General features: G+C 52.7%; 4 protein-coding genes and 1 non-coding gene across 5 annotated transcripts; 1 reads left to right on the forward strand and 4 right to left on the reverse strand.

Annotated features, from left to right (window-relative positions):
- Positions 1-3,568: 3,568 nt before the first annotated feature.
- LOC103189824 (cytochrome P450 4F22) lies at positions 3,569-20,768 on the forward strand (the record flags this gene model as incomplete). The annotated part of the gene is given in 12 exon segments (XM_042344705.1): positions 3,569-3,785; positions 5,050-5,194; positions 10,498-10,551; positions 11,852-11,979; positions 12,331-12,452; positions 13,367-13,634; positions 15,019-15,085; positions 15,588-15,717; positions 16,167-16,300; positions 17,306-17,370; positions 17,897-17,979; positions 20,537-20,768. Coding segments are annotated over 12 exon segments (1,623 nt in total). The 3' UTR covers positions 20,748-20,768.
- Positions 20,769-25,682: 4,914 nt separating this feature from the next.
- pnpla6 (patatin-like phospholipase domain containing 6) lies at positions 25,683-71,150 on the reverse strand. Its single transcript, XM_042344620.1, has 32 exons — positions 71,137-71,150; positions 70,003-70,143; positions 68,726-68,885; positions 68,179-68,259; positions 66,761-66,889; positions 65,471-65,551; positions 64,938-65,076; positions 61,107-61,193; positions 58,968-59,074; positions 57,652-57,828; positions 57,002-57,079; positions 56,194-56,399; positions 55,583-55,714; positions 54,872-54,995; positions 53,829-53,942; positions 52,951-53,026; positions 51,831-51,977; positions 51,002-51,065; positions 50,208-50,376; positions 49,484-49,666; positions 48,653-48,771; positions 47,613-47,769; positions 46,671-46,787; positions 46,093-46,162; positions 37,766-37,882; positions 35,391-35,507; positions 31,506-31,654; positions 30,609-30,761; positions 29,979-30,095; positions 27,625-27,712; positions 27,174-27,295; positions 25,683-25,811 (listed from the first exon to the last, which is right to left on the reverse strand). The coding sequence occupies exons 1-32, from the start codon at positions 71,148-71,150 to the stop codon at positions 25,737-25,739; spliced, it is 3,810 nt and encodes a 1,269-aa protein (XP_042200554.1). The 3' UTR covers positions 25,683-25,736.
- Positions 71,151-75,453: 4,303 nt separating this feature from the next.
- LOC121851100 (patatin-like phospholipase domain-containing protein 6) lies at positions 75,454-92,657 on the reverse strand. The gene is made up of 6 exons (XM_042344621.1): positions 92,636-92,657; positions 91,026-91,069; positions 79,654-79,719; positions 79,017-79,104; positions 77,273-77,355; positions 75,454-75,772 (listed from the first exon to the last, which is right to left on the reverse strand). Exons 1-6 carry the CDS (start codon positions 92,655-92,657, stop codon positions 75,683-75,685), a joined length of 393 nt encoding a protein of 130 aa, XP_042200555.1. The 3' UTR covers positions 75,454-75,682.
- On the reverse strand, positions 92,102-92,173 carry trnav-uac. The gene has a single exon. It is a non-coding gene; the product is annotated as a tRNA-Val (tRNA).
- On the reverse strand, positions 92,236-102,582 carry LOC103189823 (epoxide hydrolase 4). The gene is made up of 7 exons (XM_042344731.1): positions 102,333-102,582; positions 100,484-100,569; positions 99,511-99,668; positions 98,776-98,904; positions 97,438-97,541; positions 96,841-96,989; positions 92,236-93,901 (listed from the first exon to the last, which is right to left on the reverse strand). The coding sequence occupies exons 1-7, from the start codon at positions 102,573-102,575 to the stop codon at positions 93,679-93,681; spliced, it is 1,092 nt and encodes a 363-aa protein (XP_042200665.1). The 5' UTR covers positions 102,576-102,582; the 3' UTR covers positions 92,236-93,678.
- Between the last annotated feature and the right edge of the window lie 6,627 nt (positions 102,583-109,209).

Genomic DNA, 109,209 nt, shown 5'->3' on the forward strand with positions numbered 1-109,209 from the left:
GGGGTTAGCAGGTCACGGCTGTAAGGAAGTGGAGCGTCTGGAGATGGGCCTTGAGGGAGGCAAGGGAGTGGGAGGTGAGACCAAGGGACTGTCCTGTTCAGTTCCAGCAACTCAAACGCAGCCAACGACATCTCACAAACAACGCTGAGATCAGTGACCAATTCATCTGTATTTTGGCCCAAAGTGAATATTGGACAGGAAAGGCACTGTGAGAATCTCCCTACTCTTCCAAAGAGCCCTGGAGATCTTTTAACATCTGTAATAATAATAATAATAATAATAATAATAATCCTTGCGTTTGATACAGAGTCTATCATGTCTTCGAGACGACTCAAAGGGCTTCACAGGATGGACTATGTATTTTGCAGCCTACCCTCCCCGCCCTCCACCCCCTCCTGATCCCAACCCTCAGCTGCGGGGGCCAAATCCCTGACTGTCCAGCGCCTTGGGACGTCCTCCTGACGCAAACGTAATGCGTTGTCGCTGTTGTTGTTGTTGTTGTTGTTGCTGTTGCTGTGGGAACTGGGAGGATGTGGTATATGGAGATGGAGGAGGCCGGGTTGCTGACTCACACGCAAGTTATTGGTCTGATCCCACGCAGACGAGCCTTTCAAGGTCCCTGAAAAATTTCAGTCGCTCTCAGAAGACCGTCGGAAAACCAACTCTGCAGCCAGTAAAGCCATCATTTTCCATTGGCCCATTTCCCGGGAATTTGCTTCATTCTTGGGATTTGCTGCCGTCTGGACGGGAGGCTCTCAGTTCGCAGTTTGTGTGTTGTTTTTCTCTCTCTCTCTCTCGTTTCGTCAGCTGAGCGGCTGACGCCCACGGAGCCAAACTGGGGTCCAGTCCAAACCCGACTCCCCGGATCGCAAGCGAGGGTGGGAATTTTCTCGCGTTACCTTTGTTAGACGAAACTCCTCTTCGACCGGACCTTCGGTCAACCTCCCAAACCCCCCCCCCCCCCCCGCCCTCCTGATCCCAACCACCGGCTCGGGTCCAAATCCCCGACTGTCCAGCGCCGTGGGACGTCCTCCCGAGGTGAGAGGCGCCGGGTCAATGTCATTTGTTCTTGTTGTTCATTCCGCGTGCAATTAAGGACTCACCTCGCAAGCGAGAGGACCCGGGTCTGATTCCCGGGTCAGGGCGAAACCTCGGGCAAGTTTCCTTACTCAACACACACGCACACGCTTCCGTTTACCCGGCAGTAAGCAGGAACCCAGTTGTTAGTCGATGGGCGGATCGCTTTTCCGGGGGTAATAATCCCTTCAACAAAACAGTCAGTTCACTTTACAGCGTATTGACCGTAGGCGCGGTCGAAGAGGAAGGTCTTCACGCATGACCTGAGGACGTGGAAGGAGGGAAGGGATAGAGGAAGAGAGTTCCAGGGTTTCGGGGTGTAGTGGCTGAAAGCGCGGCCACTGATGGTGGGATGGAGGGGATGAGGGTTTGCGCCTTTCATCTCGGGAGGACGCCGCAAAGGCTTCTCGATAGACTTCTGGGGGTCAGGGAGGGTGGGGAGATGTCAAGCAGGCTGTGCAAAGGGAGGGAGTGACCGGGTCGCTGGGGGTGAAGGAGGTCACAAAGATAGGGACGGGGCGAGGGGTTTGAATGCGAGAAAGAGGATCTGGATTTTCATCCGTCCTCAAGTAGTGAAAGGCAATGTATATCCCTCAACTCTGGAACTCTCTTCCTCTATCCCTCCCCCTTCCTTTATCCCTCTTCCTCTATCCCTCCCTCTTCCTCTATCCCTCCCCCTTCCTCTATCCCTCTTCCTCTATCCCTCCCCCTTCCTCTATCCTTCTTCCTCTATCCCTCCCCCTTCCTCTATCCCTCTTCCTCTATCCCTCCCCCTTCCTCTATCCCTCTTCCTCTATCCCTCCCCCTTCCTCTATCCCTCTTCCTCTATCCCTCCCCCCTTCCACATCTTCAGGTCGGGCCTGAAGACCTTCCTCTTCGACCGCCACCTCCCCCGCTCCCCCTCTCCTGGCGTCCTGGCCAACAACGGTCACTCAATCACTCAATCCACGGCTGTTTGTGGGACATTTGCTGTGTGCGCAATCGGCTGCTGCGTTTGGCTCACAGAACACACAGAGAAACGACGACGACAACTTGCATTTATTTGGATTGCGCCACTCACTCGGGGTGGCGTCTGAAGAGTGCCGGAAGCTGATCGCTGAGCCGGGGGTGGGGGATGGGTGGGGTGGGGGATAGAGGGGGGAAGGAGGTGACCGTAAGCACTGGTGCCTTAAGTCACTGCAATTTACAGTGCATTCCTGCGAAGCGCTTTGAGACGTCTCGACAACGTGATACGGAGCTGTATCCAAATGCAAGGATTATTATTATTATTATTATTATTAAATGTGAATTGCACATAGATGGGGCAGAACTCACCGGGGTGAGGGGTGGGGAAGGAAGGAAGCTGAAAGATAACAAAGAGCGTTGGTTGACTCATTGCTCGCTGCGTCAAAACAGTGCGCGCAGCGTTAAACCAGACTAACAGGATGCTGGGCTCTCTTGCCCAACGTCGGATACTGCCCGGAGTCCTGTAGCTCAGTGGTTAGCCCTCTCGCCTCGCAAGCGAGAGGCTTGGGTTGGATTCCCGGCAGGGTGCAACACCGGGCAAGTCTCCTTACGCCTCACTCCTCTGTTTACTCAGCAGTAACTAGGAACCCGGCTGTTAGTCGGTTGGCAGATCGCGTTCCAGGGGGTAATAACCCCTTTTAACAAAATAATAATTTGGTCACTCAGTCCACGGCTGTTTGTGGGACGCAGTTGGCTGCTGCGTTTCGCCCACAAAACGTGCAGTCAATTCACTTTACAGTATTTCTCATGAAGAATGAGGAGAGGCGATATGATCTGATGGTACAATCTGAAAGGGGGTGAAGGAACAGAGAGACCGGGGGGTTCATATAAGTCCATCTTTGAAGGTGACCGGACGGGGAGATAAAGCTGTTAAAATAACATATGGGATACTGGGCTTTATAAATAGGGGCAAAGAATACACTGGTTAGGCCTCAGCTCGAGATTGTGTTCAGTTCTGGGCCCCACACGTTAGGAAGGATCTCAAGGCATTGGAGAGGATACAAAGGAGATTGACCAGAATTGTACCAGGAATGAGGGACTTCAGTTATCAGGAGAGATAGAGAAGCCGGATTATTCTCCTCGGAGCACAGAAAGTTAAGAGGAGACTTAATAGAAGTTTTCAAAATTATTTTGGGGGATTCGATAGGGTGAACGAGGATTGATCAGGGCTATGGGGAGAGCGGGGGGAGTGGGGTTGATCAGGGCTATGGGGAGAGAGCGGGGGGAGTGGAGTTGATCTGGAAGCTCTTTTCAAAGAGTCGACACAGACACGATGGGCCGAATGGCCTCCTTCTGTGCTGTATAATTCTATGATCTCCACACACCCACACACACACAAACACATACACACACGTGTGTATTGACTGTATATTTTATGGCGCTGTCATCAAATGTAAGTCTTATTATTATGATTATTAAATTGTTGTAGCTGTCTGTGTAGTTGTAGTGATTCCCATTGTGCCTGTGGTCGTCTCTCTCTGGACAGGATGGTTTGGGATGAGTTGGTGCGAGCTGTGGGTCTGGATCACTCCACGGGTAGGGCCTACCTGCTGGGCGCCACACTGGTCCTGGCACTCACTGTGGTGGGCAGCGCCATCCTCCGGTTCCTCTGCATGGTCCACGGCTTCTGGGTCAACACGAAGAGGCTGAGGTGCTTCCAGGGACCACCGCCCCGCAACTGGCTGATGGGACACCTGGGACTGGTAGGAGCTTCACTTCACTCGGACTGATCTCCGGTCCCTGGTTAGGGCAACCTGGCCACCGCTGTGTATCTTGCCCCGTCCCTCCCTCCCCACCTCCCTCCCGCCCCTCCCCACCTCCCTCCCTCCCTCCCTCCCTCCCCCTCCCTCCCCACTGTCAAATCCCCCCCTAAAGACCTTCCTTTTTGATCGTGCTTACGGTCACCTCCCCGTCTCCTTCTCCCCGTCTCCCTCCCTCCCTCTCCCCCGGCTCGGGGTCAGACTCCACCATGTGAAGGGCGCTGTGTAAATACAAGTTGTTGTTATATGTGTATGTAGATGTGTGCGGGTGGGGGGATGGTACGTGTGGGTGGTGGGGGGGGGGGGCGGGTGTGCCCGTGTATGTGTATGCGTGTGTATGTGCATGAGTGAGTGTATGTGTGTGTGTTTGGGTGCGTGTGTGTTTGGGTGCGTGTGTGTGAGACCTCCCTGGTTTGGTTGACGCTCTATTGGGCCTCGAAGCAAGTCGGGACTTCACATCGGGACTTGATCTGTCAGTCCGGGTTGACCCCCCCCCCCCCCACCCAGTGCAGTGCTGATGGGTGTTTGTGCTCAACACTGTATTGTCAGAGATGCAGTGACGCATCAAGACAGTAAACCTCACTCCCCGTCCGTGCCCCGGTCAGGTGGACATTAAAGATCTCGCGGGGCAGCCAAATAGGCTGCTGCATCCGCCTACAAGAGAACACTGGTGATTTGCAGATCCGTTTTGAGAGGATAAGGTGCTATGAAACACACGCTTTTCTCCTCGCTCTTTAACACGCATTGATTGCAGGTCCTCGCCAGGCTCCACCGGCTCCCTCTCACAGAACGGATCGATTTCCAGACCCTCGAACTCGTCTGCAAAGCCCTTCACGCCCCGGCACCTCCCTACCCCTCCGACCCTGCTTCCTCCCCCCCCCCCCCCCCCCCCCCACCATCTTCTGCCTCCGCTCGGCTGGCTCTGACCTCCCTCTGCCTCGCGCTGCGCCCACCCCTCCCCACCACCGCTTTACGGGTTCACTGGTATAAATGCAAGATGGAAAGGTGTGCCCGTGCTGGAAAAGACCTTGGCTTCTTCTGGCTTGGCTCCAAGCTCTTGCGTTCAACACAAAGTGCTGAAATCCTGCCACAACGTCCCGGATATGCTTTGCTGCGCTGGGTTTGTGCTTTGGCACTACTGTTCTCTCCGCCGCTGTGTCGCGTCTAACCCTGAGCTTCTTTGTGTTTTCTGTTGCTTTGGCCGCAGATCAACCCAGATGAGGAAGGCCTGAGATTCATAGCGCAGTTGGTCTCACAGTTCCACTTTACTATGAAGACTTGGTTGGGGCCCTTCATCCCCTTAATCTCACTGTTCCACCCCGATTACCTTAAACCAGTGCTCCTCGCATCAGGTACTGAATGGTCGTCAGGTGATGTTGACCGTTAAGAAGCAGAACCAAATAGAGTCCCGTAGAGTTGGTGGTCAGAACAAGCAGAGAGGACCGGGGTTCGATTCCCGGGCGGGTCGGGGTGAAACCTTAGGCAAGTTTCCTTACTCCACACACATGCCTCTGTTTACCTGGCAGTTAGTAGGAACCCGGCTGTTAGTCGATTGGCAAATCGCTTTCCCTTCAAATAAATAATAATTTGGTCACTCAATCCACGACTGTTTGTGGGACGCTGCTGTACGCAATTGGCTGCCGCGTTTCACCAGCAAAAACACCTTACGGTAGGTATATGCTGTGAAGCGCTTTGGGACGTCTCGTCGACGTGATAAGACGCTGCATCAAATGCGAGGATTATTATTATTATTATTATCAATTAGCAATGTTCTGCCAATTAATCTACCGATCTCTCAGTTCCTCGGTTTCCTGTAGCGTCACAGACCCTGTGACGAGGTGCATATCACCCACACACGGCAGAGTACAGAGGCCACTCTCCACACTCTGTTCTTTGTAGTTCGAGCAACACATCTGCTTATCTCGTGCCCAATGTTCCCAGAAATTGATCCTAGCAGAGATACTGATCAGATATGCGATCAGCCGGCCTATTTGCATTGTCAGGTCAGTCTGGCTCAGTCGATAGAGCCCTCACCTCTGAGTCAGAAGGTTGTGGGTTCAAGCCCCCACGTCAGGACTTGTAGGGAATGGGGAGGGGTGGAAGAGATGACACAAGGCACGGTCAAAGTTGGACCTGGAAGGAGATGAGGGAAGAGGTGAAGGGATGGAGTTCCACAGAGCGGGGGCAGAAATGCTGAAGGCCTGGTGGGCAAGGCTGGGTGGGGGGGGGGGGTTCGTGAAGCGGGCCATTTGCCCACCGAGCGGTGTGGGGGGGGGGGGGGGGTGGGTAAGATTTAAGAAAGTCTCTGAGGTAAAGCGTTGGGATTTAGAAGTGAGGAAGAGGATTTTGAACTCAGTCCTCTGGGAGCCGGAGAGCCGGTGTAGCTGAGCGAGGGTGAGGGCGTGGGTGGGGCGGGTGGGGCGTGTGTGTGTGTGAGAGAAGCTCATGGTGCCTGGTGCGAGAGATAATAATCCAGAAACACGAGTCATTCACCTCCTTGGCTGTTTGTGGGACATCGCCGCGTGCCAATTGGCGGCTGCGTTCGTGTGGCAAAACGCACAGTCACCAGCCTTATCGGGAAGCCGGTGCGAAGCGCTTTGAGGTGGTTTCGACGCGATAGATGTCTTATCGGAGGCAGCGTCTCGGTAGCCTGGCTCGCTGACGTACGACCAGGATGTGGGTCAAGCGTCTGTGAAGATAAAGAGTCGGAGGACCAACTGAGAGAGGAAATTGCACAAAACCTAAAGACTTCTCCCTGACGGCAATTGCACGTCGACGCGCGCAGCTCTCGACTAAACGAAACATTGGGCAAGTTTCTTTACTCCGCGCACGCACACAAACCCACCCACCCACACACACACACACACACACACACTACCCGCCCGCCCGCCCACCGCGAGCCCGGTTGGTTGGTCCGTTGGCTGCCGCGTTTGGCCCACAAAATACACAGTCCGCTCACTTTGCAGCGCATTCCGTGAAGCGCTTAACACGTCCCGAAGACGCGATAAGGCTCGGTGTTAACTTCGAGGATTGGTATTATTAGTGGTGGTAACTGGAACTGGACATAGGGATGTAGTGTTGAGAAGGGTATTAGAGGGGACGGGGAAAGAGCAGGAGGTTAGGATGGTTGGGTGGTTGGACCAACACGACAGATAGAGTCTGAATGGCCTCCTAATGGGTCCGTTTCTGTGGTTCTTCTTGTATTGTAGTCCTGGTAGACCTTGAGTTTTTGGGTTGGGTGCAAGAAAATGGCCGGCCTTGTGGAGTTAACCTAATAGCCCACAGTCCACACTGTGTTTACAATGCAAGAGGAGGCCATACACTTCTTCCCCCCCCCACCCCACCCACGGGTGCTCTCTCTCTACTCTAACCCCAATCGCTGCCCTCTCTCTCTCTCCCCCCCCATCGTGTCTGTGCTGATGCTCGCTTCCCCCCCCCCCCCCTCCCCACTGGAGCTCTCTACTCTACTCTAACCCCATTCAATGTGCTGGAAAGATCCCCTACTTGTTGCAAGGTGGGAGCCCTGTAGGGTATGGATTAGAGCACTCGTGTCGTAAACAAGAGGACCTGGGTTCGATTCCCGGTCAGCGCCAACCCTGAGGCAAGTTTCCTTACTCCACACACACACACACACGTCTCTGTTTACCTAACGGTGCGTAGGAACCCGGTTGTTAGTCCATTGGCGGATCGCTTTCCGGGGGGGTAATGAGCCCTTAAAAAAACACAGGAATAATGATAATTTGGTCCTCTAATCCACGGCTGTTTGTGGGAGGCAATTGGCTGCATTTCGCCCACAAAATATACAGTCAATTCGCTTTACGGCGATACCCGCAAAGCGCTTTGAGACGTTTTCAACGACGTGATAAGGCGCTGTATCAAACGCGAGGATTATTCTTACTGTCATTTAAGTATAAATTGTTCAGAAATCCCGGTGAGAAACGCTGCTTTGTGATTCCTCCCCGTTCCCAGTTTACGATTGGAATACTCAAACTTTGTGAAGCTTTCTGATCGTAAACTGGGAATGGGGATAAATGTGGATTAAGTCTGAGCTGAGCTCCAGTCGAACCCGAGTTTGATTTGCATGTTCTAACCCCCATTCCTTTCTCTCCCTCCCTCTCTCTCTGTATCTCTCTATCTGCTCTCTCTCTCTCTGTGTATGTCTCTCTCTGTCTCTCTCTCTCTGTCTCTCTCTATGTGTCTCTCTCTCTCTCTCTCTCCCTCCTTTTCCCTCTCCCTTTCTTCCATTAGATTTGCAGCTCAGAGGAGGGTCTAACAATGGTCAATGGCATTGTCGAGCGCTACGTACACTGCTGTCTCACGTGGTTTGGACCCATCTACCCGATAGTGAGGCTGTTTCACCCAGATTACATCAAATGTGTCCTGCTGGCATCAGGTAGAGAGAGGCGTGAGGGGAGCCCCCCCCACCCTTCTTGCTACTGTTTTTGGTTTCATCTCATGGATTCCCGACCCGGGTTCGATTCCCGGCCATGTCGGGGCAAGTTTCCTTACTCCACACGCACACGCACGCACTCACGCACTCACGCACGCACGCGCCTGTATTTACCGATCAGCAAGTAGGGACCCGCTTGATAGTCGATTGGCGGATCGCTTTCCGAAAGGGTAATAAACTCATCCCAATAAGTAAATAGATAAATAACATCGGTCACTCAATCCACGACTGTTTGTGGGGACGCTGTGCTGTGCGCAATTGGCTGCCGCGTTCGTCCCGCAACATACGCCGCCCCCCCATTGCAATGTATTCTGCGAAGCGCTTTTGAGACCTGACATTTAGGAAGGAAGAGATCAGATGGGTTGAAAGTTGACGTCACTCGCGAGTGATCGTTCAGACAGCTGTCTGTCTCACTCGTGGCCTGGGGCTGGGGTGGGGGGGGGGGGAGAGGGGAGGGAAGAGGGTCGGGGTTGGTGGGTGGGAAGCGTTCTCGCGCCCAGTGCCCAGTGTTATCAGACTTCCAGGAAGTGGGGGGTTTGCATACAGGACATTCACGTAGCAAACTTCCTCTTGGGTCAGCGTGTGTTCATTGCACATCCTCGCCACCCTCTGTGTGTGAAGAAATGTTTCCTGATTTCACAGCCAACCTGCCTCGGCATTAATTTTACCATCGTCGCCCTTGTTTTGACACTAACCGGGGGGGGGGAGAGGGAGAGAGAGAGAGCGAGAGAGAGATTGACCATTCCCTTAACAGTTCAAGACATGCCCCAAGACAGTAAAACACGAGCACAAGGGCTTTGGAGTTGCAATACAATACAAAATATAAAACTGTGTTTGTATAGCGCCTTTCGCGTCGGGCGTACGTCCCAAGACCCTGAAGTGCCAAAGGGGTTGTTAGATGTTTGGATGGATCGCTTTCCGGGGTGGGGTGGGGAGGGGGGGGGGGAAATAATCCCTTCAATCAAAAAGTGTGGTCGCTCAATCCATGACTGTTTGTGGGAGACTCAGCTGCCATGTTTCGCCAACAACAACAACAACAACAACTTGGATTTACAAAGCGCCCTCCACGTCGGATGGAGTCTCGGAGCGCTTCACAGTAACGGATCCCGGGGCCGTGCCCGGGGGGAGGGGGGTGGGCGAAGGTGACCAAAGGCGCGGTCGAAAAGAAAGGTCTTCAGCCGAGACCTGAAAATAGGAAGAGAGGGCCGAGGCGAAGGGAGTGAGGAAGGGAGTTCCAGAGCCTCGGAGCACAGTGGCTGAAGGCACGGCCCCCGAGGGTGGAGCGGAGGACTCGGGGGATGAGGAGGAGACCAGACCCGGAGGAACGAAGGCAACGGGTACTGTGCTGGGGAGAGAGGAGGTCAGAGAGGTCGGGGGTTGCAGAGGGATTTGAATACGAGAGCGAGGATCTTGTAATCGATCCTCTCTGGGACAGGCGGTCAGTGCAGTCTGGCCAGGACTGGGGGGGTAAGCGGGGACACACAGTCACTACACTTTACAGTCTATTCTGTGAAGCGCTTCGAGGTCACAGATTCAAAATGGTCTCCAAGAGAAGCCGAGGGCAGGTGAGAAGAAATGCTCTCACCTGGGGAGTGGGATTGACATTAACGGCTCTAATCAAAGAGCCGGCACGGACTCGCTGGGACGAATGGCCTCTCTTTGACGCTACGATGACATTCTCGAAAGACGTGATAAGGCGCTGTGACAAATCCAAGGATTATTACCGTTGTCGTTGTTGTTGTTGTTGCTGCTGCTGCGGCGACAGGTTTGGCCCTGTCTGGGTGGGGCCTGGCTGGGAAGCGGGTGGGGCCTGGCTGGGAAGCGGGTGGGGCCTGGCTGGGAAGCGGGTGGGGCCTGGCTGGGAAGCGGGTGGGGCCTGGCTGGGAAGCGGGTGGGGCCTGGCTGGGAAGCGGGTGGGGCCTGGCTGGGAAGCGGGTGGGGCCTGGCTGGGAAGCGGGTGGGGCCTGGCTGGGAAGCGGGTGGGGCCTGGCTGGGAAGCGGGTGGGGCCTGGCTGGGAAGCGGGTGGGCCTGGGTGGGAAGCGGGTGGGGCCTGGCTGGGAAGCAGGTGGGGCCTGGCTGGGAAGCGGGTGGGGCCTGGCTGGGAAGCGGGTGGGGCCTGGTTGGGAAGCGGGTGGGGCCTGGTTGGGATGGAGCGTTAGCGGATGGTGTGGGGGAACTTTGCTCATCGTTGGCCTCTGTTGCAGCTCCCGTCGCCCTCAAAGACGAGCTTTTCTATGGGTTCCTGAGGCCGTGGTTAGGTGAGAAGTTTATACGTTTTTATGTCCCTTTCTCCAGCCCGAAGGTGGGGTGTGCGTTAGACGCGCAGCAAAGGGTTGGCGTCAGACGCGCAGCAAAGGGTTGGCGTTGGACGCGCAGCAAAGGGTTGGCGTTGGACGCGCAGCAAAGGGTTGGCGTTGGACGCGCAGCAAAGGGTTGGCGTTGGACGCGCAGCAAAGGGTTGGCGTCAGACGCGCAGCAAAGGGTTGGCGTTGGACGCGCAGCAAAGGGTTGGCGTCGGACGCGCAGCAAAGGGTTGGCGTCGGACGCGCAGCAAAGGGTTGGCGTCGGACGCGCAGCAGGTTGCGTCGGACGCGCAGCAAAGGGTTGGCGTCGGACGCGCAGCAAAGGGTTGGCGTCGGACGCGCAGCAAAGGGTTGGCGTTGGACGCGCAGCAAAGGGTTGGCGTCGGACGCGCAGCAAAGGGTTGGCGTCGGACGCGCAGCAAAGGGTTGGCGTCGGACGCGCAGCAAAGGGTTGGCGTGGGACGCGCAGCAAAGGGTTGGCGTTGGACGCGCAGCAAAGGGTTGGGGTTGGACGCGCAGGTTGGAGACGCGCAGCAAAGGGTTGGCGTCGGACAAAGGTTGGCGGCGCAGCAAAGGTTGGCATTCGACGCGCAGCAAAGGGTTGGCGTCGGACCCGCAGCAGTTGGCGTCGGACGCGCAGCAAAGGGTTGGCGTCGGACGCGCAGCAAAGGGTTGGCGTTGGACGCGCAGCAAAGAGTTGGCGTTGGACGCGCAGCAAAGGGTTGGCGTCGGACGCGCAGCAAAGGGTTGGCGTTGGACGCGCAGCAAAGAGTTGGCGTTGGACGCGCAGCAAAGGGTTGGCGTTGGACGCGCAGCAAAGAGTTGGCGTTGGACGCGCAGCAAAGAGTTGGCGTTGGACGCGCAGCAAAGGGTTGGCGTTAGATACACAGTAAAGTTTTGGCGTTAGATACAGAGTAAAACAACAATAAAACATTTCTCCCCATAGCCCTGATCAACCCCACTCCCCCCGCGCTCTCCCCATAGCCCCGATCAGCCCCACTCCCCCCGCGCTCTCCCCCATAGCCCTGATCAACCCCACTCCCCCCGCGCTCTCCCCCATAGCCCTGATCAACCCCACTCCCCCCGCGCTCTCCCCCATAGCCCTGATCAACCCCACTCCCCCCGCGCTCTCTCCCCATAGCCCCGATCAGCCCCACTCCCCCCGCTCTCTCCCCCATAGCCCTGCAAGCTTGTCCTCCCTTGTGAAGAAGAACTTGTGAAGAAAGTTGTTGAGGTGTTGAACGTTTCGCTGCAGGTGAGGGTCTGCTGATCAGCAGTGGGGAACGTTGGTCCCGACACCGTCGTCTCCTCACCCCGGCCTTTCACTTCAACATCCTCAAACCCTACGTCAAGACCTTCAGCACGTCAACTAATGTATTGCATGTGAGTCTGTGCCCCGAACAACAACAACGACACCTTCCAACAACGACAACAACACCACCTTCCAACAACACCACATTCCAACAGCACCTTCCAACAACAACACCTTCCAACAACAACACCTTCCAACAACACCACCACCACCACCTTCCAACAACAACAACAACTTCCAACAACACGTTACATTGGGGGAGCGAGCCCCAGCACAGACACGATGGGCGGGGTGGGGTGGGGGGAAGAGAGAGAGAGAGAGAGAGAGAGAGCGAGAGCGAGCGCAGGGGAAAGGGATTAGAGTAGAGAGAGCTCCAGCGGGGGAGCGAGGTGCGGACTGATGCCGTGACTATTGCGTTGCAGGAGAAATGGCGGCGTCTGCTAACAGAGGGGGCAACGAGCCTGGAGATGTTTGAACACGTCAGCCTGATGACTCTGGACAGTTTGTTGAAGTGCACCTTCAGCTTCGAGAGCAACTGCCAGCAGTGAGCGTCGGGCGGAGAACAGAGAGAGAGGGGGTGGGGCGGGTCAGGGTGGGGCCGGGTGGTGGGTTTAGAGGCAGGGCCAGGGGGAGGCGGGGCCTGGAGTGGGCTCTGGGGCTGGGGTCAGGGTGGTGGGCGTAGGGGTGGGTACTGGAAGGGTTAGGGGGCGGGGTTAAGACGGGAGGCTCAGGGGCGGGGGCCTGGGTGGGTTCGAGGGCGGAGTCCGTGGGCCGTTTGGGGTGCGGAGTCAGGGGTGGGATCTGGGGTGTGGTCAGGGGCGGAGTTAGAGCAGGGCAGCTCAGGGGCGGGGTCTGAGATAGTGTTAGAGGTGTGTGTGGGGGGTGTGGACAGGTTAGAGGGCGGAGTCTGAGATGGGGTTGGAGGGGGGTGGTGCCAGGGCCGGGGCGGAGTCTGAGATGGGGTTGAGGGGTGGGACCAGGGTAGGAGCCGGGCTCTGAGATGGGGTTGGAGGGTTGGGGGGGCCAGGGCAGGGCGGGGTCTGAGATGGGGTTGGTGGGGGGCAGGTTAGAGGGCGGAATCTGAGATGGGGTTGAGGGGTGGGACCAGGGTAGGAGCCGGGCTCTGAGATGGGGTTTGGGGGGGCAGGTTAGAGGGCGGAGTCTGAGATGGGGTTGGGGGGGGCAGGTTAGAGGGCGGAGTCTGAGATGGGGTTGGAGGGGGGCAGGTTAGAGGGCGGAGTCTGAGATGGGGTTGGAGGGGGGCAGGTTAGAGGGCGGAGTCTGAGATGGGGTTGGAGGGGGGCAGGTTAGAGGGCGGAGTCTGAGATGGGGTTGAGGGGTGGGACCGGGGTAGGGGCCGGGGTCTGAGATGGGGGTGGGGGGGGGTAGGGTCGGGCGGGCGGGGTGGGGGGGATTAACCCTTCGCCCTCCTGCCTTACCGACCTATCGCTCTTCCAGAGAGTCGAGCGAGTACATCGCGGCGATCTACGAGCTGAGCTCCCTGGTGGTGGCCCGCGAGCGCTGTCTGCCCCACCACTTCAACGCCATCTACTGGCTCTCGGCCAACGGCCGCCGCTTCCGCCGGGCGTGCGGGCTGGTCCACGCCTACTCCCTGGGGGTGGTCCAGCGGCGCCGCGAGGCCCTGCCCGAGGCCGACATGCCCGCCTGGCACCAGGCCAAGAGGGGCAAGGTCCTGGACTTCCTCGATATCCTGCTGCTCTCGAAGGTACGTCAACGGCACGGCTGGCGTCCGCCCGAGCGCCGCCGCCTCGCGCCGGGACTGCGCTGGAGCGCCATGCAGAGCCTGGGGGGGCACGAGGGAGGGGGGAGATGACTGCAGGCGCTGGTCGAAGAGGGAGGTCATCAGGCTTGACCTGAAGGTCGGGCGGGGGTGGGGGGGGGGGGGGGGGCGGTGGGGGAAGGAAGGGGTTAAGGCCGAGGGAGGGATAGAGGGAGAATGTTCCATAGTTTTGGGGGAGCGGAGGCCACACGGGACAAGCGGGAGGCCGGAGGCCGGAGGGGGGGGGGGGGGCAGCGGGTGGTGGGGTGGGTGGGGAGTGAGACGGTATGAGGTACTTCGGCCAAACTGTCCCAATATTTTGCACTCGTTGCTGCGCAATAACAACAACGGTCCCTGCGTTTGACCCGGCGCCCGATCACGTCTTCGAGGCATCTCCGAAGTGTAGTGACTGTGTGTTGTGTGAGAGATTGTTGATCCCCTGGCGTGTAAGCGCGGAATGAACCAAATCGCGGCCAGTGGTTAATCCCTTATATTGAGGTTCCCTCTGAACGTCTGGTTTACACGTAGTTTCTGCGCAGCACAGTTTACACACAGCACAGTACAGTTTACACACAGCACAGTACAGTTTACACACAGCACAGCTTACACACAGCACAGCTTACACACAGCACAGTTTACACACAGCACAGTACAGCTTACACACAGCACAGTTTACACACAGCACAGCGCAGCTTACACACAGCACAGCTTACACACAGCACAGCGCAGCTTACACACAGCACAGCTTACACACAGCACAGCTTACACACAGCACAGTTTACACACAGCACAGCTTACACACAGCACAGCACAGCTTACACACAGCACAGCTTACACACAGCACAGTTTACACACAGCACAGCTTACACACAGCATAGCTTACACACAGCACAGCACAGCTTACACACAGCACAGCACGCAGCACACAGCGCAGCTTACACACAGCACAGCTTACACACAGCACAGCTTACACACAGCACAGCTTACACACAGCACAGTTTACACACAGCACATCTTACACACAGCACAGCACAGCTTACACACAGCACACAGCACAGCACGCAACGCAGCACGCCGCACAGCTTACACGCAGCACACAGCATCGCCCGTCGCCCAGCTTACGCACAGTACGCAGGACAGCACACGGTTCACACACAGCACAGCACACAGCTTTCACACAGCAAAGTTGACATGGTTTACCCACAGTATAGCAGGTGGTTTACACACAGCGCGCGGCTCGCACGCAGCTCACACACAGCACAGCACACCGTTTGCACGTGGTGGGAGCTGGGAGGCCGGCCATGGAGCTGATGGAGCGTTCTCCCTGCAGGACGAAGAGGGGAACGGGCTGACGGACGAGGAGATTCAGTCGGAGGCCGACACCTTCATGTTCGAGGGTGAGTCTCGGGGCCCGGATCGCGGGAGACGAAAGCTGAACACGCGCTCTGTTCGTGCCGCAGGAACCGCGGGCAGTTTCCGAAGGCGCGGTCGAAGAGGAAGGTCGTGAGATAATAACAATAATAATCTTGATCCGCTTGATCCGGCGCCTGATCGCGTCGTCAAAGCGCTTCACGGGATACGCTGCAAAGCGGAGCGACCGCGTGTTTTTGCGGCCGAAACGCGGCAGCCGATCGCGCCCGGCGAACGCCCCCGCAAACGGCCCCCTGAAAGCACTCGGAGACGCTACCCCGCGCGAAGGGCGCCCTATAAAGGCAAGTTGTCGTGTATCAAATGCAAGAATTATTATTATTAATGATCATTAATGATTATTACTTATCATGAATTATTATCACTGGTTATTCGTACCTGCTATTAATATTTTGTTGTGATCAATTATTAGTTATTTGTTATTAATTATTATTACGATTGTGAAAGACCCCGTTGTCGTTTCTGCCTCAGGACATGACACCACGGCCAGTGCCATCTCCTGGGCGCTGTACAATCTGGCCAGACATCCCGAGTACCAGGAGAAATGCCGGGAGGAGATTGCGCAGCTGCTGAAGGAGAACGGCAGTGAGGACCTGGAGTGGTGAGCCCTGGAATCTCACGACGCTCCAATGCAGCCCTGGGGTGGGGGGGTGTGGGGGGGTTGTTGCACTGTCGGTGGTAACTGGTTGCCACGTTTCGCCCACAAAAAACTAGAGGAAGAGAGCTCCGGAGTTCGGGGGCGTAGTGGCTGAAAGCCCGGCCGCCGATGGTCGGAACCGATGTGAATTCTGACTCAGTCCTTGCGTTGGATATCGCGCCTCTCGTCCCGTCTTTCGAGGCGTCTCGAAGCGCTTCGCGGGACGAAAGGGTGTAGTGGAGCGACTGTGTGTATTTTTGTGGGCCAAGCGACCCACCCGCGTGTGGCTGCATTATGTGCAGCTGGGGTGGTGCGTGTGGCGGATCGGGTCGGGCATCTTGGTTGTTGGCGGGTGGCGCGTCGGAAGCCGGTTGGGCTAATTCTCTGCCCTGACGTACGTACCTTGTGCCCAGGGACCACCTCTCGCAGATGCCCTTCACCACCATGTGCATCAAGGAGAGTCTACGCTTGCACCCAGCCGTCACCACTGTGGCTCGCTCCTGCACGGAGGACATCCGGCTCCCGGACGGCAGAATCATCCCCAAGGGTGAGTGAGAGATAATAACGGCCATCACAATGATCCTTGCGTTTGATACAGCGCCTTGTCACGTCTTCGAGGCGTCTCCAAGTTGGCCGTGTTTCGTGGGCGAAAGGCGGCAGCCAGTCGCGCACGGCGGCGTCCCACCAACAGCCGCGGATTGACTGACCAAACTATTTATTGTTGTTAGATTTTCTTTGAAGGGATTATTACCCCCAGGAACACAATCCGCCGATCGACTTAACAACCGGTTCCTACTTACTGTTGGGTAAACCGAGGCATTCGCGCGCACGCGCGTGTGCGTGGAGTGAGGAAAGTTGCCCAATATTTTGCCCTGTCCCGCCCGGGAATCGAACCCAGGTGTCTCGCTGGCGAGGCGAGCGCTCTATCCGCTGAGCTAACGGACTCTCCGCCTGGGAGCGAGTCCACAAACTCTGGGGGGAGGCGGGCGCACATTGTGGGGGGGGGAACCACAAGAGAAGTTGTCGTCGTTGATTCAACCCATCGAAGCCTTTCCGCCGGTTGATTAGATCTAAGCAGACCTTTTCCCGGGCGGGTCAGAGCGAAACCCGAGGCGAGTTTCCTTACTCCGCACCGAATATATACACACCGCGAATTCACTTTATCGTATACTCTGTGAAGCGCTTTGAGACGTCTCAATGACGCGATAAGATTACCACGAGCCTTTGCGGGGGGAAAAAAAACGCCTCCTGAATTCACTCCTAAAGAGACCGTGTTGGATACACACTGTGGGGGATGGAGGGGGGGGGGTTTGGGCGGAGGAAATGTGCCTGGAGCGGAATGGTCTCTTATTTGGGAATTATCCGTGCCTACGGTCGGTCACGTTCCCCCCACCACGTCCACCGGGCTCGGCATCGAGCTCCGCCACTGTTAAGCACCTCGAGATGCTGTCCGGTGTGAGAGCAAGTTGTTGTTGTTGTTGTTGTCCCTTGTTCGGGGATTTATTTACTGGGAGTTTTGAGAGACTTCGCCTCCTTTTTCTTTCTGTTGCAGGAAACATCTGTTTAATCAGCATCTACGGAACTCACCATAATCCCACGGTGTGGCCAGAGCCTGAGGTAACCTCTTCCCCCCCCCCACCACCGTTCTACCCCGAGGGGAACAGAGCTGGGAGCTGTCTGCCGGGGGGAGAGGGAGGGGTGGGGGGGCGAGAGGGAGGGGCGAGGGAGGGGTGGGGGGGTGCGAGAGGGAGGGTGGGGGGGCGAGAGGGAGGGTGGGGGGGCGAGAGGAGGGTGGGGGGGCGAGAGGGAGGGGTGGGGGGGCGAGAGGGAGGGTGGGTGGGGGCGAAGAGGGGGAGGGAGGGGGGGAGGGGGCGAGAGGGAGGGGTGGGGGGGGCGAGAGGGAGGGGTGGGGGGGGGGGGGACGAGAGGGAGGGGTGGGGGGGGAGAGAGGGAGGGGTGGGGGGGGCGAGAGGGAGGGGTGGGGGGGACGAGAGGGAGGGGTGGGGGGGATGCGAGAGGGAGGGGTGGGGGGGGGCGAGAGGGAGGGGTGGGGGGGGGGACGAGAGGGAGGGGTGGGGGGGGGGCGAGAGGGAGGGGTGGACGACTGGCTCAGGGAGTGACGGGGGGAGCGTTGCTGTTACAGGTTTATAACCCCGATCGCTTCAGCCCCGAGAACTCCGAGACCCGCTCCTCTCACGCCTTCGTTCCCTTTTCCACGGGGCCCAGGTACGTGTCTCGCCCACTCGTCCAGTCTGCGGTTCAGCAACGGTTAACCTTCGACTCTCTCCCTCTGTCCCTCCACCTTACCCCCCCCCACCCCCCCCCCCTTCCCCATCTCCAGGTCGTGCCTGAAAACCTTCCCGTTCGACCGATGGGTGGGTGGGTGGGGGGAGGGTTTGAGGAGGCCTTAAGTGCGGTCAAAAAGGAAGGTTCTCAAACGGGACTTGAAAAGGGGGATAGAGGGGGTGAGGCGGAGGGTTTGAGGGAGAGCGATAACTACTTACTATTCCCGGCTTCTCTATCTCCTGATAACTGAAGTCCCTCATTCCTGGTACAATTCTGGTCAATCTCCTTTGTATCCTCTCCAATGCCTTGAGATCCTTCCTAACGTGTGGGGCCCAGAACTGAACACAGTCTCGAGCTGAGCCCCAACCAGTGTATTCTTTGCCCCTATTTATAAAGCCCAGTATCCCATATGTTATTTTAACAGCTTTATCTCCCTGTTCGGCCACCTTCAAGGATTTACTTATATGAACCTCCAGGTCTCTCTGTTCCTTCACCCCCTTTAAGATTGTACCATCACCTTATATCGCCTCTCCTCATTCTTCCTCTCAAAATACATCACTTCACATTTCTCCACATTAAACTTCATCTGTCACTTCTCGGCCCATGTTACCAGTCTGTCTATGTCCCCTTGTGGTCTGATACTGTCCTCCTCACTGTTTACTGCTTTTCCAGCTTAGTATCATCTGCAAATTGTCCTCTCTATACCCAAGTCCGAGTCATTTATACAGATCAAAAACAGCAGTGGGTCTTCATCAAAAAACTCTTATCAGGTTTGTTGGACATGATTTGCCTTCAACAAATCCACGTTGGATATCCTTTATTAACCCATATTTTTCTAAGTGAAAATTTATTTTGTCCCGGATTACAGTCTCTAGGAGTTTCCCCAGTACTGACGTTGGGCCGACTGCCCTGTCGTTCCCGGGTTTATCCTTCTGCCCCCTTGTGTACAGGGGAGTCACGTTTGCAACCCTCCAGTCCTCTGGCACCAGCCCTGGGTCCAAGGAGGGCACATTTCCACCCTGACTTCCCTCAGTAGCCTAGGATGTATCCCATCTGGACCCTCGGATGTTACATCCTCATTCCCTCCTCCCCTCGAAATTAGTTTGAACCCTTCCCCACAGCTCGTTAACCTCCCTGCGAGGGCACTGGTCCCAGCCTTGTTTAGTTGGGAGTAATCCGGAGATCACCATACCCGAGGTCCTGCTCTTCAGCTTGTTCCCTCGCTTCTGATACTCTCCCTGTAGGAAATCAGCTTTTTTTCCCCCCTTTACGTCATGGATTCCAATGTAGACCACGACCTCAGGATGTTCCCCTTTCCCGTGTGGAATGTTTTGCCCCTTTTCCTTGATGTCTTCAACCCTGGCACCAGGGAGGCAACATACCACGTGAGAGTCACGTCTTTGATGGCAGAAACGCCTATCTGCTCCTTTCACTGTTGTGTCCCCAATGACAATTGCATTGACACTCTTCCCTGTGTCCCGCTGTGCATCCATTTTCATTTGACTCCTCTCCCCAGAGATGTCATGATCCTGACTGGTGTTCAGTACAGAGAACCGGTTTGTGATGGTTTCCTACCATGCCAGGTGGTCACCCACTCACTCTCCTTCTGAACCCTCTGTGGCTGCGTTGAATTCCCACTCTCACCAAATTCCTCAACAGAATTCTCGCTCTGTTCCACTTCACTCAGTTCCCTCCTCACGCTGCTGGGCTCTCTGATCGAGTGAGGGCTCTCGCGATCCTCCCCTTTATAAAGGCCTCTGACACAACCAGTTTCAACGGGTCAGCAAATAATTACTGATTAACTAATCCCTAACACTTGGCCTGTGACTAACTATCCATTTGACTTGTTCACCTGCTTTGCTTCAAAAGTTCTCTCTGGCTCAAGAAACAATTCCCTCTCTTTTGCTGAAAGTAAGTGTTTTCTCTTGGTCTCTAGTTCTTTCTGGCTCAAGAATTCCCACTCTCACCAAATTCCTTAACAGAATTCTCACCCTGTTCCACATCACTCAGTTTCCTCCTCACGCTGCTGGGCTCTCTGCTCGCTCAGGGTGGGAGGGGGCGAAACATCTGGTTGGTAACCGTGTAGCTTAACATCCATTGTGGAGCCCTGTGTAGCTCAGTGGTTAGAGCACTCGCTTCGCAAGCGAGAGACCTGGGTTCGATTCCCGGGCGGGTCAGGGTGAAACCATAGGCAAGTTTCCCTACTTCACGCCTGTTTGCCCAGCAGTAAGTAGTAACTGGTTGTTAGTCGATTGCCGGGTTGCTTTTCTGGGGGTAATAATTCCTTCCCCCAAAAATACCAATTCGGTCACTCAATCCATGACTGTTTGTGGGGTCGCTGCTGTGCGCAATTGGCTGCCGTGTTTCGCCCACAAAATACACGGACAATTCACTTTGCAGTGCACTCTGTTAAACTCTTTGAGACGTCCTGAAGATGGGATCAGGGGCTGTATCAAATGCCAGGATTATTATTATTCTGTTAATTTTCTCCCATCAGGAACTGCATCGGGCAGAACTTTGCCATGGCGGAGCTGAAGGTTGCCGTGGCCCTGACCCTCCACCGCTTCCGGTTGAAGCTGGAGCCGACGGCAGTTGTGCGCAGGAAGCCGGAGCTCATACTGAGGACCGAGCGAGGGATCTGGCTGCAACTGGAACCTCTGGGAGCGCGGGCGAGCGCAGAGCGGGAGCCGGAACCCAGCGTGGAATAAAACCAAGGCTTTTTACGTCCAGATCTGTCTGATTGTTCGAATCATTAACAACATCCTCGAGACGTATCCTTCGCAGGATACACTGCAAAGCGCGGTGACTTAACAAATGGGTTTCTATTGACTGTTAGGTAAATAGAGGGGTGTGTATGTGTGTGTGCGTGTGGAGTAAGGAAGTTTGTCTCAGGTTTTGCCCCGCCCCAGGTCCTCTCGCTCGCGAGGGAGTGCTCTAACCAAAGCTGCAGAGCTCCATATAACCATAACCTGTAAGCAAACGTAAGGGAGCCATTTTGAAGCAGAACAAGTGCCTTAAAGTGGTGAGGAAGTGTTCACCTCTAAAATAGTCAACACCCAGAAGCATCGTGCGATGTTCTTCTGATGTATACTAATCCCCCGTCCCCTCCGCTCTACCGTTGGTGACCGAGCTTTCAGCCACTACGCCCCGAAACTCTGGAACTCTGTCCCTCAATCCCGCCGCCTTGCCCCCTTCCCTCCCCGCCATCAAATCCTGCCTGAAGAGGTTCCTTGGATGGACCATTCCTTCCATCACCCTCTCGTGATAAGGCGTTGTGTCAAGTGAAAGGATTATATTATTATTAAGGGAGCTGGAGAACAGGAGCTCACAAACTCCCAACAACTTCCGATCCCTCACAATGGTGGGCGCTTTCTCCAGTCTCTTTCATTAGCATTATTGCTTGCTATAATAATAATAATAATCCTTGCATTTGATAGAGCGCCTGATCACGTCTTCGAGATGGTTCAAAGCGCTTCACAGGATACGCTGTGAAGCGAATTGACTATTTTGTGGGCAAAACACAACAGCCAATTGCACGCAGCAGCGTCCCACAAACAGTTGTGGATTGAGTCACCCAAGTTTTTTTAAGGATTTGTTACCCCCGGAAAAGCGATCCACTGATCGACTAACAACTGGGTTCCAACGTACCGAAACTTGCCCAACATTTCACCCTTCCGGGAATCGAACTCAGGTCCTCTCGCTTGCGAGGCGAGTGCTCTGACCGCTGAGCTACGGGACTCCTGAGGGCATGAGATCTCCAGGCAGGAGAGATAGGAACCTGGGATAATCGGACCAGGAGAATAGATCGGATACAAACATAGCAAGTAAAACTGAGAAAAGGCTTAAAGTCAGCAGGTCACGTGGACGGAATTAGAAAGGAGGACTGAAACATCAGGGACATGGCGTCAGGTAGTCTGGTCGGGAAGATGGAAGAGGAGGAGCGTTGTTCTCTTGCAGAAGATACCACCACTCGCTGGTACAAGGAGAAACCACGTGAAGATAGGGAAAAGTGCAGAGAGTGGGAACGAAGTCATGAGAAGAAAGGAGATAGAACACAGACGGCCGGCAAAAAAAAAGGGGCGTAAATTAAAAAAATAGGAGCCGGAACTTAGAAGGATTTGAGCCTCTGAGGAGAGGAAGGGAACGAACCTCTGCGGAGAGGGAGAAGAGAGCGGCTTTTGAGGGAAAGAGGTCGAGGCCGGCTTTCGCCGAAGCGGTCCGCAAAGAGACGACGTACCAAGACGAGCCAGAGACGGTGTTTAACTTTCGCGTCGGTCTTGCCCTTCCTTGGTCACGGTTGTCCTGCCTGCCGGAGAGCATCTCTCCCGCTCGACTAAAACACGCGCCCAACATACGTACAAAGCAGTTGAGAGATTATTTAGGCACATCTCATACGTCACACATTTTTTTTTAATATGTCCAGAATGTTAGCGTCGAGCGCATCTTGTTAAGATAGAGCTTCAGTAGCCGTTTCAGCGCGACGGGTCACGATTAATGCGCCGGGTGTAATTTGACGCTTGCGCTTGTGCTGTTTTATGATTGCTAATAAAAGGTTTTCGTGATGTCCTTGGCGTGGTTTCTGACAAAACGCTTGAACCACTATGTTACACCTCTCAGGACAGACCTGTTCCCTTTGCCATTCAGGCAACGGTCAAGCAGAACAGCGACAACGCCCGACGACCGGCGGCGCAGAGAGAGGAGTGGCGGACGCGCTGAGAGCCCTTCGGCGTAAAGCGCGAGAGAGGAAAAAGACACCGGAATTAAGTGGAGCGTCGGACGAAACTCCAGCGGGTACAGTTCAGTGTCGTCGACATTTATTAACAGTTAGTTGGCTTTGGACAGCATTGCACACGAGACGCTGTACAAAACACAGCAAAATTAATTCCCCAAATAAACGATAAACCAATCTGCCCCCACACCCCCTCCTCTCTCTCTCTCCTCCACAAAAATATTTGGACTGTACAACTCTTCCCCCCTCACCCCCCCCCCCCCCCCCCCCCCAGGCTGACTGTGCCCCTCTCTCTCTTGCTCTCTGCAGTGCCTCTTTAACCCGACATTTGTTCCCATGTGCGGGCGGGCGGGTGGGACGCGCGGAATTCTCAGTTGGGTTTGAGGATCTTAAGCAACAGTGATGGGTTTCCGTGCGTGTCAGACGCCCGGCTGATCACGGCGACGGGTTTCCTTGCGTGTCAGACGCCCGGCTGATCACGGCGACGGGTTTCCTTGCGTGTCAGACGCCCGGCTGATCGCGGCGACGGGTTTCCGTGCGTGTCAGACGCCCGGCTGATCGCGGCGACGGGTTTCCGTGCGTGTCAGACGCCCGGCTGATCACGGCGACGGGTTTCCTTGCGTGCCAGACGCCCGGCTGATCACAGCGACGGGTTTCCATGCGTGTCAGACGCCCGGCTGATCACGGCGACGGGTTTCCGTGCGTGTCAGACGCCCGGCTGGCTAAAAAAGAACAGTTGATGTCGGCTCCGGCAGGCGGTGCGCACCCACGCTCTCCAGTGTCCCTTTGCGTTGCGGAGAAAGTGCTTTCCTGTTGCAAGTGACAACTGTCCTCGTCGTTTCCGTTGGCGAAATAAAATATTTGTGCTGAAATCCCAAGAGAAAGTCTCTTTCGCTTCGATCCATCTTCCCTCTTCCTCCGAGCTGAGTTCCCTTTTGCCAGTGCTGGACTCTTTAACAGCAACAGCTACGTATGTATACCAAGATATTCCCCCAACCCCCCCCCCCCCCCGTCCTAAGCTATTACGGTAAGTCCGATCTGTATAAATTGTGCGATTGCCTAAGTTGTACATCTGCCGAAGCGCCGCTGAATTTCCTACAGCGTATACAGGTTTCGCATTAACTCGTGATTGAAAGAAATTCAGAACGACTCTGCAGACGCACTACTTCAGTGAGCGAGGAGTAAACCTATGGAAAGAGGCTTCGGAGGGAGGGAGGGAAGGAGGGAGGGAGGGAGGGAGACAGACGGTGAAAGCAGAAAGAGTCGTTCGCTTCTAGAACAGAGAGAGACAGATTTCTGCTGGAAAATAATACCTGGGGACGCGGTATATAGTTTGGGACGTGAAATGTGCAAGCGACGGCCCGGATGGTGGAAGGTGAACTGGATGGACCTTGGTCTTTTTGTCCAGCAAATTCTTACGACTCTTAACTCTTATACTTTGCATAAGTCATATCAAATGTCTGGTCCCGACGAACGCAGCTTCTGTGAGGTCTCCAGTGTAGAACGTCAGTGCATCAGAGTTAGATTGGGGACTTGCGCCATGAAGGGAGATACAAACACAGGTATATACAGTATTATATACGCTGTCCCCCCTTCCTCTCCCCCCCCCCCCACCACTCCTGCGGCCCATCGATCTTCGTGTTAACTGTCACAGCAGCTGTCCACACAGCACAGCACAGCACAGTTGGCAGGAAATGTCCGACTGCAGCTGCCTATTACATATTACGCTCTCCCCCATCCCCCCCACCCTCCTCCACCCCCCCCCACACACACACAACCGCGCGCACACCCACCCGCGCACACACACCCGCACGCACACACCCGCGCACGCACACACACCCGCGCACGCACGCACCGCACCCGCACAAATTGAGGAACTTCTTTGGCTCGCATTCAGCCGCGCAGCCACCCGGCACCTGCGCACGATTCACACCAACCGTGCAGTGCCTGCGACTCGGGCGCCGGGGCAGTCGTGCGGCCGGCGGCGTCGGCCGACGACTCAAAAGCAGCCGTGTGCAGCCCTCGCGAATCGCGTTCGTGCAGCGTCTGCCCGCAAACGTCCCGAGCCGCCTCGCAGCCGCTGCAGATAAACTGCAGCGTAGCTGTCGCAAAACCCGGCAGCCAATCGGGCACAGCAGCGTCTCCCTCGCGCACACTAGTCGTGGGTCGAGCGACCGAGTTATTATGATTAGGGTTATTTTTAGGGGCTGGCGGGATTATTACCCCCCCCCCCCCGGAAAAAAGGAAACCTGCCTGAGGTTTGCGCTAACCCGCTCGGGAATCGAAGCCGGGTTCTCTCGCCTGCGCTCTAACCCCTGAGCTGCAGGACTCGGCAGTGAAAAATGTCCCACGCGCAGCAATCATCTCTCCCGTTCCCTCTGGCTGGGGCTGGGTGGGGGGGGGGGCAGCTCAGCACTTAACGAGCACATCCTGAGCCAGGAGAACGCCTCACACCCCCCACCCCTCCCACGACTGGGACTGTGTACGCAGCCTCACTCCGTCAGCCCGAAACTAAGGGGTGTGAGTGGAGAAGTCATCACCGGTTTTCTTTTCTGCGGTTTAAAAAAGGTTGGTTTTGCTATTTCCCTTTTTCGTGCAACTCTCTCCCCCCCTTTCTCCCATGTTGCTGACGTGGGCCAAGGGCTGTGTGTGTGTGTGTGTGTGTGTTTGTGGGGGGGGGGAATGTGTGCGTGTAGGGGGGGCTATTTATGTATATGTGTGTGTGTCTGTGTGTGTGTGGGGGGGGGTATTCATGTGTCTGTGTGTGTGCGGAGGGGTATTCATGTGTCTGTGTGTGTGTGTGGGGGTATTCATGTGTGTGTGTGTGTCTGTGTGGGGGTATTCATGTGTGTGTGTGTCTGTGTGGGGTATTTATGTGTATGTGTGTGTGGGGTATTCATGTGTGTGTGTGTGGGGTATTCATGTGTGTGTGTGGGGTATTCATCATGTGTGTGTGGCGGGGGGTGGTTTATGTGTCGGACTGGGAGAGCGATTCCTCCGAGGCCTTCAGAGATGTCCGCTTCCTGACGTTTCTCTCTTCTTCCTGCGGGGGCACGAGATCCAGGGTCACATTTTGATGCAAAACAACCATAGGCTCTGACAACAACAACAACACTGACTGCCTGCATTGATGGGGCCCCTTCACCACACCGCAGCTCACAGTTGCCACACTCAGAATAATAATAGCCCTCGCATTTGATACAGCGCCTTAACACGTCGTCCAGACATCTCAAAGCCCTTCACGGGATACGCTGTAAAGCGTAGTGACTGTGTATTTTGTGGGCAAGGCGCGGCAGCCAATTGCCTTGATGTGGAGGGTGTCCACCAATCCTGGTTACAAAACAGCGATGTGATACGAGACAACGGGGGCACTAAAACAGGTTGTCAGAGACGCGGTTTGTCTCCTCATTGAGTCCCATCAGCGTTACACAACGTGTGGCACCAAACATGGCGACCGATCATTGTCTGCCTGAAAATGATGGCGCCCTCGCTCGCTCCCTCCCTCCCTCCCTCCCTCCCTCACTCACACTCACTCACTCACACACACACTCACTCACACACATACACGCACACTCACTCACTCACACACACACACACGCGCACACACACTCGCTCACACACTCACTCCCTCACTCACACACGCACACACACACTCACTCACACACTCACACGCACTCACTCACTCCCTCACACGCACTCACTCACTCACACACACTCACTCACTTACACACACACACTGATCCTCTGGACATCTAAATGCAGTTAATTAAACACTTGTACTGAACACAATGCAATCGCTTCTAAACATAATGATCATCGTTCTGCCACATGTTTCAGCTGTTGGTCAGCGCGCGGGGGGGAAAACACAAAGTGGGGGGGGTAACGGGATATGGGGGATTGTGGTAGAGAGAGGCTGCGGGAGAGAAGATGGAGAGACGTTGAGGGAGAGGTCAAAGCAGCAGAAAACATTCATCTCACGTCGGGAGGTCGTCCCAAGGCGCTGGACAGTCAGGGATTTGGACCCGAGCCGGGGGTTGGGATCGGGGGGGCGGGGTGGAGGGCAGGGAGGGTAGAGGTAGGAGGGTGACCGAAGGCGCAGTCGAAGAGGAGAGTCTTTGAGACTTGCCTTGAAGAAGGTGAGAGAGGGAGGGAGGGAGGGAAAGAAAGAGGGATGGAGTTCCATAGGGTGGGGGCAGAGGCTGAAAGCCCGACGGCCGATGGTGGGGTGGGCCTGGCGGGGGACATGGAGCAGGTTGAGCGGAGGGAACGGACAGGTTGATATGGAGTTAGCAGGTCACAGAGGTAGGGAGGAGCGAGGCCGTGGGGAGCTGAAGGTGAGGCAGTCCAGTCCAGTCCAGTAGGAGGTGCTGCGTTTGGGGGGGAAACGGTTGGTTCAGTGGCTCACGGGTTCGAAGACGGGATCCTGGTTCCACTCGGCCCCCTCTGGCTCCTGACCCTCCTCCTCCTCCCCCCTCATGGCATCCATGGCTTCATCCTCGTATTCTGTCAGGTAATCTGACTCTTCAGCTGCGGGGGCAAGACACGGGGAGGTCAGTGAGAGAGGGGCTGGCGAGAGGAGGTAACACACACACACACATGGACACACACACCCAAACACACACCACACAAGCACACAGACATACACGCACCCAAATACAGACACATACACCCAAACACAACACAGACACAAACATAGACACACACCCAAACACATACACCATACACACATACACAGACACGCAAACACACACACACACACAACCACACCTACACACATAGACACACACACACACACGCACATAGATCCTCCCCACTGTTTCCCCTCTACCCCCTCTGACAACTCCTTCCAGACTCACCATCTGTTAAGTGGTAGCTCTTGGGGGGATCGATGCGGGAGACGATCTCGGCGAGGTCTGTGAAAGCTGCGTTGCCCCCCAGACTGGCCTGTGGGGGGTGTGGGGGGGGGGATGTGGAAGGGGGAGAAAGGGAGAGAGACATCAGAGAAGCCGGGAGCATAGGGAACCGCAGCAAGGCTGGGCAGATCCCTCAATGGGAACAACCACATCAACAACAACTTGCATTTATATAGTTGTCCCTGAGGCTGGGCAGCGTCCCAGAGCGCTCGAAAGGAAAGGGGACATTGCGCACCTCGATTCCCTTTGCCGCATAGTCTGTGAAGCGCTTTGAGACGACGGGAAGACGTGTTAAAGCGCGATATCAAATGCGAGGATTATTATTATGGTTATTATTAAGGGACGTGTGCCAGGGCTGCGGACGGGAAGCTGGGGGCAATGGTCTCTGCCCGTTTCACGCTGAGCTGTGTTGCACGCAGGGAAGCTCGCAAGGGGTTCCTGATACCCACCGTCCACCTCGTGAGGCTCAAAACTCGTCGGATGTCGAATTACCAATCCACCAACCCACCATCGAACCCACTCACCATCGAACCCACCCACCATCGAACCCACCCGCCATCGAACCCACCCACCATCGAACCCACCCGCCATCGAACCCACCCACCATCGAACCCACCCACCATCGAACCCACCCCCATCGAACCCACCCACCATCGAACCCACCCACCATCGAACCCACCACCATCGAAACCACCCACCATCGAACCCACCCACCATCGAACCCACCCACCATCGAACCCACCCACCATCGAACCCACCCACCATCGAACCCACCCACCATCGAACCCACTCACCATCGAACCCACTCACCATCGAACTCACTCACCATCGAACCCACCCACCATCGAACCCACTCACCATCGAACCCACCCACCATCGAACCCACTCACCATCGAACCCACTCACCATCGAACCCACTCACCATCGAACCCACTCACCATCGAACCCACCCCCATGAAACCCTATGGAAGCAACCCTATGTGACGGTCTCTAGTCCCGGTTCCTGAGCCAGGAGGGGCCGCAGTGTCCCAGGGCACTCACTGCCGATGACAGCACAGCCCGGCCTCGGCTCATCGGCAGGACCTGGAAGGTCAGACCAGTCACTGGGGGCAGGGAATCCTCCCTCTCAGCTCCTGTTAACCCCGCAGCCAAAGCCCTGACTAATGGGGTAGGGTGGTCCTCGCTGGACAAGCAGCGGGAAAGCTCGGCCAGACAGGGCTCTCCATGGCCAAGCTGTGTGGGTTTAGCTGGTTAGACTCCAGCAGTTACCCCCAACGCACACTCTGGGCTCCCCCCAAAGCCTTGGCTCTTGCCAACCTGCGCCTAATACTCTCCGGAATTAAATAAACAGGATGTGTCCCTCCAGGGAGAGAGAGAGGGAGAGAGAGCGCATTCCATTCCAACAGTCTATCTCTGGATTTCCAGGTGTGGGGGGGATGCGGGGAATTCTCGGTCGGGTTTGGAGACTCTTAAGCAACGGCGATGGATGTCCGCGTGTGTCAGACACCTGGTTGTGACACATGTTACATGGGTCAGTCACGGGGACTACACTGATGGTTATTATTATTGTTACTATTACCCTGAGCCCTCCACACCCTCAGGGTAATAATAATAATAACAATAATAATAATCCTTGCATTTGATATAGCGCCTTATCACATCTTTGAGACGTCTCAAAGCGCTTCACGGGTTTTACTGTAAAATGAATTGACTGTATATTTCATGCCCCCACCGTCTGGAACTCCATCCCACAGTCCCTTCGCCTCGCACCCACCCGTGCCTCCTTCAAGGCCGGCCTCTGGCCCTCCTCTTCGACCACTCCACCCTACTACCGTCTCTGTACCCCCACCCCACCACCTGATCCCAACCCCCCCCCCCCCCCACCCAGCTCGGGTCCTAATCCCTGACTGTTCAGGGCCTTGGGACGTCCCCCCCCGACCCGAAAGGCGCTTTACAAACGTAATTTTGTGGGCGAAACGCGGCAGCCAATGGCGCCCAACAACAACAACTCGCAGATCGAGTGATCAAATTATTATTATTTTTTCCGGGGGGGTGGGGGTGGGGGAGAGGAGAGGCCGGCGGAAGGATTATTACTGAAAGTCCCAGAAAAGCGATCAGCCGACCGATTAACAACCGGGTAGCGAGAGGCACGCGTGCGCGGAGTAAAAAGAAAATCGTTTCGCCCCGGGGCCTGCCGGGAATCGAACCCGGGACCTCCGGCGTGCGCGGCGCAATGAAATGAGGCGACAAGAATTAATAACGTTAAATAATTGCACGAGTAAATGAGGCAGATTTACGTTTCGCTCTTTGCTCTCGGAGAAATCCAGAGACTTCCTGTCCTTCAGCATCTTGTCGATGATGTCTCCTCGGCTCCAGCCGCCGAAGACCACCTTGCCGTGCTGGAACCCCACGTCCTGCCGGCACAGAGGGGGCAGAGAGCGCGGGTGAGAGAACAGCACCCACCCACCCCCCCCCACCAGACCAGCTGCCCCGCGAGCCCGCAGCCATTAGTGCAGTGTAGTGACTGTATATTTGGTTCGAAACGCGGCAGCCAATTGAGCACCTCGGTGGACCAACACTGGGCGGGGTCTAAGCCCCCTCCCAACCATCCACCCGCCCACCCACCTGTGACCATGTAATGGTTGGTCGGCCCTATTGCTAGGCGGAGGGGCCCCGTGTGTGTCGCCAATGTGTGGGCGTCGGCTGATGCGGTGGGGAACCGGTTCGGGGTCTGGGTGCTGGATGTGATCCATCGGTTGGACCACCCTGGACCTACAGGGCAACCATGTACACGCACATGCCCACGCACGCACGCACACGCATGCCACACGCCGGCGGCTGCCCTCGGGGACGTCATTCATCGGCGTGGGGTTCGCCCGGGACGGAACGGACTACGTTGCGTAGCAAAGGACGGATTTCGCACTCACGTAAATTTCGTCAAACTTGCCGAAGTCCATGGTTTTGAAGCGGTCGATGGGAGGCCTGATGTACTCGCAGTAGGCACTGCCCTTCACCACCTCCAGCTGCCGCACACAAGACACGTAGGCCAGGCGCGACTGGATCTCCGACATGTCCGGCACCTGCCAACAGCACGGGGGGAGGAACGCTGAGCAAAGGCGAGACGCGGGAGCAGACGCCGAGGAGATTAGGGAGCAACCTTAGGCAAGTTTCCTTACTCCACACACACACGCACACGCACACACACACCTCTCTTTAACTAACGGTGATTAGGAACCCACGATGGGTTTGGGGTTGGTGGTGGTGGTGATGGTGATGGTAGGTAGGGGGCTGCGGAGGGGGCTCTCTTCTGCATCTCTTCCAATGAGGTAAACTCTATCCACCCCCAACCCCCCACCACCCACCCCCCGAAGCAGACAATTGCCCCCCGATACGTCTGGGTCAGAGGGCATCACTGGCGTTAAGTGTGTGCTGTGCCATCTGTAATAATAATAATAATAATAATCCTCGCATTTGATCCAGCGCCTCATCCCGTCTCAAAAGCGCTTCACAGGATATATATACTGTGAAGTGTAGTGACTATATATTTTGCGGGCAAAATGCATTGCGTCAGCCTGGCTCAGCCGGGAGCGCACTCTCATCTCGGAGTGAGAAGGTTGTGGGTTCAAGCCCCCAAATCGGGACTTGGAATCGCGCACAGGTCTGATGAAAGATCATCATCGACCTGAAATGTTGACTCACTTTCCTCTCTCTCCATAGACGCTGAGGGTTCCCCGGCCACTTCTGTTTTTTTGGCAAAGATTATTATTATTATTATTATGATGATGATGATGATGAAAAAAAAATCAACAGTGCTCGTTTCCTACTTTGACTTTTTCCGCCCACGGATTCAGGCGTTTCCATAGCAGCCACCACCCCGAGAGGCTGTCTCCGTAGTTGGACAGATCGGTTTCGTCCTGGCTCCCCACGTCGATGGCGATCACCGTCTTCGCTCCCAGGGTCTTTGCGATATCCGCTGCGATCGTTAAAGAGAGAGAGATCGTTAAAGAGAGAGAATGAAAACCTGGGGGAGCTTGAGTGACCCCAGAGAGCGAGAGATCTCAGCACATCTCTCTGTACCACTGTAATAATAATCCTTGTATTTGACATAGCACCTTCGCATGTTGTAGAGACGTCTCAAAGAGCTTCACAGGATACACTGTCAAGTGAATTGGCCGCGTATTTTGTGGGCGAAACGCGGCATCCAATTGCGCACAGCAGCGTCCCCACAAACACGATTGAGTGATCAATTTCTTTGGGGGGGGGGGAAAGGGGAGGGGAGGGGAGGAGAGGGATTATTACCTCCGGGAAAGCGATCCGCCATTCGACTAACAACCGGGTTCCTACTCACTGTTGGATAAACAGATTTGTGGGTGTGGGGTAAGGAAACTTGCCGAAGGTTTTGCCCCTTACTCCACGGGGGGAGGGGGTAGTGTGGGGGAGGGTTGGTGGTGGGGGGGGGGGGGAGAGCTGACTAATTTGTGAGATACACAGAGGATCTATAAATATCCCCACTGGACACCCTCCAACTGTGCCTCAGAAAATCCTTCGAGGAATTCACTCCAAAGCCTGATCTCAATCCCCGAATGCCCAGATCCGGTCTCCCGGTGCCCGGCAGGAGATGGGGATGATCCCTCGCGCCGGCCATCGCGGCACGCGACACGGCGAGCGACCTCCGAACCCGTTCTTTTCCAACATGGCACGATAGGCACCCATTAGCTCATCCCTTGCACCAAAAGGGGGTCAGCCCGGCTCAGTCGGTTGCTGTGCTCTCACCTCGGAGTCAGTAGGTTGTGGGTTCAAGCCCCACATCTAGACTGGAACTCACGCAGACGAGGCTACAGTGCGGGGGAGTGGGGAGGGGGGTGGGGGGAGCGCGTGTCAGAGGTGCTGTTCTTTGGATGAGGCGTTAACCCAAGCTCCCGCGTGCCTCTTCAGGTGGACGTCAGAGGTCCTGTTCGAAAAGAGGAGGGAGTTTCTCTCTCTCTCGCTCTCTCCCGGTGTTCTGGCCAACAATGCCCCCAAATAAAATCGGTCGTTCCCTCCGTGGCTGTCTGTGGACATTTGCTGTGTGCAAATTGGAGCTGTTTCCCGACAGATAAGAACGTAAGACGACCCAAGGTCCACTTAGTTTCGCCTTCCACCATCTTGGCAGTCGCTTGACATGTCATGTCGCAGCCACTACACTTCACATTAAATCCCGTGAAGTTCCTTAAGAGGTCCTCCTGGAGTTGTATAAAATGTAAGGAGTATTACGACTTATTATGAACACAAGACAAGAAGCCTTCACGTGCGTTAGTAGCTTTTTTTTTACTGAACAACTTCTACGTCAGTGTGACCAGGGGAAAGAGAGCGTTTCACAAAATAAAACTGATTGGAAAATTAGAAAGCGAATGTTGCGTTACAGGCAACAAAAAAAAAGCCTCACAAAAAAATGTTAGTTTTAAGCTGCCAATAGATTTGAATTTGGAAATTAACTCGAACACAAGAACGTAAGAGTTAGGAGCAGGAGGAGGCCATTCAGCCCCTCTAGCCTGCCCCGCCGTTCAATAAGATCATGGCTGATCTACTCTAACTCCACCTTCCCGCCTCATCCCCGTATCCCTTAATCCCTTTATCCACAAGAACTCTATCAATCTCAGTCTCGAATATGTTCAAGGACTGAGCATCTACAGCCCTTTGGGGGGTAGAGAATTCCATAAATTCACTGCCCTCCGAGTGAAGAAGTTTTTCCTCAACTCAGTGCGAAAGGGCTTACCCCGAATTTTAAAACCGTGACCCCCCGGTTATAGTTTCTCCAACCAGGGGAACAAGTCTCCCACTATCTATTCTGTCGTGCCCCTTAATAATCGCATAGGTTTTCATTAGGAGGGGAATATGAACCAGGATAACTGCAAAGAAAGATTCTCTCCCCATATCCTTTTGTGTTCACTTGAATCAATAGGCTCATTGTATTACATTAAGTTACATACGTGTGTCAGCCCGACTCAGTCGCGTAGGGCTCTCTCTCTCGCCTGAGTCAGAAGGTTGTGGGTTCAAGCCCCCAAGTTGGGACTTGGAATCACAGTCTAAGCTGACGCTCCAATGCAGCGCTGGGGGTGGTGGGTGGGGGTGGGGGTGGGGTGGGGGCGGTGTTGCATTGTCGAAGACGCCGTTCTTCGGATGAGACGTTAAACCTCAATCCCCGTCTGTGCCCTGTTCGGGTGGACGTTAAAGATCTCGCGGCGCTGTTCGAACGGAGAAGGGGGTTCGTCTCTCCTGGTGTCCTGGCCGACAATCCCCCAGATACAATTGGTCATTGACTCCGCGGCTGTTTGTGGGACACACCGCTGTGGGTGATCGGTTGCTGTGTTTCGCCCACAAAATACACAGTCACAACACTTTACAGTATGTCCTGTGAAGCGCTTTGAGATGCCTCGAAGACGTGATAAGGCGCTGTATCAAATGCAAGGATTATTCTTATTATTTGGCAGTAAACGGTCGGTTGTGGGTCCAAGTCCGGCCCAGATACTTGTGCTCACAGTCTCGGTTGCTGTCCTGCGGTTGAGACGTTAAACTGAGATCCCGTCTGTCCGTATGTTCAACTTAAAGAATCCTCGAGTCAATTATAATACAATAACAATTCTCGAATTTTATTATTTCCAACTTACCTCATCCGGAAAAGAATTCGACAAATACTAATAATCCTCGCATTTGATACAGCGCATTTATCGCGTCGTTGAGAGGTCTCAAAGTGCTTCGCAGGATACGCTGTAAGGTGGAGTGACTGCACGTTGTGTGGGTGAAACGCGGCAGCCAATTGCGCCCAGCAGCGTCTCACAAACAATTCGGGGATCGAGTGACCAAACGACTATATATTTTTCAGAGATTACTAAACCCCGGAAAAGCGATCTGCCAATCGACTCTAAAACAACTGGGTTCCGACTTACTGCTGTGTTAAACAGAGGAAGGAAACTTGCCCGATGTTTTGTCCTGCCCGGGAATCGAATCCAGGTCTCTCGCTCGAGGGGCGAGCTCTCTACCCACTCGCATTTAACACTCTCATGATGCTTACTATTATCAATAATTCAAATTATAATTATTAAGAACATTGCCCAATACTCTGCGGAATCAGGTAAGCAGGATGTGTCCCTCCAGGGAGAGAGAGAGCGAGCGAGAGAGAGAGTGCGTATCTCTGAGTTTTCCGTGTGTGGGTGGGATGCGTGGAATTCTCAAGTCGGGTTTGGAGACTCTTAAGCAACGGCGATGGGCTTCCACACGTGTCAGACACCCGGCTGACCACCCCCCACCCAAAAAAAAAAAGAACGGGGGATTATACAGGGTGTCCAAAAAGTCGTGATACCATTTATTTTCAATGATAAACGCTTTATTTCTTCATCGTTTCTTTTTAAGACTCATTAGACACTGCGACGTCCCTTCCTCACTTTGAAATCCCGCCCGAAGACCTTCCTTTTTGATGGTGCTTACAGTCAACTCTCACCGTCCCGCACCCCCCCCACCCACCATCTCGGGGGTCGGACTCCGCCACTGTCAAGCGCTCCGGGATGCTACCCCGCGCGAAGGGAACTATGTAAGTGCAAGTTGTTGTTGTTGTTGTAATGGTATCACGACTTTTTGGTCAGCCTGTAGTTCGCTTTCAGCGCGTCCAACACTATTGCTATCAGCCTCACCTTTCTCCTCCGCTCTCGCCCCGGACGCACACACATACGTACCTGGCAGGTTGTTGATGTAGCCTCCGTCCATCAGCAAATGTCCGTCCTTTGGGTCGCAAAGTGGCGGCAGGTACCCCGAGAGAGACATGCTTGCTCGCACGTAACGCCACAGGGAGCCTAACCACGAGGAACAGATGTAATCAGCGGCCGAGAGAGCACACGGTGTGTGTGTGTGTGTGTGTGTGAGAGAGAGAACAAGAGCAAATAATAAAGGAGAAAGAGAGAGAGAGAACGAGAAAGTGAGGGGGGGGGGTCACACCATTCTACTCACAGGCCAACAGAAATCTGCACAGCTCCTGAGGTTGGCAGGGAATGAACCTTACAGACAGATCATCGCATCGCAAAGTGACTGCACAAGACAAGAGCTGCGCTGCTTTTCCTGCTGCGGTTTCTCTGAACCACAGTGGGACAAGTCAGCGTTCTGTTTACCTTCCCCACCACCAACGCCCCCCACCCTTTCTCTCCCCCCCCAAACCCCACCCCACCCCGCTTCCCCCAGCCACAGTAGCAACTGAATCGCAGCTACGTCAAAAGCTCCTGAAAAGTATGGGAGAGGATAATAATAATAATGATAGTAATAATCCTTGCATTTGAAATAGCGCTTTATCACGTCGATGTTATGTCTCACAGTGCTTCGTGGAATACAGTATAAAGTGCAGTGACTGTGTATTTTGTGGGCGAAACGCGGCAGCCAATTGCGCACAGCAGCGTCCCCACAAACCGTCGTGGATTGAGCGACCAAATTATTTGTTCTTGAGGGATTATTACCCCGCCAAGCGACTAACAACCGGGTTCCTACTTACTGCTGGTAAACAGAGGCGTGTGCGTGGAGTAAGGAAACTTGCCTGAGGTTAGACCCTGCCCAGGAATCGAACCCGGGTCCTCTCGCTTGCGAGGCGAGGGCTCTGACCACTCTGCCACGAGTAGCGGAAAAGGGCAGGGAATTAAGATTACAGCCAGGACCAGCCTCACACGATACATTTTCACTCCGTTGCTGGGAACACTGCAGTGGAATTTGAATTCACTTATTGTCACAAAATTAATATTTGCCGCTAACGATCCCGATTCGATGTCGTACCCTTTTCTCACGTCGGGAAGTCTTCTCAAATTGCTTCACAGAATTTACCGTGCGGTGCAGCGACGGTGTATTTTGTACGGTCTTTCTCCCACAAAACACACCGTCAAAATCCACTTCACAGTACGTCCTGTGAAGCGCTTTGAGACGACGTGATAAGGCGCTCTATCAAATGCGAGGATTATTTTCATCATTCTTATGAAACCTCGCAGCCAATTTGCACCCGATTGTCCGCAAAAACCCGGGTCCCGCAAACAACAACGACTTGCATTTATATAGCGTCCCTCACGCAAGGGCAGGGTCCCAGAGAGCTCACAAACAGCCACAAAGCAAAGGACCGGTTTGGGAGGAATTGTCAGCCAGGACACCGGGAGGAGAAACCCCTTTTTCTTTTCAATGGCGCCTTAGGATCCCGAACGACCATCGAAACAGGTGTGCAAAGGACAGATTAACATCTCATCCGAAGATCTTACCTCTCTCAACCCCTCCTCGCACAATAGAAAGAGAAAACACTGACTGAAGGACCCTGCGGAGGGGTGGGTGGATGGGGGGGGGGTGAGCAAACATAATCTTCGAAGAACTGAGAATGGAGACTCTCTTGACGCTCTAGTTATTCTGTTCACCACAACATATCAACAACATCAACAACAACAAATTACATTTGTGTCGCGTTTTTCACATCAGGAGGACACCCCAAGCCGCGAAGAGCAGAAGCCAGCCGAGGGTGGGGGGGGTGGGGGTGGGGGGGGAATAGCGAGGGGCGGGGGGCTCACGGGACTGGTCAAGCGTGTTTGTACGAGAGATTTGGGCGCGGACCGAAGCACGATGACTTGATGCCTACAAAGCGCTTCACAGAATATACTATCCGGTGGACTGACTGTGTATCTTGTGGGCGAAACGCGGGCAGCCAATTGTTCACAGCAGCGTCTGTCTGTCCCACGAACAGCTGTAGGTCGAGTCATCCAAATTTTGGCCGGCAGGGAGCGGACGGGGGCCCCGAGGAACGACTGGATAAACCCGGAATGGAATCCTGCCTCGAAAGCGCACGGTGAGAGATAAATAAAATACCTGAAGGGACCAACGGACTGTGTATTTTGTGGGCGGCCCAACTGTACACAGCGACATCCCTTCCGCCAAACAGTCCTGGATTTAAGAACCTGATTTTTTTTTGTTGCAGACACCTCCCCACAACACCCCCGCCCCCCCCCCCCCCGCCGCTCCCACCCCAGCCACCCCAACCCCACCAGATGGTGACGCTGGTTTGACTGTATCTCGCCTCCGGCCCCCGATGTGCACCGACCTGGGACATTGTTTACATAGCAGCCGTCCACAAGCAAATGGCCATCCTTCGGGTCACACAGAGGAGGTAAATAAGGGACATACGAGGCGCTGGCTCTGACGTAACGCCAGACACTGCCTGGTGAATGAAGATGGAGAGTAAGTATCCACAGAGCAGAGGCTGGGAGCGGGCGGTTGGTTGGGGGTGGGGGTGGGAGTTGGATGGAGGGAAGGGATCAGAAGGGAGGGAAGGGACATTGGGCAAGGGGGTAAGAGGCTGCGTGCAAGGTGAAGGGGGTGGGGGGGGGGTGGGGTGGGCAAGGGGCAACATGCAAGGGACAGCTACCGTCAGAAACAGCAACACACCACACCAGGAAGGCACTGCAAGGCAAGGCCAACAACACTGAGAACATTCCCTGTGAGCCTGAGAAACAGCACGTTCCACCCCCCCCAAGTGTGTGCGCGCGCGCGTGTGTTTGCGTGTGTGTGTTTGTGCGTGTCTAACCCTGGGCTCTTGCCAACCTGTGCCTAACACTTGCTGGAATTAGGTAATCAGGATGCCTCCAGGGAGAGAAACAGAGAGAGAGAGAGAGAGCGCGGTCCGTTTCAACAGTCTATCCTGAGGATTTCCTGGTGTGGGTGGGATGTGGGGAAGTCTCAGTCGGGTTTGGAGACCCTTGAGCAACGGGGTTAGAGTTTGATGGGTTTCCCCGTGTGTCAGGACACCCGGATGGCCAGAAAACAAACGTGTAAATAGCGACAGGAAGGCTAAAAGTGAGGGATTGAGACAATAATTATTCTAAGCAGCACAAGTGACCGGGAGAGATGGGGTGGGAGTGTTTAAGCACAGGAGCATCATGTTGGGTAGAGGTGGCTCCTAACACCAAACAGGTTTTTTATCCTATCATCATTAGGAACAATAATTTATTACACTGAGGATCGTTGGAATGTGGATGCTTTACCACAACATGAAGCCTTTAAAAGGGAACTGAATAAATATGTCAGGGGAACTGGTAAAGGCCGTGAGGGAAGAGACGAGGGAAATTGGATGAGAGTAGAAAGCTCCATTGGGGGAGCGAGCCCCAGCACAGACACGATGGGGGGAGAGAGAGAGAGAGCAGGGAATGGGGTTAGAGTAGAGAGCTCCAGTGGGGGAGCGAGCCCCAGCACAGACAAGATGGGGGGAGAGAGAGAGAGAGAGAGAGCAGGGAATGGGGTTAGAGTAGAGAGCTCCAGTGGGGGAGAGAGCCCCAGTACAGACACAATGGGGGCAGAGAGAGAGCAGGGAATGGGGTTAGAGTAGAGTAGAGAGCTCCAGTGGGGGCGCGAGCCCCAGCACAGACACAATGGGGGGGAGAGAGAGAGAGAGGGAGAGCGAGCAGGGAATGGGGTTAGAGTAGAGAGCTCCAGTGCGGGGAGCGAGCCCCAGCACAGACTCTATAACACTCCCGGGGTAGGTAAGCTTTGAGCTCTGGAGCAGTGCGGACATTCCCCTTCAGTCATCGGAAACTTCCACGGAGGGTGGGAGTGGGCTCCAGGAACCATATACCTAACCATTACCAGGACTAAGACTGAGGTGGATAGATGTTTGTAGCTCAGGGTATCAAGGGATATGGAGGTTAAGACAGATGATTGGAGTTGAGGTACAGATCAGCCACCATCTAACAAAATGGCAGAACAGGCTCGAGGGGCTGAATGGCCTCCTCCTGTTCCTACGAATCACTAATCTCCCGCCAACCAACTATGCTCCCGTTCACTGCCTCCGCCACTTCGGACTCTTTTTACTCTATGACTGACTGTCTGGCTGCTCCTGTTCATTGCCCGACTGCATGCCTTCTGCAGCCGAAACCCAGAGATAGTCCACGTTTTATTATTAATAATCATAATAATCATAATAATAATCCGTGCATTTTGATACAGCATCGCTGAGATGTCTCAAAGCGCTATTGTGGATTATTAACCCCGGAAAAGCGATCCGCCAATCGACTAACAACTGGGATCCTACGTACTGCTGGGTAAACAGAGGCGTGTGCGCGTGTGTGTGTGTGTGTGTGTGTGTGGAGTAAGGAAACGTGCCTAACGTTTCTCCCTTCCCAGGAATTGAACCCGGATATATACTGCAAAGTGAATTGACTGTGTGTATTCTGCGGGCGAAACGCGGCAGCAAATTGTGATGTGCCGGGGCTGGGGTGTGCTGTTTGGCGCAGGCTTCAAGGAAACGTTCTCTTAAAGGCTTGTTTGATGGATGCAACGCTGATTTAAGTCCTTCCACAATTCTCGTTAGTATTTTTAGAATAACAATAATAATCCTCGCATTTGAAATAGCCCCCATCACCTCTTCGAGACGTCTCAAAGCGCTTCACAGGATACGCCGTAAAGTGAATTCACTGTATATCTTGTGGGCGAAACACGGCAGCCGATTGGGCACAGCAGCGTCCCACAGTCATGGATTGAAGTGACCAAATTATTATTGTAAAATAGTTTAGGAACAAGACAACAACTTCGGCACTGAGCTGGACAGGATAGAGACAACTCCATCTCTGCTCTGTGTCAATCTCAGTCACAGCTATAATTGCGGTCAGGAAATTCTCCTTAGACCAGAGAAGATTAAGGGGAGGTGTAATAAAAGTGTTCAAAAACTATATAATGTAATAATAATCCGCGCATTTGATACAGCGCCTTATCACGTCGTTGAGACGTCTCCAAGCACTTCACAGAATATATTGTAAATATATTTTTTGTGGGCGAAACACGGCAGCCAATTGCACACAGCAAGGTCCCACAGACGGTCGCAGATTAAGTGTACTGCCGGGTAAACAGAGGCGTGTGGAGTAAAGAAACTTGCCTAAGGTTTCACCCTGACCCGGGTATCAAACCTGGGTCCTCTCGCTTGGGAGGCGAGTGCTCCAACTACTGAGCTGCAGAGAGATACGCAGAGCGTGTGAGAGATGGAGAGGGAGAGGCAAAAAGAAGAGAGAGATGGCGGGGGACGAGGACCAGAACATAGAAGGTGGGGTAAATAAAGCGAGGAGACGGAGAGAGAGGCAGGAGATTGGGGGGGGGATAGGATAGGAGAGGAGAGAGTGAGAGAGAGAGACACACAGAAAGGGAATTATGTATTTACTAAGAGTAATACAGTATGTTAGGCTATCCAACCCAACTAGTCTGGTCACAGCTCCAAACATAGCCTAACCAAGCATTTACATACATTTAGTATTCCGTTCCTATTTTGCACCCTATTTCCCTGGACAGGAAACCACGGACTCTATCTGCATTCTTCATTGCCTTGTCCACCTGAGCTGCTACTTTTAAGAGTCCGTGAATCTGAATCCCTCGATCCCTTTGTGCCTCCAGTGTGCACGTTAGGCTCCTAAAATCCAGGAAAACACGAAACACAGCCCCTCTGACAATGCAGTACATCCTGTGGAGCATCCCGAGACCCGACATAATAATAATCCTCGCTTTTGACACGGTCTTCGAGACGTCTCAAAGCGGCGCTTTTCGCAGGATACACTGCGAAGTGAATTGACTGTATATTTTGTGGGCGAAACGCGGCAGCCGATTGCCCACAGCAGCGCCCCCACAAACAGCCGTGGATCGAGTTGACGAAATTATTATTTATTGACTCTTTTTTTTTTTGAAGGGATCATTACCCCCGGAAAAGCGATCCTCCAACCGACCAACAACCGGGTTCCTACTTACTGCCGGGTGGGGAGACTTGCCCAAGGTTTCGCCCTGGCGGGAATCGAACTCGGGTCCTCTCGCTTGCACGTGCTCTAAGCACTGAGCTGCAGGGCTCCCCTCCTGACTTGAAGTGGGCAGGTTACAGCAGAGGTAAAGGACTATCCTGATTATTTTATTTTCCAGATATAGTCTTTGCTCTACCTACCAAAGTGAACCGCTTTATATTTTCCCCCTAATCGTCTTTATCTACTATCTATCTGCCCATTCCGCAAGCTTATTTATGATAGAGAGAAAGAGAGGGACTTGGAGAGAGAGAGAGAGAGAGAGAGAGGGAGGGAGGGAGGGGGAGGCAAACAGAGACAGAGAATGAGACAAATACTGAGATGGAGGGAGGGAGGAACACATGCACTTGCACACAAAAGAGCCAGAGACAGGGAGAGAGGAGGACGAGCGAGAGAGAGAGAGGGGGGTGGGGTGGGGGGGAGGGAGAGGGAAGGAGAGAGAAGTTGGGGTCTGCGGAGATAAAATTCAGAGCTTACAAAAATAATTACCTTTGTGGTAAAGTATAAATTAGAGAATTGTAGTGCTGGGATAAAGCAGTGCACATCCATTAAACACCCGATATCTAATGAATCATTCATATATATATATATTATATATAATACTGTATATACATTTACAAAAAAATGTACAATTTTAGGTTTTCGAATATAGTTTTTCAATTTTTTTGGTGAAGAAATGAGAACTCACTGAGTCAAGAGCGGCGCTAACGAAGCTGCTTATCCAAGTTGGAAATACTGAGATGGATCCTGACCCCGTTTAGGAGCCACTTGTGGTTATCGGGTTGATTTTAAAAGGAGGAATTAGCTTTGTTAAAAAAAAAATCAGGCCAGTGTTTCGGAATAATATCGCAAAGAAAATAAGAATTTGCCGGGCCAAAGAAGACCAAGGTCCATCCGGTTTGCCTTCCAGCGTCCTGGCAGACGCGCGCACAAACTATATACTGTGTCCCAAACTATATACTGTATCCCCAGACATTATTATATCGTGAACAGGTACTTGAGAATGAAGTTAAAGTGGGTGGGTTTAGTACGTTCTATCGCCAGACTGAGAGACATCCAAACACTCAGACCCGCGTCTGGTCTTGGGTGACGTTAGCAGCTGTGAGGTTAATAAAAGCTCGGAAAGGGGAAATTGTCTCCTCGTTATCCCGGTTTTCCTGTTAAAAAGGATCAGCTCGCGGGGAAGTGACAGCAAGAATAATAATGATCCTTGCATTTCATACAGCACCTCGTCACGTTGCTGAGAAGCCTCAAAGCGCTGCACAGAATATACCGTAAAGTGTGCATTGCGTACGTTTTGCGGGCGAAACGCAGCAGGCGATTGATTGCGCGCAGCAGCGTCGCACAAACACTCGCGGATTGAGTGACCGGATTATCCTTTTTTTTTTGAAGGGATTATTTCCCTCCGAAAAGCGATCCGCCAATCGACTAACAACTGTGGGGTAAACAGAGGCGCGCGGAGCAAGGAAATTTGCCTAAGGTTTCATCCGGGAGTTGAACCCGGTTCCCTCTCGCCTGTAAAGCGAGTGCTCTGACCACTACACTGGAGGATTGCACCATCTCAGGCAGTCGCCCGCCGAACGTTCGCACCAGCTCGGCGCGTGCACGTTAATAGTAATAATAAAAACTATAGAACACTCTTCCTCAATCCCTCCTCCTCCGCCTCGCCCCCCCCCCCCCGCCCCCCTTCCTTCTCCATCTTCAGGTCGCGCCTGAGGACCTTCCACTCGTGCGCGCCTACGATCGCCTCCCCGCTCCCCCCACTCGCCCCGTGCTCCGCGCTCTGGGACGCTACCCCGCGTGCGGGGCGCTGTGTAAATGCAAGTTGTTGTTGTTTCACGCTCGCGACAGAAAGACCAAGGGGTTGGAAAGACAAGAAAGGAAAGCAGACGGCGGTGGCAGGAAGGGGTGACCACAACCCTGGTTAGTTTACAGCCTCTACTCTCTCAAGGGCCGGACAAATGCTTGTGGGTGACAAACGGTAATGCCCCACCCAGCACGCCAGCCCAGTCACTACGCTAACGTGAACGGAAGGAACGCAGCCGGGAGTTTTAATAAGCGGTTGTTACGACGTGCAACTTAGTGGGCGCGAGACTAAACCTAGTCTGCGCCGCCGCGACTCGATCAGTCTCTGCGGAAATCGATGAAGAAACAAAAGAAGGCGACATTATCAACAAGAGAGAGATATAGAGAGGAGAGGGAGAGGGGGAGAGAGAAAGACAAACAGGAGGCGCTGATCTCCAGGGCGGAGTGGAGCTTTGCTGCGATCACCACAGGTAAAACTACCTGAACCAGTTGAAGCAAAAATCTGCAGCTGTTTGTCTGTGTCCGACCCCCTCCCCCTCTTCTTTTCTTCTACCCCAAATCAGAACCATTTAATTTTCACCGTCAATACTGCTCAGCACATCCTTTCCATATCAATCGTTTCTCACCTGATGCATTTGTGTCTGGGCCGAGCTTTCCCGCTGCTTGTCCAGCGAGGACCACCCTCCCCGTTAGTCAGGGCTTTGGCTGCGGGGTTAACGGGAGCTGAGGGGGAGGATTCCCTGCCCCCAGTGACTGGTCGACCCTTCCAGGTCCTGCCGATGAGCCGAGGCCGGGCTGTGCTGCCATCGGCAGTGAGTGCCCTGGGACCCTGCGGCCCCTCCTGGCTCAGGAACCGGGACTGGAGACCGTCACAGAGGGATGGCACTGTTCTGACAATCTACTGCCGGGCATGTCACCGTGGGGCCAGTTTAGCTCCAAGGAGACCCTGCTGACCTCCTCCACCTCTCCCGGCCCCCCCATCCCAAGGAGGGTAATGCATTTCAGGGCAATAAAGCTCTCGAGATTCAGGCCATTCTCCCCAGCCCTGGCTGCCGGGGGCTGCCGGACAGCAGGGGATGCTGCACATGAGGGAGAACGAATGCTTTGCGATGTCCTCTCGCGGTTGAAAAGCACTAACTATGTCCAGTAAAGTCCTGATAACTTGTCGCACCGAGGTAAGAGGGGCTTAGTAGTGAGTCATCAGGAGCGTCGGGTTAAGCGTATGTATAAATACATAAAAATGCGGCCGGGATCTTGACAGCGTGATGACTTAAGTCAGGGTGGTCCAACTGGCGGCCCGCGGGCCGCATCCGGCCCTCAGACTGATTTAATTCCTCCCCCACACTCTCTCCGTTGCATCCGGCCCGCCCCCTCCCTCCGTAACCTGTAAATCTTGTTACGTTATGTCTCCGGAAGGAAAAATACCCCCAAAAATATTGCTTACGCGGCCCACGGATGTTTCCCAAATGGGGCATCCGGCCCTCGGCAGCCAAAAGGTTGGACCTTACTGACTGAAGTGGTCGTGGCGAGTTAAGCCAAGGACGAGTTATCAGGAGTTCACAGCAAATGTAAATTGTATTGCAGTGTGAAGGGGAACAATTAACACGCCCCCACCCCCCTCCCCCAACTCCCTCCCCATTACTCACGTGCCTGGGGGCTCATTCTCTAACGTGACAATGAACAACAGCCCCTGGAGTAAGGTGTCGAGAACCTCATGTGGGACAATTTCCCCCCACTCCCCCCCACCACGCCCAACACCACAAGAAATAACATAGTGAAAGGTCTTGAGGAGAGGAGGGAAAGAGAGGGAGGAAAACTATAAAAACACAGAGAGATGAAACCGAGATGACACGAACCTTTCGAATTCCTTGTCTTACTGACTTACTGCTGTACAAAGTGCCCACAAAGCCCTGTTACACCCCCCGAACCACCCCACCTCCGCCCACCTGCACTGGCCCGACAACTGAAACATGATCATTGTATTTAGAAGTGACTTTGTTGCATTCAGTGCAAGTGTTTAACTGCATTGAGTGAGAGTGAGTGAGCGAGCGTGTGAGTGAGCGCCACTCATTTTCACGGCAGATAACGATCTGTCGCCACGTTTGGTACCACATAAAATCATACAGCGCGGATCGAGGCCATTCGGCCCCATCGTGCCTGTGCAGGCTCTTTGAAAGAGCTGTCCAGCTCGTCCCACAAATCTTCCGAAACACGGATGGAGTGAGGAGGCGAACTGTTATCTTTTGGCGGCTTGTTTCAGCTCCTCACTCAATGCAGTTATCTCATATCTCAATAACAACCCTTGCATTTGATAAAGAGCCTGATCACGTCTTCGAGACCTCTCAAAGCGCTTCACAGGATACGCTGTAAAGTGAAGTGACTGTGTATTTTGTGGGCGAAACGCGGAAGCCAATTGCGCACAGCAGCGTCTCCACAAACCGCCGTGGATTGAGTGACCGCATTATTATTTTTTTTATTTGAAGGGATTATTACCCCCTGGAAAAGCGATCCACCAATCGACTAACAACCGGGTTTCTGCTTACTGTCAGATAAACAGAGGTGTGTTTGGAGTAAGGAAACTTGCCCAATGTTTCGCCCTGCCTATCGCTGTGTTGTAACAGGACTTTGTGGACACCCTGTACGGAGCCTCGAGCTATGCTCTGTGTGTGTCCTCCCGTCACTCGCCTGTGCTTTCTAACGACTGGTCATCCCCAAGCTAACACTGAGCAATCAGATAGTTTTAAAGATGTCCTTAGGTTTCCCTTGTCCCAGCCCACAGCGAACGTGTTCCTCTTACCATCCTTGTGCACTCGCATGGCGGAAGCTGTGATATCTGTCGTCACGTTGAAATACGGAATCCACAGGTCCTGGGGAGGAAAGCGAAGCAGATTAGCTGGTAACTAATGAGGTGTAGTGAACAATAAAAACAGTAATGCTTGCATTCGATATCAGGCCTCATCACATCTTCGGGACGTCTCAAAGCGCTTCACAGGATATATGTAAAGTGAATTGACTGTATAATTTGTGGGCGAAACGCGGCAGCCAATTGCGCACAGCACCGTCTCCACAAACAGTCGCGGATTGAGTGACCAAATTATTTATTTGTCTTGGAGGGATTTTTACCCCCGGAAAGCGATCGGCCAATCGACTAACAACCGGGTTCCAACTTACTGCTGGGTACACAGAGGCGTGTGGAGTAAAAAAAAAATTTGGCCCCGCCGGGAATCAAATTCAGGTCTCTCGCTTGTGAGGCGAGTGCTCTAACCACTGAGCTGCAGGACTCCGCTGAGATATCTCAAAGGGCTTTACAGGATTTTGCTGTGGAGTGGAGTGACTGTGTACTTTTAGACGAAGCTCTTCACGGTGTCTGCTCACCTCGATCTGCTTCTCCTCAAAGACCTCGGCGATGCTGGTGTTGAACGCTGAGCCCGAGAGCATGGAGGTGATGGGGTAGGTCAGATCCAACACAGTTTTGAAGACTGAGTTCATGGCCTGAGGGAGGAAGGAAATACAGTCGTGATATCTACAACAACTTGCATTTACATAGCGCCCTTCACGCTCGGTATATCTACCCTATTATCTAAAACAAAATCATCATTTCTTTAAGACTTATTAGGCAATGTAATGGTATCACAATGTCTTGATCACTCTGCAACACAATTTTAAATTTTTGGGGGTCAGCCAGGTGTCCGACACGTGCGGAAACCCATCACCGTTGCTTAAGAGTCTCCAAAACCAGCTGAGAATTCCCTGGATCCCACCTACACATGGAAATCCCCGAGATACAGTTGGAATGGAATGTGCTCTCTCTCTCTCTCTCCCTGGAGGGATGCATCCTGATTATCTAATTCCAGAGAGTATTAGGCGCAGGTTGGCAAGAACCAAGGCTTGGGGGACCCAGAGTGTTGTTGGGGGTAACTGCTGAAATCTAACCAGTGTAAAACTAAATACAGTTTTATCTTGTAATGAGCAGTAGAACCAGAGGACACAGTCTGTGATTGAAGTGGGGTAGAGGGTTAGGAGGTCACAGAGGTAGGGTGGGGGGTGGGGGAGTGAAGCCATGGAGGGCTTTGAAGGTGAGGACCAGGATCTTGAACTGTATCCTCCGTGTAATGGGAAGCCAGTGGAATCAAGGGGGCGGATGGGGGTGATAGGGTCACGGAGCCCGGTGCGGGAGGGGACACGGGCTGCAGGGTTCTGGATGATCTGCAGCCTGCGGAGGGAGGAGTTGGGGAGGCCGACGAGCAGGGAGTTTGCGTATTCGAGCCTGGGTGTGATGAGCGAGCGAGCGAGCGAGCAGCTTTGACGGTCACTCACTTTGGCCCATTCTCTGGCTCGCTGTTTGGTTCTCACGGCACTGCGCTCCTCGGCGTACAGGGCTCCTATGAACGAGCCGATGGAGGTTCCCCCGACGATGTCAATGGGAATGCCGGCCTCCTCCATGGCTTTCATCACCCCCACGTGTGAGCAGCCTCTGTCGGCCAGAGAGAGAGAAAGAGAGAGAGGGGGGGGGGACTGAACTCAGCAACAACAGCAACTCGGTGGCTTCTGGTCCTTATACTAATAATAATCTCCACATCCCCGACCCTGCCCACCATCGGCGGTCGGGCTTTCAGCCTCTCTGCCCCCACCCTCTGGAATTCCATCCCACTCCCACGATCCCTTTGCCTCCCCCACCCCCCCACCTCGCTTGCCACCTTCAAGGCCCATCTCAAGACCCTCCTCATCGACCACATCTTCAGCCGCCCTCCTCCCTCGACCCTCCACCCCTCCTGATCCCAACCCCCAGCTCGGGTGCAAATCCCTGACTGTCCAGCTCCTTGGGACGTCTTCCCGACGTGAAAGGCGCCGTGTAAACAAATTTTGCATTGTATTTGAAATAGCGCCTTATCACGTCTTCGAGACGTCTCAGACACTCCACAGAATATACTGTAAAGTGCGGTGACTGTGTACTTTGTGGGTGAAACGCGGCAGCCATTTGCGCACAGCAGCGTCCCCACAAACAGCCGTGGATTGAGTGACCAAATTATTATTAGCATTTTTTTTTGGAAGGGATTATTATCCCCGGAAAAGCGATCCGCCAATCGACCAGCTACCGGGTTCCTACTTACTGTTGGGCAAACAGAGGCGTATGTGTGTGTGTGTGTGTAAATGTGTGTGTGTGTGTGTGTGTGGAGGAAGGAAACTTGCCCAAGGTTTCGTGCTGCTGAGGAATTGACCCCAGGTCCTCTCGCTTGCGAGGGGAGCGCTCTAACCAAGACACTATAGGACTCTCTACGTGCAAAATGCTAAAGATTCCTATCATTAATTTGCTCCAACTTCGCCACCCACCACCACGACAAGGCTGTGTTAGTTACCTGGCTCCACCTCCGCCCAGGACTAAGGCAATGGTGTTCCCGGTCAGGACCCGCGCCAGACGGGAAAAGTCACTGTGCCGGTCAACCGTTTTCTGAAACACCTTTTCGTACATCTCTTTCTGAAAAGGACAGACGCGGATGATATAATAATGATGATGATAATAATCCTTGCATTTGATACAGCTCCTTATCAAGTCTTCAAGACGTCTCACAAAGTGGAGTAAGGGAAGTTGCCTAAGGTTTCGCCCTGACCCGCCCGGGAATCGAACCTGGGTCCTCTCGCTTACGAGGTGAGCGCTCTAAACCACTGGGCTACAGGACTCCACTTCCACCTCGACAAGGCTGTGCTGGCTATCCTGACCGCCCAGCACCAAGACAATATTATATAATATTATTAATATTGACCATCTCTCAAATGACCAAATAGCAAATAATACATAATAAAATCCCAGGGGGGAGGAGGGGCTCCAGTTATAAGGAGAGACTAGAGAGACTGAGATTGTTCTCCTCAGATCAGAGAAGATTCAAGGGAGATTTAATAGACGAGGGGAGAAGAGGGGAGGTGAGGAGGGGAGGCGAGGGGAGAGGAGGGGAGGCGAGGGGAGAGGAGGGGAGGCGAACAGGGGAGGTGAGGAGGGGAGAGGAGGGGAGGTGAGGCGAGAGGAGGGGAGAGGAGAGGAGGGGAGGCGAGGAGGGGAGAGGAGGGGAGGCGAGGAGGGGAGGCGAGGAGGGGAGAGGAGGGAAGGTGAGGCGAGAGGAGGGGAAAGGAGGGGAGGGGAGAGGAGGGGAGGCGAGGAGGGGAGAAGAGGGGAGGGCAGAGGGGGCAATTACCAATTTGACAAGACTCCGACGTGAGAAGATCCTCCGGGGGCACCTGATGTGGAGATGCCCCGAGCACCAGCTTCTCATATTCAGCCACTCGACAGTGCGGGCGGGGCTGGGACTGTCCTCCTTGTGTAACAGGATCAACTGCTTCAGCGCTCGCACTGCGGTGTTCTCCAACATCTGCTCCAGCTGCAGGGGAGGCGTGGGGCACAGGCACACAGGGTCACAGAGACACAGGCACACAGCCGAAACCCTCGTGCATGTGCTTGTCACCTCCCGCCTGGATTACTGAAACCCCCTCCTCGCCGGTCTCCCCAGCTCCACTATTCACAAGATCAGCTCATTCACACTCTGCCGCCCACATACTGACCCCGAACAAACTCCGTCCCCACGTCTCACCAGCTCTGGCCCAGGCTCCACTGGTTCCCCCCATCACCCAACGCATCAACTGCAAGATCTTCACTCTCGCGTTCAAATCCCTTCCCTCTCTGGCACCTCCCTCCCCCTCCGGCCTCCTCACTCCCCAATCCACCACCCGGTCAGCGCCTCCGCTCATCTGGCCCCGGGCCTCCCGCTCGTCCCTCGCACCCTCCGCCCCACCATCGGAGGTCGCGGTTTCAGCCACTACGCCCCGAAACTCTGGAACACTCGAACCCGGGTCCTCTCGCTCGCGAAGCGAGTCCACTGCACTACGGGACTCCTGTAGCGCTGTTGTGGGGCCTGTACTCACCTCTCCCAAAGCAGGTTCCTGATCGCCCAGCCCCACGATGAGGATACAGTCAGCTTGGCGGACACAGCGCTGGGTCCAGGGGGTCATGGTGTAGTCGGTCTGGTACAGGACAATGCGGTGGATGTCTTCCTGCTGCACCAGCCAGCCTGACAGCCGGTATTCGTGGATGCTACAAAATAATATTACAGCTCCTTATCACGCCTTCGAGACGTCTCAAAACGTTTCACAGGATAACACTGTAATGTGAATTTGAATGTATTTTGTGGGAGAAAAGTGGCAGCCAATTATACACAGCAGCGTCCCACAAACAGCTGTGGATTGACTGACCAATTTTATTTTGGGGATTGTCAGCCAGGACACCGGGAGAGAGCAAATAGCGCCGCGAGATCTTTAACGTCCACCGGAACAGACTGACAGACAGACAGGTAGACAGACAGATAGACGGGAGCTCGGTTTAACATCTCACCTGAAGGACGGACGTGTAAATCAAGACACGGATGGTGGAAACAGATTCAATAACAACTTCAAAAAAAGGGAATTAGACAGGTACTAAAAAGGAAAAATTTGCAAGGATACGGGGGGGGGAAAAGAGCGGGGGAGTGGGATTAACTGGAAAGCCCTTCCAAAGAGCTGGCGCAGACACGGTGAGCCCAATGGCCTCCTTCTGTGCTGTAATATTCTATGATTCTGAAACGCGTAGAATTAATCTGAAAGGAGCCGCTTCGGACAGGTACCAACTGAGGGAGATGAAATTCAGCTGATGTTCTGCCCGGGCAGTTCTCACACACACGTACCTGTCCAGTGCTGATGCTCCCAGCCTCTGCCGGATGCTATCGCTGGTCAGGAGTAGGGTAGGACCTGGAGACACAGAAACTGCATTGAAGGGTCGCTTACAAGCACAAGTTAACCCGCTGAGCAATAACAACCCTCGCATTTGATACAGCGCCTTATCGCGTCTTCGAGACGTCTCAAAGCGCTTCGCAGAGTACACTGCAAAGTGAATGGACTGTGTGTTTTGTGGGCAAAACGCGGCAGCCAATCGCGCCCAGCAGCGTCCCCGCAAACAGTCGTGGATTTTATTTGAAGGGATTATTTCCCCCGGAAAAGCGATCTGCTTAACCGCCACTTCACCACCCGCTGCCTCTGGCCTCCTGCTTGTCCCTTGTCCCGTCGGTGGCCGTGCCTTCAGCCACTATGCCCCGAAACACTGGAACTCTCTCCCTCAGTCCCTCCGCCTTGACCCCTTCCCTCCCCACTGAAGACTCTCCTTTTTGATCGTGCTTACGGTCACTTCCCCCCTCCCTCCCTCCCTCCCTCTCCCCCATGGCTCGGGTTCAGACTCCGCCACTGCCGAGGGTATCCGGGACTCTACCCCGCGCGAAGGGCGCTGTATAAACTCAAGCCGCTGCTGTCGTTTATTGGCGGGTGATTAACGTGCGCCTCGAGGGTTTCTTGCGGAGATTCAACCTCAGGAATCGCCGAAGTACGGATTCCGAAAACGTGACAGGGCGAGAAGCTCTACGGACGGAAGCTCGCGAGAAAGGCTTGGAACCGTAACCGCGCTTCCGACGTCGCCGACTGACGAAACGAGGTTCGAAAAACGCTTGTTGTTGTTACGCTAACCGATGGCGTTGAGTGCGTGAGTCAACTCCAGGCTGAAGGCAGCGATTGGCACATCGTCGCACACGGGAAGCACGGCCACCGTGGACAGGTTGCTGGTTGGGTTGGTCACGTCCGCGCTGCTGGTGGACGGGAGCCCAAACCCAGTGGCTGAAAACGATCGCAAGGGAGAGAGTCAGTGGAACAGCCAACCCCACTCCAGCCGGGCGCCCAACACCCACCCCGACGACGACAACAACACATTGCATTCACACCGCGGCTTTCACGTTGGGAGGACTTCCCAAGGCGATGGGCTGGACAGTCAGGGATTTGGAGCGGAGTTGGGAGTTGGGATCAGGTTGAAGGGTCTTGAGATGTGCTTTGAAGGAGGCAAGGGAGGAGGGGGCGGAGGGACTGTGGGTTGGAGTTCCAAAGGACGGGGACTGGAAGGCTGAAGGCCCGAGCGTTGTTGGGGTGGGCCGGGCAGGAGGCGTGGAGCAGGAGAGAAGGAGTTGACAGGTCTATATAGAGTCAGTAGGTTGCAGAGGTAGGGAGGAGCAAGGCTTTGAAGGAGATCAGAACTCGTTTCAAAGCCTGCGTCCTCTTCCTCTTCAAGATCCGCAAGCTCATCAGCCTCGCCCCGCCCGCCAACATGCCTCCACATCCTCGCCCACCCTCCCTCTACAAACTCCGGTGGCCCAAGTCTGTTGGAGGGAGGCAGGGAGGGAGGAACAGATGGAGACTTGTGCATAAACACTGGCGAGGACTGGTTGGACTGAGTGGCTTGTTTAAGTGCCACACATTCTTTGTAAATAACAATAATCCTTGCATTTGATATAGCGCCTTACCACCTGGTCGAGACGTCTCAAAGCGCTTCACAGAATATACTGTGAAGTGAATCGACTGTATATTTTGTGGGCGAAACGTGACAGCCAACTGCGCACAGCAGCGTCCCCACAAACAGTCGTGGTTTGAGTGACCAAATTATTTTTATACGTATTCAAAGGAATTATTACCCCTGGAAAAATGATCCACCAATCGACTAACAACGTACTGCTAGTGCCCTACCTGGGAATCGAACCCAAGTCCTCTCGCTTACTACTGAGTGCTCTAACCACTGAGCTCCAGGACTCCAGAGTCTTACCTGGGAATGATCCATGTACCTGCTGGAGATTCCCCAGGATCTTCTGTCCCAGTAAATGGATCAGTCGAGTCACAACCTGAGATTCACGCACACACACAAAACAGAACCATCAATAATCCTGGCGTTCGACTCAGCGCCTTATTCTTAGCTGGAATTATTCTCCTTCGAGCAGAGAAGGTTCAGGGAAGATTTAAGAGAGGTGTTCGCAATCATGAGGGGTTTTGATAAGGGTAGGGAGGGAGAAACTGTTTCTACTGGCAGGCGGGTGGGTCGGTAACCGGAGGACACAGATTTAAGATAGATTGGCAAAAGAACCAGAGGGGAGACTAGATGGGAATTTTTTTTTTTTTTTTACGCAGCGAGTTGTTAACGATCTGGAACGCACAGCATGAGCGGTGGTGGAAGCCGATGCGATAATAACTTTCAAAAGGGAATTGGATCAGTACTCGAAGAGGAAACGTTTGCAATCGTTGCGGGGTAAGAGTGGGGGAGTGGGGCAAGTTGGGTAGCTCTTTCGAAGAGCTGGCACAGGCACGATGGGCCGAATGGCCTCCTCCTGTGCTGCAGGATTCTGTGATTTATCACGCCATTGAGACATCTCAAAGCGCTGTGTATTTCGTGGGACAAACGTGGCAGCCAACTGCGCACAGCGGTGTCCCACAGTCATGGAGTGAGTGACCACATTTTTTTCATTTCTTTTCCCCCGGAAAGTGATCCGTCAACCGACTGACATACTGTTAGGTAAACAGAGGCGTGTGTGTGGAGTAAGAGTAAGGAATCTTACCTAAGGTTTCTCCCCTTATAGATGGGTGGGGTGGGGTGGGGGGGGTGGGTTAAGAGTTCATAAGGGGGAGCGTAAGTGGGCCAAGCGTGCGTACCTGAGGGTACCGCCTCTTGATGTTGTTGAGGGTGCCCTCGGGGAGCTTGGCCAGTTCAGTGTCCCGCACAGCATGCATGGTGGTGGCTCGTGGCTGATGAGTCAGTGCCTCAACCTGGAGAGAGAGAGAGAGACAAACAGATCGTGAGGAGGAGAGGAGAGCGGGAGGAGTGTGGGGGGGGGGGAAAGTAACCTTTTGCCCACAAAGCGCACAGTCACTACACTTTCCAGCCTATCCTGTGAAGCGCCTCGAAGACGTGATAAGGCGCCGTATCAAATGCAAGTCTTATTATCGTTATTCTAACCTCTTCATGGCACGCAGTCATGTTACTGATGCTCCGCTCCACGTTTGCCTCAGATAATTACGATCACAACCCTTGCGCGCGATACGGCGTCTTATCACGTCTTCGGGAGGTCTCAAAGCGCTTGAAGGGGCGAAACGCGGCAGCCGATTTCGCGCAGCAGCGTCCGGCAAACAGTCGCGGATCAGGCGGCCAAATTATTATCATGACTATTATTTTATTCAAGGGATTGTTACAACCTGGGAAGCGATCCGCCAATCGACCAGCAATTGGTTTCCTGCTTACGGCTGCGTAAACAGAGGCGCGCGGTGCGCGTGCGCGCGCGTGTGGGGAGTTAGGGAACTTGCCTAAGGTTCTGGCCCGCCCGGGAATCAAACCCGGGTCCTCTCGCTTGCGAGGCGAGTGCTCTAACTACGACACTACGTGAAACGAGGCAAATCTCTGAAAAGTCGCCCAGCCGTGTGTTAATGGTGCTCGGTTCTGAGTCGCAACCGACGTGGGTTTGACCCAAAGTGTACCGTGTTGCCCTCTCTGAACCGTAACCCAAGGAGTCCGAGGTGAAGCGGGGGAGGACGAGGCCACCCCGGGCACACGGACGAAGGTGAAGGTCTTCGGGCGTGACCCGAAGATGGGGTGGGGGGGGGGCGAGAAGGGGCGAGGCCGAGGGACAGAGGGAGAGGGTCCGACAATCCGCATGCTCTACGACACGCTTCCGTGCCCGGAGAGCCGGTCGGGCGCTCACCACTCCGATCAGGTCCCCGCGCCCGTACTCCCCCACCAGCTCCTTCTTGCCGTTGCCTTTCCTGATGACGGAGCGCAGACGCCCATTCAGCACAATGTAGGTGCAGTCTGACCGGTCTCCCTGCCTGCGGGCGCAACACATCACTGAGATACGGTGGGGCTCCCACGGCAGACCCCGCCCCCGCCCGCCCCGCGCCCCGCCTCAGACCACGCCCCCGCCCCGCTACAGGCCCCGCCTCCCCTCCTCGCTACAGTCCCCGCCCCGCTCCCGCTACAGACCCCGCCCTCTGTGACCCCCCCCACCCCGTGCTCTGGCTCCTTTGCGCTGGAGACCCCGCTCCCTCCCCACTGAGACGCCACCCCCCTCCCTGCTACAGACCCCGCCCCCTCCCCACTGAGACCCACCCCGCCCCTCCCTGCTACAGACCCCTCCCCGCTGCAGACCCCGCCCCCTCCCTACTACAGACCCCCACCTCTGTGACCCCAGTGCCCCTCCACCTCCGCGGTAGGGACCCTGCCCCACCCGCTCCCCACTGGAGACCCCGACCCCTCCCTGCTAAAGACCCTGCCCCGCTGCAGACCCCGCTCCCTCTGTGACCCCCACCCCTTCGCGCTGGAGACCCCGCCCCAGTGACCACACCCCCCCCACCCCCATTCCCAGCAACCACACCCACCCCCTTCCCAGCAACCATGCGGCACTTCACTCCCTGACCTGTAGAGGGCGCGCCCCGCTTCCACCGCCATCCAGTCAATGGCGAAGTCCATCTGCCGGACGAAGGGAGACATCCTCACGGCCACGGTGTGGGCAATGCTCAGCACCACGTTCGGCTGCTCTCGCATGATTCTGTCATAGTTAATAGTTAATAAAAGTTAATAATAATAACAACACTCACAATCCTCGCATTTGATACCGCGCCATATCACGTCTCCGAGAACGTCTCAAAGCGCTTTCACAGAACATGTCGCAAAGTGGAGTGACTGTGTATTTTGTGGGCGAAACAAAATTCCAAGTTAAAGCGGAACGAAGAAAAAAAAAATCACACCCCGGGCATTGCCGTCTTTTCTCCTCCTTTCCGAACTAATCATTGCTGATTGCAAATAATCCCCGAGATCTTAGGTTCTCTCTGTCAGAACAGTCATTTGTGCCCCGAAGCTTTGGCACTCTCTCCCTCAATCCCTCCGGCTCACCCCGCGCCCTCCTTTCCCTATTTTAGATCACACCCGAAGATCTTCCTTTCCTCCCTTTCCCCCCACCCCCCGATTTGGAGTCGTGCTCTGAAGCGCGCTGTGTAGACTCAAGTTGTTGTGGTCGTTGATACTGACTCATAGAAGTCGGACTTGGAGATCTTGAGGAAGGTGCATTCGCGGTTGGCTTTGATGGTGTAGATGAGAGGTTCTCCCGTCAGCACAGCCAACTGCCCTACAATCTCCCCCGGCTGGGTCACAAACAGGCACACGTCCTCCTCCTTGTCGATCATTCGCTGGTAAACGTGCAGCCAGCCCGACAGCACAAAGTGCAGACTGACATCCTGTGTCAGAGAGGGGCACAGAGGGTCAGAGAGGCACAGAGAGGGGCACAGAGGGTCAGAGAGGGGCACAGAGGGTCAGAGAGGCACAGAGAGGGGCACAGAGGTTCAGAGGGGCACAGAGGGTCAGAGAGGGGCACAGAGGTTCAGAGGGGCACAGAGGGTCAGAGAGGCACAGAGAGGGTCAGAGAGGCACAGAGAGGGCCACAGAGGGTCAGAGAGGGGCACAGAGGTTCAGAGGGGCACAAACGCGAAGGGTTATTTTTATTATCTACACTAACGAAGACAAAATGTGTCTGTCTGCGTGTCCGCCAATAACGCAATAACGGATTGACGTAGAGGCACGATTTATACCTCAGCGGAAAGGTCTTGCATGGGGCAGTGTCACGGGCATATTTTTGTTAGGGGGCATCTCCTCTCGCTGATGAGAGCTATGACCTAAGCAAGCTCGTCACACACGTGTGTGGCAGTTTTGCTAAAGGTGTGTTAAATGGTTTATGAGTGCTATCGCATTCCACGATGGATCCTTCGGTTGAAAGCGTAGCTGTAACGGGGTGCAGCTTGTGCAATATACGCAGAACCTGAGCGACACGTCTCAGACCCACCTGGTCTCCTTGCCGAGCCAGGATGGTGCCAGCCTTGGCTTGGTGCAGGGACACACGGTTGTCGAGCAGTGTCGGATCCTGCAACAGAGGACGAAAGGTTAAAGCTCTCCTTCACGTGAACAACAACAGCAACAACAACTTGCATTTATATATAGCGCTCTTCACCCGGGGCGGCTCGACAGTGGCGGAGTCTGACCCCGAGCCGGGAGTGGGGGAGGTGACCGTAAGCACGATCAAAAAGGAAGGTTTTTTGGTGGGATTTGAAAGTGGGGAGGGAGGGAGGAAGGGAGGGAAGGAAGGGGCAAGTCGGAGGGATCGAGGGAGAGAGTTTCCGATGGTGGAGCGGAGGGGATGAGGGTAGAACAGGAGGCCAGAGCCAGCTGAGCGGAGGCAACAGGTGACGGAGTGGTGGGTAAGCAGGTCGGAGAGGTGGACAAAGTATGCACAGACATGTATGCAGATGCATGTGAGAAGGGTCACCAAAGGCACGGCCGAAGAGGAGGATCTTGAGACGTGCCTTGAAGGAGGTGAGGGGGAGAACGAGGCAAAGGGAATATGGGATGGAGTTCAAAAGGGTTGGGGCAGAGAGGCTAAAAGCCCGAGAAAGCCTCTGCTGAGCGTAAGGAGTGGACATATATAATCAAAGTCACCTCAATCTGCATCAGTTTCTGCAGCTCCTGCTTTGCCTCCTCGAATATGCTGTGTTTGCCTTGAGTTGTGCCGTAGACATAATCGGCCCCGGCGTCATGTTCCCCATCGTGGTCACCGCTGATCGAAGGTTCCTCTGAAGCCACAAATCTACGCTCCCTCGGCTCTTGCGGTGCAGACTGGGGGTCAGAGACAAGAGGATCAGTGACGGAATAACAACAACGATAACATAATAATCCTCCCGATCACTACGTAAAGTGGAGTCCTGTAGCTCAGTGGTTGGAGAGCTCGCCTCGCAAGCGAGAGACCCGGGTTCAATCCTTTGGACAAGTTTCCTTTCTCCACACGCCTGATAATAATCGCTCAAGACAGAAAAAAAAATTCAGTCACTCAATCCACGACTGTTTGTTGGGACGCTGCTGTGCGCAATTGGCTGCCGCGTTTCGCACACAAAACATACAGTCAATTCGCTTTACAGGATATTCCGTGAAGCGCTTTGAGACGTCTCAAAGATATGAAAAGCGCGATATCAAATGCAAGGATTATTAGTATTATTAATCCTTGCATTTGATGTAATTATCACGTCTTCGAGACGTCCCAAAGCGCTTCACAGATTATACTGTAAAGCGAATCGACCATATATTTTGGTGGGCAAAAGGCGGCAGCCAATTGCGCACAGCAGCGACCCCACAAATAGTCGTGGATTGAAGTGACCAATGTAATATTATTATTTGGTTGAAGGAATTATCACCCCCCCCCCCACCGGAAAAGCGATCCGTCAATCGACCTGCAACCGGGTTCCTACTTACTTCTAGGTAGACAGAGGCGTGCGTGTGGAGTAAGGAAACTTGCCCCAAATTTTGCCCTGCCCAGGAATCGAACCCAGGCTTCTCGCTTGCGAGGCGAGTGCTCTAACCACTGAGCTTCAGGTCTCTGTCTGAGCTGCTGCATGTTCCCAGCGACTTCTGTTTTTATACACTGTAAAGTGAATTGACTTGTAGCATGCGACTGACTAGAAGGCAGACTGGATGGGACCTTGGTCTTTTTTTTCTCCAACAATTCCTCTGCTCCTGCAGGGCGGGCCAGACCTTTTTAATCTGCAAGTGCCCACTTTGGGTGTCCGAGAACTAGTAATAATAATAATAATCCTCGCATTTGATACAGCGCCTTATTGCGTCTTCCAGACGTCTCAAAGCGCTTCACAGGATATACTGCAAAGCTAATTGATTGTATGTTTTGTGGGCGAAACGCGGCAGCCAATTGTGCACAGCGGCGTCCCTACAAACAGTCCTGGACACGAGGAGAGCTTTCTGCTTACTCTGGCGAGATGTAAGGGAGTCAAGGGAACGTCTTCCTGTAACGACACCGAAATCCTTCCCCGCTCGTACGCCATGTCGAAGTCTGACCGAAGCCCTTTCTGTATTCCTGCAGGAACAGATAGCGTTAGGCTCACTTCCTGCACCAACTGAACCAACCCTTCACCTTTATAATAATAATAACCTTTGCATATGATACAGTGCTTTACCACTTCTCAAAGAGATGTCTCAAAGTACCTCACTGTAAAGTGTAATAACTGTGTATTTTGTGGGCGAAACATGGCAGCCAATTGCGCACAGCAGCATCCCCACAAACAGTTGAGGATTGAGTTACTAAATTAACGGAGAAGTAGGGGGGTAAATTGATTAATGGAGGGTGGATGAAGGTGGTGCAGTTGATGTAGTTTCTATGGATTTCCAAAAGGTGTTTGATAAAGTGCCACATAAGAAACGTATAAGCAAAATAGAAGCTCACGGTATTGAAGGGACAGTGGCAGCGGATACAGAACTAACTGGGAGACAGGAAGAGGAGAGTGGTGGTGAACAGTTGTTTTTCTGACTGGAGGGAAGTGTACAGTAGTGTCCCCCAGAGGTCAGTATTGGACCCACTGCTGTTTTGGATCTATATAAATGACCCGGACTTGGGTATAGGGAGTACAATTTCCAAGTTTGCAGATGATACTAAGCTGGAATAGCAGTAAACAGTGAGGAGGACAGTATCAGACTGCAAGGGGACATAGACAGACTGGTAACATGGGCCGACAAGTGGCAGATGAAGTTTATTACGGAGAAATGCAAAGTGATGTATTTTGACAGGAAGAATGAGGAGAGGCGATATAAGGTGATGGTACAATCTTAAAGGGGGTGAAGGAACAGAGAGACCTGGGGGTTCATATAAGTAAATCCTTGAAGTGGCAGGACAGGTAAATAAAGCATTTACAAGCTTTATAAATAGGGGCTTAGAATATAGAAGTCAGGAAGTTATGATAAACCTTTATAAAACATTTGTTAGGCCTCAGCTCGAGACTGTGTTCAATTCTGGGCACCACACTTTAGGAAGGATGTCAAGGCATTGGAGAGGATGCAAAGGAGATTGACCAGAATGGTACCAGGGATGAGGGACTTCAGTTATCAGGAGAGGTGAGAGAAGCCGGGATTATTCTCCTTGGAGCAGAGAAGGTTAAGAGGAGACTTAATAGAAGTTTTCAAAATGAAGAGGGGATTCAATAGGGTGAACAGGGAGAAACTATTCCCACTGGCGGGTGGGTCGGTAACCCGAGGGCACCGGTTTTAAATAGTTGTTGAAAGAAACAGAGGGGAGAGGAGGAGAAATGTTTTCACAGCGAGTTGTTGGGATCTGGAATGCATTGCCTGAAAGGCCGGGGGAAGCCGATTCGATAACAACTTTTAAGAGAGAAGCAGATAAATATTTGTGGAGAGAGCGGGGGAGTGGGATTGAGTTAGATAGCTGTTTTCAAAGAGTCAGCACGGTTGGAGCCGGCACAGATACAATGGGCCGAATGGCCTCCTTCTGTACTGTATAACTCTATGAACCAGAGGACACAGGTTAAGAGTCACAAAGGGGCAATTTCAGGACAGACACCAGGAAGTGTGATGGTGGGGGGGAATGCCGGATCAGGGTGTGAATCCGACAATCAGTCATGGCTCAACCGTGAACAACATTACATTTACACAACGCCTTTCATGTCGTGAGGACATCCCAAGGCGCTGGACGGTCAGGGATTTGGACCTGAGCTGGGGGTTGGAATCAGGAGGGGTGGAGGGCAGGCAGGGTGGGGTGGGGGGGGGTGACTACCCCCGGACAGTTGGGTTTCTGTCACTTGCAGAGATCCATCCTCATGCTTAAGAGTCTCCAAACCCAACTGAGAATTCCATGCATTCCACATACGTTGCTTAAGAACATGGGAACAGGAGCAGGCGATTCAGCCCCTCGAGCCAGTTCTGCCATTCTATTAAATCAAATTCTGATCTGTATCTGAACTCCGATTATCCAATTCCAATTGGCCATTGAGAACGCCGTCTGTCAGGTTTTCCCGCTGCTTGTCCAACTAGGACCACCCTAGGGCTTTGGCTTGCACGGTTTCAGGGGAGGTTGGGGGCGTATATAAAAATAGACTCACCTGAGATGTCCACTGGCATGGAGATACATCTGCTGAGCACTGGAGCCCCAACCAGGTCCAATGCTCCTCCCTTTGACATGTCACTTGCTGCAGACAAACAGACGCCTCACTGATTATCCATCTGACACAACGCACCTCATGCCTTCAGCGCAAGACCTTTGGATGAGATGTGATACCGAGCTCCGCGTCTGCCTGTTCGGGTGCATGTTAAAGTTCCCGCAACCCTATTTGAGAAGAGAAGGGAGTTTCTCTCTCTCTCTCTCTCAGTCTCGGGATCCTGGCCAACAATCCCACCAAATAATACTGGTCACTCACTCCATGGCTGTTTGTGGGGCACTGCAGCGTGAAAATTTGAGCCGCATTTCCCTACAGTCACTACACTTCACATTAAAGCCCGTGAGGATCCTTAAGACGTCCTCCTGCCACTTTGGCTCACAAAATACACAGTCACTACGCTTTACAGCGAATGCTGTGAAGCCCTTTGAGCCGTCTCGACGATGTGATAATAACTGTAATAATCCGAGCATTTGATATGAGCGACTTATCGCGTCTTCGAGACGCCTCAAAGCGTCCGCCTGAACAGATAGACAGGGAGCGAGGGAGTGACAGACGGGGAGTAACGTCTCACCCGAAGGGCGCGCGTGTCTGAAACGGTGTCCGCGTAAACGGTAACAGCAGTGAAGGACCGATTCTAATCGGGGTGGTGGGGGGGGGGGGGGGGGGAGGGATTGTTTGGCCAGGAAATAAGTTTTTACAATAATAATAATAATCCTTGTGTTTGATTCAGCCCCACGTCCCATCTTTGAGACGTCTCAAAAGCGCTTCGTAGAAATGCAGCGTAAAGTGAATTGACTGTGTTTTGTCCGTGGGCCTAACGTTGGCAGCCAATTGCGCACATCAGTGTCCCACAAACAGTCGTGGATCGAGTGACCAAATTCTTACCATTATTCATTTATTTGTTTTTGGAAGGGAGTATTACCCCCGAAAAAGCGGTCCGCCAACCGGCTAACAGCCGGGTTCCTGCTTACTGCCGGGTTAAACAGAGGTGCGCGGAGTAATAATAATAATAATCCTTGCATTTGATATAGCGCTTTTCACGTCGGGAGGACGTCCCAAAGCGCTTCACAGAACACACTGTAAAGTGAATTGACTGTATATTTGTGGGCGAACGCGGCAGCCAATTGCACACAGCAATGTCCCACAAACAGTCGTAGATTGAAAATGACCAATTTTATTATTGTTTGGGTTTTGGAGGGATTATTATTAGGCTCTGTGTGGAGTAAGGAAACTTGCCCAAGGTTTCGCCCTCTGCCTGGAATTGAACTCAGGTCTCTCGCTTGCAAAGCGAGTGCTCTAACCACTGAGCTACAGGACTCCACAGTAAGGAAAGTGAGGAAATTTGCCCAACATTTGGCCCTGCCCGGGAATCGAACCCAGGTCCTCGATCCCAGAGTGCTCAAACCACTGAGCTATAGGACTCCACAAGGAAACGAGGGTGATAGTATAAAATGCTCTCCCCCCATCACCCCCCACCCTCCACCGGGATGTTTTCTTGGGATAAATCACAGACCTGAATCTCGAACCCGAATCCTGCCCTCGCTAGACTGCCTGACTGCTGGGTTCTCTTGTGTCAGGTCTTTGGGCCATCGGAGGGCACCTTTGTGGACGTGTGGCTGAGTTCCTGCCTGACCGTCGGCCTTCCAGCTCGGCCCCGCTCGACTCTTCCCTTCCTCCGTCCTCCCTGATCTCAGCCTGGCTCTGACCTCCAGTGCTGGGTCCAGTGATACCGATCGTTGCCTGACTACAGCCCGCCAATGCACACCGCTAGTCACCGCTGGGTCTTCCAATGTACCCGCTTTGGTTGCCTGGCTCCCCCTCACCGAGCCAGAACGCTCCTCTGCTCTCCTCCCCCCTGCCAACGTCCTCCTTGTCCCTGCCCTGTGGTTCTCCTCTCTCTCGGGAAACTCCTCCCTTTCCTCCTCTGCCCCCAACACTCGTACGTACAAGAAGTCGGGGTCATCGTGCGCTAAAGGCTGAGTGTGCTTCCCTTTCGAAACAAGGTCAGACACAAAGGTTATTTGTTACGCGGACGCAGGGTGCCGTGTGTAAAACCACAAGCACTTTTGTTTTTACCCGCCAATCGACTAACAATCGGGTTCCTACTTACGTTGGGTAAACAGAGGCGTGTGTGCGCGCGTGTGGAGTAAGGAAACTTGCCCAACGTTTCACCCTGCCCGGGAATCGAACCCGGGTCCTCTCGCTTGCGAGGCGAGTCTCTCTGATCAGAAAGCTATAGCATTCCACAGGGATTCGGGACAAGGTGGAGCAAGATAAATGTGACAATACAACCGCAGGAATACATTTCAACAAAGAGATCCGTTATGTTCAGCCGCCTGTGGCACGGGTTGGAAAGTTGGCGTTCAAAGCGCGGCAGTAATTACACCCTCGGATATAAAACACCTCACTTTATCCAAACAAAATTCACAAAGAGGACGCTGAGAGAGTGTGACTCCCTCGGCTGCAAATCCTTTCATTCCCTTGCGCCTCCCCCACCTTCCTGGGCCTGTTTTCTCCCCGCTCCGCTACCCGCTGCCTCCGCTTGGCTGGCTCTGACCTCCTGCTTGTCCCTCTTCCCCACCATCGGCGGCTGCACTTTCAGCCGCTACGCCCCAAAACTCTGGAACTCTCTCTCCCCCAATCCCTCCGCCCTCGCCCCTTCCCACATCTCTTTCAGATCACAACTCAAGCCTGAAGCACTTCCTCTTGGACCCCCCCCACCCCCGGCGGAGCGCTCCGCCACTGTTCAGCGCTCCGAGACGCTGCCCCGCGTTGAGGGGGCCCTGTGTAAATGCAAGTTGTTGTGGTTGTTGCGGCTGAAGCCACAGGCACTGTTCGATTTAAGAGAAAGCTTTGCGCATCCTTGCGGGAGGAGGGGAACGGGGCTCCCTATAGCGAACGCAAGGATTATGATGGTAAATCCAATCCTGGGATCATTGCATTAAAGGGGCAGCAACCTTGCTGTGACACTGACACAACCGTAAATATTGAGTGGATTATATATTTTCGCCATCTACTGGCGGGGCACAAACTTGAGCAAGAAAGACTGAGGCCAATTAAGGCTTCTTATCTTCAACCTCTCAATGTCGTCTAAAGGGGACCTTCCGAACTGTCCCTTTCTGTGGTGTTTGCGTGAACGGTGAGCACGCGTGCATTTTTTTTTGGGGTGGGGGGGGTGGGGGAGCAGCCGGGTGCCTGACACGTGCGGAAACCCATCACCGTGCTCCCGAGTCTCCGAACCAAACCGAACCGAGAATTCCACGCAGCCCACCCGACGGGCGGCCATCCCGGAGATGGCAACGGCAATGCTGAGCCCCGCATTCGACGCAGCGCCTTATCGGGTCTTCGAGACGTCTCGAAGCGCCTCGCGGGGCACGCCGCGAAGCGAATCGACCGTGCATTTTGTGGGACGAAACGCGGCAGCCGATTGGAGTGACCCAATCACGATTATCGCTGGGTTTTTTTTTTGAAGCGATAATTACACCCGGAAAAGCAGTCGGCCAATCGACTAACAACCGGGTCAGCGCAGGGCGAACAGAGGCGAGTGTGTGGAATGAGGAAACTTGCCTAAGGTTTCGCCTTGACCCGCCCGGGAATCGAGCCCAGGTCCTCTTGCTTGGGGCGGGGGGGTTGGGGGTTCGGCGGGTGGGGGAAAGAGTGGGGCGAGTGCTCTAACCACTACGCTACAGGACTCCACGGAAGTCTTAAGGTGGGATTTACAGACAGATAAAGAGGGATTCACCGGCGTAAGGACGTGATGCTGGGAGTACTCACCGCTCTCTGCTGCCCCTTTACCTGCCGGCTCTCTCTGATCCTCTGCCACGGACGTGCTGGTGAAGCGACGGCCGTGCCTGACGGGGCTGGTGCGTGAGGCGTGCGACTGCTGTGCAAACTGACGACTGGACTGGTTCTCCTGCGAAATCATGAATCTTAATCTGCGAAATCATGAATCTTAAATCGCAATGATAATAATGATCATAATAGTTTGATCCGGCGCCTTATCACGTCGCTGAAGACGTCTCAGACCGCTTCACAGGATACACCCTCAAGTGAACTGACTGTAGATTTTGTGGGCGAAATTGTGCACAGGAGCGTCCCCACAGACAGCCGTGGGTTTAAGTGCCCAGATTAGGATTATTATTAATTTATTTATTGATTTAATGTATTTTTAAAGGGATTATTACCCCCGGAAAAGCGATCTGCCAATCGATTGACAACCACTGCGCTACAGGACTCTGTTTGCCCCCAGTAAACATTCCCCCCGCCCCACCCCACCCCACCCCCGTCCCGTCAGCAGAGCCACTCACGTGAATGAACAGCTCGTTAGTCAGACCCAGGTAGTTGTGCAAAGCCACGAACGTCACTCGCTGCAGACGCACCATGATGATCTGACGGGAGAAGGCGAAACGAAACATCGTTCGAACGTCGCAAAGCGTCAGAGAGCACGCGCTCGCTCGCTCCCTCACTCACTCACTCGCCCTCCTCCATTCCACCATCGGCGGCCGCACTTCCAGACGCTTACACACCCGAAACTCTGGAGCGCTCTCCCTAAATTCTCCCAACACTCTGCTGGATCCATTCGCATTTTCAAGATGGAGGTGGATAAATATTTGTTTGGTCGGGGTATTAAAGGATCCGGGGCAAGGGCGGGCAACTGGACTTGAGATACAGATCAGCCATGATCTTATAAAGCGGCGGAACAGGCTCGAGGGGCTGAATGGCCTACTCCTGTTTCTATGTCTACGTATCTTCCCACGCAGGGGAGGGGAACAAGTTACCAGGAAGAGAGCACAAGGTCAGGAAGCTTACGTTGTTTAGAGATCAAATCGGCCAAAGGAGATCCTGCCATTCAACACCCGCCCACTAGTCTTGGAAACTCCCACCCCAATCTGTGAGCAGACGGTGTGGGGGGGCCGGCGGGGGGCACGGGGAAGAGTGTGGGGATGTTCGGGGTAGATGGGGAGGAAGGGAAGTTTGTGAGGGAGGGAGTCTGATTCTGGAAGGGGTGGGGGGTGTCATGGGATGGGGAGGGGGATGGGAATCAATTGGGAGTAACAGTAACAATAATAATAAACTGATAATAAATATTATTTACATTTATATTGATAAATAATAATAAAAAAATAAAATAGAATAATCCGTATTCGAGACAATTCAAAGCGCTTCATAGGATATACTGTAAAGTGAAGTGACTGGGCGAAACGCAGCATTGATGCGACGTGTTAATATAATAGTTACATTTGAGACAGCGCCTTATCACGTCTTCTCGACGTCTCAAAGCGCTTCACAGAATATACTGTAAAGTCTGGTGACTGTACATTTTGCAGCCAACTGCGCACAGCAGCGTCCCCACAAACAGTCGCGGATCGAGTGACCAAATCATTATTATTTTTTCTTTGAGGGAACATTATCAGACGTGTGGAGTGAGGAAACTTGCCCAGTGTCTCGCCGGGAATCGAACCCAGGTCTCCATTCCGCTCGCGTAAAATTACACGAGAGCTCAAGTGCGGGATTGGACACATTTCCCTTTTTTTCGCGCGGCCGAGGTGGGATGGGGATGAGGAGAGAAGGCAGGTCGGTCCGTTGAACGCTCTCACCTGCACCACTCTGACCAGGCTCTCCGGGTACTTCTCGAAGATGGCCTGGAACGCTTCCACCGGTAAGCAGAGGACAGTGGAGACCTCAGTGGCCCGAGCTGACACAGTGCGGTATGGCCGCTGATGACCCTGTAACACAGCACAGCATCCGAAACACTGGAACTGCAGCAAGACTCGCATACGTGTCATCGCTTTCGTGTCCCTTTACGCCCCTGGCACCTCCCTACCCGTTTACCCTCCGACCCACTACCTCCGCTCGACTGGCCTCCTGCTTGTGCCCTCCGTTCCACCGTTCTGGTGGCCGGGCTTTCAGCCCCTGGGCCCCGAAACTCTGGAACACTCTCCCCTCTATCCTTCCCTCCGCCTCGCTCCCTTCCCGCCCCATCTTCAGGTCGCGCCTGGAGACCTCCCTCCATGCCCACGGTCACCTCCCCCTGGCTCGGGCGTCGTGCTCCTCTGTCAAGCGCCCGGGGCCGCTGCCCTGGGTGAGCGGATGCTGTGTAAATGCAAGTTGTTGTTGTTGTGTCTTCAGCCGCCGTACATCCATACCAGTCGCATTTTACTGTGAAGCGCGGTGACTGTGTATTTTAAATCCCCCGGAAAACATCACCCATTGCCTCCCCACTGTTTGCTGTCCACCAGTTCACTGCTGCCTTCTCCTACAAAATACACAGTCACTCCACTGCACAGTAAATCTTGTGAAGCGCTTCAAGCCGCCCCCACCCTCCCCCCCACCCCCCCGACGCTGTATGAAATGTAAGGATTATTGTTAGCTGTTATTATGGCTGTTGTTTCCAAACTTCACCCGCAGGGAATCTCAAATTGGCAAAGTCCGAAGACAAAATCCAGCTGTTTCCTGTCTCTGTCACCATGGAGAATACATCAACGGTAACACGTTACAGTTACACAGCGCCTTTCGTGTCGGGAGGACGTTCCAAGGCGCTGGCCAGTCAGGGATCTGAACCCGAGCTGGGGTTTGAGATCACGAGGGGTGGAGGGCAGGGAGGGTGGGGGAAGGAGGGTGACCGAAGGTGCAATCGAAGAGGAGGGTCTTGAGACGGGGCTTGAAGGAGGCGAGGAAGGGTTGGGGGGGGGCGGTGAGGAGAAGGGACTGTGGGAATGAGTTCTAGAGGATGGTGGAGAGGGGAAACAAGGCAGTGGAGGGCTTTGAGAACGAGGAGAAGGATTTGGAGGAGATGGGGAGCCAGTGGAGTAAGGATGCATTGCACAGACTAGAGCCCAGTGAATTACATTAAGCGTTGGTATGTTTGCATCGGGAGCAAATTGAGTGAGATGTGCCCGAACAGCCTTAAAATAAAATGTATTCGGGCCCAAGACAAACGACAGCTTGTATTCACGCAGCGTCCTTCACGCAAGTAGCGTCTCGGAGAGTTGTGAGAAGGTGAGCTCGTACTTACTGTGATCACATCAAGAATACTGAGCAAACTGTGCACACTGTCTCCAGGAAAAACTTCCTTAACAATGTTTTCCTTTCCATCCTGCGGGTCCAGATGGAGAATACGCATGTAAATAATAATAATATTAATAATAATCCTTGCTTTTGATCTAGAGCCTTATCACCTCGTTGAAACGTCCCAAAGCGCTCCACAGAATATACTGTAAAGTGAATCGACTTTGTACTTTATGGGCGGAACGCGGCAGCCAATTACGCACAACGTCCCCGCAAACACTCGTCCCCACAAACACTCGTGGATTGACGGAGCCTATTTTTTTTGTGCGGGGACTATTTCCAAGAGGGAGGGGGTGACCATACAGGTACGGTCGAAGAGGAAGGTCTTTAGGCGCGACCTGAAGATGGGGAAGGAAGGGGGCAAGGCGGAGGGATAAAGGAAGAGTGTTCCAGGGTTTCGGGGCGTAGTGGCCGGAGGGCACAGGGGAAGCCGGGAGCCTGTCGAGCGGAGGCAGGTTGGAGAGGTGGGGAGGTGTTAATCGCTGCGAACTCACACTCCCCATCAGGCTGAGCTCCACTTTGCCGTCCTGCACCACGTAAATGCTGTTGTCAGCCTGGCCCAGGCTGAAGATGTACTCTCCCTGCTGGAACTGCAGGAACACCATGTGCTTACACAGCTCCAGGAACAGCGGCTTCTCAAAGTGACCCAGGACTCTGCGTGGGAGACAGACGCAATTCAGACAAGGAAGAATTTTCCATTAACACCTTAAATTACATGATACAGGATATCCAGCGATTACTGTCTGATCAGATTGAAAGGAAGGAAGGAAGGAAGGAAGGAAGGTAGGGAGGGAAGGAAGGAAGGAAGGAAGGAAGGAAGGAAGGAAGGAAGGAAGGAAGGAAGGAAGGAAGGAAGGAGGAAGGAAGGAAGGAAGGAAGGAGGGAGGGAGGGAGGGAGGGAGGGAGGAAGGAAGGAATAACCACTTAGCACAGGAATAACACAGCATCCCACAAACAGCCGTGGGTGGATTGAGTGACCCAACGTATTATTATTTCTTCTGAAGGGATTATTATGAAAGGATTCAGTAAGGTGGGTGTTGATTCATAGTTTCTGCTGGTTGCCAAGTCCCAAAACAGGAGGGTGTGAATACAAGACAACCAGGAGTAGAACCAATAGGGAGTTTAGGAGGAACACCTTCATGAAAGGCGCTATATAAATGTGATTTGTTGTTGCTGTTTCTTGCTCGACTTGCTCCCGCCTCCTGCATGTCCCTCGTGCCCTCCGTTCCACCATCGGTGGCTGTCTCAACGACGTGATAAGGCGCTATCATAATAGTACTAATTTGGACATTCAATCCACGACAGTTTGGGGGAACGCTGCTGTGCGCAATTGGCTGTTGCGCCCTTCGCCCACAAAACAGTCAATTCACTTTAGAGTATATTCTGTGAAGCACTTGGATACGTCTCGAAGACGTGATAAGGCGCTATATAGCATCACAGACTATTACAGCACGGAAAGAGGCCATTCAGCCCATCATCCCTGTCCCGGCTCTTTGAAAGGACTACCCAATCAGTCCCACTCCCCCGCTTTTTCCCCATATCCGTGCAAATTGTTCCTTTTCCAGTACCTATCCAATTCCCTTTAGAAAGTTGTTACTGAATCTGTTTCCACCAGCCTTTCAGGCAGTGCATTCCAGACCGTAATAACCCTGATCCAATACAAGTACTACTATTATTATTATATCAAATTCAGGGATTATTACTATTAATAAGTCTGAGAGAGATAGAGAGAGAGATAGGTCAGTAAGATTTCAGAGGGAGGGAGAGATACCTGACATTCTTCAGCATGTACAGCACCTCGAGTGGCAGGTGAGAACTCGCCACATCGAACTCTGTCAGGTCAGCCTCGAGCACAGAGGGCGGAGGTTCCTTCTGCTGAAGAGTCGGAACCTCCTTCTTAATCTGCAGGAACCTGGAACGAACATACACAACAGTAAGCGACTGTCACACAGAGAGCCCCATACACATACAAACACACACACATACACACATACAAGCGCACACCCACCCAGAGATACACACATATACACGCACTCAGCGACACACACAGCCAGACACACACACACAGCCAGAGACACACACACAGCCAGAGACACACACACGTAAACAGAGACACACACGCAACCAGAGACACACTGAGACACACAGATAGAGAGATCACACACACACATATGCAGTAAGCCAGCGACACACACATTTCCGGAGACACATACAACCGCACACACACACACACACTGAGACATACACACGCACACAGAGACACACAGGCACACACACGCCAGAGTCACACACCATGAAAAAAGCCAAGCGAAAACAGCCATCCCATCCCAGCCAACGCACATCCCTCCTTAGCGCTTCACAATGAAACCATCAGCAACATCCCTGGCTCATCCGATAAGTTGATGGCGCAGCTGATCCCGGTAGCATTTCAGAACCACAGCAAGGAGCCCCCCTCCTCCTCACGTCTCCCAGCCCCCACCCACCCCCCGCCAGCACCCCAAATCCTCCCCAACAATAATAAAATTGGTCATTTTCATTCCACGACTGTTTGTGGGGACACTGCTGTGCGCAATTGGCTGCCGCGTTCGCTCACAAATATACAGTCAATTGACTCTACAGTATATTCCGTGAAGCGCTTTGGGACGTCGGGAAGACGTGAAAAGCGCTATATCAAATGCAAGGATTATTATTATTATGTTTCAGTGACTCGCTCACCATCAATAAACCCGAAATTACCCTCACCCTATACCCCTCTGATCCCAACCACCACCTCCCCCCCACCAGCCCCCCAACCCCCCCACCAGCGGGGACAAATCCCTGACTGTCCAGCGCCTTAGGACGTCCTCCCAACACGAAAGGCGCTGTGTAAGTGTCATTTTGTGTTGTATTGTATTGTATAGCTCACGTGAGAGGAATCATGTGTCAACTTCCATCCTTAACCGAATAAGTGGGAGGAAGAGGAAGAGGATGAGGATGAGGAAGGAGAACGAAACGGAAGCTTTCCCACCAGTAAAGCATGTCCTAGGTGCAGACTGCCAAACAATTAACACCACCGCACGTCCCACCTCGGGTATTATTATAAGCTCTCTGATCGGCTGTGAGACTGCATCATTCCACTGCTCACTGCGGTAATCTTTCCTCTGCCTGTCCCTCGTGCTCTCCGTTCCGCCATCGGCGGCCGAGCTTTCAGCCGCCACGCCCCGAAACTCTAGGACGCTCTCCCTCTATCCCTCCGCTTTTGCCCCTTCCTTCCGCATCTTCAGGTCGCGGCTGAAGGCCTTCCGCTTTGACCGTGTCTACGGTCACCTCCTCCCTCCCCCGGCTCGAGGTCGTACTCGGTCGACGTCAAGTGCTCTGCGACGTCCTCCCGACGGGAAAGGCGCGGTACAAATGTCATTTTGTTGTTGTTTTTGTCGCTGTTAGTGTCCCACTTTCCTCTCTCCGTAGATGCTGCCTGACCCGCTGAGTGTTCCCAGCGACATCTGTTTTTATTTCAGATTTCCAGCATCTGCAGTATTTTGTCTTTTGTTTTTCAACAACATTCCATGTTTTCCGGTTCTGGGATAACTCTTAGTGCCCGTATCGGCCATGCAAGGATTATTATTATATTGCGTCACTTGGTCGCCCAATCCCCGACCGTTTGTGGGGACGCTGCTGTGCGCAATTGGCTGCTGCGTTTTGACCACAAAATACGCAGTCACTACTACACTTTACAGTACATCCTGTGAAGCGCTTTCAGACGTCTCGAAGACCTGATAAGGCGCTGTATCAAGTGCAGGGATTATTATTGCTGCTATTATCCTGTTGAAGTGCTGTGAGACATCTCGCAAGCGTGATAAGGCGCTGTATCAATGGCAAGGATTATTATTATTTTTATCCGCAATCACGTGCGTGATCCACTAATGGGCGCCTTACCCCCCCCCCCCCAGCGCAGGGCCTGACTCCACCTTCTAATCTGACGATGGTTATTCCCGGTCAAAGGACTACTGACTGTCAGCACACCAGCATCCCAGGCTCTCTGCAGGATTAACCTAATTGGATTCATGAACTGGGAGGGTCAGCGACCATTTTAAAATGGCCCTGGTGTTATGTCGACAGACACGGTGGAAACGGTTGGGATTACACATGAGCTGATAATAAAAATAATCCTTGCATTTAATAGAGCACCTTATCGTGTGGTTGCGACGTCTCAAAAGTGTTTCACAGAATAAAATTACATTTGTAAAGCGCCTTTCACGTCAGGAGGGGCCGGGAGGATGGGGGTGTGGGGTTTGGGATCAGGATGGGTGTAGGGCGGGGAGGGTGGGGGGTGACCGAAGGCATGGTCGAGGAGGCGGGTCTTGAGGGTCTTGTACCTTGAAGGAGGCAAAGAAGGGAGCGAGGCGAAGAGACAGTCGGATGGAGTTCCAGAGGGTGGGGGCGGAGAGGCTGAAGGCGGCCGCCGATGGTGGGGTGGGCCGGGTGAGGGACAAGCAACAGACCGGAGTGAGCGGACAGTTTGACAAGGGGTTAGCAGGTCGGAGAGCTAGGAGGGTGGAAAGGCCATGGAGGGCCTTGAAGGTGAGGACGAGAATAATCGATCCTCTGGGGGATGGGGAGACAGTGGAGCCGGGCGAGGGTGGGGGTCACGGAGCCTGGTGCGGGAAAGGACACGATCTACAGAGTTCTGGATGGTCTGCAGCTTTGGAGGGAAGAGATGGGAAGGGAGACAAGGAGACGTTGGCATAGTCGAGCCTGGTTGTAATGAAGGCATGTATGAGGGTTTGGGCAGCCCGAGGGGTGAGGCAGTGGCGGAGTCGGGCAATGTTGCGGAGGTGGGGGAAGGTGGAGTGAGTCATGGAATGGACGTGGGGGAGAAAGGACAGTTAAGGCTTCGAACAAGATGCCCAGGTTCCTGACTGGCTCAGTGAGGTGGAGTGTGCATCCTTGGATAATAATAATAATAATCCTTGCATTTGATATAGCGCTTTTCACGTCTTCTGTAGAAAGTTGGCTCTGATCCAGGACTTGATGTCCAATAGGCAGTCTGTCAGGACAGCAGTGGTCCTGGGGTCGAGGGTGGGGGCAGAGAGATAAGAGTGGAAGTTGACCCCATGTCTGCGGATGATGTCACCAGAGGGAGCAAGTACGGGTTGAAGAGGAGAGACCCGAGGACAGAGCCCTGAGGAACACCGCACAAGACGGTGAGGGGGCTGGAGGAGAAGCCATTTGTTGAGCAAAGCAGAGCCGGTGAGAGATAGGATCTGAACCATTCAAGGACAGAACCTTGAAGGTTAAGGTGAGAGGAGAGGTGGCGGAGGAGGATAGAGTGGTCCACAGTGTCAAAGGAAGCAGAGAGGTCGTGGAGGACGAGGAGACGGAGGGAGCCCTGGTCACGGATGGACAGAATGTCTTTCGTCACCTTGACCAGGGCTGTTCCCGTGCTGTGGGCGCCACGGAAAGCTGGTTGGAGGGCGTCGTAAAAGGAGTGGCAGGAGAGGAAGGGGTGAAGCAGCAACTCTTTCGAGGACCTTGAAAAGGAAAGGGAGGTTGGTGATGAGGTGGTAGTTAGTGAGCAAGGACGGGTCCAGGGAAGGTTTCTTTTAGGGTAGGGGTGATGACAGCTGTTTTTAGGGGGGTGGGAACAATGCCAGTGGACAGGGAGAGGTTGACGAGGTCTGAGAGGAGGTGGAGCTGGGAGGTAAGGGGAGGTAAGGTGAGGGGTAGGAATGGGGTCGAGGGAGCGGGTGGGGGGCATTTAACTGTGAAGTGGATTGACTGTATATTTTACGTGTGAAGTGCGGCAGCTAATTGCGCACAGCAACGTCCCGCAAACAGCCGTGGATTGAGATTAACGCCAAATCATTATTTCGTTATTTTTTTAAAAAAAATTTAGGGGACGGGAGTGGGGGGGGATTATGACCCCAGGAAAAGCGACCCGCCGATCGACTAAACCGCGGCGTGCGTGGAGGAAGGAAGCTTGCCCAACGTTTTCCCTGCTCGGCAATCGAACCCGGATCGTCCAAGCGCTGCAAACACTCTGCTCCAGGACTAAACCGGTTCATAGCATGAACCAATCCCAGGGATTATAGCCTGTGTGACACAACCTGGAAGTGTCCTAGTGACATCTACTGGCAACCCCTTGTTACTACTCCAACTTATAAACCTCATCAAGTCTATTTTGGCACAGTATTGCACAATTAGCAACTCTCAAAAGATTTCACAGGGAGTTTAGTGTCAAGCGCAGCGACTGTGGGCAAAAGCGACAGCCGTTTTGCACGCAGCAAGGTTCCACAAACACCCAAATAATCAAAATAATTCTTATTTGATGCAGGGATTTCAAATACAAGGTGACATCTACACGGCGCCTTTCCTGTCGGGAGGTCGTCCCAAGGCGCTGGACAGTAAGGGGTTTGGACGCGAACTGGTGGTTGGGATCAGGGAGGTGCGGAGGGCCGGAGGGTGGCTGAAAGACGCGGTCGAAGAGGAGGGTATTCCTAGGCACGGGAAACACTGCGCTGTGATTCGTTTTGTGGGTGTTCAGGGACGTCGCTGCGCGCGAATCACCTGCCGCCTCCGCCGGCAAAATACAGTCACGACACGCGACGGTAAATCCTGCGAAGCGATTTCAGACGTGAAAGGAGCGACGTCCCAACCGAGGGGTGATCTTATTTCTTTTTGTCGGAAAAAAAGAAACTTCATATACCCAAAAAAAACTCGGTCGGGAACTCGACGGGTTAAAGTCGCAAACACAAATGTTATCTGGAATTGCTTAAGGTTCAAGGATAAAGAGGACACGGCCTGCGGTTGAAGGGACGGGTAAATTCAGAACAAACCTGGGGAAACACTATGTCAGCGAGCGAGTAGTAAACGTATGGAACTAAGGCTCTCTGGAGAGAGACAGACGGTGGAGGCAGAAAGCGGCGAATCTTTCGAGAACAAGTCAAGACAGATTTCTGTCAGGAAATAATATCTTGGAATACAGCATATAGTTTGGGACACAAAATACACATGTGACTGTCAGGGTGGAGGAAGGTGAACTGGATGGACCTTGATCTTCTCGTGTCTAGCAAACTCTTCTGTTCTTATTTTAATTGCGGAACAGCCCCGAGTTCCCTGACTCACACACACAGACCGGTGTTTGAAGGGTTGAATAACGAGGACAGGTTACGTAAACTTGGGTCTCTGTTCCCTTGATGGTTGAGGGGTATATCGAATGCAAGGATTATTATTATTATTATTATTATGATCTGATTGAGGTGTTTAAAGTGATAAAGAGATTTGATACGGTAGCTACAGAGAAACTATTTGTCAGGTCGGGGGAATCAAGGGATACGGAGCAAGGGCGGGTAACTGGAGTTGAGGTACAGATCAGCCATGATCTGATAGAATGGCAGAACAAGCTCGAGAGGGGCTGAACAGACCACTCCTGTTTCTATGTCTTTGTGTATCTCTGCATTTGTAGCTAACCATTACCGTTTTGCAATGATCAGCATTTTCTGTTTCCTCTTCAACCTGGGTCGCGAGGAAGTCCCGACGAGCGAAGACGTGGATTGTGACACCTAGAGAGACAAGAGAAGGCACTGACAGGTCACGAACCACCACCACCACCACCAACAACAACAACACATCACAGTTACACAGCTTCGTTCACGTCGGGAGGACATCCCAAGGCACTGGACAGTCGGGGATCCGCACCCGAGCCGGGGGTCGGGATTAGGAGGGGTTGGAGGACAGGGGTTGGGAGGGGGAACCGGTCGAAGAGTAGGGTCTTGAGACGGACCTTGAAGGAGGCGAGGCGAAGGGACAAAGCAGGCAGAATCAGGGGTCCGGCACTCAGTCTCACACTGTGAGTCATTAAGGTGGAAACACTTGCCCCATCCAACAAGCATTTGAGGAGCAGCCTTACTACAACAACAACTTGCATTTACACAGTGCCCCTCACGCAGGGTAGTGTCCCAGTGACAGTGGTGGAGCACGATGCTGAGCCGGTGGGAAGGGAGGGGGGGGGGGGAGGCGACCATAGACACGGTCGAAGAGAAAGTTCTTCAGGCGCAAGCTGAAGATGGGGAGGGAAGGGGCGAGGCGGAGGGATAGAGGGAGAACGTTCCAGAACTTCGCGGTGTAGTGGTTGAAAGCGCGGCCAGCAATGGCGGAGCGGAGGGCACGAGGGACAAGGCAGGAGGCCGGAGCTTCAAGTTTTGATGAACTGCACTTTGTTGCCCGGCCCAGAAGCCAATCACAAAAATATCCCAAATAAACAAATTACTGAAAGTTTCACATGTATGTTGACAGGGCTGAAGACACCACGGAACGGGTGCAAAACATTCTACAGGGGGAAGGGGAACATCCTGAAGCCAAGTCCATGATGGGATCCACGATGTCGGGGGAAAAAAAGGGCTGAGATCCTACAGGGAGAGTGTCAGAAGTCAGGGAACAAGCTAAAGAGTAGGACCTCAAAGGTGGTGATCTCTGGATTACTCCCAGTGCCGCGTGCAAGTGAGTAATAATAATAATAATCCTTTCATTTGATACAGCGCTTTTCACGTCTTCTAGACGTCTCAAAGCGCTTCACAGAATATGCTGTGATCAAAACAAACATGAATGTCTGGCTGGAGAAATGGTCTATTCACTTTGCAGACTATTCTGTGAAGCGCTTTGAGACGTCTGGAAGACATGATAAGCGCTATATCAAAGCGCTTCACAGAATTGATCGTATATTTTGTGCACATCCAATTGCGTAGAGCACTGTCCCATAAACAGTCATGGATTGACTGACAGCATTAATATTTTTTTTTGTTTTATTAAAAGGGATTATTACCCCCAGAAAAGCAATCCGCCAATTGACCAACAACTGGGTTCCTACTTACTGCGATGGAAACAGAGGCGAGTGGAGTAAGGAAATTGCCCAAGGTTTCTCCCTGCCCGGGAATCGAACCCGGGTCCTCTCGCTTGTGAGGCGAGCGCTCCAACCACTGCGCTACAGGACTCCCACCTTTGAACCTTGTTTCGTTAATCTTCGGCGGTTCACAGCTTTCGGATACGCGGTTACAGTTACAAACCTTTCTCATGATCTTCCGTCCATAGAACATCACCTTGTCGCGTTTTCGGAATCTGTACTTTGGCGATTCCTGAGGTTGAACCTCTGTGAGAAATAATAATAATAATAATAATAATAATCCTTGCATTTGATATAGCGCTTTTCACGTCGGGAGGACGTCCCAAAGCGCTTCACAGAACATACTGCAAAGTGAATTGACTGTATATTTGTGGGCGAACGCGGCAGCCAATTGCGCACAGCAATGTCCCACAAACAGTCGTAGATTGAAAATGACCGATTTATCATTGTTTTTGGTTTTTGAAGGGATTATTATTAGGCTCTGTGTGGAGTAAGGAAACTTGCCCAAGGTTTCGCCCTCTGCCTGGAATTGAACTCAGGTCTCTCACTTGCAAAGCGAGTGCTCTAACCACTGAGCTACAGGACTCCACGAAAAGCACATTGATCACCCGCCAATAAACAACAGCAGCAGCAGCTTGAGTTTATACAGCGGCCTTCACGCGGGGTAGTGTCCTGGAGCGCTCGACAGACCCCGAGCCACGGGGACAGGTGACCGTAAGCACGACCCAAAAGGAAGGATAGGCGGGATTTGAAAGTGGGGAGGGAGCGGGCAAGGCGGAGGGATTGAGGGAGAGTAGAGTCCCAGTAGTTAGGGGCGTAGCGCCTGAAGGCAATGCCACTGATGGTGGAGAGGTCGAGGGATGAACGGGAGGCAGCGGGTGGTGGATGGGTGGGTGGGGGGGTGTTTAAGCAGATCGGAGAGGTAGGGAGGTGCGAGGAGAGGTAAGGAGGTCCTGGATTGAGTGACCAAATTATTATTTATTTATGTATTTATTTTGAAGCCATTATTACCCTGAGAAAAGCGATCCGCCAATCGACTAATAATAATCCTTGCATTTTGATATAGCGCTTTTCACGTCAGGAGGACGTCCCAAAGCGCTTCACAGAACACACTGTAAAGTGAATTGACTGTATATTTGTGGGCGAACGCGGCAGCCAATTGCGCACAGCAATGTCCCACAAACAGTCGTAGATTGAAAATGACCAATTTAATTATTGTTTTTAGTTTTGGAGGGATTATTATTAGGCTCTGTGTGGAGTAAGGAAACTTGCCCAAGGTTTGGCCCTGACTGGAATTGAACTCAGGTCTCTCGCTTACAAAGCGAGTGCTCTAACCACTGAGCTACAGGACTAACAACCAGGTTTCTCCTTGTTGCTTGTTCCTTGTTGCTCGGCAAACGGAGGAGTGTGTGGAGTAAGGAAACTTTGCCCAACTTTTCGCCCTGATCCGCCCGGGAATCGAACCCAGGGTCCTCTCGCTTGCGAGGCGAGTGGTCTAACCTGAACTACAGGACTCCAGCGGGATATGATGGTCGGATCAGGTTTCTGACCTGCTCCACATCCCCCGTCCGGCCCCCACCGCCCCACCATCGTCAATTGGGCCTTCAGCCTCTCTGCCCCCACCCTCCCATCCAGTCCCTCTGCAATGACCCCTCCCTCGCCTCCCTCAAGGCTCGTCTCAAGATCTTCCTCTTCGACCACAGCTTCGGTCAACCCTCCTACCCTACCCTCCCTGCCCTCCACCTCTCCTGATCCCTACCCCCTGCTCGGATCAAAATCCCTGACTGTCCAGCGCCTTGGGGTGTCCTCCTGACGTGAAAGGCGCTGTGTAAGGGTCATTTGTTGTTGTTGTTGTTGTTGTTGTTTCTGTGTCGGAACAGACTCGGATTCTATCGACGCTGACTTACTTCGCTGTTGAAACCTTCTGTATACGATGAGAATGATCAGGGCAATCAGCAGCACGGTGACAGCAGCACCGATTAGTATTCCCACCATCTGCAACAGATCCGCAAAGGAACGGGGGCTTTAGTGTTTCAATAAAGATAGGACACATGAGGTGACGTACAAATGAAATCAAATCAGCGCTTTCAAGACTAGCAGTTTTACTACAATAACCCCATTCCCTGCTCTCTCTCTCTCTCTCTCTCTCCCCATCGTCTGTGCTGGGGCTCGCTCCCCCACTGGAGCTCTCTACTCTACTCTAACCCCATTCCCTGCTCTCTCTCTCTCCCTATCGTGTCTGTGCTGGGGCTCGCTCCCCCACTGGAGCTCTCTACTCTAACCCCATTCCCTGCGCTCTCTCTCTCTCTCTCTCTCTATCTCCGTCGTGTCTGTGCTGGGGCTCACTCCCTCACTGCAGCTCTCTACTCTAATCCCATTCTCTGCTCTCTGGCTACACGTTTACCCAAGGATTTTATCCGATGCTTGTTACACGCTTTGTGTGGTCACACGAAGAATGAAACCGCACACAGGATAGCGCCTGCCCCGACTCCACACACAGCGAAACAAGGCGCTCAGCGTGTTTCTCGCACAGTGATCACGTACCATGGTTGTTTGTAGCTGCACCTCCACAGCTGTGTGGAATTTTGTCAACGTGCCGTCGCATTCATGCTGCAAAGAGAGATGGAAACGATAATAATATTAGTAATAATCCCTGCATTTGATATGGCGCCTTATCACGTCGTCGGGTTGTCTCAAAACACGTCACAGAACATGCTGCAGAGTGGACGTGACTGTATTTTCTGGGCGAAACGCAGCTGCCTGTTGCGCACAGCAGTGTCCCACAAACAGCGGTGGATTTTTGTTTCTTTGAGGGATTATTACCCCCGTAAAGCGAACCATCGACTGCCTTAAATGCAAGGATTATTGTCATTACATCTGTCCGACTGACAACCGACTGACTCACTGCGAGGTAAGCAGAGACGTGCGGAGTAAGGAAACCTCCCCCGAAGTTTCGAAGCAAGCGTGCTAACCAATGCTCCATATTGTTGCATCAACGACAACGGTTCGCAAGAGAAAACTAACGGTGGGGAGAGCGTTGGCCATTTCAGCAAGTCCTACGCGGCACCCGGGAAGAAACGCAAGCCACGGGGGGCCCAGGAGAACGCAAGTTCTACCCATCCCAGTTGGAAAGTGATCCACCAACCGACCAGGTTCCAATTTATTGCGAGGTAGACAGCGATGTGTGGGATGGATGTGAGCAAACTTGCCTGTGGTTTTGCACACCTGCCTGGAATCGGATGAAATGCCACGGTGTCACAGGTATTGCGCAAATCTTTGAAATAACCGTGAAGTCTGAATCACCAGGCGGCTTTGATTCAACTTTGGTCTCAGCGATAGAGAAAGTAATCTTGCAGATTAGATAGGCAAGCCTTGCAATACAAACAACACTCAATAGCTGCCCAACATACATACAACACGTACACACACACACATACTCAACACACACTCACTCAACGCACACACATACTCAATACGCTGATACTCAACAACAACAACTTGGATTTATATAGCGCCCTCCACTCCGGATGGCGTCTCAGAGCGCATCGCAGTAACGGATCCCGGGGCCGAGGGTGGTGGGGGGGGGGTGGTGGGGGGAGGTGACCGAAGGCGCGGTCGAAAAGTAAGGTCTTCGGCAGAGACCTGAAAATGGGAAGGGAGGGAACGAGACGAAGGGAGCGAGGAAGGGAGTTCCAGAGCCTCGGGGCATAGCGGCTGAAGGCACGGCCGCCGAGGGTGGAGCGGAGGACTCGGGGGACGAGGAGGAGGCCACACCTGGAGGAACGAAGGCAACGGGGGACTGTTTTGAGGAGAGAGGAGGTCAGAAAGTTAAGGGGGGGGGGGTGCAGAGGAGTGGAGGGACTTGAATACAAGGTTGAGGATCTTGAGTGGATCCTCTCTGGGACGGGCAGCCGGTGCAGTCTGGCCGGGACTGGGGGGATCGGGGAGCGGAGTACGGTGCGGGTGAGAACGCGGGCGGCGGAGTTCTGAATGATTTGGATTTTATGGGCGGTAGTGGATGGGAGGCGCCGGTCTCAAGGATTATTATTACAGTGATAGGAAGATTGTTGGAATGGAATTCACACTATCCCGGCTTCTTGCTTATCTTTCCGGAAAGTATTAAGCTCAGGTTGGCAGGAGCCAAGGCTTGGGGACGGCAGAGTGCTTCTCCCTCCTGGTGTCCTGGCCAACAATCTCCTTAAAATAACATTGCTGGACATCTATTTTATATGTAGCGTACTGGTTAGTGTGCTTGGGTTGCCAGCGAGAGACCTGGGTTCGATTCCTGGCAGTGGGTGGTGGAAGAAAGGACTTTAGGGTTGTGTTTAGCCTCCGAGATGACGTTGGAGTAGAAGGCCATTTTTGCACGTGGCGGGATCCGAGACGAGCACGCGGAGAAACGCACTCAACTGCACACAATACGCAAACATGCGCGCTCACTGAACACACACCGAGCAGACACCACACGCACGCACGCAGAGGAAGCCTCCGGGAAAGGTGAATATTTTACGACTCAGTCTGCGTGAAGTTCACGTCAGCCCACGAGAACTCAGCGCAACGTTACGCCATTCGGCGTCGGAGGCCGAGCGTCGTACGTTCCTGCGGTTTCTAACTCCAAATTCCAACACCAACACACGAAATAGAAGCAAGTCAATGTGTGCGTGCGCGTGCGTGTTGCATATAATTAGAATCATAGAATCAAGGAATATTACAGCACGGAAGGAGGCCATTTGGGCCATCGAGCCTGTGGCGGCTCTTTGGATGAGCTATCTAACCAGTCCCACTCCCCTACTCTTTCCCCCCCTTCCCCCCCCGTCCCCTTGCAATTTTTTTTTCCCTTTTCAAGTACCTATCCAATTCCCCGTTTGAAAACTGCCGTTGATCCTGTGGCCACCAGCCTTTCAGGCAGTGCCATCCAGGTGAAGGGGCGCCATGTAAATGCAAGTTGTTAGAAATGCAAGTTGCCACTCGTTGTTGGCGTTGGAATCTATTTTGTGGTGTTGGCAAAGTTCCCGGAGAAAACACTCGGAAGAAGCCGGAAAGCAAAAACGCCTTGAATACTACTTGCTATTCAGCTTGAGCTCCTCTCCAACAGTCCGGTACCTTGTCTCCCTCTTGCATCTCGCAAGCCCCCATGCTCTCAGCTGTCTCTCTTAGATCCTCCCGCAGGACTGACAACGCTCGCTGCGTCAGCACCCGAGAGCGGCGAGCGAAAGAAACAAACATAAAGTAATTTGCATTTCATTTTTAGTCCTCATCCCTAACGCTCTATACTTCTACTCTAATACTTGTGCTCTACCAGTCGTCCCAGTACTGTATGATAATAGTACTCATCCTCGCATTTGATGTTGGGGCCTTATCACGTCGTTGAGACATCTCAAAGCGCTTCACACAATATATTGTAAAGTGGAGTGACTGTTCGTTTTGTAGGCAAAATGCGGCAGCCAATTATGCACAGCGGTGTCCCACAAACGGTCGTGGATTGAGTGACCAGGGATTATTGAGGGATTATTACCCCAGGAAAGCAATCCGCCAATCGACTAACAACCGGGTCCTGCTAGGTCAGCAGAGGTGTGTGGAGTAAGGAAACTTGCCCAATGTTTTGCCCTGCCAGGAATCGAACCCGGGTCTCTCGCTGGCAACCCAAGCACACTAACCGGTACTCTCCATATAAAATAGATGTCCGGCAGCATTCCTATCCTGGCCAACAATGTCATTTTAAGGAGATTGTTGGCCAGGACACCAGGAGAGAGAAACGCTCTGGGGTACCCAAGCCTTGGCTCTTGCCAACCTGCGCTTAATAATAATAATAATCCTTGCATTTGATATAGCGCTTTTCACGTCGGGAGGACGTTCCCAAAGCGCTTCACAGAACACACTGTAAAGTGAATTGACTGTATATTTGTGGGCGAACGCGGCAGCCAATTGCGCACAGCAATGTCTCACAAACAGTCGTGGATTGAAGTGACCTCTTTATTATTATTATGCTTTTTTTGAAGGAATTATGACCCCAGGAAAAGCGACCCGATAATCGACTAACACCCGGGCTCCTACTTACTGCCAGGCAAACAAAGATGTGTGGAGTCGGGAAACTTGCCCAACATTTCGTCCCCGCCGCGAATCGAACCCAGGTCCGCTCACAAGAAATAGGAGCAGGAGTAGGCCATTCAGCCCCTCGAGCCTGCCCCGCCATTTAATAAGATCATGGCTGATCTTCTAACCTAACTCCACTTACCCGCCCGGCCACGAGCCCAGCAATAAAGTGGAAACTGTTAACTCGCTTCCTGATCTTGCACAAGGCAAGGACGTAGATAAGAAACCGGTTCAGAGCAGCGAAATCATTATGGCACACATAGCAACTTGTAACTGTACTGCGCAAGAACCTCAGGCCCCATTTACACCTGGATTTATCTGAATATTTCTCCTGAATGAAACGCCAGGACGTCTTTGAGAGGAAAGAACAGTACTTGCATTCGATATCCGCGCCTTTACCGCGTCTCACGGCAGTTCACGAGCTGTGACTGTGAATGTAGTGATCGTGTATTTTGCTGGCCTGTGCAACGGCCAGTTTGCAGACATCAATAATAATAACCCTTGCATTTGATACGGAGCCTTATCGCGTCTTTGAGACGTCTCAAAGCTTCACGGAACATACTGTGAAGTGGATTGACGGGTGTATTTGTTTTGATGGGCGAAGTGAATGAAGCGAGGGACCGATTTTGTTTGGGGGGGACTGTTGCCCAGGACACCAGGAGGGACAGAGAAAATCCCTTCTGATCACGAAAAGCGCCTCGTACGAAGGTCAGGACAGGAGGAGGCCCATTAGCCCATCAAGCCTGGGCTGGCGTTAACTCCTCCAGTGGAGCCGTCTGTTCCGATCCCAATTCCCTGCTCCATCCCCATATTTAACATTCTTGAAAACCTCTTAGAACAATATATCTCGTCTTAAACTTCTCGGTTCAAGCAAACTGAACCCTGAGGTTGATCTTATCTTCATATCTACCAGGAAGGGGAAATGATGTTGATCCTATCTTCAGTTCTACAAAGAACGGGAAGCTTAGTCAAGTTTACTGGACTTGAGATATTAAGTAATTGCGAACTGCAGTACATGTGGCAAATAAAAACCGCAAATGACTATACTTTTAAGGGCTTTGATGTAAAACAGATCTCCCATTTAACAACATCATAATAATAATCTGGATTTCACTCGGCATCTTAACATGTCGCTGAGGAGTCTCAAAGCACTTCACAGAATACACTGTAAAGTGAATTAACTGTGTGTTTTGTGGGTGAAACGCGGCAGCCAATCGCGCACAGCAGCGTCCCCACAAACAGTCGTGGATTGAGCGACCAAGTTCTTATTAGTTTTTGAAGGAATTATAGCGAATAGCGATCCACCAATTGACTAATAACCGGGTTCCTACTTACTGTGAGGTCAAGCGGTGTGTGGAGTAAGGAAACTTGCCCAAGGTTTCGCTCCGACCCGCCCGGGAATCAAACTTCCTCTCGCTGAAGATAAAGCTGATAAGACTTATCACGAAAATAACAGGCCTCGTAACGCGAAACAGTTACAGATGAAAGTCACTGGGTGGGGGTAGGGAATCCTCCCCCTCAGCTCCTGTTAATGCCGCAAGCCAAAGCCCTAACGGGGAGGGCGATCCGAGCCGGACAAGCAGCGGGAACGCCTGGCCAGACAGGGCTCTCAATGGAAACACGGTGTGGTTTTGGCTGGTTAGGCTCCTGGCTCTCCCCCACAAGCCTTGGCTCTTGCCAACCTGCGCCTAATACTGTCCGGAATTAGGTAAGGGAGGGAGAGAGAGAGAGAGAGAGAGAGAGAGAGCATTCCATTCCAACAATCTATCTCGGAGATTGTGTAGGTGAGATCCATGGAACTCCAGTTGGGTTTGGACACGCTTAACAACAACAAGATTCCATTTATAAAGCGCCTTTCACGTCAGGAGGACGTCCCAAGGCGCTGCACAGTTGGGTCATGACCCGAGCAGGGGGGAAAATGGTCAGGGTGAGGGGAGGGAAGGGAGGGAGCGAGAGGGGGAAGAGAGTCGAGAGGGGAGCTGAAGGCACGGTCAAAGAGAACAACGGCGATGGGGTTTAGCGTGCGTCAAGAGACCCGGTTGGCCCAAACCAAAACGTGCCCAATTCTCTGGCTCCAGCTGATCCTCTTCGATAAGCATTTGTGCCGTGACGAGGCGCTGCATCGAATGCGAGGATTGTTATTCTTAACATTGCTGCTGCGAATTGGAACCTTTCAAAGGCCACCGTTGAGTTGGTGGAGAAAAGCCGTCCCGCGTCCAGATCTGCGCCCAACCGAGACGGTGGAATTCACATCTCAGCGGCGCCGACACACGTTGCTTTGTGACGCTGACACTCCCAGGTTTCGAGGCTCGATGTTTTGTACAATGGGAGCTCAGTCACTGCGAGTGAGATCGAGCCAAGCAAAGCCTCGAGGGAATAATACATTCCACTTATTTTCTCATTTACTCCTCCCATTCAATCCCTCAGTCACACCACCCCACTCAAGTCGTTTCTATTCATGTCACTGCTTCCAATTCAATCCCCGGGCGGGGCGAAACCTCAGACGCGTTTCCTTACCACGCGCGCACGCCGCCGCGTACCCGGCAGTAAGTAGGAACCCGCTGGTTAGTCGGTTGGCGGCTCGCTTTCTGCGGGTAATAATCCCTCCCCAAAATAATCTGATCCCTCAATCCGCGGCTGTTTTGGGGACGCTGCCGCACGCGCGCGCTTGGCTCTGCCGCGTTTCGCCCACGGTCGCTGCGCTTGGCAGCGCGGGCATGCGAAGCGCTTCGAGACGCCCCACAGGCGCGATAAGGCGGCTTTATCGAACGCAAGGATCATTTATTGTTAACCTTGAAAGATAGACCAGTCGTTCAGCACAGAGAGATCAAAAGATGGGTTTGGATGAAGAAGGCCCTTCGGCCCATTTTTGACCTTACCTTTTCTTCCAGAACACCCACTGTACCCCCCATTACAGCACTGACAATAACCCTCGCATTTAACCCAGCGTCTTCGAGACGTTTCAAAGCGCTTCACAGGATACACTTTGACTGTGCACTTTTGGGGCGAAACACAGGAGCCAATTGCGCACAGCAGTGTCCCCTCCCACAAACACTCGGGGACTGAGCGACTGCATTACTAAGTTATTTTTCATTTATTTTTTGTAGGGATTATTTCCTCCTGAAGGCGATCAGTCAAACGTGACTGACGGGTTCTTACTGACTGCTCGGTAATCAGAGGTGTGTCGAGTCAGGGAATTTGCCTAAGGTTTCACGCTGCCGGGGAATAGAACCCGGAATCCTCAACCAAACCTATTTGTCACGACTATATCGCCCTAATTTTTGCGAATCCCATTTTCTGTTTTGCTCCGTCCCCCAATAATAATAATAGTAATAATCCCCGCGTTGGATACAGCGCCTTATCGCGTCGTCGAGGCATCTCAAAGCGCTTCACGCGATACGCTGCAGAGTGAGTTGACGGTATATTTTGTGGGCGAAACGCGGTGACGCTCTTTAATATTTTTACTGACCAACTTATTCTTACCTGCGAGCGAGAGCTGCGTGCCTGAGACCAATTGTAGGACGGGTATAAATAATAATAATAATAATAATAATAATTCTGGCATTTGATATAGCGCTTTTCACGTCTTCTCAATAAAGTGTGGCGACTGTACCCTGTACATGAACGCGGCAGGGGATTTGCACGCAGCGACGACCCGCAAACCCCATGGAATTAAGTGATCATTTTGGGCAGGGCTCCGGGAGAGAGAGAGAGAGACAGAGAGAGGAACTGCCTTCTCGTTGTGAATGGCGCCGCGGGACTTTTGACCTACGCCGGAACATTAATCCAGGGAACTCCCGAGAGTTACCCAATTCCAGGAAAGTATGAGGTGCGAGTTGGCAGGAGACAATAACGACAACAAGTTACACTTACGGAGCGCCTTTCGCGTCGGGGGGACGTCCCAGGGCGCTGGACCCGTCGGGGGTCGGGACCCGAGCGTGGGCGAGGGGTGGGGTAGGGGGTGGGGGAAGGCGGAGAGGTGGGGAGGGCGACCGAAGGCACGATCGCAGGGAAGGAGGCGAGTGGGGGGTGTGGGGGGGGGGGGAGCGAGGCCAAGGGACCGCGGGATGGGGTTCCAGCTTGGACCACCCTTACCCGTTTAGGGCTTCGGCTTGGAGGGTAACCAGGAGCCGGGTGGTAAGATCCCCTCGCCCGCCAGCGACTGGTCCTGCCTGGGCTGGGCTGCGATCGGCTGGCAGGTGTCATGGCTGAGATGAGCTATCCAAGGAACCCCCCCCGTCCCCCGTCCCCCCCCGTCCCCCAGCCCGGTGACGGATTAGATAGCGAGTAGTTTGATTGCGGACGCGGAGGCAAACGCAGGTGCAGTTCATCGTTGAACCAGATCAACATTTCCAACCATGATCGCTGCAAAAACCGCGTCAAGTCCACCCGATCTGACGCCATCCACCCATCGCTACGCCGGACCCGCGGTTTGCAATCCACGCAGAGCCCCAATGAGAATCCCTCCAAAACCGGAAACAATAATAAATCGGTCATTTTCAACCCGCGACCGTCTGCGGGACGTCGCTGTGCGCAGTCGGCCGCCGCCGCGTTCGCCCACAAATATACAGTCGATTCACTTTACAGTGTGTTCTGTGAAGCGCTTCGGGACGTCCTCCCGACGTGAAAAGCGCTGTATCAAATGCGAGGATTATTATTATTATTATTATAATAACACTGAATGAAAGGCATTCCCAGCTCCAGCGTTACAAGGAAAACCCTCACTCTCTGCACGCACTCCCTCTCACACACACACACACACACCTCTCGCTCTCTCACACACTCCCTCTCACACACACCCTCTCACTCTCTCACACACTCCCTCTCACACACACACCCCTCTCACACACACACACACACCTCTCGCTCTCTCACACACTCCCGCTCACACACACCCTCTCGCTCTCTCACACACTCCCTCACACACTCACCCTCTCGCTCTCTCACGCACCTCTCACTCACACACCCTCTCGCTCTCTCACACACACACCTCGCACACACACACCCTCTCACTCTCTCACACACCCCTCTCACTCACACACCCTCTCGCTCTCTCACACACACCTCTCACACACACACACACACACATCTCTCCCTCTCCCACACGTTCTCTCACACACACACTCTCCCTCGCGCTCTCACATACACACACTTTCACTCTCACACACATCCCTCTCCCTCTCACACAAACACCACTCTCTCACCCACACACACCTCTCACGCACACACACACAATCTCGCTCTCTAACACACTCTCTTACACACACACACCTCTCCCTCTCACACACTCACTCTCTTACACAAACATCACACACACGCACACACACACACTTCTTACACATACCTCTCCCACACATTCTCTTACGCGCACCAGCCTCGCGCACACACTCTCGCTCTCTTACACACACGCGCACCTCTCACACACACTCTCGCTCTCTTACACACACACACACACCTCTCTCTCACACACACACTCTCGCTCTCTTACACACACACACACACCTCTCTCACACACACACACACTCTCGCTCCCTTACACACACACACACCTCTCTCTCACACACACACACACTCGCTCTCTTACACACACACACACCTCTCTCACACACACACACTCTCGCTCTTACACACACACACCTCTCTCACACACACACACACTCTCGCTCTCTTACACACACCTCTCTCACACACACACACACATTCTCGCTCTCTTACACACACACACCTCTCTCACACACACACACTCTCGCTCTTACACACACACACCTCTCTCACACACACACACACACTCTCGCTCTCTTACACACACCTCTCTCACACACACACACACATTCTCGCTCTCTTACACACACACACACCTCTCTCACACACACACACACTCGCTCTCTTACACACACCTCTCTCACACACACACACACTCGCTCTCTTACACACACCTCTCACACACACACACACACACTCTCGCTCTCTTACACACACACACCTCTCTCACACGCACACACACTCTCGCTCTCTTACACACACACACCTCTCTCACACGCACACACTTGCTGTCTCTTACACACATACCTCTCCCTCTCACACACACACACACGCACACTTGCTCTCTCTTACACACACAGCTCTCTCTTACACACACACACACACATGCACACACGCACACTTGCTCTCCCTTACACACACAGCTCTCTCTTACACACACACACACGCGCGCACACTTGCTCTCTCTTGCGCACACATCTCTCCCTCTCCCTCTCTCTCTCACATACACACGAACCTTTACCGTAGCGAATTAAACTGACGAAACGGCCCGACCTGCACCTGGGATCGCCGCCCGATAGCGGTGCTGTTCCCGAGCCACGGACTGATTCCACCCCCTCCCCCCCCGCGCAGTCATCGTTTCACGAGGGAGGGAGGGATGGAGGGAGGGAGGGAGGGAGGGAGGAGCTCCGGCTGATTTCTCCGCTCCTCTGCTCACCGCCAACCCGCAATATTAACGCTAAAACCATGACACCAGCATTGAGACCGCGACCTCAAAGCCCCTCCGTTGCCTCGCTCCTCCCTAACCTCCGGGACCCGCTAACCCCACATCAACCTGTCCGCTGCCCCCCCCCCCCCCCCCGCTCAGTGGGCTATTATTATTATAATTATATTATAATTATTATTATTATTACATCCACCGCATTCCCCTCGTCTACTCCTTCTTGTTACCCCTTCGAAGAGTTCAATGAGGTTGGTCGAGCCCGACCGTCCGGTTTGAAATTCCTTCCGCTCGTGGGAACGCACACCCCGACGTATTCTCATCGCCGAGTCCCCGTCGGTGGGGCCGCCTCAAAGCGCTTCGCGGGGTTTTACTGCCGAGCGAAGCGACTGCGCGTGCTTGCAGGCAGACGCGGCAGCACGATCGGTGCAACGCGACGACCGTCCCCCCCCCCCCCAGGCGGCCGCGAAGTTAGCGGCCGATTTTATTCGGGGGGGGAATCGTCGGCCAGGAAACCGAGAGACAGAGAGAGAGAGAGAGAGAGAGAAAATCCCTCCAAAACCAAAAACAATAATAAAATCGGTCATTTTCAATCCGCGACTGTTTGTGGGACATTGCTGTGCGCAATCGGCCGCCGCGTTCGCCCACAAATATAGTCAATTCACTTTACAGTGTGTTCTGCGAAGCGCTTCGGGACGTCCTCCCGACGTGAAAAGCGCTCTATCAAATGCGAGGATTATTATTATTATTATTATTAAGAGATTTTTGGGGTGTGGTGGGGGTGGGGGGGGGTCAGAGCCTGGTGGCGGTTGGTGGTGGTGGTGGGTGGGGGGTGAGGGCATAAGTTAAAATACTGTATAATAATAATAATACCAAATCTTTGGGCTACAAACGTACACAATAATATTAATTGTGATGTACACTTATAGCCCAAAAGTTATTTTTTTTTACTCCCCCCCCCCCACCCCCAAAAAAAAATATTTTTGTTGCTGCAACCACCACAAAATGATGTGCGTCGGGGGCGCCTTTCGGGCCGGAGGGACGTCCCACAGCAGAAACATGTTAAGCATTGAGGCAAATAATAATAATAGGTTTAAACAGCTCTTGGGCTGCAAACATACATCATAATCATCATTGTAGCCCAAAGCCGCCCAAACAGGAGCGCAAAAGTAGCCCAACGCCGGGGCCCGGTCCCCAAACCGCCCGGTTGGGCGTGAAACCCGCCCAAACGGGCGGGAGAACCGCCCAATCGCCGTTACGTCCCGCCCGATTGCCGCGAAACCCGCCCAATCCGCCCGCAATGGTCGCCAGGTTCTCCCACCGAATCCCCGGCCTCACGTACCTGAGTTACCGGCGTCCCCCCCCCCCCGCCGCCGCCGCCGCCGTCTGGACCCGAGTCCCCTCACCACCGACCTCCCGTCTCCGGCCGCCGCCTCACACAGCCCACCGGAAGCGGCGCGCTGTCTGACCCCTCCCCTTCCTCCCCTGACCGCCAATCACAGCGCGGGTGAGGGGCGGGACTTGTGCGTGGGGGCGGGGCAGGCAGGAGGCTTTGATTGACAGCTCCCGGGCCACGCGGGTGATTGACAGCAGAGCGATGCAGCGAGTCTGTGCAGGTTGCAACGCAGCTGCAACAGAGCGATGCAGCGAGTCTGTGCAGGTTGCAACTCAACTGCAACACAGCGATGCAGCGAGTCTGTGCAGGGCTGCCAACCCAACTCAACTGCAACAGAGTGATGCAGCAAATCTGTGCAGGTTGCAGCTCAACTGCAACACAACGATGCAGTGAGTCTGTGCGGGGCTGCCAACCCTACTGCAACTGCAACTGAGCGATGCAGTGAGTCTGTGCAGGTTGCAACTCAACTGCAACACAGCAATGCAGCGAGTCTGTGCAGGGCGGCCAACCGAACTGCAACAGAGCGATGCAGCGAGTCTGTGCAGGGCTGCCAACCCAACTGCAACTGCAACAGAGCGATGCAGCGAGTCTGTGCAGGGCTGCCAACCCAACTGCAACTGCAGCAGAGCGATGTAGGTTTTTTTTCCGACACACGAAGAATAACGGTCTTGTGGAAAGAATCGGCAGAGAAGGCACTCGAAGCAAACCAACAACTTGCATTTACATATAGTGTCCTTCTGGCTGGATGGCGTCTCGGAGCGCTTAAGCAGATATAATAACAATAATAATAATCCTTACATTTGATACAGTGCCTTATCACGTCGTCGAGACGTCTCAAAGCGCTTCACAGAATATACTGTAAAATGAATTGACTGCATATTTGGGCAAATGGCAGCAGCCAACTGCGCACAGCAGCGTTCCCATAAACAGCCGTGGATTGAAGTGACCAATTTATTATTGTTTTCTTTCTTGAGGGATTATTATCAGGCGCGTGTGCGGAGTAAGGAAACTTGCCCGAGGTTTCTCCCTGCCGGGAATCGAACCCGGGTCTCTCGCTTGTAAGGTGAGCGCTCTAACCGCTGAGCTACAGGACTCCACCTTGAAACCGCTCCCAGTCCCCCCCCAAAAAAACGATAGTTTAAATCCGAGAAATGAGTCCGTTTTCATTCTTTTTAATTGCAGGATTGGACAAGTGCACACGATTGCATTATTTGAATGTTTCCTCGATTGTGACGTTGGACAGGACGCATCATCAGAGACTGAAATAAAGTATGTTATCGCAAGAAGTTCGCATGACTGAAAAATCAACGTCAAAACATCTGGCTTGATTGTAGGTGAAGCAGTGATTCATACGTCACTGTAATAATAATAACCCTCGCATTTGATAACAGCGCCTTATCGCGTCTTCGAGACGTCTCAAAGATTATATTGCAAAGTGAATTGACTGTATACTTTGCGGGCGAAACACGGTGCGCAGCGGCGTCCCCACAAACAGTCGTGGATGAAGCGACCAAATTATTATTAATATTATTTATTTATTTTGAAGGGATGGCTACCCGCAGAAAAGTTGGTTCCCATTTTGCCACTATAAATTGCCGCATTTTGTCCTCAAATACAGTCAATTCACTTTACAGTATATTCTGTGAAGCGCTTTGAGACGTCTCGAAGACATGAAAGCGCTATATCGAATGCGAGGATTATCATTATATGTCCGCAATTAAGATCAAATCAAAGTTTCAAACAAAGAAAGTTTTTTTTTACAAACAAAAGTGTACAAACTGCTCGGGTTATATATTGCACAAGTATAGGAGGTCCAGAAGAAAACAACCGCAAAATGCACTGACCTTCTCCTGCAATAGTAATATAGCTCGATACGAAAAAAAAGCCCCACCGCACATACCCACAGTTCCCCACCAGGGAAACACGATTCGTATTAAAGGTTCTGACAAAAGCTCATCAACCTGAAATGTTGACTCACTTTCTTTCCTCTCTCCATAGACGCTGCCTGACCCGCTGAGCCTTCCCAGCGACTGCTTGTTTATATTTCAGATTTCCAGCATCCGCAGTATTTTGCTTTGTGCCTTTATCCCATCGAAGAGAGTGCGGAGCAGACGAACTGATAAGCCCATTTGGAGAGAAGCATTAGTGCAGACTTGATGGGCTGTCACTGTACTGAAACGTTCTAGGATTCGGTGAAACTATCTCCTGTGCGGGGAGGTAGGTGGCGTTTCTGTCCTCGCTGAAACCAATTGAACCCCATTCAATCCTTTCTTCCTGTGCATTCCGCGTCTCTCTCTCTCTCTCTCTCTCTCATCAGTCATTCTTTTAAGCTTGTCATCAACCAACCCACCCATCCACCATTTTCAATCGATCAATCAGCAGCAACTTATGATTAAACATTTCGATTTGGATCAGTAATAGACGCATTTACATATTATTATATATATTATATATCATACTCACTGCTAGGCCCATATAAACCCCGATCATTTCTGCTTTAGCGAATATAATACATAAAATTGCCCAATTATTCTCATTGACGCGCTTGTGGAAAAATCTATTAGACGTGCTGTTCTGAGGTAGGATTGAAGAGTCCAGGTTACTTATTGCTCTCTGTGAGGAAGGTCCAAATGAGTTTGTTGACCACTTCAGGCTGATCCTGTTGGACCCAGTGACTGGCGCCAGGCACGACCTTAAGTCGAAATGTGTTCTGTACGTACTGCTCCATGAACTCAGTCATCCCCACCTCCAGGGCTCCATCTTTCTCTCCCCAGATGACCAGGGTGGGCGCCAACACATTGTGGCACTTGGCAGGGACGTTGCTGCAATTGGGAGAGAGGGAAAAGGGGAAAAAGAAGGCAAAAAGATGATGAACGAGAGGCAGATGTGTGGAGTGGAGTCCTGTAGCATAGTGCTGAGCACTCTCGCTCGAGCGAGAGGACCTGGATTTGATTCCCGATCATAGAATCGTATCATACAACACAGAATGAGGCCATTCGGCCCATCGTGTCTACGCTGGGTCTTTGTAAAGAGTCATCCAAATCAACCCCACTCTCCCCCGCGCTCTCCCCATAGCCCTGCAAACTTGTCCTCCCCAAATAATTATCTGCTTCTCTATTAAAAGTTGTTATCGAATCAGTTCCCACCGGCCTTTCAGGCAATGCATTCCAGATCCCAACAACTCGCGGTGTGAAAACATTTCTCCTCACCTCCTCTCTGTTTCTTTTAACCACTATTTTAAATCGGTGTCCTCGGGTTACCGACCCGCCCGCCAGTGGGAATAGTTTCTCCTTGAATTCCCTCATCATTTTGAAAACTTCTATTAAGTCTCCTCTTAACCTTCTCTGGTCCAAGGAGAATAATCCCGGCTTCTCTCGCCTCTCCTAATAACTGAAGTCCCTCATTCCTGGTACTATCCTGGTACATCTCCTTTGTACCCTCTCCAATGCCTTGACATCCTCCTAAAGTGCGGTGCCCAGAACTGAACACAGTCTCGAGCTGAGGCCTAACCAGTGATTTATAAAGATTTTTTAACAGCTTTATCTCCCTGTTCGGCCACCTTCAAAGATTTACTTGTATGAACCTCCAGGTCTCTCTGTTCCTTCACCCCCTTTAAGATTGTACCATCAGCTCATATCGCCTCTCCTCATTCTTCCTCTCAAAATGAATCACTTCGCATTTTTCCACATTAAACTTCATCTGCCACGTGTCGGCCCATTTTACCAGTCTGCCTATGTCCTCTTGCAGTCTGATACTGTCCTCCTCACTACTTATTGCTCAGTAAACAGAAGCGCGTGGGATAAGGAAACTTCCCTAAGGTTTCAAAGACAGACAGGCGGGCAGGCAGACAGCTGACACTGAGGTCTCACATTTCCACACCAAATGGCCCCGGCTTCCCAGTCACAGAGCACGGATCAGATCATGAGCAGCAGTACTCTAAGTCACGGTTAATAAGTAAAAAGATTCGCACCCATAGACGCACACCAGAAACTGGTGACACACCAGAAACTGAGCTAAGCAGTGACGAGCAGTTCAACAGTAATGCAACAGATCGCATATCGGAACATCGGAACAGGATGAGACCATTCAGCCCCTCGAGCCTGTTCTGCCGTTCTATTAGATTATTCTATTAGATCACCTCAACTCTAATTACCTGCCTTTGCACCATATCCCTTGATAGCTTGACCTACAACAACAAGATTACACTTGTATAGCGCCTTTCACGTTGGGAGGATGTCCCGATAGCTTGACCTTACAACAACGAGGGCGAAACGTTGGGCAAGTTTCCGTACTCCACAGGCCCTGTTTACCTCTCAGTAAGTAGGAACCCGGTTGTTAAGGCGAGTGGCGGATTGCTTTTCCGAGGATAACAATTCCTTCAAAGAATATTAATAATTTGCTCCCTCAATCCATGACTGTTTGTGGGACACTTCTGCTACGTTTCGCCCTCAAAATACACAGTCAATTCACTTTACAGTATACTCTGTGAAGCGCTTTGAGACGTCTGGAAGACGTGATAAAGCGCTACATCGAATGCAAGGATTATTACTATATTATTGTTGTTATATTATCTACCAATCTCCGTCTTGACAAGGTGAATGGATCCAGCCATGAGACACAGCCTTTTGTGGAATATCGTCATCATATCAGCTGGAAAGTTGGAGGACGAGAAAGAATCGTCTTGACATTAAGTCAAATCAGCAAAACATTAATACAGTAATGTATTCTTCTGTCTAACAGGAGCTCCAGCGTTACTGTAGCTCATCGAGAGGCTCTAGTGGCACGAGTGGGTACTGTAGTAATAATAATAATAGTAATAATAATCCTTCCATTTGCTGCAGCGCCTTATCCCATTGTTGAGACGTCTCAAAGCGCTTCACAGAAAACGCTGTAAAGTGGTTTGACTGTGTATTTTGTGGGCGAATCACGGCAGCCAATTGCGCGCAGCAGCGTCCCACAAAGTCGTCGATTGAGTGACCGATTCATTACTCTTTTTCGAAGGGATTATTACCCCGGGGATCCGCCAATCGACTAACAGCCAGGTCTTCCTACTTACTGCCGGGTAAACAGAGGCGAGTGGAGTAAGGAAACTCGCCCAGTGTGTGGCCCTGCCCAGGAACTGAACCCAGGTCTCTCGCTTGCGAGGTTTGGACTTTGTCGTCGAGATTACAATACAACTCTCCTCTCATAAAAATACCAAGAACTCCGAGGCTGAGGGGGAAACATATGGCGTTAACCTTTCACGGAGATCAAAGCAGCTCCTAAAACTGCTTTGGCCTAGAAACAATTTCCAACCTGTGAAGTCCTGCTTAGTGGTCAGAGCCCTCGCCTCGCAAGCGAGAGGACCCGGGTTCGATTCCCGGGCGGGTCGGGGCGAAACCTTAGGCAAGTTTCCTCACTCCACACACGCGCACACCTCTGTTTACCCAGCAGTAAGTAGGAACCCGGTTGTTAGTCGAATGGCGAATCCCTTTTCCGGGGAAAATAATCCCTTCAAAAAAAGTAAATAATAATTGGGTCACCCAATCCATGACTGTTTGTACAGTCACTACACTTTACAGTATATTCCGTGAAGCGTTTGGAGGCATCTCGGAGACGTGATAAGGCGCTGCGTCAAGTGCAAGGATTATATTACTATTATTAACATTTCACGAAGATCAAAGCAGCTCCTAAGACAGTCTTGGCCGAGAAACAATTCACAACTGTGGAAGAGTAACAGTCAACCTTTTTGTGCACAAAGCCCACGGGAGATAAATCCCACCTGAAGACATTGCGGTAGTAGTTGAGAGGTCCAGTCAGTGCCCCAGGCTGGGAGAAAGTGTAGACGTAAGCTTCCAACTCTGCTTCCGTCAGTTGGTAGCTCTTGTTCTGGATCCCCATTTTCCGGCTTGTGTATGCTTTCTTGATAGCCTGGGATACAGAGAGAGAAGACAGTCACACCAGAGAAGGGGCACTTCTTCTTTGTCGAAATAAACAGATAAAGATTTGGATTAATAATAATAATAATCCTTGCATTTGATATAGCGCCTTATCACGTATTCGAGACGTCTCGAAGCGCCTCACAGATTGTACTGTAAAGTGTCTTGACTGTAAATTTTGTAGGCGAAACTATTATCTGGTTTAAATCTTGTGTGTGCTGAGCTTTAAGGCGTGCTGGCAGATAAACGTGAGGATTCCTGGCTCGTTCCAATTAGCTGCAGACACAATGGAACCACATTTTCTGAGGAGAAAATCGAAAGAGAGAAAACTGGAAGATTCTACAAAGCCTTAAAATTTCTTAAGACGTTCTTTTGAGATTAGCATTACCGGGTAACGATTACCAGGTAGGATTCGGAACTGGTCCTAACAAAGGATTCACCTGGAAATCGCTGGCAGACAAGGTAAGCTCGGGAAGCCGCGGTGCTTGGAAGAAGAAGATGTAGGTGGACTTGAGGAGCTGGGATGGATGCCGGAACATGTAGTCTGAAACAGAGAGCAAGTGGTCAAACCAACCCATCCGTAGCTTTACACAGAACTAACAATAATAGTAATAATAATAGTCTTTGCATTTGATATCGCACCTTATCACGGCTTTGAGACATCTCAACGCATTTCCCAGATATACTGTAAAGTGTAGTGACTGTATATTTTGTGAATAAAATATGCATTCGGTTATAATTGGTTTTGGAACTCCAGCCCCCAGTGCCTTCGCCGCTTCCTCCCTTTCCTCCTTCAAGGCCGGTCTCAAGACCTTTCTCTTTAACCGTGGCTTCAGCTCCCCTCTCGACTCTCTACCCCCTCCTCGCTCCCTCCCTTCCCTCCCCTCACCATTTCCCCTCTCCTCGCTCCCTCCCTTCCCTCCCCTCACCCTGACCATTTACCCCCATTGCTCGGGTCATGACCCAACTGTCCAGCGCCTTGGGACGTCCTCCTGACGTGAAAGGCGCTCTATAAATTAAATCTTATTGTTGTTGTAATTCTTCAGGAAGACATGAGAAGGCGCTGTATGAAATGCACGGATTATTATTATTATAGTTCGGTTATAATTCAGCCAATTGCACACAGCAGTGTCCAATATAAATCTATAAATCCTCCTCTACTTGCTTTATATAACAACAACAAATGACACTTGTATAGCGCCCTTCACGTCGGAAAGACGTCCTAGGGTGCTGGATAGTCAGGAGTTGGGGGATTTTATAAATAGACTAAATACCACAGCTGAGAGCGAGTACTGAATTTTTCAGCACAGAACAAAAAAAAATAATAATCTTTGCATTTGATATAGTGCCTTATCGTGTCGTTGAGACTTGTCAAAGCGCTTCACAGGGTAAAGACTGTGGGCGAAATGCGGCAGCCAATAGCTCACAGCAGTGTCCCACAAACAGCTGAGTGGACTGACTGACCAAATGATCATTATTTTTTTGGGAGGGATTACTCCCGCCCGGAAAAGCGATCGTCGATCGTAAGGAAACCTGCCTGACGTTAGAGGTGCGCGACAGACGGACAAAACACAAACACAGCGAGAGAGAGAAAAAAATAAGCTCTCGTCAACACTGACGCTCATTGTGGGTCAGTTGGGAGATGAAGGCGATAATAATATGATAATAATAATCCTTGGATTTGATGTAGCGCTTTTCACGCCTTCTAGACGTCTCAAAGCGCTGCACGGAATACGCTGCAAAGTGAATCGACCGTGCAATTTGCGGGCGAAACTTACCTTGGAAGCTCGCTGGGTGAGGAGCATTCAGGATGACCAATCTCTCCACCATCGCCGGATTATAAATCGCAAAGTTCCACGCCAGCACACCACCCCAGTCATGTCCTACCAGAATACAGCTGCGTTGACCTGAAAGGCAAGAAACAACCCCACTTACGTGGCAACGCAAAATTTTGCCCACAAAATACACAGTCACTGCACTTTGCAGCGCATCCTGTGAAGCCCTTTGAAGCGTCTCGAAGACGCGATGGGACGCTGTATCAAACACCAGGACTATTATTATTATTATTCCAAGTGTGGTGACTGTGCGGTGCAGTCTGGCGAAGGGAGCTTTATCAATGCAAGTTGCTGCTGCTGCTGTTGTTGACAGCCTATGTATGTGTTCCAGTAAAATGTGATCCCGGTTTACCTGTCCCCACAGAACACATTATTGGTGTTCCAAGTACTGAAAGTAATATTAAGAACAATCCTTGCATTTGATTGCAGCGCCTAATCACGTCTTTGAGACGTTTCAAAGCCTTCCACGGGATATATTGTGCGCAATTGGTTGCCGCATTTTGCCCACAAAGCATACGGTCAATTCACTTTGCAGTGTGTCCCGTGGAGGGCTTTGGGACGTCTCGAAGACATAAGGTGCTGTATCAAACACGAGGATTATTACTGTATTATAATAATGTATTATAGTTGTGGCCAGAACTGAGCTGCCACTGACCCCAGAACTGAGCTGCTTCATACCTAGAGCTTCAATGACGTCTTTGATGTCTGTCAGCAGATAATCCATCTTGTAGTTCTCCTTTCCTGTGGGGGCATCGGATTCGCCGTAGCCACGCAGGTCCACAGCCACCACACGGTACTCGCTCTTGAACTCACGGAGCTGGTGACGCCATGAGTACCTGTGGTCAGACACCGGGCACGGATCAGCCGCAGAATGGCGGAACAGGTTTCCGCGGCTGAATAGCCCTCTCCGTTCCTGTGTTTGCCGCTGTATCCAGGTGTGTGCAAAATTTGGTCCGTCTTCCCCTTGAGTTTAGAAGGTTGAGGGGCGGCTGATCTGATTGAGGTGTTTAAAATGATAAAAGGATTCGATAGGGTAGCTACAGAGAAACTATAGTGGCCGGGGGGTGGGGGAATCCAGAACAAGGGAGGCTTAAAATCATCTTAAAATCATCGCTCGGGGCCATTTAGGAGTGAAATCGGGAGGCATTTTTTTCACGCAAAGGCACGAGGAAATCTGGAACTCTCTCCCCCGAAAGCTGTGGATTACGGTTGGATCCATTCACATCTTCGAGACAGAGATGTTGGTTAGTTTGAGTGATCAAGGGATACGGGGCAAAGGCAGGTAATTGGAGTTGAAGTCCAGATGGTCTTACAGAACGGTGGAACAGACTCGATGGGCTGAATGGCCTTTTCCTCTTCTTATGAGACTGTTCTATAAGATTATGGCTCATCTGTACCTCAATTCCAATTACCTGCCCTTGCCCCATATCCCTTGATACCCTGACCTAACAAATGTTTGTTAGGTCAGGGTATCAAGGGCTCGAGGGGCCGAATGGTCTACTCCTGTTCCAGTGATGGGTTTCCGCATGTGTCAGGCACCCAGCTGACCAGCGATTGGCGCTGTATAAAGTCAGCTGTTTTGGGGTTTTTGGGGAGGATGCCGTCAGCCTGAAGTCAATGACACCGGTCCCTGGGTGACAGTTGTATTTACCAGAACTCCGGGAAGCCATGCAGGAGCAGCATCAGTGGTTTGGTTCTCTCCCCGGCCGCCACATAGTGAAACCGCAGCCCTGAGTCCTGGAGGCACAGAGCAGACGGTGTGACTCGATCTCTCCCCCTCGTCTACAACAGCAGCTGCTCCATCACTCTCAGTGAGCGATGGATGTAAAATCGCCATTGAGGGTTACAATAAAAATAGCGCTGTTCCACCGACAGCCGTGAAGTGACCACATTATTGCTGCTATTGTTTTTTTTGAAGGGATTATTACCCGCGGAAAAGCGATCCGCCAATTGACTAACAACCGGGTTCTTACTTACTGCTGGGTAAACGGAGGTGTGCGTGTGGCGTAAGCAAACTTGTCTTAGGCTTCGCCCTGACCCGCCTGGGAATCGAATCGCAAAAGTGCTAGAACCACTACATAACAGGACCCCTGCAAGACTTATTTTGTAGGTGATGAATTATAATAGTCCTTGCATTTGATATGGCGCCTTATCATGTTGCTGAGACGTCTCAAAGCGCTTCAACGACAACTTGAGCACTGGACGGGCGGAGCACGACACTGAGCCAAGGGGGAGGGGGAAGTGACCGTGAGTGCGGTCGAAGAGGAAGGTCTTCAGGCGGGACCTGAAGATGGGGAAAGAGGTAGCGGGAGGGGGGGGGACGAGAGAAAGAGTGCAACAAGGTTTGGGGGTCGAGCGACACAGAATAAACTTCAATGTAAATCATTTTACGTGATGACAACACCTCCAACGCACAGCGAGAGGGTTCCCTACTCACTGCTGCGTAAACAGATGTACGTGTGTGTTTGTTATTATGTGTATGTATGTCTTACCTCAATTCCAATTCCATGGCCCCTCCGACCTGCTAACCCCTTATTAACCTGTCCACTCCCTCCGCTCAGGAGGCTCGAGCTCCATGTGCTGCTCCATGTCCCGCCGGGTCCCCCCACCATTGGTAGTCGGGCCTTCAGTCTCTCTGTGCCCACCCCCTGGAACTCCACTCCATATTCACTTCACCTCTCTCCCTTCCTTCAAGGCTCGCCTCTGGCCCTCCTCGGTCACCCTCCTACCCTCCACCATCCCTGATCCCACCCTCCACGCTCGGCTCCTAATCCCTGATTAGTCAATGTCTTGGGACATCCTTCTGACGTCAAAGGCACTTTACAAATGTTACACACATGTGTGTGGATGTATGTGTATATGTGTGGATATTGTATGTATATGTATGTGTGTGTGTGTATATGTATGCGTAAATGTATGTGTATATGTATGTGTATATGTATGTATATGAATGTGTGTGTATGTGTGTATGTATGTGTGTATGTATATGAATGTGTGTGTATGTGTGTGTGTGTATGTGTGTATGTATATGAATGTGCGCGTGTGTATATTGTATGTATGTATATGTATATATGTGTGTGTGTATGTATGTGTGCGTATGTATGGGTGTGTATATTGTATGTGTAAGATTGTGTATGTATGTGTGTGTGTATACTGTATATGTGTGTATATATTGTATATATGTGTGTGTATATTGTATGTATGTGTGTGATTGTATGTATGTGTGTTATTGTATATATGTGTGTATATTGTATGTATGTGTGTGATTGTATGTGTGTGTATATTGTATGTATGTGTATATTGTATGTATGTGTATATTGTATATATGTGTGTATATTGTATGTATGTGTGTGATTGTATGTGTGTGATTGTATGTGTGTGTATATTGTATGTGTGCGTGGAGTCAGGACTGTGGGAGGGGAAGAAACAACAATTCCCAGGAAGCCCCGGGGCAGCGCATGCGCACAGCAGCCGCGGCCTAGTCAGGCGGGAGGCGGTACCTTGGCCCTGAAGTAGCAGCGGGTGCCGAGCGACGGGTCGCTGAGGCAGGAGGGGGGGCTCTGCCGCGCCCGCCACCGGAACACCTCCCGCGGCCTTCTGACGGCTTGGCAGGCCAGGCGCAGCAGCATCAGGCCGCTCATGGCGGCGGTCAGCGAGTAGACGCCGAGCCAGTAAGAGGCGGAGCCAATCAGCAGCGCCGCGCGGCTCGGGAGCAGCAGCCACAGCGACCGACCACCCGCCATTTTGCCGGCACCTGTCTGATTACTCCCCACCTGCGCGCGCTGATTGGCCGCGCGGCTCGTCTCCGTCCCGCCCACACTCCGCGCTGATTGGTCGCCTGGCTCGTCCGTCCCGCCCGTGCTCCACGCTGATTGATCGCCCGGCTCGTCTCCGTCTCGCCCGCACTCCGCGCTGATTGGCCGTCTGGCGTGTCCTTCCCGCCCGCGCTCCGCGCTGATTGGTCGCCTGGGCTCGTCCGTCCCGCCCTCGCTCCGTGCTGATTGACCGCCTGACTCGTCCGTCCCGCCCTCTTCCCGCGCTGATTGGCACACCCGCCCCGTTCGTTCCGCCCCCGCTCCTCCGCCCCGCTCTGATTGGCTCGCCTGCCTGTTACTCCCGCCCTCCCCGCCGCCCCCATTGGCTAGCCTCACGTCAGTCTCTTGGGTCTCCCCGCCTCCCTCGCCCTGATTGGCTGCTCACATCGCTACTCATTAGTCTTCATTGATACAGTATTTTAGTAACAAAAACAACGACGACGACAACAACAACAACAACAACATGACACGTGCGCAGCGCCTTTCACGTCCGGAGGACGTCCCAGGACGCTGGACAGTGACAGCGCTTCAGACCCGAGCTGGGGTCAAGGGCGGGGGTGGGGTGGGGGTGCGGGGGAGAAGGGGGGGAGGGGGGGGAAAGGGGGTTGACCGATGGCGGGACTTGAAGGAGGCTGAGGAGGGGCCGAGGCGGAGTGACTGTGGGGATGGAGTGCCAGAGATTGGGGCCGGAGCGGCTGAAGGCTCTGCCGCCAATGGTGGGGCGGGTGGGTCGGGGGACGTGGAGCGGGTTGGGGGGGTGGGGGCGCGGGCGGGTTGGGGGGGTTAGGAGGTCGCAGAGGTGGGGTGGGGACCAGGATCGTGAACGGGATCCTCTGAAGGATAAGGAGCCAATGGAGTTGGGGGAGAGGGGGTCACGGAGTTTGGTGCGGGAGAGGACACGGGCGGCAGAGTTCTGGATTGCCTGCAGCTGTGGAGGGAGGGGTTGGGAAGGCCGACACGCAGGGGGTTTGCACAGTCGAGCCGGAGGTGATAATAATAACAATAATAATCCTTGCATTTGATATAGCGCTTTTCACGTTATGAACAAGCGTTTCAGTGGCCTGAGGGGTGAGGTAGTGGCGGAGTCGGGCGATTGCTCACTGCGACGTCCCCCACAAAGTCGTGGATTGAGTGACCAAATTATTGGTCACTTTCAAAGCCCTCCATGGCCTTGCTCCCCCCTACAAAACCTAAGACCAGTTTCCTTACTCCACACACACCTCCGTTTACCCAGCAGTAAAGTATTGTAGGGAATGCATCACCCCCCCCCCCCCCCGATCCCCGACCCCCAGCTCGGGTCCGTCACTCCGCCTGTCCAGCGCCTTGGGACGTCCTCCCGACGTGAAAGGCGTGTTACAAACGGAATTTCTGTGGTTGTTTTATGCCGTAAATCAAGAAGTATTCAATGGAGAATAAACCGAAAACACACAACCAACCGATCGAACGCTGACTTACCCAGACTCGTGCGAATGTTCGTGGACGGACGGACGGGCGGACGGACGGGGTGGTGGGGGTGTGGCGCTTCTCTGTGTTCACCGTTGCGTTAAACCAAGGACCCATCCGGTCGTCAGGAAAGACGCCGCGCGCTCTTCGAAAAGTGGCTGAGCCTTCAGGAACTCTCTCCTTCAATTCCTCCGCCCTGTCCCCTCCCTCCCTCCCCACTTTGAAGTCCCGCCTAAAGACCTTCCCTTTTGATCGTACTTACGGTCACCCCCCCACCACCCCCCCCCCCTCCCCCCCTCTCCCTCTAACTCGGTGTCAGACTCCACCACTGTCAAGCGCTCCGGGACACTACCCCGTGTGAAGGGAGCTCTATAAATGCAAGTTGTTGTTGCTGGCGTCCACGCTGGTGTCCCGGCCAACAAACCCTCCGGATAAATTTAGTTCGTGTGACATTGCTCTATGTGCAAATTGGCTGCCGCATTTGCCAACAAAATGCTGCACTATATCCCGTATATCCTGTGAAGCACTTTGAGACGCGGGAGGAACAGGGCAGCCGGTTTGCAAACACAGGGCAACGTCACACCATCGGAGCCGTGATTCAATGCGATCCTTTTCCGTTACGGTTGTAGGAGATCTTTCAATCTCATTTCCCCGACTTTTTCAGTTCAGGTGCAAGGATCATGTTTTTTTTCGGTCTGACACACGCGGACACCCATCGCCGTTGCTTAAGGGCATCCAAACCCAACTGAGAATTAATTCCCCGCATCCCACCGACACCTGGAAATCCCTGAGATAAGATTGTTGGAATGGAATGCGCTCTCTCTCTCTCTCTCTCTGGAGGGACGCGCTCTGCTTACCTAATTCCAGGGAGTATTAGGCGCAGGTTGGGCGAGAGCCAAGGCTTTGAGGGGGGAGCTCAGAGTGTGCGCTGGGGTTAACCGCTGGAGTCTAACCAGCTAAACCCACACACACAGCTTGGCCATGGAGAGCCCTGTCTGGGCCGAGCTTTCCCGCTGCTTGTCCAGCTCGGACCACCCTCCCCGTTCGTCAGGGCTTTGGCTGCGGGGTTAACGGGAGCTGAGGGGGAGGATTCCCTGACCCCCACCCCCCCCCACCCCAGCGACTGGTCCGCACTTGTCACACCAAATTCTCAACGGGATCACATCCATTTCTGTATTCAGTAAAAATGTTTATTTCAACAAGAACCTGCACAAAACCTTAGTAATTCAAGTGGAAAATCTAGGAATTCCCTTCTACAAATAAATGTCTGAAGTGTTTAGTACAAGCATATTCACCGACATAATCAGCAGAGAACTCGTGCATTGGGGTACATTGTATTGTACAAGGTCTTTTTTTTTACATAACAATTTTAAAAAAAAGACTGACTACACCATTTCAATTATTACCGGGTTTACATTGCATTATGATGCGTTAAATCTTTGCAAATTTTTAAAATAGTCCACGAAAGAAAATCATTTAAATAGCGAAGGTGGTCCGTAGGTCACGTCACACACATCGGGGGGGAAGCCGAGCGGAAGGAGAGGGAGTGCGGGGGTGGGGGGCGGGGGGGGCAAGGGGAGGGAAGGAGGGAGGGGAGGTGTGTGTGGTGGGAGGGGAGGGAAAGGCAAAAACATAGGTAAAAATCCGACAACTAACCACTGTATCATCAACGCAACCAACCCACCTTAATCGTGTTCACCATCTTGGGGTGGGGTGGGATGGAGGGGGGGGGGGGGGGGAGAGAGGGTATGGGGGGGGGAAAGAATGCACAATGGAACAAAAATAAAACCACAGTACTCGAAAAATAAAATAAAGAGTATTACAGACTCAAAAGCATAACCTGTAAACACTAGTGTACATCCGAACGTTTTAAAGGCGCTTTGCTGCCCCCCCCACCCCCCCCACCTCCACCCCACCACCAGCATAAAGCTCCTCAAGACGTAAAAACGCTTCGACGTATTATTATTATTATTATTATTATTCCATTCATCTCTAAAACGGACAGGGAATTTGGCAATTCGGAATACACAATCGGTTTGAAACAAATTTTAAAAAAAAAAGGTCTACTGTGTCTATCGTCCTTAATACAAATATTTGTTCTCTGCATACATATAAATTAGATATACTATATTTTTTTTTAACCTCCCCCAAACCCCAACAGTGGTGGCGCGGCGCGGGGCCATTTTAAGCACTTTGAGATCCGTATTGTTTGTGTGTCGTATGTACATAGTGGATTCTGATGGTTTCAAAGGACTCGCTCGTTGTAATAAGACGACAGTAACTACAAAAGACAGTAGGCATTTGAACCCTGAGTGCGGAGGTGGAGCACAAGTACGCAAAGGAAGCTGCTCCGAAGCCTTCAGTGATTACTAATTACTCAAGTGATCCTAAATACTGTACAGTCACACTTGCTCACGGACCTCAGCCGCTCTCGGTTCCCGCCGTCTACTCTTCGAAGCTGCGGGTTTTTAAACAATAAAAAATAATCCTTGCCTCCGATACGGCGCCCGATCACGTTTTCGAGACGTCGCGAAGCTCTTCGCGGAATGGACCGTAAAGTCGACCGACCGCGTCACGCGGGCGAAACGCGGCAGCCAGCCGATTGCGCACAGCGGAGTCCCCCACAAACAGCCCTGGATCGAAGTGACCAAATTATTCTTATCAGTTTTTTTTTGAAGGGATGTAACATTACCCCCCCCGAGGAAAAGAGACCCGCCGGTCGACTAACAACCAGGTTCTTGCTTACTGCCGGGTAAGCAGAGGCTCGCGTGTGCGGAGTAAGGGAACTTGCCAAACGTTTCGCTCTGCCCGGGAATCGAACCTGGGTCCTCTCGCTTGCAAGTGGCGAGCGCTCTAACGCTAGGCTACAAGACTCCACTGAAGCCCGTAGAAGTCTCCCTTGATAACACAAAGGATGAACGGAGAGGGACAGTAAACGAACACTGCATTTTATCGCCAGAACAACTCTACGTAACAAGACCCACACGTCAAGACAATCCCTGCGTTGCGATGCTGAAAACGGCGTCAGGGTGCGTGGCCGCACGCAGGACCACCAGCCACACGGCTTTAACACGGAAACATCCGCCTCCTCTCCTGCCGTGTTGCCTGGTAGCCGGCGACGGTTATAAGATCTATTTGATAATTAAAAGATAATAATCCGTCCATTTTTGGTGCAGCGCCTTATCATGTCATCGGGATGTCTCGCAGCGCTTCACGGGGTACACTGTCCAATGAATCGACCGTGTATTTTCGGGGGGAGAAACGGGGTAAACGGAAACTCTGCAGAAACCCGGCCAGCTCAGCATAACTATTTAAAAACTCATAGGTTTTTATTGGGAGGAAATACTGTTCCCCCTCCTTCCTACCTACAGCCCCAAACCCACCCCGGATAAGTCACGTCCACAGGTATTCAGCACAATCTTGATGCCTACATTTCATACGTCAGGAGTTGAAACAGCTGATAAAAGTCGTTCTTAGGGGTGCCGAGGCCTCTATCATTCTCTCCCACACTCCCCCCCCCAACCCCGATATGACACAGTGCGACATAATAATAATAATAATCCTTGCATTTGATATACCGCCTTATCACGTCTTTGAGACGTCTCAAAGCGCTGCACAGAACATATATTGCGGGCGAAACGCGGCAGCCAACTGCGCGCAGCAGCGACCCCACGAACAGTCGCGGGTCGAGCGGACAGATTATTATTATTATTTTTTGGAGGGATCACTGCCTCCGAAAGCAAATCAACTGCCGGACAACCGGGTTCCCACTTACTGCTAGGTAAACGGAGGTGGGTGCGCGGAGCAAGGAAACTAAATGTTATCGGGACTCCGAAGTTTTTTTTTAAAAAAGAGAAAAAAGAATTCAACTGCGATCGGACAAGTGCCAGAGGAACGCTTGGAAGTTTTTTTTCTTTTTAAGTTCGTCGAATCCTTTGCGTGATTATTGCCGCTGAGGCCGAGCACTGCGCTGATATTATGATCAACCGGAAAGGGAGAAGCTGTTTCCACCGGCGGGCGGGCGGGTGGGGAGGTAACCAGAGGGCATAGATTTGAGATACACTGGCAAAAGAACCAGAGGGGAGAGGAGAATTTTTTTTTAAAACACGAGAGAGTTGTTACGGTCTGGAACGCACTGCCTGAAAGGGCGGCGGGAGCAGATTCAGTAACAGCTTTCCAAAGGGAATCTGGGTAGGTAATAATAATAATTATCCTTGCACTTGACAAAAGGGCCCTTATCAGGTCTTCCGAGACGCCTCAAAAAGCGCTTCGCAGAATAGACTGTAAAGTGTATGTAATTTGGCGGGCGAAACGCGGAAGCCAATCGCGCACTGTCCCACAAACAGTCGGGGATTGAGTGAGTTCGAATCGTTTCAAAAAAAATTTGTATGTGTGTGTGTGTGCGTGGGGGTGTTCCAAGGTGCTTGTCTCACGCATGCACACACACGCGCACACGCAGACACAGACACACACACACACAAACAGCAACACGCTCCCCCCGCCCTCACTTTTCTAACAACGAAGCTACATAAGAAAGAGCTACTCACAGTAACACTGTGTGGTGTGTGCGCTGGTTCCCAGCCGGAGGGTTTCCCACTGGACGGGTTTGTATCAGGAATTCGAACGACGCCACAATCCATCAACACTCACTAGAACTATTTCCGGGTGAAAGACAACACTGCCGCACAACTTCAAAATCAACCTCCTCTTTCTCCTCGCGCCTATCAAGGCGACGGACAAAAAGCCTCTGTCAAATGTGGTGAAAAATCACTCTCATCTCCAGTTCATCGCAGAGACATCCTGTGCTCACTCCAAGTACAGTGTGTGTGTGTGTATATATATATATGTGTGTGTGTGTGTATAATAATAATTTGGTCACTCAATCCACCAGTTTGTGGGGACGCTGCTGCGCGCAATTGTCTGCTGCGTTTCACCCACAAAATACAGTCAATCCACTTTACAGTATATTCTGTGAAGCACTTTGAGACGTCTTGAAGACGTGATAAGGCGCTGTATCGAATGCGAGGAGTATTATTATTATGACAGTGATGATGATGACGACGACAGGGGTCCCATACGGTCTCTGGTTAAGAAAAAGACGCCAGCGGTTGTATAAAAG

The sequence above is a fragment of the Callorhinchus milii genome, unplaced genomic scaffold (genome assembly GCF_018977255.1).
Source record: "Callorhinchus milii isolate IMCB2004 unplaced genomic scaffold, IMCB_Cmil_1.0 Scaffold29, whole genome shotgun sequence".
In the NCBI taxonomy this organism is placed as follows: domain Eukaryota; kingdom Metazoa; phylum Chordata; class Chondrichthyes; order Chimaeriformes; family Callorhinchidae; genus Callorhinchus; species Callorhinchus milii.

Coding starts and splice junctions, on each gene's coding strand:
- pnpla6 (XM_042344620.1), bottom strand. Junction 53,943..54,871: donor GCGGGGACCTGATCGGAGTG/GTGAGCGCCCGA, acceptor CTCTCTCTCCAG/GTTGAGGCACTGACTCATCA. Junction 49,667..50,207: donor AGGAACCTGCTTTGGGAGAG/GTGAGTACAGGC, acceptor CCTCCCCTGCAG/CTGGAGCAGATGTTGGAGAA.
- LOC103189823 (XM_042344731.1), bottom strand. CDS start 102,575: ATGGCGGGTGGTCGGTCGCTGTGGCTGCTGCTCCCGAGCCGCGCGGCG. Junction 100,570..102,332: donor GCTGCTACTTCAGGGCCAAG/GTACCGCCTCCC, acceptor CTGTGCCTCCAG/GACTCAGGGCTGCGGTTTCA. Junction 97,542..98,775: donor TCACCCAGCGAGCTTCCAAG/GTAAGTTTCGCC, acceptor TCTCTGTTTCAG/ACTACATGTTCCGGCATCCA.
- LOC121851100 (XM_042344621.1), bottom strand. CDS start 92,657: ATGGGAACCAACTTTTCTGCGG. Junction 79,105..79,653: donor TGCAGCTACAAACAACCATG/GTACGTGATCAC, acceptor GATCTGTTGCAG/ATGGTGGGAATACTAATCGG. Junction 77,356..79,016: donor CAGAAGGTTTCAACAGCGAA/GTAAGTCAGCGT, acceptor TATTTCTCACAG/AGGTTCAACCTCAGGAATCG.